Here is a 141843-nt window from a genome sequence, read left to right as displayed (position 1 = left end):
TAATGATAATGATAATCATAACATGCAACGTGCAGGGAGTTGGTGGAAGACAGGAGGTGACTCCGCACTCTGCTGCACGTGGTGCAGGTTCCAAGAACGCGGGTGTTGCCGTCACTTTGGTGTAGAAACCACCAGGCCCGCCATTCACCATCACTGTCCCCTGAAGCCTGTCACCCTGTCCTGTCCGCGTCCCCATCCGTGACATGGGGATACAGTGTCTGGCCTGCCTCTCTCCTGCGGTGAGTTAAGAAACTGAGTGTGATGATGAAGGCGAGAAAGAAAGTGCTAAGTACTCAACAGGCGCCTCCAATTAGTACGTGGATTCTTTTTCTTTCTCTTTTCCTCTGTGTGTACAGCTTCTCCAGCGAGCTTTCTTTTCGCTCCTAGGGTCTGACAAGTTCAACGCCAGCCGGATTGCCTCGGGGAGCTGGGCAGCTGGATAACAGGGCGTGTGCAGCCTGGACAGGGGCTGTCTGTAAAAGGCTCGGAGCGGCGGGAAACGGGGCTGGGGCCACTCGCACCAACTCGCCAGCGTGGGTTAACTCATTTCGTTGTCGCGGCCGGGCCAGGGGCTGAGAGCCCCGGTGTACCCACGAGGAAACTGAGGCACACACAGTTCAGAACGGAAAGAATGTGTTCGCGAGCTGCTCCCTGACATTGCTGCCCCTGTCCCTTGAGACGGTCTGTCCCTGAGGGGTCCAATCTGAGAACAGGACCGGGGTGAGGTCTGGGAGGAGGCCTTCCCTCCGATGCTCACCGCAGGGAGAGCCGCTGAAGCGAAGGCCCAGGAAGAAGTCAAAGGCTCCCGAAAGGCACCGCCAACCAGAAAACCCGAGCAACAGTGCATGTCCAGCAGTTACAGTGGGTGACTGGGGGGAAGACTGGGGGGCAGATGGTGGTGGGGAGAGGGGTCCGCAGGCAGTTCCGCTTCCGTGTGACCGTGGCCTCCGTGAGTCCAGCTCCAAACATCTGCTGAGAGCCCGGGACTGCTGTGGGTCAGCCGTTGGGAGGCAAAACTGGAAAGGGGACACAGAGAAGGCGGACGCGCCTGCGCCTGTCAGCGCGCGTAACCCAGACGACCCTCTGAGGACAATGGCCGGGCTCCCTTCCTCCCTTCTCTCACACACATCTTCCTTTTGGCCAACTATGACCTGGACCCAAACCCTAAGGGGACCCTTGGGGACATAGTTCCCACCGCACCCAACCCCTGTGCCTGCAGCCACAGCTCTGCAGCCGGACACAGAGAGACGCCCGCTCCCTCCACAGTTTCATAAGCTCCGACGGAGACAGGGGAAAGCGAAAGTTGGCAGCGGGCGGGCGCTGGCCTCTCCACACGTGATGGAGTGAGTTGTCTGCAGCGTTGCGTAACCTCCCGGCGCTACACCCACGCCCTTGCCGCGTGACTCGTCAGCACTGCCAACCGGAGCGGGTGGGGCAGGTTTCCCTGACCCACTGACTCGAGTCTCGCCCTGGACTTGCTTCGGCCAGTGACATGTCAGGAGACGTGCCGTGGGTAGACTCACAAATGCTTGGTTTCATGTGCCTTCCAGTCACTGTGTGAAGAACGTGTCCTGAGTGGTCTTGTCTGTGGAGGGCGGGCAGGAGAGAGGATAAATGGAGCCTGATTCCAGCTCACAGCTTCACACGGAGCCCTCCCCGCCGAGCCCAGGGTGCACTGGCAGAATCACAGTCCACACAGAGGTTCTGGAGCAAGAAGGATTTGCTGCGGAAGCCCTCGAGTGCTGGGAGGCCGTGTTAGGCGGGGCGTTCTTGGAGGGGCAGCTGACTACGATGCCCTGTGGCTCGCGTGGAGACTGACTTGGGGAAACCCGAGATCTCCTAAAATGTCGTGATTCCCACGGAAAGGACTTCAGAGAGGCCAAGTGACAGTTGGGAGCAGCAGACAGCAATATGTGAGAGCTCTGAAACTGTGTGTATGTTGTGGTCCCGATTGGGGGGGCTGCTTCTTCACCGACATTGTTCTTCTGAGGACGATTGGATGAGCTGCCGGGAAGTGACTGCTGCACGTTTAAAAACAGGCTGCTCTCTTCTCCTAGGAGTCCTTCCTCAGCAGAGCCTGTGTATAAATGTGCCCCGTCCTGGACAGTCCCACAGTCCCTTACCTTAAGATTTCCTCATGGCATTTATTACTCAGTTAAGTTATGTTTATCGTAGAAAATGGGGGATTAAAATAAAACAATGAAAGAAAATGAAATAATCTAATTCCACCATCTCGAGACAGCGTGTCTAAGCTTATTGGAATCCAGCCGTCTGAATAGATATTTTTCCTGACAAAATGGGGATCACATCATTTATACTGTATGACAGCAATCCAGCCCCCACTGAATGTACAGACCACATACATTCACTCTTAGAGATAGTTTTCTGAACTATGAAATGCAGTGGCATAATCTAATCAACCAGTTTTCTGTTGCTGGACGCCTGAGTTATTTCCAATTTCCTTCCATCATAAACAACTCGGCAACGAACATCTTGCAACTAACATATTGGGGTAGGGTTCCGAATATTTCTTTACATGAATTCCTAGCAGCAAGATTACTGGAGTTCAAGGCTTTTCAAAAGCATGTTTTAAATTTTCCCTCCAGAAAGGTTGATCAGCTGGCACTCCTATTTTTGGTTTTTAAGAATGACCCCTTGGATTTTTACAAAATGAAAGAATCTCAGAGTTCGTCAATTTTTTCACTTAGTGGTAAAGTTCATCAAAACCTTAAATCAATGGTTCATTCATTTGCTAGGTCTTCATTGGATGTAATTGCGTGTCACGCACAGGGTCGGGGAGGGGACCCAACAGCGAACAGAGAGAATAGAAATCTCTGCCCTGGGTATTTAAGGTCCAAAGAGAAGCCGGCACTCTGGTAGTAGCCACAGACCGAGCTCAGCACAGCCCAGCGCAGATCTGCTCACCGAGCCCCTGGAGACGGCGCTGTGCTCTCCAAGGAGCTCCACCTTCCATGCTGTTTGCAAAACTCCACGTTTTTCAACCTGGAAACCCTAGAAGAGAGTGAGTCCAGGAGGTAGGTGAACACTCTTCCAGGGAAAAAGAGACACCACTCCAACTTCCCGCCTCCGAAGTGAAAGGGAAAACCCTCCGCGCAGGAGGTCAAGTACCTTTGGAGCTGCCTGCCCTGCGCGGGCGCCCAGGAGACCGCTCCTGGTGCGGTGACTTCGTGAGTCACCGTGGAGCACTGCGCAGGGAGTTCGGACTGATGTCACCTGGGCCGGGGATGTATTTACAGTTTCGTGTCCGCCGCTGCCTTTCACTTCTCCTCTTCAGGTTAATACATCAAGGGGCCATCACGGCGAAGCCGGCGAGTGCGAGCTGAGTGGTTTATGGTGGCGCCTGAGCTGGGAGGTGTGTGTGCAGGCCTGCCTGGCAGGTCCCTAGGTGCGAGTTTCTGCGATGCTGGGCCCTGGAGCCCCAAACCAGGAGGCCGCGGAGCCTGCTTTTGTCTCTTTTAGGACGTCCCCTCCCCTTTGCTTCCAGCCCCTGTCCTCGATGTCAACAAAGCCACCTCCCACCCCACATCTCTTCCTTCTTGAGTCGTAGCCAGAGAAGGAGGCACACGTCTTCCTCGACCTCCCTGGACCAAATTCCAAATCTCTTCAGCTCACACCTCCACCACGCTGACCTTTTGACTTGTGATTTGGGGGAAAAGGAAGGTAAAGGAGACATGAATCCAGCAACTGAATTTGACCTCTTCAGCGGTTTGGGTAACGGTGGGGAGGGGCTCTCGGGGTTGGTGGTGAGAGGAGGGCGGAAGGGGAAGTCCTCTGGGGAGATGCCTGCCTCCCATCCCCAGTGGGGCAAAGTCCCCCTTCTCAGCGCTGACCTCTGTCTCTGCTGTCCGAGCATCTTTCACGCTGCAGAGCAACGTGCCATGAGGTGCTTGAAGATGGGCACCGTGGGTGTAGCGGTCCTGGCTCATTCATTCATTCATTCATTGGTTCATTCTTACATTTGATGAAAGGCTGCCCCCACCACCACCGTGCATCAAACAGCAGGTTGCAGGGCTGAACATGGATTCAGTTATTCATTCAGTAAAACTCCACTGAGCGCCTACTGTGCGCCACGCTCTGGGTTTGGCTCCAGGGGTGAAATGCGAAGGATGGGCCCTACGTTCATGATGGTCAGCTGAGTCAGGAGGAAAAGCGAACAGGGAACTCCCGTTTTGCTGTGAGTACACTCTGTGGGGAGTCAACTGCATTCTGCAGGGACACAGGAAAGGGGTCCTGGTTGAGATGTTGAGGCACCCTGGAAGACTGCCTGGAAGAGAAGGGCTTCTTGTAGACTTGTTTGGGGGAAGGACTGCAAATCACTTGTCGAGCGCAATGGCCAATACCAAGAATGCCTTGGCCTCCAAATAGACCACATGGTATTCCTAATAATAATTGCCTTCGCTTCCATTTGATGAAACCAAGGGTTGGCGAGGATGTGGGGACCCCCAGCCACCGCTGGTGGCAGGCAGGGTAAATGGGACGATGTACTGGGGTGCACATTGGTGACTGCCGAACAATTCCAGGACGCACAAACATTGCTACCCAGCGATCTCTGTGGTCTCCAGAGAAACTCCCACCCACACGCACAGAGGGCCATGCACAGGAACGCTCACTGCGGCATTGGTCGTGGCATTAAAATCCCAAACACTCCCAACGTGGCCATCAGCTGGGAAGGAGTGAGTTAACTGAGGTGCGTTCATTCAGCCGAATGGGCTGGAGCGGTTACCATGACCAACCAGACCTGCAACACAGAGCAGGCTCAGGAGCAGGATGCTGGACGGAGTTTGCACAAGGACAGGGACGGGACGCTGCTATTCATGTGACGTTTTGCGGTTTGTGAAACAAGACCAGGTGTGACGTGAGACCGTGTAACGTTTAAGGGCTACAGCCACCGTCCCTGGCGAAAGTCTAAGGGTGCGAATGATAACCCTGCAAGTCAGGAGGGCGGCCCCCCTTGGAGAACGTGGAGGAGAAATGCAATCAGGAGAATTACTTAGGAGAAATGCTGTCTGGAAGATTTCACTTCTTACGCCGGGTGCTGAATACACGAGTGCTTAGTAGCATATTCTCTACTCTTTTCGTGTGCCTGCTGCATTACGTCCATTACTCCTTTGCTCCTCGTGAAACCCCTGCGGCGAGAATGTGTTCTTTCCCCTCCAGGCCCTTCCAACACTCTCTGTGATTTTGGACATGGGGAAAGAGGTCCCCAAGGTTTGGGAGAAAGAACAGCATGGCTAATATTATCTCGGCAGCATGATGAGGTACTTAGGATTAATGGCCCCATTTCACAGAGGCGGCAACTGAGGCTCAGAGAGGGAGCAGCTTGCAGAAGTCACCCAGTTGTGCAGTCCTGGGGCAGCAGGGCTTGCACTCCTGACCCAGAGCTCCTATGCCAGGGAAGCATAGAGCGGAGGGGTTGCGGGTCGCCTCTGGAGCCACACGCCTGGACTGAGCTCCAAGCTCTACCTCTTCCCAGCTCTGTGGCATTAGGCAAGCTCACTTTCCCCTGCCTCAGTTTCTTCGCCTGTAAAGTGGGGCTAATTACAGGAAATTCTTCATAACGTTGTCATAAGGATTGAAAGACTTGCAAAAGCTCAGAATGGTGCCTGACACATTTTAAATGCTACAAATGTGCACATTGATACTGTTGCTAATTATGCCTGAACCCTGCACTTCTCAGACCCAGGTAACCTTCAAGCCTCGCTATGACCAGTGTTGCTGGGGCCTGGTGGGTGGCCCAGGGCTAGTTGCCCCGTTTAGGGGGCCAGGAGCCTTTCAAAGGGGCACCTGACATGGCCAGCGGATGAAAGCAGATCGGGGATGGCGTGGTGGGCTGGGCACTCCCCGCCCTTCTGCATTTCAGCGTCTCCCCCTCACCATCACTCACTGGCTCTATAAACAGATTTCCCACTAATCGGTTTGCCTCCGCTTTGAAGTCGCCCCATCCATTCTCTCCCTGCTCTTAGCCTGCTCCCCTTCCTCTCCAAGGGAGGACCTTGTGCTGGCAACAGTTTCCACCCGGACAGGGCCAGAGACACAACAATACGTGCCCCAGCCACTCAGTTCAGTCTGATCCAGCGCATCTTTTCAAAGGAGCACCTACCGGGCGCCTTTGAAGAACTTGGCTGGGGGTGGGGGGTGAACACCACAAGGGAGAGAAGGAAAAAAGCCTGACCAACTGCAGGGGAAGCCGGGTGTAGTGAGAGCGGGAAGCTTCGTCTTTGCTCTGAGCCTCGGTTTCCTCATCTGTGCAATGGCGCAGTAATGCTGACCTCACAGGTATATGGGAGGGGTGCAGGGGCTCAGCGCCTGGATGTTGCCCATTTCTGTTGTCACGGCTGTGATGGAGAAGGAAGACACTTGGGCCACATGCAGCTTGGAGATGTGGTGAACAGAGCAGCCCGGGACAGCGGCGAGGAGCCCAGGAGAAAGTCAGATCTGGAGAGAAGACAATCGATTCCAGTCAGAACACACTGAGTTTGGGGCGGCTGAGTGTGCACCATGTGGAGAAATCCAGGAGGCATCTGGCAGCGCGGCTCACGGCACAGGATGGCCATGACTCCTGGAGTCTAGACTCCCAGCGTCCCCAGGGGACGCACAAGCCGGTTTGAATCCCCAGCAGTTCGCAGGGGGAGGAGCTTCTCGCCAGCCTCCCACCGTTGCACGCATGCACACACACACACACACACACACACACACACACACACACACACACACATCTCGGAAGCACCCGGTTCAGAAAATGACCAACTATGGTCTCTTTGCCAGAAAAGGAAGTCTGGCCTCATCCCCACGCTGGAAAAGGCACAGAGGGAGTGTTTCCGGGAGATTTCATCTCGAAGGTTACATAGCGCCCTTGAGAGAGCTACCCCGCCCGTGACCCAGGGCCAGCGCACGAAAGGCGTCTCCCCAGTATTCGGTGGGTGCCGCCAACTGTGTGTTCTTGGGTGGGCTGGCCCCTTGGCCCTTGAGTCTCCTCAACCCATGACAAGGGTGCAGCTGGAAGAGGGACAGAGTGGGACAGGCACTCAGAACAAGTCCCCCTGACCCAAAACTATGGGTCCATCACACATCTGGGTGTGTGTGTGTGTGTGTGTGTGTGTGGGTGTGTAGCCTCCATCAGCTAGAAGCCATCACAAAGCTCATACACAGAGTTTGGAGAAACACATCTCAGTAACCTTCTACACTCTGGTTACATGTGAAAAGTAATGACCGTGCAGGGACCAGAGGGCAGGAAGACTTAAATATTTGACCGGTCACCATGGAGAACGGCTGCGCTTGTGCTCTTCCGCCATGACGTCTCCATCGCACCCTCCAGAATATTTTCTTAGTTCTTCTTCACTTTCTACGGTGACTTTATTAACTTCATAAAACTCTCGAGGGATTGTGAGAAAAGAAGAACTTCTTTCACCAAACAAAGCCAGAGCAGGCCCTGTAGCAAAACGCTGTCCATTTAGAACTCTCAGAAATAGGAACTAAAAGCCCACCCTCTCCCCGCCCCCTCCCGTCCCCCAGAGGCGTCCGCAACCCCCTGGGATCATTATTTTCTCGTCCCATCTTCACGTGCGACATGGAGGGACCCTAACGGAATATGTGCAATAAATACAAAAGGTTTTGCGTTGTTTTTTTAAAAAAATTCCTGCTTGTTCCGCAGTTGTGAGGGGGAGACGCCATGGCCCATGAACATGTGTACTTGGAAAATTCACAAATGAAGATTGGTACTTTGATGCATGGCTTAAGAATTTATTGAGTGTCTGCCTGCTCTATGCAAGGCAGCGTGCGTATTTATTTGTACGTGAGCGAGCGAGGCCTGGTGAGGCCTGCTCTCCGGCCAGGGTAGGGGGACGTCCGTTTTTTATTTCAATTGCTTCCTTACCCGGGGTCTGCTGGTAGCCGCCACAGGCCAGCGCACCCAAGGCCCCTGCCTTTGTGGGGCTCCTTGCTCTTTTTTATTCCCCCCTCTTTGGAGATTTTATTTATTATCTGTCGGGCAGTGTATTGTTTGGAGATTCTGGTTTTTATTTCTCCGCTGGCTCTGACAGACACTCAGGGAAAGGGGTGTGGGAGGCGGGGAGGGGGGAGAGAGCATTTGGTTTTGTTTTATGATAGGCCTCGGAGACTCTGTTCACTTCTCGGAGGCCTTCGGGCCGGCGGGGCCGTGGGAGTGGAAAGGCACCAGCGATGGTCAGGAGAGTCACTGGTGGCGGGAGTCCTGGGGACACAGGGGTGATGGCGATGTCAGGGCTGGGTTCAAGGCCAGGGGCAGTTCTAACGGAGCCGATGATATGCAGCGGGAGGATGGACTGAGGGTGAAGTGATCTGCTTGGCCTGCCGGCTCTGTCTCTGAGATATGGGTGCCCCCTCGGACCTCCTCCCTGCATCCCCTGGGGCCGGTTCCTTGGTCCACCTGGGCCTCGGTTTCCTCTTCTGCGAAATGGACGTGATAATCACAGCGGGTTGTGGAAAGCCCGTAGCTCTGTGCCGGGCACTTAGGACTGGGGCCGGTGCTTTCTGTGCCTTCACGCTGCTGCAGGGGAAGCAACTGGATCTCTTTTTTATGGATTAACTAAGTTTTATTAAACTATGTTACGCCTCCTGGACAAAGATCCAACGTCCTTGCTGTCATGAAAGCCAGCATGTCCCAAATCAAAATCACTTCTCTCTTTCCTTGCTCTACTCAAGCGAGGGTTCTTGAAATTCTCCCCCGAGTCCCCGGAAATGTGTCGTTCATCCAGCAGCCTCCAGCCTCAGTCACGCGGGGGCATTTGCAGGGGAGATTTTTAAAAGCGCCCACAACTGGGGCCCAACCTGCAGGCTTTGGTCGAGCTGAGTGGGTGTGGAGATGAAACAGTTCCAGCTGGGGAAAGCTCCCCTGGATGATTCAAGTGCACGGTCAGGGGCGAGGAGTGATGAGGTGCACAGCCGCCCAGGTGCAGAACACGCTCCCTCCCCTCCGCTCCTCCCCGTTCTCGGGGACCCTGTTAACCCCTCCGCCCAGACTCTGCACACTCCGCCCCCATTCTCTCCATCCTTGGCCGTGGTCTGCCTGCGCCTCCCTCCTCACCAGACGGCTACATGGATTTTCAATCGGCTTCTGGACATTTATTTAGCGTAACCCTGGTCAATTGTCACCCACCTTCCTAGCCCCGCAAGGCCTCTTCCCACAGCTGGCGTCTGATTACAGCACTTAACCCCTGCAACGGTTTCTTATTACCCATTCGATCAAGTCCAAGTTCCCAGCCTTCACTTAGAACCCCTTTCTACCTGGGCTGGGCCTGCCTTTCCGACCTCATCTTCATGCTCCGCTCCTGCCTGAACCTTCCCTGTTTGAGGGGCCTTCTCCCGAATGTTCTCTCTGCCCTGGCCTACCTGGGGCACTCCCGCACCCCCCCACCCGAGCTCCAGCCCGATCCTCAGCCCAGGCTTCACGGGGACTGTGTAGCCTAATGCGGTACACGCTGTCCAAGTCGGTACAGTATGGTTTTCATTTACATAGCCATCTCCTCCATTTGCCTGGGGAATTCCTCAAGTTCAAGGACAGGGTCTTATTCATCCACATGCTTATTCATCACCCCGAGGAGCATTTGTTGAGCAGAACAAGCTGTATCGCCACCAGCTTTGGCTCTGTGGTGCGTTTGACTCCCCAGAGGCTGCCCCTGCCGCACCATCTCCCCCAGCGGGGACCTTGCTGCGTGCCATCCGCTGTCTCGTTTTTCTTCTCTTGAGTCCGGGCAGGTCCGTGACTGCTCCTTCCGTGAGAGAAGGCAGAAGAGCTGCTGTGTGACTTCCAAGGCTGGGACGGAGGAATCCAGGCTGCCTCGGCTTTGCTCTCTCGAATACTTCTGTTCCAATCCCTGAGGCTGCCGTATCCTGAGGAAGTCAGGCTACGGGAGGAGGCCAAGGTTAGGTGCTCAGCATGCAGTCCCAGCTGAGCCGAGCCTCCAAGGGGTCCCCGTCCGGGCACCAGACGTATACGAGTGACGGGGCTTCCAGCAGATTCCAGCTCCAGCCATAGGTCACCTGTGGCCATTGGAGTCTCCCCAGCTCAGATGTCAGGCATCGTGAAAGAATGACTAACCACCTTTTCTAGGCTGAGCCTAAATTCCGGACTCTTGGGATCTATGAGCTTAATATAAACGTTGTTACTTAACGCCGTGAAGTCTCAGAATAATGTTATGCAGCAATAGTATCCAAAGGACTCTATTTTTTCCTTTTCATAAGATATACAACTGTGCACTGGCCATCCTGCTCCTCAACCATCCTGGCTGGTTCCTACCTCAGGGCCTCCGTCACTGCTGTTCCCTCTGCCTGGAACAGTCTGCCCACGGCTGCCTTCTTATCAGTATTAAATGAATCCAAATACATACTATATACCACATGTGTTATATCATTGAAACATATACATGACATGCAAATTATAATATATTATAGACATATACAATTAAATGTCTCATATAACAATGGCCAACAAGCTCCTGAAAAGATGCTCGATATCACTGATTATCTAGGAAATGCAACAGAGATGCTGAAATGGCTGAAAGGAAAAAGGTTGACCATCGCAAGTGACAAAGATGTGAAATGACTGGAATGCGCATTGGTCCCCGGTGGACTTGCACCGTGGTCCAGCCACTTCGGGACAGAGTTTGGCAGTTCCTTGTCAAGGCAGACCTCGAGGTCCCGTGAGGGTCAGCAGTGACGTGCCTGCACAGGGGGACACAGGCATCAATGTCTGGAGCTGTTGCATTCTCGGCAGGCGGGACCTGGGAACCGCCTCCTGCGTCCATCCACCACTGTGCGGACAGACACACTGCGGCACCTCGCACCCTGGGGAACTAGTCAGCAATGGAAGGGAACAGGGAGGAGACACCCAAGGACACGCGGCCACCTTGAGCATGTCAAGCTGAGGGAAAGAAAGCCAGGCCCCAAAGACTACACAGTCCTTAATTCCATTGCTGTGACACCCCAGAAAAAGCAGAACTGGAGGGCAGACAGGACGTCGGCAGTTGCCAGGGGTCAGGGCAAGAGACACGCACTGTGAAGGGACCCGAAGGAAGTTTGGGGGCGAGGGAAATGCCTCCCGTACCTCGACTGGGACGGGAGCCACACGACCATGTTACCTGTTTGTCAAATCTCACTGGACTGTGTGGCTCTCAAGGGTTAACTTTAATGGAGGTAAATTTAACTCAAGAAACCTGCCTTTAGAAAACGTAGTTTTTAAAAAAGACTTTTTATTTATTTTAGAAGGGAAGGAGAGAGGGAGAGAAACATCAATGTATGGTTGCCTCTCATGTGTCCCCTGCTGGGAACTGGCCTGCAACCCAGGCATGTGCCCTGACTGGGCATCAAACCGCGATCCTCTGGTTCGCAGGCCCGAGCTCAATCCACAGAAAATGTGCTTCTTCAGAGAGGCCTTCCTACCCCCACTTCATCCAGAGGACGCCTCCTCCCACTGTCACTCTCTCTCACAGGAGCTTCTTCTGCTTCCTAAATCAAACTCCCGATTTCTAAAAGCACGTACGATGCTACGCGCAACTGCGTGTAAAACATATTCATAAAGTTACTAAACATTAAATGAAATAACACACAAAATACAAAACCGTATAGATAACTTTGGACACCACGAAGTGCTGTGTGGAAAAGAACGTCATATCACGTGGGACAGATTGGTGGCATGGGAGGGGGTGTGTGAGTGTGTAGATGTCACTTTCTGCACGTAAACTTCAAAGTTGTGTATATAGTCACAGATGCGTTATGTATCATTTTAGAAACCAGCATGTACTATGCAGAAAACTACAAACAAGCCCGCGCACACCTTGCATGTATAAAATTGTCTGGCTCCTCCCCTCCAACAGCTACCCCGCCAACACTGGAACTCTGCCCGTCAAGTTCACGCTTTCCTCCCTGGCTCTAGCACCTGAGTGCACATAACGGTCAAAAATAAAGATTTCTTGAGTTCATCAACAGGAAAACGAAGGCGCTCGGGGGAAACATATGGCGTGAGTCAAGTTGGATGAAAACCCGTGATCGAATCGCGCACCCGGTTACCTCTGGGCTCGGCTCCTCCGCAGCCAGAGCCCACCCTCTGCCAGGGCAGCCCCTTCGGAAGGGCCCAGGGTCGGTGGCGAGGATCCTGGAGTGGCCCGGGGTCAGGGGACGAGATAAGAGCTTCGGCGGGACAGATCGGGTGGCAGAAGAAAGCTCTCCCGCAACCCCGGCGCGGCTTCGGCATATGTTCGGATCAGGTAATAAAAATTTGGTCAGAGGCTTGCGCCCTTTGGGTTTCATTTCATTTTATTTTATTATTAAAAACTAAACATGTGGAACACAGATAATTGGGTTCTGCAGGAGGCTTCCTTTGGCTCCTGCATCTGAGGAATTTAATGAGGGAGAAAAGAGAGGGAAATATAAACATAGCTATTCGGTATATTTGGAAGGGTTGAAAGCAAAGTTGTACTTCAAAGGGTTATTAGGATAACCTCTCTGGGCAAGTTGTGATGGGTTATTCTGCCCGGATCGCCGTATCGTGGGCTTTTTAAAGGATTTGGAGGCGGGTGGGGGGTTGTAAGATTTTTGTTTTTGTTTTTTTAAATTAGTTTTCAAAGGAAGACGAGAGTGACGGCAGAGCCAAACGTTTAAATATCCTTCTTGGAATGGTCAGAATTGAGTTTCAAACCTTAATGTGCTCCAAGGGGCCGTAAGAATGGCTGGAAAATAATTATTTTCCGAGCTCCAGAGCCCCTGTGTCCCTCTCTCCGCACTGTCCTGGACTGGTTACGTCTCCACACACAGGGCACGCTGCCCCGTTAATTGTTCCCTGCCCTTGCCTCCCCCCAACGTGACGGAGGGGGCAGGTTCTGTATTATAAACTCCTGGGGGTCATTCCAAGACCCGCATTAGCAGAGCAATTTAGAGTTTGGCCTTTAGGAGTTTGAAAGGACGAGACGAACCGTGGTTCAAGTTCAACTAGGCTCCTCGGACGGGTAAACGTGGCGGCTTCTTCTACCCAGTGCTACGCTGGAGAGCCATCCACATTTCTGCGCCGCGTGGTGGTTATTTTATTTTCACTGCAGAATAATGTTGCCAGTGATGAACTTACCACAATGTATCCATCTGCCACACTACTTACTGATGGATAGTTAGGTATTTGTGTCCATGGTAGGGCTATTAGCAACAAAGTTGTCACAGAGGTTCTCATCCGTGTCCTGGGGAACAAAGGCATTGCTTGCCCTTGAAAGCCCGTAAGCCCTTACACCCAATCCAAAACTTTTAGAGTCATGGACACCTTGGGCAATCTGATGCAAGCTGGCCCCCCTCCCTCAAATGTAGACACGTGCAGATCTAGAAATGCAGAGGTACCGACATAAATCATATTGCATGCCGTGTTCGGGGGGCCTCGCAGAGGCCCACATGCATGCGGGGACCACCTCCAGGCCCCCAGCTGCACTCTAGTCTGGGAAGGGAGGCAGAGAGGCCTTCTCTGCAGTGTGGGGAGAGCTGTATGTATGGGCGGGAGTCAGAGCAGGGAAGGTGGGTTCCCCTCGAAGGCTGCTTCTGAACGCCTTTGTTTTTCCCTCCTTGGTGCCGAGAGGGCTCCAGCCCAGAGAGGGAGAAACAAGAGGCCAGTCTCCCTGGCACTGCCCCAGGCCCCATGGCGCTCAGCACAGCCCGCTCGCTCTGTGTGGATGGCTGTGTGCGCACCGAGGGTGAGGCGAGGCCGGAGCCAAGAACAACCCATAATTCTGTACACAGCAGGTTGAGTTTCTTGGAGAGTTTGTTCCCAGAGGAAACGTCTGCCGTGGCAGGATCTGAGCACGGCTGGGGCCTCGGAGAGTGGGTAAGCTGTGTGTGTCAAAGCACCCACGCAGGGTCTGCAGACAGTCAGGGCTCCGGGGGGCGCCCGCAGTGGGGTCTGGCCGTGCCAGGGAGGTGCTGCTGTTAGTCCTGGGCGAGGTGGGGGGTCTCTGCTTTAAGGGGCCCTGCCCTTCCTCCCTTCTGAGTATGCCTCTCTCACAGGGGCAGTGGGCTTGTAGGACAGAGGCCACACATCCCCATTACTGTACCGCCATGTTCAGGGCACCCAGAAAGGGAGGCTTCTGTGCACATGGTACCAGCCTGAGCCCAGGGTCCTAGTCCCTGGACCCATCTCTGGAGTATGAACACCCCCACGCTTAGGCCTGAGGGATGGCCAAGGGTGGGTATTAGCCAGAGGGGATGCGGATGAAGCTCGTGTTTGCACTCGAGGGTGTCTACACATGTTCACAGAGCCATCGTGGTGAAAACAGGCTGGGTCGGCCATACAGAGAAAGCTGAGTGTTGGCTCTACCTGGGCTTCGGGGACAGGACTCAAGGCCACTTTGGCTTCCTAGGTGATTAGAAAGATATGCCTGTCAACTTGTCAGATGGGGGGACGTGATTTATTAACCCTTGGCCAGCTTCATTTACAACTCTGAAGTTCTCCTCCGGAGTGTGTGGCCCTCGATCTGTACCCCGCCCTGTGGAGCCACGGTGTTAAATTAAGGATGGGCCCGCCCAGGTGGTAAAACGGGGAAGGTTGCTCTTCCCGCTCCACCTGGGAGGTGCGGCTCAGAGGCAGAGGTGGGTATTTGGGGCCAAGAGCTCAAAGACAAAAGTCTAGCCCCTAAAGCAACTTCCGGGGAACAGGGGACTTTCCTGATCTCCCCCCATCACCCATGTAACTCTCCTGGGGTCAGGGATTGACGTGGGGGTCAGTACTCCCACCTCCAAAGGCCCAGAAGGGACATGGGCGGTGGCCCTCCGGGAGATCTGGTTCTAACTCAGGCTTTGCAGCTCTCCTGCGAACTCAGGCCCGCACGGCGGCCTGGCTGCTGGGACTGCCAGCCCGTCTCCCTCCCTCCCTCTCCCTCCCTCTCTCTCTGCATCTTCCTGTGCCAGTTTCACAGTGTCTCCGTCCTCCCTGCACCTCCCCCTCCGTCTCTCTCCTCCATGTGCCACCCCCTCTGCTCCTCTCTGTACGCCCATCTCTCATTCACCTTCTGTCCGTCCTGAACAGATAAGCCTCTCAGTGCCTTTCCCCTCCAACTGGCCTTTGGGGGCGGCTGCCCTCAGGGGTCCCAGGACGCTCTGTGCCCATTTTGCACCCCCTCCTTCTTGGAGCCCCAGCCTTGGGCTGCAGGGCACGGAGAGGACAGACTGAGCGGGACCACACCCCCACTTTCTCCTGCCAGCCCCCCAGGGTGCCTTGCCAACAGGGGGTCCTCAAAACAGCAATAAAAAACAATCAGAATTAGGTTTGACATGACTTCTTTTTTTTTAAGTAGTTTATTTATTTTTAGAGAGAGAGGAAGGGAGGGAGAAAGAGAGGGAGAGAAATATCAGTGTGGTTGCCTCTCACATGCCCCTCAGTGGGGACCTGGCCCGCACAACTGAGGCGTGTGCCCTGACTGGGAATCAAACTAGTGACCCTTTGATCCACAGGCCTCTACTCAGTCCACTGAGCTACACCAGCCAGGGTTTGACACGACTTCTAAGGTACATTTCATTCCTCGAGGCCCCAGGGCCCACCTGAAGGAGACCGGAAGCTCTCTGCCAGGAACCCAGTCTGCGTTTTGGGGGGGCCTCCCACCGTGCCAGCCCTTTAGGGCTGCCTTTGGGCCCCCTCCAGACGTCTTCCTGGGAAAGGAAGGCACGTAGCCCCTGGCCCAGCCTCCGGCGACAAGAGCATGGATCTTGGGGACCAGAAGGAAAAAGTCTGGGGCTGTCGGAGTCACCAGTGAGGGGAGGTGGCCGCGCTGGAAACGGGCGCGGGCGAACTTTCCAACGTGCCCAGGTTTTCCCACTTGGAGCCCGGGCCGCACCCGAGTCGCCCGCTGGAAGTCGCTGCCGCCAGCGCTCGCCTTCTCCAAAACGTGGCTGGAGTACTTTTTTTTCCATTCCAAATAATAATTTTTAAAAAATAGGTCAAGATTACTCCAGGCAAACCCTACCCGTCCAAAATTGAAGCTGGGGACGGTTAAATTCCAATGCAAATGGCCGAGCAGAGGGTTTTTGCAAAAATTTCCCCGAATTGCGCAAAATCGGTTCCACCCGGACTCCTGAAATTGAATGCAAACGTCGCACGCACGGTCCTAAAGGGCATTTTTACGGGGCGGGGGGGGTCCCACAGCCCTCACCCGATTTTCAAAGGGCTCCAAAGAACCCACCGCCACCGCGAAAAGGGTGAAAAGGTTACGAACCGTCACAAAGGTAGGTTTTCAGGAGGAAAAGAAAAAAAAAAAAAAAAAAACGCCTGTCTGCCCACCTCTCTTATTTATTTTTTTTATCTCTCCCTTCTTCCCCGCTCCTCACCCCACCTCCTTTTTCCTTTTGCAACTTTTCTTTGACATTTCAAAGCCCCCTCTCCTGGTTTCGATTTGAAGCTCCCGGATAAAATCGATCAATTTCAAAACGGAAAGGATTCGGGGTCTGGAATTCCAAGTCCTCCCCCTTGGACGGGGGCGGAGCCGGAGCCAGAGGCAGGAGGGCAGAAACACTTCGCTTCGGCACCTCATTTCCCCCTGCTTCCCCCTCCCCCCGGCGTCTTCCCCCCAAAAAAGAGGGGGATCAAAGAGAAAGGTTTAAAGCTCTAAGCGCGCGCGCCCTCCGCGCCCAGAACGCCTGAGGTGGGGGGAGCCGGCCGTTGAACTTGCCCTCCCACTGTGCCGCAGGAAGTTCCCAAATGATTTTTTACCTGCTTCTGCGACCTCAGGTATTCAAAGAAGGCAGCCCGGCAACTTTAAAAGGGCTGCGGAGGTGGCCAGGGTCATAAACGGGAAGACAGAAAGCGACTCTTGGAGCTGAGACCTAATTCCTGTTTTATTGATTAAGGAGAGGAGCCTAGATGGAGTTCAAAAACAAGACGGAAAGTTGGAATGTCCCACCCGAGTCCTGTTTAACCCAAGTCCTCTCGGCCTTCCAAACAGCCTCTGTGCTCTTCACCCTAGCTCACCTCCTGGGGAAGGGGGGCGCCCGGGGCGGGAAGGTGGAAATTTATGGCGGTGGCCCTCGCAGGAAATTCAAGGGGCTGAGGTTCAGGGGGTGGGGGCAGGAGTGACTCTGCTCCCATAGGTTACATTTCGAGCTGCAGGTGAGAGGGGGCCACCCTGGCTACCGACGCTTTTCTCCTTTAAAATGTTGACATTTTGTTCATCGAGGATTTTTTTTTTTTTGCATTCGACTTTTAAAAATATATTACATTAAAACATTATTTGCCTGGATTGCTGGGTTTTTGGCCCCCTCCTTAATGATTGCACCTGAAGCCTCACTCTGGCCCTTGGTTGGAGGACATTTGGGGGCTGGGTCACTGTGGAGAGGCTCGGGCACTTAGGAACTGAAGGGAGAAAGGGGTCAGGGGCGATCGCCAGGGGACAGACGTGGTTTCCTGACTGGTACCACTGTCCAGATCAAGGTGAGGGAGAAATGCCATTTTCCTCCCCTAGGACGGGCCCCCGTTCTTTTGCTGTGTGACGTCTCTGGCTGTGAGGGAGGGCGAGGAGCCTTGGCCATCTGTGGAGGGGTCGGAGGCCTGAATTTCGTCCCTGGTAGCTCAGGTCACACTCACTGTGTGGCCTGGAGCAGGCCGCACTGGGCCGAGACTGTGGCCTCCTTAGGGGGAAAAAAATCTTTTTTTAATGGAATAGACCAGCCAGATACATCGAGAACATATTAAATAAAGCCGTTTTCCAAAATGCTGTTTGAGCTCATTAGTGTTTTTCTTCTTCTCTTTTTTCATTCCCCAAAAGCCTCTATTTTATTAAAAGGCCTATAATAATGGCTAAGATTTATGGAGCATTCACCCCAGGTCAGATGCGTTAGCGAGCCCTTTCAAAGCATCATCTCGCTCCTTCCTCCCAACCAGTCTCAGAGGTGGGGAGCATCTCTTCTGCCCCGTCTGCAAATGAAGAAACTGAGGCCCGGAGAGGAAAGTAATTTAAGGTCACCCAGCAGCTGGAAGGGAACCTGGCAGAGGCCGGGTGGGTTCCCGCCAGAAAGCCAGTTCTTCAGTAGAACTCGTTGGTGAAAATTTGTTTCATCTGCACTTAAGGCCATTTAAAGACAATGGAAGTGTGGAGGGGAATTCAGAGAGGTGAAGCCACTTGCTTGAAGTCACACAGCCAGGGGAGGCTACAGAAGGAGCCTGTGCATCTGCATTTCTGGGCCATCGGCTTGCCGACTGGCCTTCCTTGAGCTGCCCATGTCCCCCAGAATGAACTAAACCGCCATCCAAAAACAGCTGTTTTTTAGCCAGTAACAACCTAGGCATGTACTCTGTGTACCAGAGGCGTGTCAATGAGCTACAGATCCTCGGGCAGAGAGGACAGGCGCTGGAAGTCTGGAGCCAGGGACGGAGGGGGTGGGGGGCGCAGCAGACAGAAAACAGAAGAGGAGCCACCGGGAACAGAACGTGTCCTGATCCTGCCTGAAATTCCAGGAAAAAAGGATGCAGCAACCAGTGGCAAGGTTAGAGCCGCAGGAGCATGGCAGAGAGGAGACTGCTGGTCGGTCCCCGTCCACAGCCATTCCTATCTCTGGAGTATTTGTTGTTGAAGAGGAAACAGCTGTGAATTTTAAGCACTTCCTGAGTGAAGCAACTCCGTGCCCCATAGAAGCCAGGGCCATCTGATTTTGTGGGACGCCTTAAATGCAGAAGTAAACATCATGAGACTTTTAGCTTTTCCGGAAAACCTCTCAAGGAAGATGTTTTTTTTTTTTGGAGGTCTGTTAAATTGGGGATTCTGCTTTCAGGCTCACAAAAACACGGTCATCTGAGAGCGGATGGGCAGCTGGAAATGAACGACCTATAAAAAGAAGTCTGAAATATTTTCCCCCGTAGCCAATAATAATAATATCTTTGATGCATAGAGTGTTTGCTCTTAAGTGCTTTAAACACATTTTCTCCTTTTGTCTTCACTCCACACCTCTATGTGATAGACAGATTAGGAAACCTGGCCTTTTCACCTGTGAAGAAACTGCGGCACAGCAAGGTTAAGTGACTCACCCAAAGCCACACAGCAAGGAAATGGAAAAGCCAGGATTCAAACCCAGTTTGTGTGGAACTCCAGACACCATGTTCTTTACCCATCCTAAGAACCTTTGGCCGAGGGGCAAAGCTGCTGGAACATAGGAAACATTTGGCGAGGCTCTTTGGGGACATCCAGAGATTCAAAGTATCAAAGAAATGCCAGACGGTTTTAGGAGCAAGCCTCAGAAAGTTCCTTCAGTCTCGTTTCCTGGCCAGGGGGCTTATTCAAGAGCAGAAGTTTGCCGTCCAGGACAGAGGGGCTGAGATGACTGGGAGTTGCTACAGAAGATTTCTCATTGACTTGATGCGGCCAGATGAGACACTTCCATCCAACTTGTTTGAGCCAAGAGAACAGCCACCATTTGCTGAGGACCTGTGAGCCAGGTCTACCAAAGCATCAGATAAGCGGCTGGCAGCAATATCAAATCCTCTCTGGCCAGCCATCTAGTGAGGTATCATGGGGCAGCCACGCACAGCCGGGCAGGTCTTGCACCGCACAAAGAGGATGCGGTTCACAGCCCGGACTCTGCACGCTGCATTACCGCAGGTTTCCAGCAGATGGCAGGAGAGTGTCTTGTTTTAGTGACATCAGCCTATCATGACCAATTTCCAATTTAGCAGTAAGGTGACGGGAAGGAAGGCGTGCCTTCTTCTAAGTTTGTAAAGGCGGAGGAGTATGGCCTCGCAGTGGCTGTGACCAAGCCTGCCACTCACAGGTGGGCACACGGAGGCTCAGACAGGTGGAGTCCCCGCCTCAGGGCCGCAGTGCGGCTCAGAGGGGAAACCAGCTCCCAAACCTAGGACGGTCTGACCGTACCCTGGGCTTCCAGCCCGCCGCTGCACTAGGGATCCTTCAGGTTGAAAAACACGTGACCCAAGAAGATGAGGAATAGGGCAGGAGAGATTATTTCATGCGACGGCCTATTGGTGGTGTTCCGGAAAGGAGCAGAACCCCATCAAAGCGTATGACTCTGCTTTGGGTCTTCAGTCCCGATCTCAGACACAGCACTGACTTCTGACACAAAGGGTCTTCCAGACGGTCCTGGAGAGGACCCACTCAGATGCTCGTTTGAGCTAAGTTCCATTGCAGCCCTAGTCACAGCGTGCTTTACTGCGACGGACTTGCAGGCCTGCCTCTGGGATTTGAACATCTTTTCATCCTGCAGGGATACGATTCTTCTTAATAACACAGCATCCTGACTAATAAGAATAGGGGCTCCGAAGTCACCCAGATTTGGGTTTGACCTCCCACCTCTTCTACTTGCAGCTGCTGTGACCTGGAGCAAGTGGTCGGTGTCCTCTGGGCCTCAGTGGCCACATCCGTACAATGGGATCATAACCGTCCTTGCAGTGGGAGAGGCGAGTGTTCAGCACAACGCCTGGCTTATAAATGTTGGTCAGTGTGGTTGTGAAGTGTGTATGAGTTGCACGTGGTTGAATCTTCCGCGTTCATCTGTGTAGCGTGGACGGGTCTCACACCCAGCCTGGCACACAGGTTTGGGCATTTGGGGCATTTTTACGTGCATTCTGGTCACCAGGGCTTCCTGGAAGAGTCTCTTGTTTGGACACATGTTTGGAGACGGGGCGAGGGCCGGGATTGGGGCAACCTGGGCGCTTTGAGCAGCTGCCACATGCAGAAAGACTATGAGGGAGCCAAAGAGAGAGAAAGGGGCTGGGGGCTGGGGGAGATGGTCAATCCAGAAACTTTCATGAAGTCCCAGATTTATTTCGCGAACGACGACTTTAATAATTCAAGCCCAGCAAACTCAGCTGAGAAAGTCGAAGTGCCACCTCATTCGGCACCTGGGTGACATTTGGAATTTAGAAGGCTGTCCTCCCACTTCAGCCTGATGATGTCACCAGAAGCCAGGGATGGAATTTCCACATCCCTCCCCGCCCACCCCACCCCCACACCCACACACCAAAATAAAGTTATTAAGGACACTGGGGAACTTACAATTTTTTAACATTTATTATATAATTGTTATGATTATTACCACTCTAATTTATTTCCCTACTTAAAAATGTTCTGGCAACTGTAACTCATTTTAGGCCAATCCTTGCAAACCAGGAGACCTGGGGTTATTTAGAGAGAAACCGTTTAGCCAGGTGCGCGGGTCTCAAATTTCCTCGAAATTGCTGCAGGGGCCTCACTCAATATAGAAATAAGCAAAGAACAGTGTGTGTATTATATCAATATTATGATAATGTGCACTGAATGCAGATCATAAGTGATTAATTTGGTCGTTTTCCAAATTTATCCCCGGGGTTTTCGATCCTAGGCGGCCAGTGGATGAATGCACGCACTCACATAACCCCATCTTCCTGCGGCTCCGTGGAAAAACACCTCAGCGGAGGCGACGGGAGAGACCAGAAATGGGGTACATTCAGTGGGAAAAGCAGATGATTCATTGTGGGCTCAGTCCCGTCTCTCACCTGCGTCGGGGGAGGGGGAGGAAAAGGAGGGATTCAGGAGGCATTAAAGCCAGTAAAACCGGCCGAAGCCTACCCCTGGGGAGGACCCCGCCCGTGTTCTAATACTAGACAGATGAAACGCTCTTAGAAGAAGTTTGCCTGAGGCGAAACTGAGGATTTGGCGTGAAAAGTCTGAGCGCAGAGAAAAATGGACTTCTTCATGGACTCGTTGATTGGCATGCATCGGCAAGGGAAGGAATGTTTGGTTTCAGGAAAGGTGCTCCTGTTAAAATGATTCCGAGGAGACTTTCCTGAGTGTCTGCACTGTGGTCTTCAGTTGGGGGAGGCGGATGAGATTGTGTCCCCCGAGGGGACATGTGACAATATCTGGACACCTGAATGTTACAACTGGAGAGACAGATGCACGCTACTGTCCTCTAAGGGGGGAGCAGCTACGCTGCTAGGTGCCCTGCGGTGCCCAGGACAGTCCCCGCGTCAGAGAACCGTGCAGCCCCAGTGTTCACGGCCCGACGCGGAGAAACCCTTTGCTAAAGGCTTTCCACACATCCACCCGTCTCATAGCTGCACCAGTTCTTCAGGTTACATATTCTTAGTATTCTGTCCACTTTGCAGACGAGAAAATGAAGTTTGAAGACACAGAGAGAGTTGTTCAAGGTCACTCAAGGACGTGGAGCCGGGATGCCAAGCCGGGTGCGTGGGATGTGCAGGGCCCGACCTCCAGCCACGTGACAAACCACCTCTCTGTAGATGCGAGCATGGGAGCCTGCACACCCACCACCTGCCCTGAGCAAACTCCGGAAGGACGCGCATCAATCCATCATGCCACGCAGACTTCCCTTTACACTCTGTTCACCCACGGAACACGTAGCAGTCCCATAATCAGAAGAAAGCAGGGATGTTTAAAAATAGCATGTACGAAGCCTGTGTAGCAATGCGGGGGAAAACGCAGTAGATTTTTGAGAAGCAGAACAAATGGATGACAGAGTGTATCTGCCGTGGCTACTCCTGACTTGGCAGGAGCGGAAGCCTCGGACGCCGGCCGGGGGCCTCTTGGTGGAGGAAACGCCGGGCACCGGGACTACATTTGGGTCTGAGGTCGGCAGTGAGTGCGCCCCCTCTGTTTTACGCATCGTCTGTTCCGATATTTTATTGTACACTCCTATAGTCTTTTTATTACTTTTCATCTTTCATAAAGTATGTTTACAGTAATGGCGTCACATGCCTGTGTGGGTACGCTGTAAGACATATTTAATTCTATTTTATGTGGTGCTGCCTGGTGTAGCTCAGTGGACTGAGCACAGGCTTGTGACCCAAAGCATCGCCGGTTTGATTCCCAGGCAGGGCAGGTGCCTGGGTTGCAGGCCAGGTCCCCAGTGTGGAGTGCACTAGAAGCAAGCACACACTGACGTTTCTCTCCCTCTCTTTCTCCCTCCCTTTCTCATCTCTCTAAAATAAATAAATAAAAGTTAAAAAAATTCTATTTTATGTAAAAGAATGCAAACATTTGATGTATCTTTTGAGGAGTCTTTCAGAGCTATTTATAGATTCTCAAAGCAGTCCCCAAAATAATCATTGGAATCAGCAGGTGTCAAGCTCTTACTTTGTTCTAAGAACGATACCAAGCAGGTCACAAGAACCATCTCACTCGCTGCCTCAGTAACCCTGTGATGCCAAGACTGTTTTTATCCCTATTCTGAGACCGAGGCTCAGAGAGGTTAAGTCACTTATCTGCAGACCCCCAGCATCAGAGACAGAATTTGAACCCAGGTCCAGCTGCTTCTTAGGGCTACAGTCATTTACCTCTAAAAAAAGAGGTCAGAGGCGTGGGATTCAGTTATTTCTTAGGACCCTTCTGAGGGTGGTGTTTAATTCTTTTGAAGGAGGGTTTCAGGAACATGTAAGATAGAACTCAATGCATCGAACAAGGGCTATTGTGCTGCGCCGCTTCTGTGTGCTGTCCGGGAAAGACTCCGTGTTCTGCTGGAACCCGGGCAGAGAATCGGTCCAGGGGGTCCGCAAAGGGCCCATCTGGGGAGGGGCTGGTGGCTTCCATCAGGTCAGAAGGGGGTGGACGTCGGGACCCAAGGCGGAAAGCGTAGAGGCGGCATTGGGCATGGCAATGGGTATTTTTGAAGCTGCTTTTAAAAACACCAGCAAAACTCAGGGCAGCCTCGGAGGGTGGACCTGCCACTCAAGGCAAGGGTTGTAAATAGTGTGTTGGCCGGACTCCTAATTAACCACAAGCCACCATGTCCTAAGTTTGGACTGTGTCTCTCATTGTGGCTCCTTGGAGGGTGGAAGAGGGTGTTAAATATTTAGGTGCGGTGAGAGTGGATGGTGGTGAAAACTTCAGTGGGTTATTACCTAGAAAACAGTGACTGACTCTGGTCACCCCCAGGCAGGTCCACCCCAAGGCAGGGAATATGGTGACTTGAGTTCCACACGGTGCCAGGACGGTGACTTCACGGCCACAGAATTTCAGGGGGCGCCAACTCGCTCAGCCACCAAGATCCATGGTATGTTAACGCACTATTTTTTTTTAAAACCAAAATGAATGCAAAATGATCTATGATGTAACATTTCATTCGTTTAAATTTTAAGTAAACACAAGATCTGACAGATCTTGGATTCAGGTGAGGAGAAGTAGGGGGTGGGGGAGGTAAGACCCCACTTTTATGAAAAACTGTTGCCGAAGAATTTTAAAAGAAATCCCACCCATTGTGCTATTCCATCCTTTCACATTTTTTTAAAAGTTATTTTTAGAGACAAGGGAAGGGAAGGAGAAGGAGAGGGAGAGAGAGAAACATCAATGTGTGGTTGCCTCTTGCGCGCCCCCTACTGGGGACCTGGCCTGCAACCCTGGCCTGTGCCCTGACTGGGAATTGAACTGGCGATGCTTTGGTTCGTAAGCCTGCGCTCAATGCACTGATCCACACCAGCCAGGACCCCTCCTTACGCATTTCTGTCGGCTCCTCTAAGTAATCTGGACTTTTTTTTTTTTAACATCACCTCGATGTTATTAGCACATTAACAAACTTGACAAGAATGCTGTCCTACCATTTAATGATCAGTTTAGAATCAAATTTGCCTGATGGATGAAAAAATTTTTCTCATTTTTTTCCTAACTAGAATCCAAACAAAGAGCATACATCACATTTGGTTGGTGTGCTGCGTGGATATCTTTTCTTCTAGAACCCAACCCCATTCTGTTTTATGCCATTGGCTCGTGGCAGAGATAAATCGGAGACAAGAGCCACGTTCTGGATTTTTCCGTTTGCGTCTTGTATGTCATTTAGCTTCATTAATTTTTTTCTATTGATTTCCTGTGTTTAATGTCATTGATTATTTCTTTAATTTGCATTATTTCTTTTTCTCTGCTTACTTTAATTTTTTTCCTGCCTTCTCTAGTTTCCTGGAAAGGTGGACGTTTAGACGATTGATTTTAGACTTCTTTTTTCTTTTCTCACATATCCATTCAATGCTATAAATTTCCTTCTAAGTGGTGCTTTTGCTACATTCCACCCCCTTTGATAAATTGCATTTTAATTTTCTATTTGTCGACATACTTCTTAAATTTCTCTGGAGACTTCCTTGACCTGTGTGTTATTTGGAAGCAGTGTTTGATCTATTACCACATTACTTAATTAATGTGTGTTTAATCTATTGTTACATTAATTGATGTGGAGTGTGTTGTTTGGCCTCCAAATATTTTGGGCTTTTCTAGCCATCTTTCTAGTTGAATTCCATTGTGATCCAAGGATATATGTGATATGATTTCTACTCTTTTACACATGTTAAGGTGGGTTTTATGGCCAGAAAGCGGTCTGTCTTAGGGAGTGTTCCATGTGAGCTTGCAAAGAATGTGTGTTTCACTGTTTTTAGATAGTCTATAAATGCTGATTGTATCTAGTTGGTTGATGATGTTGTTGAGTTCAACGACATCCTTCCTGATTTACTGCCTGCTGAATCCGTCCATTAGTGGCGGAAGGGTGCCAAATTCCCCAGTTGTCATAGTAGATTTGTCTCTTTCTCCTTGCTGGCCTATTCGTTTTTGCCTTCTGTATTTTCAGTCTCTGTTGTTAGGTGCATATATGTTGAGGATTATTCAATCTTCAAGGGGGATTGACCCTTTTATCATTACGTCATACCCCTATGAGGTCATTTCACTTGTTCCCAAATCCCTCGTTTCTCCGGTAAATACCAGTGAGCTCCAGAGACTTGGAGCGGACAGCGTCTGGGCCCCACACCTGTCATCATGCCTGTATCACTTCATTGCCCACCAGCCCACTGTCCACCAGCAGTGTCTGCCTTTCTGTGCCTGGACCCTCTCGGCTACCAGGGCTGAGAAGTGCTAGGGATTTGACCCCCTGCCTCAGAAAGAGCTCTTAACCATTGGCTTATGGGAATTGCTATACAAATACTCTTGCTGTCCCCTCCCTTGGGTGGGTTGCCTCTGAGGGGCACGATTTCCACCGGCTCCCAGAGTTCCCGAGCTGGGTTGAGCTTTAGTTACCTACAGTGGTAACTTGCTCCCCCTACTGACTGACTACCTTCCTTTCCCCGCCTCACCCCTCTACCAGCACTTCCTGAAAACGCCTCCCCAAAACATGACGTGCCCTTAATCCTAAGGGATTAAGAAATACAAAGTGGTAGTTATATCAAATAGTCATAGTAAAGTGTGGCATAGGGAATGCAGTCAGTAATATTGTGATAACTGCGTATGGTGCCAGGTGGATACTAGAAATATCGGGGAGATAAGTCTGTGAAGGCTTTCAGTGCCTAACCAGCAAGGCTGGACACCTGAAACTAATACAAAGTAATAATATTGAATGTAAACTGTAATGGAAGAATGAACCTTAAAAAAGGAAACGAATGTATAGCAGGCTCTTGAGTTCTCATCTTAGGGCTGCTTTGGGGGGAACTCAAACTAAGCAAGGCCTAAGTAGGTTCAGATTCTGCCTTTTTTTGTAGCGGCTTTGTATTTCCTCGTGGTCCCATTTTTGGGTACATGCTGAGCGGGGATTTCAGAGGATAACAGCCTGATCCCTCCTTTGAAAATTTTCTCATCAGCCTTTCGTCTAACAATCTCACCCATAGGTGACCACTGGCTGCATCCACCTCACTTAGTCTTAATGTTTTACAAGACAGAGAACGAGAGAAAAGTGACAACAGTAATTTGCCCTTGGGTCAAGCCATGCCTGAAGCTGTCTCTATTCCTGGACTTTGCAGTTTCATAAGCCAATAAATTCCTTTTGGCTAAGCCCATTGGAGTTCAATTTCTATCACTTGCAAACATACAAGCCCTTGATTAATACAAAAGTCACCAAGTGTTCCTGGGGGTACCCCCCAAAAAGGAAATTCACATGTGCTCACAAGCCAGTTTATTTCCTATGCACACCAAACCATGTACAACTCTTCCCTTGGTCAATGTCCTCTGTCTGGAAGTGTCTGTGCCATAGGCGAGCACTCCCAAGATAACTTCTCTTTTCCAAGGTCACAGGGTGGGGAGGCAGAGGGGAGGGGCTTGGTCCTTCTCCCAACGCTGTAGAGTTAACAACAGATCTATCAGGGACATCGACGAGTTCTGCCTCTCAATACAGATGCAGTAGAATTGGCACATGCCAAGTTCAACATGCAACCCTGGTTTTTCCTCTCTTCTACTCATTAGTTTTCTATTTGATTTTATTTATCCTAAACATTTATTTTATGTATAACTGGCACACAACACTGTGTTAGTTGCAAGTGTACAACCTAGTGATCCAACATTTCATACCTCGCGGAGTGACTGCCATCTGTCACTGCACCAAGTTGTGACGATGTCATCGACTATATTCTCAAGGCTGTACATTACACCCCCATGACTTATTTTATAATTAGAAGTTTGTACTTTTTTAATCCAACTTTTCCTCTTCCTCAACCCCCATCCTTGTGTTCTCTGTATTTATGAGCTTATTTCTGTTTCATTTTGGTTGATCATTTGTTTTGTGTTTTAGAGTCTACGTATAATTGAACCCATACTCCATTCGTCTTCCTCTGCCTGACTTATTTCACTTAGCACACTGCTCTCTAGGTCCGCCCGTGTGGCCGCAAATGGCAAGAGCTCATTCTTTCTGTGGTGGTCTACTCACTATGGTTTGATCTGAGGATCCAGTGGTGTCTGGAGTCCCTGCTTTCAAAGGTGAAACACCTGAGGCGTTCTCCAATGGTTATTTCACTTCCGATTGCCCCGCTAAGGCACACAGCGGTGGGGGAGCGGGGCCGGTCGTGTCCTCCTCTGTGTGGGGGGCTGCATCCACTTTACCAAAAGGAGCGGAGGACGCGTGCACTTGGGAAAGCTGCCGTGCGTCCCAATTAAACAAGGCCTGGCGAGCGCCTCCGAGTCCCCTTTCCCCCCTGCCCCTCGGCCAGATGGACGCACACACGAGCTTCTGTTTATAGAGGAAACTTAAATAGAACAGAGTGAGGAAGAGGAAACTTGGGTTCGGTTTTAAACTTCAATTTCAAACCAGTTGGGAGCAGGTGGTGTGATGGGCCAACTTCAAAGGGAAGGTTGCCCCCGAGCTGATGAAGAACCAGGTGTGTGGAAGGGAGGCATCTGGGGTCCTGATGTGCGTGGCGGACCCTAGACTCCCGGAAGCCCCAGGGTGATGATGGGAACACATTGAGCTCTGGCGGGACCTTGTAGCCGGTGATCTCTGGGGCAGTTCCCAAAGCCACTTCCTTTTAGAAGGGGCGTCGGAGGTCCAGGGGACTGAAGGACCCGTCTGAGCAGGCAGAACCCGTGTGTCTACTGTAGGCCGAGCACTTGGCATGAGGCTTTTACACACATCCATTCACTGACTCCTCACAGGGACCCTACGAAGCAGGCAGAGTTCTTCTCCCCACCGCTCCCCATTTTACAGAGGAGGAAGCTGAAGCTCAGAGAGAAATTAAGTTCACGCAGCCAGGAAGTAGCAGAGTCCCTATTGCAAACCCACAGGGGCTTTACCCAAACCCTCGGTTCCACTGCCTTCTAGCCCAGATCCAGGGATGCACTGGGAAGCCCAAACAGCTCTTAGCACGGAAGGCATCATTTCACCCGACAGGTGGAGTTGGGCCTGGCTGATTCGGCAGTGCCACCATGCCTTCACGGCCTCGGCTTCCCCCCTTCTCTTTGCTCAGCCAGCCTCAGCGTGGGGAGCTTGTCTCTAACAACTAGATCTCTTGTGTTCCCAAGCTGGCTGCATCAAGCGAGGCCTGAGAGGTCCGGAAAAAAAGTGAAAGGGAGGGGGGCACTTAGTCTGTATCTCCTTCTCATAAGCAAGGAAAGTTTCCCCAGCAGCTTCTTTCATGCTGCTTCGAGTTGGCTGGGCTCAGCTGGGCAGTTCTCGCTAAGGGTCTCTCCGGAGACGACAGTCAGAGGAGAGCTGGGGCTGCAGCCACTTGAATGTCCACTGAGCTCCATGTCCAACTCCAGCTGCATCAGGGGTCACTGAACAGATGGAGAGTATCTCTCCCCATGCAGCCTCTGCAGGTGGGGAACTCGGGCTTCCTCACGGCATGGCACTCGCAGGCTGATGGGACTTACCTGGCAGCTGGCTTCCCTCCAAGGAGGAGATCTGGTTCGGAGCTGCGAGGTTTCCTGTGGCCTAGCCTCAGAAGTCACGCGGAGTCACTGTAACCATACCCTCTTTGTCAAAAGTCAGTCCCGGGGCCAGCCCAGGTTCAAGGGGCGGGGTCCCCCACCAGGGCATCAGTACTGGGAGACCTGGCTTACCAGAGGCCCCTTCCTCCCAGCTAACTTCTCCTTATACATCACTGGCCAGAGTGGGGTCACCGGTCCATTCCTATGAGTCATCGGCAAGGGTGTGGGGTTGGTAGGATTGGCCATGCCTTTGGGGCAGGTGCCACAATAAGGGCTCAACATCATCGTGCTGTGAGAAGTCACCAGGGCAGGCTGGCCCTTGCTGCCCCCAACCCTGCTGAGAAATCACTGTGGTTGGTTCTTACCCCAGGATCCCTTCCCCCAAAGTCCAGATACTTCCTTATCAATGCCCCCAAGACAGGCCAGAGAATCAAGAACCGAAGATTTAGCCCATTTTGAAACTGTTGCCAATCCCCTGCTGTAAAATACACAAAGTTCTAACAAGGTTCTCTTAGAGTTTCTAAAGTTCAAGTTGATTTCCAAGTGGCATCGACCAGGTTGGTGCCAAGGACCATCCCAATACTGTATTTATTTATTTATGTATTTATGTAACAATTTTATTTATTTATTTTCAGGGAGAGTAGAAGGGGTGGAGAAAGCGAGGGAGAGAAGTATCAGTGTGTGGTTGCCTCTCACAGGCCCCACACTAGGGACCTTGCCTTCAACCCAGGCATGTGCCCTGACTGGGAATTGAACCAGCCACTCTTCAGTTCGCAGGCTGGCACTCAGTCCACTGAGCCACACTAACCAGGGCCCAATACTGTCTTTGGTCCTAGAGTCCCGTGAAGGAAGGTCTCTGGTGTCCTCAGTGGCTTTTGCATGAGCTGAGTGGGGAGAGCGGTGGCCTGGGGCTCACAGAATGAGAACTGGACCAGAAGTGCAAAGACCTACTTGCCAGCAGATCTTAGACAAATGGCCTACTTAACCCCTATGAGTTTTGGACGCTTCACCCATACATGTTAATAATAATAAAACGCAGAGGTGCTGAGAAGTTTGAATGAGATTTCACGCAGGGAAAACAATGCACAGTAACGTAGAAATAGGACGTCCTTGGACTCAGCAACATCATCCATCAACGGGACACATTTACAGACTGCTCTTCCAACAGCAGAGACACACGCAGCCTCCGAAGCTGGCGTGGAACACTCACCCAGACAGACCCCACTGTGGCCACCAAACACGCCTTGATGTATATAAAAAAATAGAAGCTGTGGAATCTATGCCCTTCTGTCGCAATGACACTAAATTGGAAACCAATGGACTTAACCTGGAAAGAAGCTAGAAAATCCCGAAGTATTTGGAGACCAAACACTCTAAGTAACACATTAATAAATTAACCTGAGAATAGACTGGACACCATTCCTGTGGGAGCAGGGGAAGGCCTACCGTGTCTTGGGCCCTGGTGAGGAGCACAGAGTCGGAGAAGCCGGAGAAGCCGAGGGCTTGGCTCCGCCCCCTCCAGCGGTCCAGGTTCTGGGGGAAGTGACCCAGCCTCTCTTACTCTCTGTCCTCGTCTGGAAAGGGGTGGGGGACGGCCTGCCTGCCTGACTCACAGGGTGGGGGGACATTCAGTTGAAGTAAGAGATGTCAGTGAGATTCGAACCCATCAAATGCTCTATTGATTATTATGAAAGGGAGGACAAAAGAGAGAAATGGATTTTTTTTTTTAAGGATGAGGTTACAGGAGATGTCTGCGTTCCCCAGGAGCAAATCTTGAGACAGGGTTTCAAACACAAGTAGTTGATTTGGGGGGTGGTCCCAGGAAAAACCAGGGGAGTGGGGAGGTGGGGCAGGGAAGGGAGGGGTCAGTAGAGGAGATATAGTCAGGCAAGCTACCGCTGTGAGCTTAGTTCCCCGGGGGGATTGTGGGGACCAGTGTAGACCAATGCCCCAGAATACTCCACCCCGGGGGCAAGAAAGCTGTAATATTTACCTACAATGTTCTGGTGGTCCTTGACCGAAGGCTGCCCTGGGGACCTCCAACAGTGAGAGAAAGTCCTCAGGCGAAGAATTTCAGGTGCTGGCAGTTCATGAAGATGAACCGGCTTCCCGAAAATGAAAATACGAACAGATCCACGCAGGCACATCAGCGCCTCTATAATCAATGCCTGCAGTTACCTCTTCGATTTCGCCTGCTGACAAGGCCGTACAGAGAGCGTAGCCTTGGGCCGGGTGCACGGGTTGTCTTCCGCACAGGGGGCGTCATCCCGTTTGGTTCTGACATCAGCCTTTGAGGTTAAACAACATAATGCAGACAGAGCGTTTCGCTCTGCATCTGGCGTGGAGTCGGCTCTGGGTTGCAGTCAGGCACTGTCTTCGCTGTTATTCTCCCAACAAAGAAAAGGACTCTCACTGAAAAGGGAAACTCGGAATCTCTTCTTAGGTGACTTTTTTTTTTAAATAAAGATTTTAATTTATTTGTTTTTAGAAAGATGAGATGTGAGGGAGAAAGAGAGGGAGAGAAATGCCGATGTGCTGAGAGATACATGGCCTGGTTGTCTCCTGCACCCCCCACCCCGGGGACCTGGCCCGCAATCCGAGCATGGGCCCTGACCGGGAATTGAACCGGTGACCCTCAGGCTCATGGGCGGGGGCTCAGTCCACGGAGCCACACCAGTCAGGGACTCAGTCAACATCTGACTTTTTCATCCCTGAAAGGAGGTTCTGCTTGCTTCTTCCCTCTTTCCATTTCTCACCCTGAAAAATATCATGTGCTGGGCACTTTGGGGTCCGTGAGCAGGAAGGCCCGGGGCAGCCATAAACTTTGAAAGTGCACCTCCCTCCACGCTGCCACAGAACACTCCTCTCCCTCTTCTCAAATCTTGGCTTGCATGCATCTGGAAGTCCTTCTTATTCCACCCAAATACCCATAAACCTCTTTTTATTAGTCTGTTTTTCCTGCCACCTCCTGTCACTTTATAGAGACTTTAATACACATATTAAGAAATCCATATTGCTGAGGGTGAAGGAGGGAAAGTTATTTTCTTCCTTCCTTTCTTGTTAATCTACAAAAGAACTCATTTTGTGTGCGCTGCATAAGGACTGGAAAATGTGGGAAGGCAAAAGAGAAAAGTATAAAAATATCAATGGACCAAGGCACTCAGAGATAACCAACTTCTATGTATGTCTTTTAAAACATTCTTGTCTGCGCAGACTCCCAAGTATCCTTTGACTCTATGTGCTTTCATCTATTTTTAGGAGGAAAACATTCATATGGTTGCCATTTCCAAAGCCGCAAAGATAAGAAGAGTGAAAACCCTGCCTCCCACCTTGGCGCCTGCTACTTCCTTGGGTCCCTTTCTCCTTTTTCATGGACACTGGCCCCTACTTCACCCACTGTTAACTGGTCTTAGCTTTTTCTTTAGCAGTGTATCTCAGACAGGGTGCTCCTCTTGCTCCTTTTTCAGGGCTGTATAGTATTCCGCCGTGGGAATGTGATCATCGTGTATCTTAACCAGACCCCTACGGCTGGGCATTTCAAATGTTTCCAATCTTATGTCATTCCAACCAATGTTGCAATGACTGCCTTTGTAGATATGTCATTGTGCAAATTTGCAAGTGTGTCTAGAGATGGGATTGCTGGCGGGTCAGAGGGCGTGTGCTCTTGTCATTTGGACAGGACACTTGGGTATGTCGAAGAAAATACGATCAAACCATTTTGTAACCTGGTTGGGTTTTTTACATTTTCTTAGTGATGGGAGATGGATAGATAGAGTGCTGTGTGAGAGAGAGGGCCTGAGTAAAGTTCTAGAACCTCAGGGATGTCAGGCAAACATTCCATTTTGCAGATGCCTCATTGTTCATTGAGCCCGTCATCAGTCTGGGAACGGTTAGGCCGTTTCTGCCTTTTCAGAATTAAAAGTCATTGTAGAATTCTACCCGCATCCTGGCAAACAAGAAAGCCTTTTCCAGCCATGAGATTCAGTGTGGAAAATCAGAATGACAACTCAAACCGCCTCTCAGGCATTAAGGAACCCCAAAAGGATGAGTAAAGCCTTGGTCTAAAGAGTCAGGTTTTCTTCTTTAATCAATAAAGTATGAGATCCTTTTGACTTATTTTCTTCTCCAATAAGAGTTCAGTGTTTTAACTCATACTACACAAATAAATTATGTATAAATTACATTCCTCTCTCTTAAAATAAACACCATTCCACCAGAAATTTAGATAAATCAAATGACATCTATTTATCAAATTGACTCTTCATGCCTAATAACCCATGGTCTAGCTAAAGGAATTGTTATCTAACAGTTAGGTCAAAAGTGCAAGAGTCCAGACGTATTAATTCTAAGCCCAGCCAGGCCATTGATTAGCTGTGCGGAGGGAAGGGTGGGAGGGACTGGCCTTTGCACACCTTGGTTCCCTGGGTCTTCTCGCCTCCAGGACGACACAGTTTTCCCCGGCCTGGGCTTGTGGGTTTAATGATGTTTGTGTAGCACTCAGATAAAAGCCGAGGGGTGAGACTTAAGTGGTTGTTAAAATTGTCAGCCCCAAAGTCATTCAGAATTCCAATTGATAACCCGCACTTACAGTGAGAGGAGAATTTGTTTTCTTAGGAAGGTTGGTTTTCCCTTTTTAAAGGCTGGGAAAACTCCCCAAGTTTACACTCACGTCGGGGGCATTTTTTATTCCCAGAACCTGACATTTTACTTAGTATTATTATTATTATCGTGTTTTTTTTTTTCCTATAAAATCTGAGCTTCTGAGCTAGCAGAAGGGCCGCACGGAGACCTTGAACTAGAAGTCCAGGGTTCAGGAACACAGGGTCTCAGGCTGATGGGAGAACCGTGGATTTGAGTCCCAGAGGCGGGGACCACCTTGCTAAGGCATGTGATGAGTGGGGGTAACTCTAGGTTCAAGACCTGGGTTCCTTTTTTTCTTTTTTGAGGGTTCCTTGCTGGACCACTCTCAGGGGAGGCCCATCTGCCCGTTTAACAGGTAGATAAACTGAATACGAGAAACTCAAGGCTTCTAGAATGCCTCATTTTTGTTTTACCTTGGGGCCTATTTTTGTATTCTTCTAGACTAAAGAGTTCCAAGTTACCTCTGAAAAGCAGCTTGGGCTCCCCCACCACACCCTGGAGTCTTTAGACTCCATTCTGCCATCACCGCCCTCGGGCCATGGCCAGTGGGTCTCCCCAGGCCTCAGTGTTCTCAGCTACTAAATGGGCGTGGGAGCAGGACCTACCTTATAAAGTTGTGACAATGAAATACCCTAATCCATGCAAGGTTAAATCACATGGATTAAACAACAAGGGTTAAAAATCTATGCTTTAGCAGAGTTACCTGGCGCCCCCCGGGAACCCTCAGTAAACGGTACCTGTGTTTGTCATTTTTGCCGCCACTGTCATTGCTGTCAAAAGGCGCATGAGTCTGCGCAAGTCACGTCACCTCTGTAGATGTGACAGTTCTTCTCTCTGTGTGACAATTCCTCTCCTGTAAAACAGGCGTACTTGTTACTTGAGGTGATTGTTTGGAGATTAATTGAATATATAGAATTGATCATCATAATCTGTCACATAATAAACCGGAAATAACTGGGAAGTATGATGTTTACCTATGGCGTGTACCTCTATGAACACAACAGAAATGGTAGGAATGCCACTGGCGACTGCGTGCCTTGTTACACGTGTCTCCTTCTCCTAGGAGCCGTGACAGTGCCCGGAGCAGGACACTGGGCTGCGAGGTGGTGAGCGCTGACCTTGATGTTGCTGCAGCCCAGAGGCTGATTGGTGAGGCTGGGGACCAGCGAGGGGGCAGCAGGTGGTCCTAGATGCACATTTCATGCAATATGGCGATCTAGGTGGGGCCCTTTTGCACGAGGCCACAAAATGTTCATTAATTGATCAACTGGCTCATACGTCAGTGAGTTATCGGTGCCTTGTGTGGTCCGGGCGCTGCAGACAAGCTGGTTGCCCAGACCCAGCGGAAGGCGCTCACGGGCTGGCATTTTGGTGGCTGAGGTGACACATTCTGTTTCCAACTGTGGAACAGTCCCACTTGACCTCCCTTTCCTCACAAGCCAGGGTGGGCGCAGGTCTCTGCAGGCTGGACAGTTAGGACTGCGACTCTCGGGGGCTCCTTTGAGGGTCTCGACCAGGGAGGGCAACTGCCAACCTTCTTGAAAACGGCTCAGTGCCTAGAACCTCAGCCCCTTGGTAACGGGACCTCTGCCCTGTGTCCCCGTTGCCCCTGGGTCTCTGTGGCCCCCACTGTCAGGGGTTTCAAAGGCCATTTGGAATTACTTAGCCCCAGGGTCACTGGGCCTCCCTCCAGCCCACTGAGATGCCCAACTTTGCCATTTTCTTGTTGCAGTTTCTCTGGGTTTGTTCCCTCGTAATAGCAACCAAATGTCCCCCAGGCCTCCCAGGCCCTCTTTCTCGTCCCCCTTGGCAACGACATGCCTCCCCACCTTAACTCCTGGCCTCTCAGAATAACCTCTTCCTGCAAACCCACCTAATTGCCTTCGCCCCCTTTCCAGTCCTCACCGGGCCGTCCTGACCAGCTCATTACTGTTCCGTAGGGAAAGTAGGAGTGAGCGGCCCCCCCGCACCGTGGCCCTGCTAAGGTCAGCAGGTTTATGAACCCCTAGAACCCAGAAACCGGGCTGCCATGGCAGAGGAAGCTTCAGAAAGCTCTATAACGAGAACCCCAAGGGGAAGATGAACTTGAACTATGTCTTTTGCACACTTGCAGAAGAACCATGTGACATTGTAAACATAGACAAAATCTTATGGAAAAGTTCCAAATATATACAGAAGTAGAAAAGAAACTATGATAAACCACTATAATAAAGCACTATAATTTCATCACTAGCCTCAAACACAGAGACCCTTGGGCAAAAGAGGTAGAAAAACACAAACCCTCCCAAATTCTGTAATCTTGCCTCCCAGTGTTCGTATCTTGCTGTATACACACCAGCTTTTTAGTGAGCATGAAATACGCACAGAGAGATGTACCCATATAAAGAATATGGAATCAGCCCCAGTCGGTGTGGCTCAGTGGGCTGAGTGCCAGACTGAGAGGCAAAGGGTCACTGGTTCAATTCCCAGTCAGGGTACATGCCTGGGTTGTGAGCTGGGTCCCCAGTAGGGGGTGTGTGAGAGGCAACCACACATTGATACTTCCCTCCTTCTCTCTCTCCCTCCCTTCCCCTCTCTCTGAAATTAAATAAAATCTTTTAAAAAATAAATAATAAATAAAGAATATGGGATCATAAAAATATATGGTACTTTATATCTGCTTTTCTCACTTAAAATTGGATTTTTAGTGGCTACATAGTATTATTCATCTACGGATGTGGCAAAATTTTATCAATCCCCTATTTTTGCACATCTGAGCTCTTACCTTTTTGTTACTATATATTTCACTGCTATGGACATGCTTACAGGTCAATACTTGTCCATGTTTCTAGTTATTTCTTTAGAAAACCCTTCTAGAAGGGAAACAGCCACACAAACTGCCAAGTCCGAGGTGCCTTCGCTCAGGTTGTTGCCATGTATGGTCTCCCCGGTTCTGTGAACGAGGCTTGCTGTGTCCGTTCAGATCAGCTCCCCAAAGCTCCTGGATCCGAAGGCCCCAGAGGCTTGGCATGTATTTCTCATTATAATTCTCCTTCCGAGAATCAGAGAGGCCTGAGGGGAGGAGGAGAGAAAGAATGAGAAAGGAGAAGACGTGATTATAGTGGGAAGAGAGAAAGACAGGTAGACAGGAAGGAAGGAAGGAAGGAAGGAAGGAAGGAAGGAAGGAAGGAAGGAAGGAAGGAAGGAAGGAAGGAAGGAAGGAAGGAAGGAAGGAAGGAAGGAAGGAAGAGAGGATCACACCAGGGAAGAGAAAGAGAGAACAGGAGTGAGAGAAATGGAAATAGAAGAGATCAAGGCAAAAAGGGCGGGTCATTATCTTTCACGGAGAGCCAGAACCAGTGGGACCCGCAGACAGAGGCAGACAAAACTGCTGGCCGTGAGGACTCTAAAACAAAGGACAAGCTACTGTGAGTCCCAGAGCTCTCCTCCAAGGGACTCCCCTTTGCCTTGCCTTCTGCCCCCCCCCCTTCTCTGAACCGCCAGCACTGAGGGGCCCTTCCCTCCTGTCACCTGGGAGACAGCCTAGGAGCCTTCACTTGGAGCTTCCCAGGTTTGTCAAGAAGGCACTCTGCGTTTAAAAACCGTAGGAACAAAAACACGCAAATACCATTCGGGAAAATCACTTTATCAAAATTGAGCGGCGACTTGGTGGCGGGGGGGGGGGGGGTTGGGGGCGCTGGGCACGAGGGGTGAATGAACAGGAAGGATGAGCCTTCAACGTCAGTACGCCCTGGCAGGAAAAACCCCATGGGAAGGCAGGACCGAAATAGTCCAGTGCCCCCCCGCCCACCGCCCCGGCCCCCCACCCCACAGCTCCTGGTGGCCGGTGGGGCGGGTGTCGCCAGGCCTCCACCCTGAAAGCCTGCCCCTCCGCACAAAGCGGAGAGTGGCTGGGACTCTGCCGCGGCTCTGAGAGACCATTTAAGGCTTTGAAAATCTCCTGCCCCGAAATCAGGTCCGGTGACACCCCAGTGCGAAGAGCGGATGAGCCTGTTTTGTCCCCGGGACATCCGCTATCTCCGATTGGAATGCAAGACACGTCCGAGCCTTCCCGCTCCTCTCCCCTCTCCGTCCCGTCCCTCCCCCCTCTCTGTCTCCGCCCTCCCCCACTCCGGTCCCTGAGCAGCGCAAGCGCCCCAGCGCCCCCGCAGGATTTGATCCCTCTCTGCTCCCCAGAGAACCGGCCCTTCCCATATTCCCTGTGTGTTTGTTTGCTTGTTTATTTGGCAAACTATTTTACCTGCAGGGGTTAGTGAGGAAAAGCCCGTCCTCCAAAAACACATCAGCAATGAGCCAAATGACAAAAATGCCAAGGGCAGAACAGTTTCTATTGCGAGGTCCATTTGCAGAATGTCAAAAGATATGCATGAGGCAGGCTTGGATGTCAGTTGCTGGGGTGGAGAGGGGGGAGCAGAGACGTACTGGCCAGGGGTCACCTCTCACACTTTTCCCCGTTTGATCATTTTTTATCATGTGCTTTTATTATTTTAAAAATCCATTATTGTTATTGTTGTTGTTGTTTAAAGCTTGGCAGGTCTGAGTTGAATCTTGCTTTACCACCTAGTGTCTGTGAGGGGTGTGCGCTCCCGCCTTCCATGGCCCTGGGCTGTAAAATGGGGCGGTTGCATCGTCTGCCTGTTAGCGTTGCAAAGAGCTGACCAGGCTGAGCCTGCAAAGCTCTGAGCACTGACCCCGGCACGTGTGGTCGAGACGCACTGGCCCCATCATCATCACCATCATCATCACCGTCACCGTCATCCTTAGTGTTAGTGTCTGTGGCTGTTATTCTGCCCCTAGAGAGCCTGGCTGGTTGTTTGTTTGTTTCCTGAAAACCAGGAAACCCCTGTAATATCACCAACCGCCTGTCCTTTGAAGTAGGGCTGCCTGCTCCGCCGGGGAGGTTGGGAGCCATGTGTTACGGTCCCGAAGCATATAGATCTTCCCCCGCAGATCATTAGGGCCACCTTTGTCACATTTATTTTAAGGAAACTGGTAGGGAGAGGGTGGGTGAGGTTAATTGCACTGTGGATCCCGGCGGCCCTGTTCTCCAGATGGGGGGAGGTTCGACAAAGCCTGGAGTGATCCCAGAGCTCCCGCAAGGGCCCGGCCCCTGGGCCTGACCGAGCGGAGAGAGCAGACTGTCGGCCCGGAGAGGGGTGGCTGAGACCTTCGCTCTCGCCCCTGGGACTCTGGGCCAGCCAGGCACCCGAAGGGCTCGGCTGCAGTTGGCCCAGCGCTTGCAAAAGCACCCAGACAAGTGCCCCTGCCCAGAGAGAGTCAGCCTCCCCTCCTCCGAGCCCTGCTGCCAGGGCCCGTCCAGGGCCATCTCTGCGTGACGTTCTCAGGCATGAATTTGCTTCTGGGGCCTGGAACAAGTGGTACGGGCCCTTTTGGGGTCTGATGGCCATCCTTTGAGCGGCAGGCTGCGCCCCAAGAAAAGCCAGTGAGGGCGTCCTTCCCCTCCATCATCAAGGTTCAGACTTTCCACATGCCTTGGTCATAGACCTACTGTGTGCCTGGAGGAGGTGCACAGAGGCCCCTTTGGGGCTTTAGTTCCCACAGCTACATGTGTCTGGGACACCGCTTCCCCTTTTCAAGCCTCCGACTCTTCATCTGAAAAATGGGGGAAGGAATAGCTACCCCCAACCCGCAGCCCTTTTTTTTTTTGAAGGGTTCAGACACATACGGCCTCAATAAGTGGTAGCTACTATGTGATTATTCTTACTCAGACTACATAAGAGCCAATATTAGCTTTCTCCTGAGAATCCTTCGCTATCTCTTAAACCCTCTGTCTTCCGAAGGAGAAAACAAATCAATCCATTAAACTGCATGCCTCGGCCCTTCCAGAAAATAATCAGGAACACACAGCAGTCCTGGATAAATTGGTAGAAAATTAAGTCCTGGTGGATAGGAGAAGGAGGCGATCTATCTGCCCAATATTGATTTTCTGACCACCAAAAATACTCTTTTGTACGGACCTGGTAGAACTCTGTGGATTAACAACTTTGGCCCAGGGCTCAGGCACACGTCGCCCCCACCCTGGCCAAGCTCCCCAGGCCCGACGGAAGGTGTGACTTCAGACATAATGGTAAGGATGGGGGGTGGAGGGGGGGCGGAATGCAGGCCTGTGTGTGAGGTGATTGTAACCAGAAACACCTCGGCAGGCATCTCGCTGCTGTCCTGAGCGGCTGCTGGCAAGCGGCCGGGCCCTGAGCCGGGAGCGGGCCTGAGGTGCCCTGGCTCTCGCTGCTCACTGCCCCTCCTGGGCCGGGCAGTCCGATAGCTTATCGGGCCCACTCCGGGGGCGCCCAGTGCTACAACCGGAAACGCGGCCGGAGGCCAGTGGATCCTCCATGGAGTGCTCTGCGACCTGGTGCGCGCCCGCCCGTGCTTAGGCTCTGCTTGCTGGTCCTTCTCCATCCGCCTGCGACCAGGTAAGGCGTCAGGTGGCTGGGGAGCGACTGACGCACCTCCACCCCCCCGGGAACTGTTCGCTCTGGGCTGGTAAAAGGCTGGTATTTTATGGGCAAGGGAGCGGGGAAGTTGGGGACTGGGTGTGGAGGCGGGAGCCAAGGCGGAGGTGCCAGGGTCAGTGCGACCTCGCCCGAGGGCTTCAGGGTGGGAATGACAGGATACGGGTAAAGGGAGGGCTGGACATGCTGGGACTCAAGCGGTGCACTCCAATTTGTCGGCAAAGGTGCACCCCACAAGGTGTGCCTGGCTTCCGATGTACCTGGTCACCTTCCCACAGCTGGACCCCGGGTTCCTGGGCTTCGGCAATAGCGCGGTGCGCTGCGCTCTGCTCCCGGGAGAAGCCAGCGTGCGTGTTGGGGTAGGAGGGCCTGTAATACAAACCTATCGTGGTGCATTAGAAAATGACAGGGATTTGGAGTCTGAAGCCTCAAGGTTGAGTCCAGGCTCTCCAGGTTTTGCTGTGCACTCTCCGGCTGGCTGCTTACCCTCTCTGGGCCCAGCCTCCTCACCTTGGGGACGGGGCGGATTCTAATAACAAGAGAGTTGTTGGGGGTTAGTAAGATGATGGTTTGGAAGACCATTAGGAAATAGAAAAAAAACTTTATTTTAAGTGGTTTATTATTATAGGAAAAATTTGGCATTGCTAGGGAGAGCCAGTGGGCGGCTCAGCTGTTTGAGATGGGTTTTCCCCCAGAAGGGGGCCCGGGTCAAACACGCCGCACCACCGCCGGCCTCTGCTCTGAGCAGGTGCCCCCCCCCACCCCAGCCTCAGGGAAGAGGTTGAGGAAGAGTGGCGGCGGGAGGCGGCGATCCTCCCCCACAAGGGTTGCAGTCGTCAGCCAAGGGTGACTCCGAGGCTCGGGTTGGGGCCCCTGGGGACCCGCGCGGTCAGAATCTGGCCCCCTAGCGCGTCCTCTCTAGGGCGCGCCTGGCTCGCCGCGCGCCCTCGCGCTGGTCCAACCGCGCGCGCCGGCGCGCATGGAGTTCACCGGGGACAGCCAGGGCCCAGCGGGCAGACGCGCAGACAGACAGACGCCGCGGTGCCGGGCGGTCTCCGGTTGCTCCCGGGTCTGTGAATCAAAGGAGGGGCGTACTCCTCTCACCCTCTCACCCTCTCACCCTTCTCGTTGGGAGCGCCGAACCGGCCTCCGACCGGTAGGCTCACGTGGCCTCGAGTCCAGAGTCTTGATGAAACCCTTCGCTAGAACACTGGTCAGGGCTGATGCTCCGTCCCTTCACTTTCAGCAGGGGACCTTCACCTGTCCAGGGACCTCTGCAAATTGTATGCAAAACGGACTATTTAAGTGCTTTCTTTTTCTTTTTTGGTGTGGAGTAGGTACATTTTTAAACCCACTTCCCATAGGAATTCCATTCCCCCAAAGGTTAAGAACCACCCTTCCCCGTCCAGAAGCTCAAGGCCTCATCCTTCATGCCCAATGGAACATTCCAGATTGCGTGTTCTTCCCCCACACGCACCCTCAAGGTGGTTGGCCACAAGACAGAGAACACGTGAGCGCACACACCCATCTTAGAAGTGTCCTTTCCGAAAGTTTGGAGGGAAACTGAGGCCTGGAGAGGCGTTGCCACGGCCTCCAGGTGAGACCGAGGGGCTCACTAGAGACTGAAAACGGCAGCGGGACCCCAGGGCTCTGAGCCTCACACTGCTAAGGATCCCGAGAGTGTCCTGGGTCCAAAAGGTGGCCAGTTCAGCCTCCAAAATGCCCCAGTTGCTGGCGGCTTCCGATCATTATTACTCCTCAGTGGCTCCTGCCAAAGGGGCTTGGAGAACACACATTTGGCGAAGTGTGTGGCTACCGCAGCCTGGGAAGGAAGGGGAAAGGCCCTGCTTAGCTTTCTTTAATTAGTGGGGTTTTTAACTTTTTGCATGACAACATATCCACAGGGAAGCTGGTGAAAACTGAATTTTTCTCTAGGAAAAACACAACACACCAGTGTATGCAATTTTGCTGCATCTGCAATGCTCTGCAGACCACTGACAGCCACGCATGTCCTCACGGTTACAGTGACCAGAAGATGAGAAGGCGGCTTGGGCCAGCCCCTCTGGCCACTGGGTCTCAGAAGAAGCTGTCCCTGGGAGTGTGTGGGATCCTCACACACGCACATGTACGCACACACACACACGGCCCCTCGGGCACACTACACAGTGGTCCGGCAGACCTGAGGCTAGGCACCCACAGCCAGGCCGAGGGAGAAGAGTTCAAGTCGCCAACACACTCTCGGCCGAAGCAGCCTCTAGCGCCCCGGCTCCTTCAGCCTCATTGTTTATCCATCTGAACCGCTCCCCTTCCCCGGCCCGCTCCCACCCCCACTTTTCCGAGGTCGACTATAAAAATAAACTATTTTTCCTTGTTAATAAATCTCCGCCCGGCGCCCTCTTTTAAAGAACTCAAAAAAAAAAAATCACTGCGCCCAGCGCGAGCGAGCAGAAAGATTAATCTCGAAGCAGGATTTATGTGGCGCGGGCATCCTCAAACAATTGGACTCATAAAGTGAAATGAGATTCGGAGGCGGCTGGGGGGAGGGGGAGGACCTCGGGAACCACAAACACGTTTGTGTAGCTAAACAATGTGGAAACTCTTAAAGACCCTTTGCTGCAGACATCTTGCAGCCACGGCGCTTCCCTGTCAGCCCGCGGGAAAGGGAGAGAGATATATTAACTGAAGACACGATCTAAAATTACTTAGGGGGTTTAAACATGCGGGCAGTGGGGGTGGGGGTGCTGATAAACTGTTGTCCATATTTCCTTCTCTCCGTGTATTATTTCCAAGATATTTCACCCCCTTCACAATGCCCCCTCCCTCCCCGCCCCGTCTTTTCTCTCTCCATTCATTACGTTGACTGGTGTGCAGTGGCCGACGCCTGGAGGGACTGGAGACCCGGGGGCAGGGTCCAGCTTTGCGCCAACGCGCCGGGCACCATTGCTCCGGCGAGTAAAGACGAGGGTGAGATGCACCGCACGCAGGCGCGCAGGGGCTTCAGTCAATCACTTCCGCCCCCGGGGCTGACCTTTCTCAGGTCCCTTTCTGCCTTAACCTGGGGACAGACACTCCAGGTTCTGAGGGGCGTTAGGGATTCTAAGCAGTACTTTTACACAGGGCCTTGGGTAGGATCTCTTCTCGCCCGGAGAGTAAGGGCGTGTGAACACAGCTACCCAAGCAGTTATGGGTCCCAGCTCTGCTCTGTAAGTTTAGAGCTGGTTATAGCCTACGCCAAGGGTCTGGGCTTAGCCTGGCTGGACCGCTGGGCTCCAGCTATGCTGTGGGGGAGAAGCAGACCCTTGGCGCGTTGGGCAGGACTTGCATAGAATTGTCGTAAGCCTGGAGGAACTGGGGGCCACGGGCTCAGCACGCTTGAGCACGCTGGCGCGAGGGGCGTACCGTCATCAAATCCCGGAATGAACCAGGTGTCTTGAGTTAATTAGCTGTTTGGAGCTCCGGTTTGCTTGTCTGTAAAATGGGGATATAATTGGACCTACCCCTACTGGTTCTCGGGGAATTAAATGTAAAGTTTGATGAAAAGTGTAGGTGGCCAGTGAGTGTCAGATGTTGTTGTGGTTATCACTTATTATACTGACTCGCGGGCGCCTGGCAGCGACCGCAAGCCGGCCCTGTGCTTTTACAGAGGGGACTCGGGCCAGGGAGAGACGTTCAATGTCCCAGAGGGGATTATGATAAAGTGAGGTTTTCCAAAGGCTGATTTCTGGATTCGTTCATGGATTCAATAAATATTCCATTAGTTTCAGGCTCGGTCTGGGCCCTGGGGACTCAGCGGTGACCAGGATGGTCCTCTGCCACGTGCGGCACCTCCCGCCCCCCATCACTGAGAGAGACAGTTTTTTAAAACGAGGGGTGCCTCGTTTGGTGCCAGACTCTTGCCTGTGTCCTTCCTTCGCTTCTTTCTGGTTTCAGTAGGGAGGAAGCAGCGGACAGTGCCCAGCCCCCAAGGGGGACACGAACGTGGAAGACACACGCAGAGGCAAAGGCGGGAGACGTTCTGTTCCTCCGAGGGTCGCCACCCAGGCCACCGCTCAACGCCAGCCTCTAACCGGCAGCGCAGTTCTGCGCAGGCCGCCCGGCTCCCGCTGTCGCCCTCGCGGGGCAGGCGTCCAGCAAAACATTTCTAAACGTGTCTGGGCCCGGTTTCGGAGTGTGAGGCAATCCCTCCGGCCCACGCCGCCGGCGGACCCTTTCTTTAAGCGCGTTTCAAACCGGGCAGCGTTCGTCAGCGTCGCTTATGTAATCTTTTCTGGGTGCGCGCGGGCAAACGTGCTCTGTGCGCGCCCAGCGACCCTTCCCTCTAAGCCGCCCCCACTTCGGCCCCGCCGAGCCAGGGATTTGCTCCGGGAAGTGGGGGGGCTTGGCCATCGATGAAAGTGTCCACCACGCTGTGGTTCTCAGTGCCTCGGGGAGTGTGGCGGAGGCGGAAATTGTAGCCAAAACCGCGCATTTTGAATTAAGACAAAACGAAAAAGTCAGCTACACTTTCTTTTTTCTTTTTTTTACCTTGGCTCGAAACCGCCGCCTCCTTACAAATCCCCCCCATCGTATGTCTCTTGAATTATCCAAGAGAAATGGCCGGTTACCCAGATGTTACACTGACTTATCCAGCGACTCCTGGATTTTGCCAGGCGCTAGGCATTTGCTCCTGTGAGGGACAGTTGTCCAGACTGTATTGGCAGGAGTAGAATGTGCCACCCTCCAGCTACCGCCCCGCATGATGCACGGTCTCCTGCGTTTTCCAGATACTTCTGGAGGTTTTTTTTTCCTTTTTCCCGGTGCCGGAGGGGCTGGGATGGAGAGATGGGGGTGGTGATGGAGGTGGGTGGCAAGGGCTGTCCTCTTGGCCTTTTTCAGACTTTGTTGGTTTCAAGGAGCTTCCTAAGGAAGATCCTCAAAGCTGGCTCCCTCCCCCACCTCCTCCCCCCCACAACTCCCCAATATGCGCAGAGAAATAGAAAATTAAATCGCTTCTAGTCATCAAGACATTAAATCTCTAAACTGTCCCCAAATGTCCAGATAATTAAGTGTATATGAGAGAGGGAAAGCTGAGCCCAACATTCCCAGGAAACTTTCTAATTTTCTTTCATCTCCATTCTCTTGAGGAAGGTGTAGATACATGGGTTTTATCTTGAAAGGCAAACAAAGCAAAACAAAACACGGCCCCCCACCCCCGTATTTGTTCACTTGTTTTAAACAGCCCCCTTGCAGCCAGCCAGGGCTCCTCAAACCCGGCAGGGTTCACTGGGCAGCGGGCGGGATTGCGGGCCGGGTCTGGGATGGCTTTGCCGACTTCTGCAGCTTCGGAAACGGCTGTCAGATCTCACCGGGAGCGGATGTGGATTTGCCGGAGGCGCCAATTTCTGACCATTCCGTTTCCTGGAGAGCCCCTGCAGGGGAGAGGGCTTCTCCCTCGTCCCCTGCTCCCCACCGAGCCCCCAAACAGAGAGATGTTCCGCACAGCAGCACCGGGAAGGTCCCCCCAACAATTTGGATGTTTGGGGAGGAAGATTCGAGGCCGGCTGGAGCCGGGCGGAATAACCCAGACTCGCTGGGTCTGGACTCCTTTCCCTTGCCCTTCTTCCTGCCAGCGCATATCTCTGCGGGAAAGCCAGGAAGACTGAGACCCGGGTCCGAGAAACCCCCTCCATTGGAGCTCCTTGGGTTTTGGGGCTGGTCATTGTCCTCCAGTTGTGGGGGGACATTTTTTGCCAACACAGTGGCCCCTTGAGATTTGCAACTGGGGAGAAGGGATAACACTGTGCCCTGTGGTTGGGTCCAAGTGTGTCCCCTCTTACTGCACACAAGAAGAGGGGGGTTGGGATATGTGAACGACCCCCCCTCTCCTGCCCCCAGCACCAGTGCAGCCCCAGGCCAGGGCCTGGACCACAGCTGTGTTCTCAGAGACTTTATTCTGGGTCCGAGGATTGCCTCCCCCTCGGAAAGGAGATGTTGAACTTGTCTTGCATCCGGGGGATGCTTCTAACTCCCAAATGTTAAGGCTGTTACTACAACCTGATCCCTACCAGCGCCCCCCCCCCCTGCCCCCTACTTACCTTCGGACTTCAGTTAAACCCGACACCTTGGGTGGGGTTGGGAATGTAACGAACGATCAAAACCAAGGCTACTGGACACCCTCTACCTGGACTGTGTCTCTTCCACCACTGGCTGAGTGACCTCAGGCCAGCAATCTAACCTCTCTGAAGCGAGGACCCTTTGTGAACTGGACGATAACAATACTTTCCCTCAAAGGGTTGTTCAGTGAAGGGGGGAGAGGAGGTGATGGCCGGGCCAAGATGGGGTCCCCAGCTTTTCTGGTAGAGCAGGAGGCCTGTCCCCGCTGAGTGCTCAGCCAGAGGGTGGCAGAGCGCAGGCTGGCAGCGGCCCATCTCAGCCAGATGGTGCAAACGTAATAAAATATATATATTGTTGAGCTATTTCAGAAAAGTCAGTGTGTGGTTTAGGAGCTCCTCTACCTGAGTGCGGAGTGTGGAGGTCTGCTTCTGCCCTTCCTACCAGTCCCCTGAGCCGTGGGTTCCAACCCAAAGGCTGCCTCTTTCTAGCTGGATAACTCGGGGCAAGTGTCTTTCCCTCTCTGGGCCTCCTGCCAGTGGGGAGAGAATTGAGTCCTGCCTCCAGGGTCACCGCGCAGGTCAAGCAAGTGAGTAGGTGCATGGTGGCTGCATGGTAGTGAGAGGGAAAGATACAATGTCACGGCGGCACGTCGTAACAAACACATAAGCACAGCCTAACACAATATACACATCCTAATGGAAGGTAAACGCGACATAATATCCGATATTACGATGTGTTATATTGTATTATAATTCTGGGCACACGTGTGCGCGCTGGGAGGAACCGACTGCTTCAGCCAGGACAGGCTTGGCCACTGTAGCGCCCGCGGGGGACACAGGAACTTGCCCGTCCCGCCTTTCCCCCACCGGTGGTCGTTTGGGGTGTCGTGGTGCATGCAGGCGCTCGGTAAAATGCAAGAACGTTCTCCTTCTCCCCGTGGCACTGGTCGGGATTGGTGGCACCTGGCTCGGGAGGGTTGAAAAGGCTCCAGGGCACCGGGAGACCTTAGCGGAGCCCCAGCGCTCCGGGCGGCAGCAAAGAGACTGAATATCGCGGGGCGTCAGGACCCCGGACGGAGCGCAGCAGTGCTTTGCAAAGGCGCCCCACTTCCGGGAGCAGAAAGGTTGGGGGGAGCTCACGGGGAGGACCCTACAACGCCTATGCGCCCTTCCACCCTCCGCTTTCCCCGGGGCGCAAGGGGCAGGCAGAGCCGGCGTGGTGACGGCTCTGTTGGAAGCAAGACGGTTTCTCTTTTATACGCTCTTTCTCGGGACGTAGCCAGTCCGTAGATGTGCGCCCTGGCCAAGGAGAGAGACACGATTTTGGGGAGCCCTTTCTTCGCCTCTGTAAAGGCATCAGACATTCACACACATTTGTCTGCAGCTTAGAAACACTGGTGCGAACACCAAATCGCTTGCACGCTAAACAACGTCCCCGAGAATTATATGCACATCGAGATACTTGCACACCCCAAATCGTCCGGCACGTGGGCTCCGAGTTTTTTGCACCTTCAGTAATCGTTCACACATGTTGTTTGCATTTTCCGAGCCGCGGAAATCTACGCGGAATTAACCGTAGACAGAATCATCATCATTGCGCGCACACAATTCTTTGCACGCGCATAAGCGCACGTACACTTCCTTGTGTAAATGCACATTAGGTCACTCTCGCCGCGGTGGCACAGCCCTGGACGCACACCTACAGGCCGAGACCGCAGGGCAGAAGGGCGAGGTCTCTTATCTTCCGGGGAAGTCCCGAGGTTTAGAGGGGAAAACTCTCTCGAGCCCTCCTGGGTTCTTTGTTCTAGCTGTTCACTTTTCCGACAGAGGTCGGAAGCCAGGCAATGTGCCGGCTAGGAAAGACAGGGCGGGGGACAAAGGCCAGCCAGCGGGTCACCAGCTTTGAATAGAAGTCCAGGAGCAGCTCCAGGGTTACCGGGGCCGCGCGACCAGCACGGAGCTCTCTGCACGGCCTCTCCGCCTCCCCGGGGCCGAGAACCAGGTGGGGCCGGGAGGGACCCAGGGCCTGCGCTCCGAGGGCCGGGGGAGCTGTGTTTATTTTCTAGTTATTCTTGGCTGCCTTCCACAAGATTATTTGTAGCAGCGAAGGGAACTTCTGGGAGAGCTGGGGCCTTGGGGGGTGGGGTGGGGGTCCCTTTGCCAGGCCCCACGAGTTTTATGGCATCGGAGCTCGGAGGGCGAAATTACAGGCGGAATCAAAATGTGTAAATTATAGGTTTGCGTTGTAAAGAGGCCTAAGCGTGGCGGCTGGAGAAAGGCGGGTTGTGGGTTCCACGGTGATCGGAGCCCGAGCAGCGCACGCCGATGCGCTCCCTGGCCGTTGGCGGGCTCCGTCCCCGCGCCTGGGAGCCCTGGTGCTGGGGAGGGCTCGTCCCAGACCCGGTGGCCTCACCAGCCAGAGAAAAGCGACCAGGCCCAAGTCCCGGGCCTCCCGCGCGCCCGCGTGAGGCCCCCCGATGTCCTCATAGCCTGGGTCACGGGAGTTGGGGCCCAGTTTCCCCCTTCCAGCTCCCGGCGGGGACGCTTTTTAGTTCTGCTCGCTAATTAGGTTTAATCGAAAAATGCCTTTATATGCCTAGCCATGAGCGAAAGCTTGTTTAAGGGGTTAGATGTATGTGCTGCCGAAAAAGCAGTAGCAGGAGTTTCCGAAACATCGCCAGTCGGAAGCTGTCCTGACCATTTCCCATCATTCACCTTCCTCCCGGCCTCTTCTGGGTTATTTTCTCTTCCACGTCTTACCTCCCCCACCTTTTCATCATGCCCCCCTTCTCTCCTCCTTCCCCTTCTCTCCCCTTCCTTCTTTCCTCTTTTCCCCCACCTTCCCGCCTAGGTTCCCTCCTGCCCCTTATATGCTCAATTTTCTTTCTTCTTTTTCTTTCGTTTTCTCCTCACATTTGCAATATTTCAAGCCTCCCCCCCGGCCTATTCCTTCTGGTGTCTTTTCTCATATCGACACTGTTTTGTATCTCTCCTTCCCCCCGCACACCCTCCCCTTCTTTTATTATTTTCCCCTCCTTCCTCTTTCCTATCTACTTGAGTTTTCCACTTCTTGACTCAGAATGTGCAGCATTTGAATGCCAGCTTTCTTGGTTGTTGGAAATTCAATCCAAACAACTCACACTGGCTTGCGGAACATCAGAAAGGGAGGGAAGGTGTTTTGCGCCGGCATCCAGAAGTCCTGCACTGGGCTAGCTCCCGCCTCTCCAAAACTGGGTATCCAGGTGTCCGGGGGTCCAGGCCATCCTGGGTCCAAGGGGTCCTGGAGGGAAGGAGAGGCTGAAGTGTTACTAAAAATACGAAGGTTCCGAGTCAGCAGGACGGTCTGTGTAGATGGGGTGAAATACCCAGCCCTCCGTGGTCTGCCCTGTGCGTGGTCATCCACAGGTATAAAACCAGGGTCTGTGCCTTCCATCTGCTTGGTCCCCATCTCGGTCCTGAGCGCCCGGGAGAACCCCTGGCCAAGCGTTAGCAAGAGCTTCGGGAAGACAAACAAACCACCCAAGGTTAGAACCCTGCGGAGCAGCCCACCTTGCTGCCTTCCCGGATGACAGATTCCTTTTTTTTTCCTCCCCCTCCTCTCTGAGCCCAGGTCTCCCCCTTCTCAACAGCTGTTCCTCCATTGTTGTGGTTATTAGGTAAATATAAACCACATAAATACACCTGGATGAAAAGCTTCTTGTTCCCTAATACGCTGCACAGGGCGGCCAACATTCATCTTCTGACCGGCTCCCTTCTTTGCTTTGACAAAGAGTGTAAGAATCCTACACCCTTGCCCCTTTCCTAAGTGATGAGAATATTAACATCTGACCACTCTGCCCCCAGAAGGAGCCCCCACCCCCACCACCTTCCCCAAGCTTCCTTAACTAATAAGAGGTCATTTCCTCCCAGACACGAAACCTCAGCGTGCAATTCAGACCAGACAGGGAGAAAATGTTGACATCTCTGAGCCAGGGGCAAAAGCAGGGTCATCATAGCCTCTCATGCAGGGACAGGCTCCTCGGGGACCCAGGCGGGGGACCTGCGCTTCTAGGGACAGAGCAGAAACAGACGCTCCTGTGTGGGGATCCAGGAGGGGACTTCGGGAAAGAAACACTGGTAGCAGCGTCACCCGTCATTTCCCTGACCACAGGCTCTCCGTGTCTGGCTTTTCTGGAATGATCCCAGCGGCCGCCTCGTTTTTTAAGCCACTCATTGCCGAGCTCTCTTAGAGCTTAGGAACCAGTGAGAAGATGGGTAAAGGTGAAAATATTTTATTAACTCTGGTGAGGGTGTGGAAGAGAGGTCCTCTCCAACACGGGCTAGGCGAGGGTAAACGGTGACAGGTATGGGGGCAATCCGGGATATGCATCAAAAATGTAAGGCTCGGTGAATTTTGTCTGTGATGTTGATCTTACAATTGTGTGTGTGTGTGTGTGTGTGTGTGTGATGATCTTTGTAGAAGGATAGTACACTGTTGTAATAGCTAATGTTGGAAAACTACTTGATGGTGATATGAATGGGGATCTGGAGAATCGAGCAATGGTAGAAGGAGTGGTGAAATATTATGCACCGATGAAAAAGATGGAAGAGTTTCTCTATGTACAGATAAGGAAAGATCTCCGGGATACAAGTGCAAGGAAAGGCAAGGGGCAGGTGGGTTTTCGTGCCCAGAAGGGTGAACAAAAAGACACAGTCATCCTGTCACCATAGTGACTTCCAGAAAGCGAACTGGACTGTTGAAGGAGGAAATGCTACTTCAACTGGGCGCTCCTTCGTCCTTGCGGTGTCGTTTTTGCTTTTTGCCTGGCTTGCTGCTACCAAAGGAACGTTGTCAATGAATTAACAAATCGCAGAAAATGGGCCACTGTCTTCATGGCCCTTTTCCCAGCTGTCCCCAGATCGCCCACTTCTCTCCTCTTCTGCCTTCCAGAAGAATACTCGCCCTCTGATGAACCCCCACTGTGTGCAGGAGTTCAGACAGCCACTTAAAAAACGTGTCCTTTCATCCTCACATCAGTTCTGCCAAGAGGCATCGTGGCCCCATTTCACAGGTGTATAAACTGAGACTCTCAGAGGCAAACCTCCCACCTGCGGTCTCAGCATCTTCACTGTCCACAGTGTTTCTCTTTTTCCAACTCCTCCAGCCCCTCTCTCATCCTGCAGTTTCCACCCCGTCACCCACCACTTACAGTTGAACATGAGAAAGGACAATGCTTGGAAGAGGACAGCTAAGTCCAGACCAAGGGAGGCCCACCAGTCATAGTGTTCATGCAGAGTTTGTCAGGGACACTGTGGCAGAAAGCATGGGGAGGTGGCCTTGGAGTCGGAGGCAGAGTAAGTCAGGCACGTCTCGGCTGTTCACAGGAGGCCTGGCTGTGGGCTTGGTGCTTCAGGAGGATTTGGTCTCAGGTCCTGTCCTGTCCCCCAGCTCCTACCACAGTCTCCATAAATCCTAGCAGAGCCTCGTTCCCGGGGCCAGCTGTGCGCCCTGAAAGCTAATGGGGTGTGAGGGTACGGCTTTGGAAACTTTCTCGGTTCACATCCGGAGGTGGCGCTCGGATTCCTGTGGGGAGTCCTGGAACGTGGGAGCTGGGGGTTACCAAATTTCCTCTTATCTGAGCATGGGGCTTGTGTTTGTGCCCCCTTTGAGATTCGAATGCAGCCCTCTTCCACCGGGGAGATGCCAGGAGCCACCTTTTTGGCAAAAGGCTCTAACTCATGGCCAAGTCAGCAAATAGCCTTTGAGTATCTTGGGATGTCCAGGGCACTACACATCCAAGATGCTAAAATACGTGTTAGCTTCCTACCTACTTGTGTAGTGCAGAAATTAAATTTGAGCTCCATTTCCACATTACACGGTGAATATGTCTCTACCTCTGCCCTTCCCACAATGCACCAGTTTCCTTCCTCCTTAGGTGCCTGGACCCATCAACTGGGCCATGATTTTTTAGCTCTGTGACCGTGGGCAAGTCCCCCAATTTCTCTGCCTTGGTTTTCTCATCTGTAAAATGGGTTCTTGCCAATATCTGCCTTACACGTTTCTTCGTGAGGCTTAAACGTGACAAAGTGCACAAAGCATCTAGAATTGTGCTGGGCACAAAGAAAACGCACAATGAATACTCGCTATTAACGTTGGAATGAATAACAGATCATCATACTCTGTTCTCTGTCTTACTGCCTCATTCTCCTTCACCTGGTACCTTTCTGACATTGGTCATAGTTACTCAGACCATTAGAAAAATAACTGAGGAATTAAGTTTCTATCATTGGAAAAAGTATCTTAAAACTTGCAACATTTGAAAAAGGGCAGAGATGCTAAAATTCTCTAGGCCCAGATTCTTTTTCCAAATAGAGAGATGAAGGTTATACAATGTCCAACTGATATTTCTGCTACTCCTCTGTGTGTGTGTGTGTGTGTGTGTGTGTGTGTGTGATATCAGCAGTTGAAGCAAAAGCCTGAACCCGGAATCCGGCCACTTGGAATGCGGGCAAACACCAATAAGGAAGGAAATGTGTGTTAAACTTGAAAATGTCTGTGGTCATATTAAAAAGTAAGGTGGTGTTTACAAATTTAAGGCTGCTGCACATGTTATAAACTATCTGTTGACTTTCGCAAGGAATTCTTCTGGATAACAATTCATGCCCTTTTACAAGTGTGCCGAGCATTGCTTACTCACTCCGACCGCTGTTTCGGCCCGAAACATCCCGCCTGAGGCAGAAGGGGTTGCCCTGCATTCCTTGGAGGGGACTTGCAGGTTGGTTCCGGAGCTCCGGGCTGGGGTCTGAGGTTCAGGCATGTGGTCCAAGGTCTTGGTATCTTTCGGAGATAGCAGTCAATGTTCTTCCCCGGAGATGTGTGTTGGGAGCGGCTTTATAGTTCTTTGCAAAGATCATCATACAGTTGGATGGTAAAGGATGCTTTTTTGTTTCATTCTGTTTTTGGTCACGAGTAAATAAAATCTTTCCCCTCTCCCTGCCAGGAAAGAAACCAAAAAAAAAAAAGTAGGAGAACAGTGAGAATGAAAATATGCTGAGTATAGCTTTTCATCCACATAAACAAAATTCTGTGGGCTTTTTCTTTATGCTTGGAAAAATTCTTTAAATACAGAAAAGTATGTAGATTAATATCTCTACTACTTGTGCATTATGCCCAGAAAAAAAACTCCTACTAACATGGCGTATTCACTTGAAAAACAATTTTTTTAATAACAGAAGGAAAAGATTATAAAGTTGAAGTACTTTTGTCTTTTCTAGACTTAACTTCCCTCCGCCCCATCTCTTCTTCTCCTTAGTGGTAGCTACTGTCATCATTTTGGTAAATATCTGCATCCACATTTTTATGTTCTAATGAAAATATGCACTTCTTGCCCTGGCTGGTGTAGCTCAGTGGATTGAGCGCAGGCCTGCAAACCAAAGGATTGCAGTTCGATTCCCAGTCAGGGCACGGACCTGGGTTTCAGGCCAGTTCTGGGCAGGGGACTCATGAGAGGCAACCATATATTGATATGTCTCTCCCTCTCTCCTTCTCTTCCCCTCCGAAGATAAATAAATAAAATCTTTTTTAAAAAGGTTCTTTAAAAAATGTACTTCTTCATAAGGGATACCCCAATTTGGCTTGTATTTTTTTTAACATTTCATTTATTTATCTTTAGAAGGAAAGGGAAGGAGAGAGGGAGAGAAATATCAATGTATGGTTGCCTCTCCTGGGTCCCCTGCTGGGAACTGGCCTGCAACCCAGGCATGTGCCCTGACTGGGAATCAAACCTCGATCCTCTGGTTCGCAGGCCTGCACTCAATCCACTGAGCTACACCAGCCAGGGCATGGCTTGCATTTCTTATCTGCACAAACCTCATACTGCGTACGTAGTTTGATAGTTGCTTTTGTCACTCAACATTATATTTGTGAGTTGAATTTATCTTGGTAAATAGACATAATGTTTAACTGCAAATGTTATATAAATATATTTTATCCATCTTAATTGCTATATAGCGATTTATTATACAAAAGCAGCGGTAGCTGACATTGCCACATGCCAAAGCACCATTCTAAGCAATGTGTATAATGAATTCCCTTACTTCTCAAACCTGTGCAAAAGTTACAATTGTTGTCTTCATTATCCAGACAAGAAAACTGAGGCATACAGCGTCCAATGACTAGCCCAGGCCATTCTCTGTTGATGGACATTTAAAGTGTTTCCTTTTTTTTTCTGCCACAGTAAACAATGATACAATGAACATCTTTGTACCTGCTCCTTTATTGTAGCCATTGTTATTCTGTGTGCAAGAGTTGCTACTGAGTAGACGCTCAAAGGAACTTACGGGACTGTGAGCACGCACTCTGCTGACTTCCTCAAATGTTTCCATGCTGGCACGTGGAATCTTGGTCAGCCTTCACCTTGCCGATCCTTGGTTCTTGCCTTTGTGAGATGGAGACGTGAGGGCTGGCTTGTAAAGGCTGAGGTGGAGATTAAAGAACTGCTATGTGGCAAACACTCAATAACTCGCGGCTGTTAGCGTTAGTAATAAGAATATTACTGTTGCATTGTGCTGTGGCCGTGCCGGCCAGACTCTTATCAAGGACACACATTCCAAAGTTGAAAGATGATCTTTAGGACTGAGCTAACGATGCTTCTTAGTTGTTATTATTTTATAGGCTTGAAAATAAGCAACAGGGACTTCTGTTAAAGTTTTATATCAAACCACATCAAACAAGCCAGAGTGAGCAAAATGAAGCGGAGACTTCAAATGGGACGGGGCCGTTCCGGGCCTGTGGACGACCGCTGTGTGACTCCAGGCAGCTCACCTGACCTTTCTGGGTGTCTAGTTCTCCAGGTCTCATGGAAAAAATGATGACTTTTTTTGCCTTGCAACATAAAGCTGCTATGAAGAAACAGAGATGTGCAGGTGGTGGAGTGAGCAGTGGGGTGTGCATTGGGTGAAACCCCTTTCGGAACGATTGAAAAGAGATCGGAGATTCATTTAAAGATGCTGTCTTCCATCTCTTCAATTTGGCTGGACATTCAGAAACCATTTTTCTGTTGCATGCATATCCCAAACATTTCAGGAAATTTTTATCTCGACTCCTGAAATTGGGAGATAAGGGGAACACATATAATTCTTCTGACAGAATGTTTCTCGTGGCTGTGCCAAATTCCGGTTCGTGGAAATACTGAGGCTTTCATTCCCTACGCAAACTGATGTACGCAGCAGAAAGATGGGGAGGAGAGAAAAACACGCAGCTGCAATGCCATTGGCCGTTTTGCAAACAGTTGGTTACTTGATGTTTCTCCTTCCCCTGTCTCTCTGCCACCGCTGCTGAGATCTTAAAGCCCCCAATCGCCAAGATGTTAAAGCCCCCGACGGCTCAGTTGAGTTTAAATTTTCTTCCATCAGTTATCAGCTAAATTCAGCTTCTTTTTATGTCAAAAATAGCTCACTGGTAGCCTGAGTAAAGCCAACTGGCTCCTCTTCAAACTGGTTTGTCTGAGGCTTGGGGCCGCAGGAAACACTCTGGTCCCGCTCTCGCTAAGACCCCATTGATGTCGGTTGGAGTCGGGCCATTTTCGTTTGCTAATAAAGCCACAGAGTCCACGGAGAAGAGACGATGAGAGGTGCTGGCGGCCACGGGTGGCAGAGATACAGCGCACCCGATCCCTGGGGGAAGGGAGAAAATCAGACGTGAACTTCACCAGCGATCCCAACCTGCTTTCTCAGCCAAGTCCTGGTGGTACAACGGCTGGCTTAGTTTTCCAAAGGCTGATGATATGGGAATCCATGGGCTGGAAAGAGAGAGAGGGGGAGAGAGAGAGAGATGGAGGATGGACAACGAAATAGATGGTTTTTATTTGTGTAAGTCAGCTGGGAGAAGAATCAAGAATGGGTATTGCTCCAAGACAAAAAAGAGAGCTGTACCTTCTGGTGGGGGGGGGGGGGTTAGCACGGTCGCCTGAACACCAGCAGGTACGGTGTTGGTGTCAGGTTTGGCAGAAACTCGACTTCACAATTGTCATTAGTTGGGGATACAAATGCGGTTTCAGGAGATGTGTACGGGTGTCAGGCTGACCCGGAGTGGCCTGTGGTGGCCTGGCAGTGTGGGTGTGTGAGTCCTTGTGTCCCAGAAGTCACTGCTTCCCACGATTCGGTCATCGTTGGACTCTCTTTGTCATTTTTCCCATATTCAAACACTACCTGCTCTATTTCTCTTTATATTCACAATTCTAAATCTAAATTCACCCACTGTAGGCTCATTCTAAGCAGTCATGAGTTTGGTGGATTAGTCTTTTTTAGAAATACAATATGCATTACAATTGATATATAAATATTATTTTTTTATGAAGTTCATCCAGTTGCTGCTATTTTTCCTGAAGTTCATCTGGTTGCCCGTGAATGGCCAGGGTGTGGGACCATTGCGGGGGAGGGTTAAGAATATAGGGCTTGGTGTTAGACCCGATTTAAATCTCAGCCCCAGTATTTAGCAGTGGTGTGATTTTGTTCGAGTTCCTCACCCACTTTGAGCCCAGCTTTCCCCATCAGTGAAATGGGGGTCACAGAGCTGTATTTATGGAGTTAGTGTGAGAATTAAATAGATCAAGGCATGTAAAGTGCTTGCAAAATGCCCAGGACAAAATGAGGTTTCCGACAAGTAAATAAAAGTACGTGACGGGCTGGACTATGTCCTCCAAACAGCCACATGTTAAAGTTCTAATGCCTGGCACCTCATAATGGGACTGTCTTTGGAGGTACATCTTTCAAAGAGGGAATTCAGGTCAAATGAGGTCATGCAGGTGGACCCTAGTTCGCTCTGACTAGTGTCCTCATAGAGAAGGACACCAGGATCCAAATGAAACACAGAGGAAAGGGCACATGAAGACAAAGGGAGAAGGCGGCCGTCTGCCAGCCAAGGAGAGAGGCTTCCGAAGAAACCAGTCCTGCCAACACCTTGATCTTGGACTTCTGGCCTCCAGAATTGTGAGAAAACACACTTCTGGGGTTTGAGCCTTCCCCGCCGCCCCCCCCCCGCCCCTCCCGCCTGCGGTGCTCTGTGACGGCGGCTCTGACTCGTGAACATAAAACACAGCACACGTGTGGGGGGGGGGGCGAGTGTACAGTCCCGGCGACTGGCCCTGTGCAGACGTGGACGTGGGTTCTCCTCTGCTCCAGGATGATGACATAAGCCACACACACGCTCACACACACAGGCAGACACTGGTGGAGCCCTCGCCTCCTTGTCGCCCTTCTCGGCAAATTCCCAGAAATACCGTCATCCGGGAATGTGTTCCTCTCACACGAAGGGTGACTAATCCCCGGGGATTCCAACCCATTGTATTTTCTCCGTCACGATTCTCGGATTCTGTGAATGGCAGTCGTTTTTAATCGGGTGGAAGGGTTTGGAAGAGCTCCGGGCCCGGAGTCTCCGCTCAGGGTACCGTGTACATTGTCACGTGCCTCTACCAGGCTCTCGGGCCAGGGAAATTAATGTTCATCTAGGAATCTGCTTTCAGCTATTCTCGCTTGGCAAACATTGTTTGTTAACCCTCCACCTCACAACCACATGCTCTTCCGATCACCAACTTGGCTATTTATGCGATTTAATGAATTCCAACGACATTTCTTAATTATTATCATTACCCATCAGTCCCGGTATACTTCATTCCTCACCAGCTGTGGGTGCAGTTGGCAAGGGAGGGTATGGAACGCCATATGCCACACCCACACAAGTGGGTGGTTGACGGTCGGTCCCTGTGGACACCATGGCCAATGATGGCTCATAAAGGAGGGAGAACCTGGGCTGGCCCCTCCTGGCCAGAAGGAAATTAGAATTCAGACAGGTGGGCAAAAGAGGAGAGGCTATTTCAAGCAAGGAGAGGTTGAAAAAAACCCAGTAACATCGTATGGCAATAGTCTGTTATCCGTCCACCTCCTGATGAGACCACAAGGAGAGCATTAAGGGCGGGGACGCGGTCTCAGCCATCCTCGCCTCCCCGCTGGCTCGCACACCGCCTCCTGCAGGGTGGCCCTGAACTACAACGTCTCGACAGTCGACAGTCGTCAGCGCCTGGGCCGTTCTCAGCTTACTCCCCTCCGCCCGCAGAAACGCAACTCAAACTTGCTTGAGCAGAAACAATTTAAAAGTGGAGGAGTTTATTGGCTCATTAAATCGGGAACGCTGAGGGCATGTTGGCTTCAGGCGTATTTGGATCAAGGGCCTCAATTATAATGCTTCATCTTTTGGCTCGGATTCCCTCTCTGCTGGATGCATCATCAGATAAGAGGCTTCCAGATAGTAGTCACTGCATGCTCGGTGCTTAGAGCCAACCAGGCCCATAGGGTGCTCAGTGTGCTCTCTTCTGTGTATGTGTGGGTGTGTACATGCCCACACATACATGTACATGCATACATACGCACCTATAAGCACAAAGGATTTTTAATGAGCCATCCGAGTAAGTTAGAGACACGGTCCCTTTTTTACTCTAAACATACCAGCAAGTATTTACTAAAAAAGAAGGATGTTCTCTTATGTAATCGAAGCACAATGATCAAATAAAAAATATATATAATTTCAAGCCGTGGCTGGTGTGGCTCATTGGATTGAGCATGGGCTGCAAACCGGGGTGTCACTGGTTCAATTCCCAGTCAGGGCACACGCCTGGGTTGCGGGCCAGGTCCCCGGTGGGGGCACGTGAGGGGCAACCACACACTAATGTTTCTCTCCTTCTCTATCTCCCTCCCTTCCCCTCTCTCTAAAAAGAAATAAAATCTTTAAATATATATAATGTTGAGTCCATACTATTCCCACATACTAAATCCATATTTCATTTCCCGCAATTGGCCCAGTAACGAATCTTTGAAGTCCTCCCGCCTTCTCACCCCTCCTCATTCAGAATCCAACCCAGGATCGTGAATTGCATTTAGTCAACACGTAGCTCTCCCTTAAATCTAGAAGAATGTCTCAGTTTTTCTTTGTCGTCCTTGACCACGACATTTTCGAAGCGTGCGGACCCGTCATTTTGGAAAACGCGCTTCTCTTTGGGTTTGTCTGGGGTTTACACGTGCTTTTTTGCGAGCATCATTGCCATCCCTTCGAAGGTGATGGCTTTTTCATTAGACACCTAATATAACATGGCTCCGAGCTTTTGGTTTCTGTGAACTTGTGGAAGTGGGCTTTGAAGGAGGCCCGTCCGAGTTTCCTGTGTTGCTGGCTCACGGTTTCACGATGCTTGTTGGCCGAGCTTTTATGGGTGCTGGGTTTTCAAAGGCCGCGTGACTTTGTAGAGCTACCTTAAGCCCACAGGCCATTCTAGGTCATCTTCGGCTAGGTGTGCTTCCATAAATCTGCTTACAGATGTGAGTCCCTCTTAAGATTTGTTCAGGAAGGCAGCCTTCCTGTAAAAACATAAAAGTCTTCGGTTCCCCTAATTTAACCATTTCCACCCAAACCGTGACTAGGGCTCCATACTCCAGCCTGTCTGGCTGTCCTTCACACCCTCGAACCCATTCCAGTGATTGAGGTTTTACTCACAGGCCACACTTACGGTGACGATGGCAGAGTTCTGAAGTGCTTCTTTGTTAAATCAAATGGCTTTTATTCTCTGAGCCTCCAGTGCTCTCTCTGTAAACAGGAGGCAATGACCTTGCCTCTTTCCTAGGCTGTTGTAAGGATTCGATTTGCGTTAAAGTCAGTCGCTGTTTGGTGGGCTGCCTGACGCTGCGTCATTGCTCAAGTCATTTTCCGGGTCTCCGGCTATGCTTTGTATGAGCCTGTGTATCTCGTTGTACCTCTCTCTGTGGGTGGAGTTCGTCCTTTCCTTTGCAAATGAAGACCTGCCTGGCCCTTTTCAGAGCGGCATTTGAGAGAAAGCCGGGGGTGAGGCAGCCAGCGTTGAGGTGGGCCAGCCCCTTTTCTCATTTGACCAGGAGGACAAACGAGAACATGAGCTTACTGGGGACAAAGCTGTGTATTGATTTTGGTCACTGCTGTGACTTCAGCACCAAGAGTCGTTCTGGGAACACAGCAGACACTCAGCCAATATTTATTTAAATTATAAGCCTCTGCTTGGACGTTGACTTTGGAATAGGACGGGGTTCGAGTGTGCAATGAATTCCAGGTATTGCTCAGAATGATGTCTGTTAAACCTCTTTTCGTTGGTCTAGAGCAACGGGTGGAAAAGCTGCTCTCAGCCTCGGCCCAGGGGGGCACGAGTGAAGGGCCGCTGTTGGGGTGCAGGGGGTGGTGAGGCATCAGCAGTGAACCGAGGCTGCGTTGATGGCGTCCAAGGGGCTCTTGGTCGGATCCACCACTTATGATTCTAATTATCCCCGATCTCTGGCGACTGTGTTCCTCCCGGTGCCAGGCACGCCTCAAGCCTTATCTGTCATCCTCAAAGTAACCCGACAAGGTGGGTGTTCACAGTTTCATCTTTTTAGATAAAGTCGTCAAGGCTGAGGAGCAACCTGCTCGGGATCGACTTTTCTTCCCATTAAAGGGCCCGAACGCTTTGTTGTGGGTTGAGAGAAGCAAGTTTTCTCAGCTTTACACGTGGACCACAGAGAGGAAAGGCGGTAATTCCCTACATCTGGTCGCCCTCTGTCAGGGCTGTGTTAAGCGTTCAACAAGAACATCTTACTTAATTCTTTAATCCTCTCAGCAGTTTTAGGTGGGAGGTTCCAGGACATCCATTTTGTAGAGGAGGAAACTGAGGCTCGGAGAACTTCAGGAACTTACTCCTGGCCCCCCAAGGCTGCCCCTGCCCTGAACCATGACATCCGAACGCCCTTCACAGGGCGTCCAGCGACTGAGCTCCATTGAAAACGAGCTTTGGCACTGAGAATCCCCACACCCGCCGACAAGCCTTGGCCAAGAGGTATCGGGTAGATTTACATCGCACGAGAGCCTACTAAAAGCGTCACTGTCCCCTCTCCTCCGTGTCAATGAAATGGGATGTTAGATAGCGTGTGGGCCAGGAGGCATTGATTGAGCTATTGGCCACTGAGCGGCCACATGAATGCATTCTTCCAGGTAATTTTCTGGGGCTACCGAGATGTGGAAAGTGGGCTGTAGCTGGTGCCCACCAGTTGCACCCTCTGGCCACCCACCTCCAAGCAGATGGTAATGACTTTCTCAGCCAGAATGTGGCCACAGAGATGAAAGGGTCTATTTAAGATTTCCCAACCCTTAAGCAAGCCACCTTGACTTTCGGGCCACCCTTTGAACTGCCTTCATAATCCAGCAGGAGAGGAACTATAAGTCAGCTCGAAGGAAGACGGCCCTCCATTAATGCTTAATAGCCTCCTGGGGGTCTCTGGGTATATTGCACCCCCTCACTGTTTGCTTTCTTTTCAGGGGTGTGAAAAGGGAAACAAGGCTTTGATATAAATAAACAGAGACTAATATTCCTGGGAAAAGAGGATGTTGTTACCGTGACCCATGCGGGCTGGGCGAATATCTTTCATCATTGAAACGTAAATTGTTGCAGGTAAATTACTGAGGCCTCGGAGGAGATGATGGGTCAACACACTCCCCCTTGCTGTCTCTTCATATAAATCGAGGCCCAGGGCTCATTTGTGAGCTGGTGGAGGGGGGGCGGTGGGGGACTAAGTTGGGGGGATGCAGAAAACTGAGCTGGGACAGCCTATAGCTGCACTGTCATAAAAATAGTGCCTAGATGTCGCCAGGTGTTTGAACCGACACCCTGGCTTTTGCGCTAGGAGCTGCTGAAGACATCTTACAATCTCGGCTTCGTTCACCGCCCTCTGACCGACACTTCCTTGGGAACACAGCATGAGTGGATAGCTAATCTGGAAGTTTCCTCTTTCCAAAGAGATGAGTCCCACCTCTCCCCAGAGATTTGAGTTGGTTGATCTCTAGCAGAGATTTTGGGTGGTCTGTCTTGCTCAAGTCTCAGTTCCAAGGATGAACACCACCGTGTGTGTGCAATGAGTCTGTTTGTCAAAATTGAGATTTAAGGAAGTGTCGAGGGCAAAAACAGGAGGGAGGGGTCCAGAACTATTTGTGATTGAACACTTCACAGGTTGCAAGCACCTGACACGTATGATAGTCATTTAACTATCTCCCGAATCCAGGGAAGTGAGTCCTGAAATTATCTTGATTGTAGGCGTGAAGAAACTGAGGCTCAGAGAGTTTGTTAACCTTCCAAAGCCACACAGCCTGGAATTGTCAGTACCAGGGCTAGAACCCAGATCCATGGAGTGGAAACTGTGTGACATTGTTTTATCAGTGACATGCCAGTCACCTTCACCTCCCCCGTGTGACTTTATTTAATTCTCATATCACCTTTCCTCTCCCACTGAGTTTCTGCAACGGCCGAGGAAGTAGAAGCTCAGAGTGAATAGGTAAGTTGTTAGGGTTGCACAGCAAGAGGCAGATCCAGATTCGAGGCATCGGATGCTTTGTTGTGGTTGTTTGCAGGATGCCCGTCATGTAGGCAATGCTGCGCGATGTCCCCCTGGCCCAGGGATGTGGATTTCGGTTATCTGGATGCTGGAAACATGCCAACAGGTCTGGGCATGCTCTGTGGGTCAGGACCTTGTCATGGGCTGAATTTCCTCCCCCCACAGCCACATGTCGAAGCTCTAACTCCCGGGACTTCAGAATGGGACCTTATTTGGAGACAGGTTTTTACAGCAGCAATGAAGCTAAAACGAGGTCGATAGAGAAGCCGTAATACAATATGACTGGTGTCCTTATGAAAAAGGGACATTTGGATACAGGCAGGCACACAGGGAAAACACCACATGACATGAAGGCAGGGATCAGGGCGATGCGTGTACAAGGCAGAGAATGCCAAAGGTCGCAGCAGACCTCTAGGGTACAGGAGAGAGGGTTGAAACGGATGCTCAGACATCCGGGAAGGAACCAACGCTGCTGACGCCTCGGTTTCAGACCAGCCTCCAAAATGGTGAGACAGTACATTTCTGTTGTTTGAGTCATGCAGTACCTGGTACTTAGTTATAGCAGCACCTCCTTGAAGGGCAGGGAGACCATGAATGGCCCTGAGAATAGACTCATTCCAAACTCAACTGGTCCTTACCGCAGGCAGTCCCTTCTGCAGCGGCCACGTCTGTGCCTCTAGTGACAGCGTGGCTCATTGCAAACCTCCCCTCACTAGATTAACGCAAAGGACATGACTGATTAGAGTCAGGATTCTCTCTACTTGAAAAGACGGCCTTGAATTTTTACTAGCGCATCTGGGAGCACACACCATACGGTATGTTCACCACTATCCACGTGCATATGGAAAGCATCATAGACACGCACCCATGTATCTGCTCCTTTCTAGTTACGGGTTAAATATCAATTACAGATCTAGCCCAATAGGTGCACCAAAGGAATCACACACATAATAGCTAATGTGTGTGAATCACGTGCCTAGTACTTTCCCTGTGTTATCTCATTCAAATCCTCACAAGTCTATGCGTGGATGCAATTATTATCCTCTTTTTTTTTTCAATGAGACAACGGACTCCTAGGAATGTCAGGCACTTGGCCATTTGGGCAGGCTCTCCCCAGTGTTATTACACCATTCTATTAAACGGTGATCAACAACGCCTGACTTTCCATCCCTGAAACTCGAAGTCCAGCAGAAAGGGGTCTTCTGTTCCCATTGTGCCTGTCCAAAGTCCCACAGTAACTTCTGATTGGATAGAATTTGAACACGTGCCTACTGCTGAGCCAATCACAGTGGCTGGGGATGGGATATGCTAATTGGCCATCTACTGGGTAATGAGAGTGAGGAAGGGGTTGATCCCTGGGGAACATCAGGGTGCTGTAACCAGAGGAGGAAATGGACACTGTCCCATTGTGCAGACCGAGACACTAAGGCTGACAGGGTGAAGAGACTTGCTCAGTATGCACCACCATGTCCACTGTGGCATGACCACTTGTGCTATGAAACAACCCACCATGGTGTTCCTCAGAAGGATCACTCCTCCTGCTTTACAAAACTCATGTTTATGTGTTTTGAGATTAACCAAGAAATTGCTTCAGTACAGACCTGGCCTTATAAGAACTCTCCCTCGTTCCTTGTCTTCTCTAGTTTCCGCGGCTGCAAGTCGAAAGCACCCATCTGTTTTTGACGCTTTAAATAACCAATGTTTGAAAGTCAGGGGCTGAAATTTTGCAACAGAAGCCTTAAAACTCCTTTCCTTGGCCAAACCTGGCATGTGGGGATAGTCGGAGCTGGATTCAGCTGAAGGTTCTGTATCAGTTATCTACTGCCACGATAATGCTGCATAACAAATGACCACCAACACCAGCGGCTACAGCAATAACATTTATTTTTGCTTATGTGACTATGGGTTAGCTGGATGGGTCTGCCAAGCGGGGCTTACTCAGGTGTGTGTGGTCACCTGCAGGTCAGCTGCAGTCCCCTGGGTGGCTTTACTGATCTTGGCTGGGCTTTCTTACTCATCTAAGGCCTTGGCAGGAACAACTGGGCTGACTCCACTCTGTGTCTCATCCCCCCAGCGGGCTGACCCGGCTGGAAATGGAGAAGGCGGAAGGACCAGAGAGTAGAAATGCACAGTGTATCAGGTTGGTTACTGTCCCGAGGCCAAAGCAAGACACAGAGGCCAAGTTCAGAATCAGTGTGGGCTGGGGGCTCCCCAAGGATGTGGGCTTCAAGTGGCGTGTGAACTCAGGTGGTTAAATACAATCAGTCTTCCAAAGGCTCCAAATCCATCCTTTTAGTCTCCCAATAGCAGGGTGATCAGGAGTGAGGATCGCACCATAGGAAGCCAAGAAATAGCATGGTCACTGCCAGTAACCTTGACTTTGGCCTCATTGACACAGGAGGCCTGCACAGCAAACCTCTGGAGATCCCTGTCTTTATTCAGGTTTTCAGCCATTCACTCGATGAGCATTTCTTGATTGTCTGGGACCTGGGGGGCAGCAATGACACAGAGGGCTGTCTCCTATGGGAGCCAGACCGGAAGTCAGTGGTTCTTAGGGGCCTCTTTGAGATTTGGGGGTGAGGCGCATGGCGGGGTGTCTCTGGGCCCTTCAGAATAGGTCTCCTTTTTCTGTCCTCACCCAGCCTCCCTTTGCCCAGAAGCCGTGGTCAGTGAGGGCCCAGGTCCTCCTTCCAGATCCTGTAGGTTGGTGCTAATGCTCTTCAGCGGGCCAGTTACCCATGCGACTGCCAAGTTCAGTCCCTGCCTTCCTCTCCTGCCTCCTCCTTCCTGCCACAGGCTGAGTCTCCCCTGAAGCCAGTCTCTATTGTCCTGGAAGGGCTGGCCTTCTTCAGAATGATGCCCTTATGGAGCCCTGCTCTGAGCTGCGTCCGAGGTTTGACATGTATAAGATCTCCTTTCCTTTCCCCTCACGCCACCACCTGGGGCTGGCGTTCTGAGACCCATTGCACAGACTGAGACACTGAGACTGAGGGGTTGAGGAGACTTGCTCAGTCTACACCACCAGGAAGCAGCGGGGTCTGGATTTAAACCCGGGGAGACGTCTAGGATCTGAACCCCCCACACCCGGCTTCCTCTCTAAGCCCTTTTCACCCCACTTCTTCGCTCTGTCCGCAGTCCCTGGCCACGGGTCCGATCTACATCTGCTCTAAATATAACATAATGTGAGAAATACAATACAAGAAAGTCGTTCTCTGTGAGTCGGAGAGAAAGAGAGAGAGGTTCCATCCAGCCCCGGCTCCTTTAAGCTGACTCGGCTCTGAGCTCCTGAACTCGCCCCTCCCACTGGAAGCCCGGGTCCCCTCCCTGTCCCTGCCAGCCTCCACCCAGGGGAAACCGGAGGCCAGGGGGTGGGCGACGGGCCAGCAAGATCAGCTAGAAACAGCTCTTTCTTTTCTGCCAGTGACGGGTCCACACCCTGGGTGCATAAATTCTTTCTTTTATTTTTATTATTATTACAGCTCAGGGTCTAGCTTGGGCCATAAATGGATTTAAGAGGCTGCTGGAGTATAGAATTTAATATAGTTGGCACCATTAAATAGTGGCACAGTGAACCCGCTTGGGGAAATCCGGACCCTCCCTCTCCACCGCCCCTCTTCCTCACCCCTCTCACCTCCCTCCTGATCCCCAGTGCTCCTGGCAAAGGTCTCCTGCAGGCCCGTGCTCCCTGGGAGGGGAGGGCAGGGGGCGATGGGACCACGGGAAGGCCACGCAAGACATACCTTTCCCAGGGGTCTGCAGCCCTGGGGGAGAGGGCACTGGGCAAATGACCAATTAGGGACACTTGGGGAGATGGGACGGAGCTTTCTAGATAAGCGTGGTTTTTTTTATCAGCCTATAAAAATACCACTTTCACTTATCTGCTGACTCCTTCTCCAGGCTCCTGGGAACAGATGGAAGGGTGGACAAAAGAAAGGCCCAGAGGACCAGGGAGGGGCGGCTGGGGGTGGGGGACGCTCGGGGCAGGGAGAGAGGAAGCACTGCAGGCTTCCAGGCTCAGGGAACCGAAAATCTGCTGTGGGGTATTATTCCCTCCGCACTTATCACCGTTCAGACTTTTATTCTTATTTTGTGCGTGGAGAGGGGTGAGTTCTACAGAATTGTGCCTTCCGTGGATTCCTCACAGATAATCCACAATATTTTATTCCACAATATACTCATCCACAATCCACAATCCTTAAATATTTTATTCCACAAATACTCATCTAGTGCTGACTGTGTGACAGGGACAGATGCTGTGTTGAGCATGACGGCCACAGTCTCTGTTCTCTGCCTCTCAGAATCCAAGGTAGAGACATAATGAACGAGCCTGCAGCGAAAGTGACAGGAGGCAGCGGCCAGCCCCAAGGAGAGCTGGGAGCCGAGAGAGCGGCATGTGCTAAGGCCCTGAGGTGGGCACAAAGGTTGGTGCACACGAGGAACAGGAGGAAGGAGGTGGGTGAACTGTGGAGGCAGAAAGCGGGCAGGATCCAGGTCCTGAAAATCCTTAAAGATACGGGAAGGAGTTGGGATTTCATTCTAGAACTTTTGAGATGCCCTGTAAATGGTTGTGAGTAGGCACTGGGCCTGACCTGAGACCTCGTTTTTTGTTCAAGGGCAGGCAGCTCAAGCATTTTGGGGGCCGGACTCGGCCAGCGGGCGAGAGGGTGGTGGCGGGTATCCAGTAATCTTGCAGTGTGGACTGCACAGGCACAGAAGATGGGGTTCCAGTCCCCGCCCTGTTCCAAAGTCTTGGGGAACTTTGACCATTCCTTTCCCAACTCTGCACCTCTAGACCTCAGTTTCCCCATATGTAAAATTAAAGGGCTGGACTAGTTGTTGCTAAGGGGTTCCTCAGGTCCCGCCCTCTGGGATCGGCCTGTGTCAAAGTCCAGGGGCCTCTGCAGGAGGCGGGAGGAGGGGACAGGCCATTAGGGGACTGGTGCCTGGAGACCGGCTTCTCCCCGGCCGGCTTCAGGAACCCCCACGTCCCTGCTCCTCCTGAACCGGTGTCCCAGCCTGGACGGGGCTGTTGAACGCAGGGCTTCTCTCCAGGGGAACCGTGCCGTGCAGTGGTGAGTAACCCCCAACTGAGCGCACCCCTGCGCCACACTGCAGGAGAGGAGACAGCGAGGGTCCGAGGGACCCGGTGACTGAATGAGAATCATGAAGGAATAGATGTGAACTTGAACCTGCACAGGAGCATGTGTGTGCATCAGGTATTCATGGCTAGGATGTGTGACTCAGGGAGAGGGGCTCTAATCACGTGTGAGGCTTTCTGTGTGTGACTGCGGTAAGGGAGACGGCTTGTGATGGTGTGTGTGAAGGAGTTCACATCTGCGTGTGTGCGGGCATGAGCCTGGAGGTGGCCGTGTCCCACTCAGTGTGTGCGGGCAGACGTGTGCCTTTGTGTGGCGAAGAGTATGGAAATGTGAGCGTGAGACCGAACAGGTGCATGTTTGCGGGTGTTTCTCTGTGCAAGCACACGTGAGACCGAGTGTGCAAGTGTGTCGTGTATGTGTGTGTGTGATGGGTCCATGTGTTGGTGTGTCACACCTGCGCGTGTGGCGGGGGACTCTGATGTGATTGCGTGGGGACAGAAGCGGCCCACCAGGACATGCAGCAGTGACTCTGTGTGGCTGTGTGTGCTCTCAGTGACACCCAATGGGCTGGTGCATCTCATTGCTTGACCCCTTGGGGACAGAAGGCTGTGACAGGGGCGCCAGCCAGGCCCCAGGACACAGGGCTCAGGCAAGCCCTCTGGGACAGCAGTGGCCGAAGTCAGAGGCCTCGGTGCTCCCAGCACAGGGCTGGTGGAAGGACGGCCTCGGCGGCTGTCTCCCCACCCGGTCCTCCCCTGGTGTCTGCAGAGCCCCCCAGGCTGGCAGATGCTGGGGACAAGCTCAGAGGCTGCAGTGCCTGATTCCTTGGGACCAACTCCCCGAAGCAAACATGGTTAGGCCTCAGAGTCAACTCCTCCGCCCAGGGAGCAGGTGCACGCCTAGGGGTGCGGTGGGTGGGGGGTCTGCTTGCATATTCACCGCCCCCACGCCTCCACTCTGCCTGACAGGAAGGGCCTGTGCTCCGCTCCTGTCAATGTGTGCATCAGGCACGTTTCTCTCTTTTTCTTTCAATGCTCTTTTGTATTGGTCTCAGATGTACAGCGTAGTGGAGAGACAATCAGATACTTCCACAGTGATCCCCTTGGTACGTCCGGTACAGTATCCCAACTGGCACCAACTGGTAACTATGTACCTCGTATTGAGGTACATAGTTACCTCAATATGATGGACTGTATTTCCTATGCTTTACTCACACTTCTGACCTGCCAGGGAGCAGGGGCTCCCCTGAGCACTGGGGTGTGGGGAGGGGGGCTCCTTTATGGCACGCTCTCCTCCACCCCCGGGCACCTTCTGCCCCGTTCCCAGGAAGGGGCTGTGGAATTTGTTTCCAAATATAGACTCTGGTGGCCTGGGTGCCTGCAGACAGCCCCTTGGCCTCCTGTCTGATCGGCGCAACCTCGACTGCCTTTCAGGAGGCCCAGGCCGGCTGGTTCCTGCGTGGAGCTGTCGGTGAAATATGATAATCATAAAAGTGGCCAATAAAAATGGAAGGGAGTTGAACAGTGGGTTAGGAGCCCAGGGCGGCATTTGACCCTTGGTGTCGTTCTGGGGGTAGCCGCTCCGTGGGGGTACACACACAGGCGCGCATTCCACAACAAGACACGGGTCCGGGTCCGGCCCTGGACGGGCAGTTGATTCCGATCCTCCAGGGTTTCTGGTTCGATCCTGACCAGGACACACAGAGGGGTCGACCAGTGAAGGCACCATTAAGCGGAGTGATGAAAAATGGCTATTTCTTTCTCTCCCTTCCTCTGTCTTCCTTCCTTTCTCTCTTCCTAAAATCAATGAATGAAAAGGGCACAGACCCACACAAGCCTGAACCACACCCACGCAGAGCCCATATGTCCATTGCAGGCTCAACACAACAGCAGAGAAGTCCCTAAAAGTCCCTCCTCGAATGGCACACTGTCATCCACAGAGACTTGGGGATAATGTCGTTTTCAGCCACACAGAAGGAGTCACACAGCCCACCTCTCCAGGCCGGCGGCAGAACCTGGAGCTGCGTTACCAGATGGAGACTGGAGATGGAGGCTGGGGGAGGGGGCGGCGGTGCTGGCCCGAGCTCAGCTGGATTCGGGTGTTCTGGGGTCAGGCACTGCCTCCGGGGTCCTTGGCTCTGGCCACGCCCCACTCGGACGGGCCCTGGAGGAGCTGCTGTCGGTGAGCAGGTGATGCGAGGGGTCTGGGAGAACGCCTCCCAAGAGGAGTCTGCTGTCCTTGCCAGCATCTTGGAGAAGAAGGGTGTGGGTTCCTGGGGACCCTGGAGATGGGGCAGCCCCAAAGGAAGCGCCCTTGTGTGTGAGGGTGGGAAGAACCAGTCCCTGGTAGAGGAGACTGAAGAGAGGAAGTTGGAGCGTGGGGACTGCTGGCACCTCCCTTTGGGGCGCTACTCCTGGCATTTGGGTCTCAGAGTCCCCCACCCTCCCTTCTTAACTTGGACTTGGGGCAGCCAGTGCTGCTCCAGAAGCCAGATCGTTGTGACAAACCAGCAGCAGGAAGAAAGAGTCTAGAAGAGGGACAACAAGGGGACATGACTGAGAGGCCTCAGGACCACGTCTGGTGCAGATCCCTCTGAGTCCCGAGCGTGGGGCCCCTAAGAGCTCGGGGACTTTCCCGAGACCTGCCTCTGGGCCCTTGAGGCAATGGGACTCCACCGGCCCCAGGAACCTCATTGTGTCGTGAGTGATGCAAAGACCAAAGGGATGCACCCGTGTGATCCCTCCACCCTGAGAACAGAGTGTCTGGGGAAGAAGCACAGGGTCCAGCAGGCCGGGTAGCGGGTCCATCTGATTGGTGCCCCCACGCCTCCCAGGTGTGGCCTCAGCAGGCCGAGCCAACAGCCACCTGCACACTGCACCCCACGGGGAGGCGGCCGGGGTTCCCTTTCAGCCTCTACCTGAAGATACAAAGCCTGGGGAAGGGTGAGGAGATGGGTGGGCTTCCAGCAGAGGCTGTGTGACAGCTAAATCCTCACCCTCTCTGAGCCTAATTACTCGAGAGCTACAGGAGTGAGTAAAACTGCCATCACTGCTCCTGGCCTCAATGTTGGCTGTCATTGGACCTCAAATGCCAACAGAGTTTTGGGCCTCAAATGCCCACATTTCTTAGTGGCTGTGTAGACGCAGACAGGTCTCTGCTGAGAACATTAATGCAAACCCCTGGGGAGGGAAGGAGACAGGGTCCTGAGTAAGGTTAAGGGAATGTCGGTAGGCTGTCCCGAATTCTTACTGAAAGGAGCAGGCGGGGACGCTGCAGGCCAGCCCAGAGCTTGGGGGGAATTGAGACGGTCCACGGGAAGTAGGGGAAGAGAAGCCAAGTTTTGTCTCTCCTGACCAGCCTGGAGACGAATGGGGTCCACAACAGAGTAAAACGGGGGGGGGGTGGTACCCCAAAAGAAAAGTCCCTTCCATCCCAGGGCCAAAGGCCACTGCGGGCACCCTGGCCTGGACCCCTTCTTTCTGTGTCCCCTCTCTCCTCTGGCTCCTTCAGTCACTGGGAGTGTGGCCGGTCTGAGCTGGTCAGCGCCCTGGTTCTTTCTCAGAGTCCACTGCTTCCAAAATGCAGACAGAAAACTCGAACTGTGCGGCTCACTGTCCATCCCCAAAAGAAAGGGGTCTCTCCCCCCGCCCCGCAGGTTCAAGAAGAAAGAAACACAAGCCAAAAGCATTGATTTAATGTTACTTATATTGCATCCACAATCGCAAACGTTTTCTCTAAAAGGAAAAGGGGAATAATTTATTCTTGCCCCCAATTAGACCTTGCAGGTATTAATGCCACAATTGTAATTCCCGGCTTTTCTCCTTCCCTTTAGGAGAAGGTATTCCAAGTAAGCTTGGAAAGCTTGGACGGATGTGGGGAGCCTCGGACGTGGATGGGGGTGGGTGGTGGGTGTGAAGAGCTCCCCCGAGGACTCCTGGAGTCCCAGGTCCCCGGCTGAGACGTTCGGTTTCGATGGAAGTAGCCGGCCCGCTGCCTGCGCGCAGGCCTCCGAGGCCATTGCTCTGAGCTCTGAGTGGGGGCTTTTTGCTCAAGGCTGGAACCTCCCAGTCAGAGATTGTACTAAATCTCGCCTTTCTCCTCCGTTGAAAAAACGACGAGTTTCGCAATCCTTGCCTCGTCGAACCCACTACGCGGGCTCCGGAAAGCCCAGAGCCAAGGGCGGAAGCGCCTTGCAGGCCTCAGCGCGCTGCAAACGTGCGCGCTGGTCCCCCGGGCGCGCCGCGGGTTGTTCGACGGGAACTCCGGGGTTGCCATGGTGACCAGGAAACCCAGGGCCCTGGCGGAAGCAATCGCCAGGGGCTTTTCCACCACTAACCTCTGTCAGTCGCACCCCAGTGTTTTCCGGGTGTGATTGTGGTGTGGCCGGGAGCGAGGTGTCTCGGGTCCCCGCTTCCGGGCCCTTCTGTCGCGGTTGCCCCCAAAGGCCGGAAACCCAGCACCCGGGGAGGCCAGAGCCGCGATGCGGTGCTCGCCGCCCGGGGCTGAAAGGGAAGAAAAATTAGAGGTCTCGACCAAGCAATCGTTCTGGTGACGGATCCCTCCAGTTTGGGGTTTGGCCGCCCTCCTCACCGGCACCCCCACCCACCTCCCTTCACCTCCTTAACGTCATTACTAGAGTTTTCACTCGCAGCTCCAGGAGGGTCGGCCGCCTCCATCCGCCCCCCTTTCCCTGCTGGCGCAGGGCTCCTCCCGCCGCTGGGGCCTGCAGCCTTCTCTCCCGGCAAGTTTCTCCCCAAAGAGAGGGGGTGAGCGGTGCAGGTGTTAGCCATGCAGATTAATCTGGCTACTTCAGCGTCAATAAACCAGCTTTTTAGGTTCTCCACCCAGGGAGGTCCAAGTCCGAAGAGCCTGGTCAAATTTTGTGAATTTCCAAAACTACTGGTCTGGCTCATTCTGGCCAGGAGTGTTACCTGAATCCTTGGGTTCGTTTGGAGGTAGTGGGCTGAGCTTTCCTGCAGGGGGTAATGGGTCTGGCCATGCCTACCTCCTTTTGTTTTCTTTGCTGCTCTGAGTCCTGGCTCTGCGGTGTAGACAGAGAGGAACCATTGCCCCCAACCCCCTTCACTAAAGCGCTTTATGAAACATCAGATTCGATTCTCTCCGGTGGGGACGCCTTGCCCAGTGAGGCTGGGGCTGGCTGGAAAGAGGCCGGCGAGCAGCCAGGACTGGAGTCGGAGTTTCATCTCTGGTTTTGAATCCGGCCCTTTGAGCAAGCTTAACACGTGTGGATTTAATTTCCCTCTCTTTCTTGCTCTCTTTTCTCCCCCCCCCACCCCTCCTTACGAGGGAACAAGAAAAATAGTCTGCCGTGTCGACAGCGCGACACCGTTCCCTTTGCCAAAGAAAATTTGTCTTTCCAGAGCCCCGGAGAGCAGCAGGCTCCCAAGTTTCCACTGCACCCTCCAGTTGAGGGAGGGGGTCTCCAGACAGGCCCCCCCCCCAGCCTGCCTCCCAGACCTGGAGGTATTAGCCTGAGTCTCTATCTTACCGGGTCACAGCCCTAGAATTCATATAATTTTCCCCACATCTTTCAAGGCTGTGGGATATGCTGATCCAGCAGAGATGGTGACTGCACCCAGGGGCCTTTCTATTGGTTCTGGGTGGCAGATATGGCTGGAGGTCTCAGGCCCAGCACAGCCCACGGGATAGAAGGTGGCAATCTCCAGCTTCTCTCAGCTCGAGACCCTCACCTTTCTCCTGCCCTGGGGACCCTCCCAAATTGGAGGGGGCGAGAAAAGGGCTCCTTTGCATCGGCTGCCTGGCCTGCCACCACCTTCTGGAGCTTGGCTATCTCCGCTGGGCCTCCAGGACCATGTTCCATTTCTATTTCTCATTCCGTGACCCTGAGCAGGGGGATAAACATCTCAGGCACCCAACTTGGGTGAGTGGGAAGGAAAATTTCTACAGCATGCCATTGTGAATAATGATAACCGAAATAAGTAGCCATAGAACTCAGTGGGAAGATTGGAGAATAGTGGATGTCCCGATAACAGCAGCGGCCAGTTCTCTTCCCCAAATGCATCCGGTCAGCAAGGGAAAGCTAGGGATCGAGTGAGACATCGGGATGTTAGAGAATGCGGTCCTGGGGAAAAAATATCCTGCAGCCAGATTTCACCAGGCAGGGGGAGAAGGCGACCCCTGAGAAACCAGGGAAATTCCCACCATCCGCCTGACCCTCTCCTCCGAAAAACGCGTTGGTCGAAGTTAAGTCGTCATTTCGATGGTGGTTATAATTCTTACTAATTTTCTCAGCCCCCTCCGCTCTTCCCCTTACTTTTTTTTTTTTTCTTTCTCCCTTCCATGGAGACCCGAGTCAGGCAGGACACATCCGGAGAGAAGCAGAAAAGGGGGTGGATTCTTAAGTGAGTTCTCTTTTAAGAGGAAAGAAAGGCGGCGTCTTTCTTAAAAAACCGGGCAGGAGTAAAGAAAAAAACAACAGCGACAGTGGTCAGTCCTCGCTTTTGTTTTTGTTTTCGTTTTTGGCTTTTTTAAAAAAAATAGGAACACACCCCCCCCCCCCGTTCTTCCCTCTGTTGCAGTACTCGAACCGCAGACCTTTGGCTAAAGGGGGGAAATAGATTTTTGAGAGAAAATCGAGCCGAGAGCGGGTCAGGGAGACCATCAGTTCTACAAAAGGAAGAAGGTAGGGTGCGCGTTGCAACCCCCTTTCCCGGTTTACTGCCCAAGGATTCGGGAAGAGGATGGAGAGTCTCAGATGTAGCTGAAGTCCGTTTTCCTTTCCCTGGCGTGGGCTCCAGAGTGTGTGGGAAAGCGGGCCTGGAACGCTGAGCCTGCGGAATCCTTCCTGTGAGTCGCCGGGGTGGTTTGGGGGCCCTCACGGGGATTTGAGAGAGGGGAATCCAACGGAAAGGAACTTGCCCCGCTCAGGGTTTTTGCCTTCCCCTTGCTGCCCCAACGGGGCTGAGGCCTCGGTTTCTAGCCCACCTCGGCCCACAGGTCAAACAGCAACTCCTCTCCGGGCTTCTGGCGAAGTTACTTCGGGGTGCGCTCTTGGCATGCGGGAGCAAACTCTACACCCAAGGGCCTCCGTTGAGGAAAAGATCATGATGAGTAACTTGGGAAACGAAAGCGAAGCTCGCGGAGGCCGCGGTGGCCTGGGCCAGAGTGGGGACACGGGTTCTGCCTTGCCGCAAGCAGAGGGGTGTGAGGCCCCGCTGGCCTGGGCGCCCGCGTCCCGCGCTGAAACTGCGTGCTCTCCCCGCGGGCCTGACCTCCGCTCCTTGGAGGGCTCAGTCGACCGCGTTGCTGCACGTTTCGCCGCCGCTCCAGCCCCACAAGAACCAGGCCTGGAGCCAGGCCAGGCTTCGGAAAGCCCTAGGGACTGGGGTCGCGCGAAAACCGGGATCGAACACCGAAGCCGGGGGCAAGTCTAGATTCCGAAGTCCGGCTCCCTAGGGGGGCCCCTTGGCGGAGAACTTACCCTTCCACAAAGCCCATCGCTCGCTCGCTCGCTCTGCGCTGGGCAGGCCTAGCGCTCTCCTCCGCGCCGCCGTGGGCGTCTACGCAGCACGCGATTCCCAACTGACCCGAGCGCGTTTCCAGCTGCGCGCAGAAGCTCGCGCGCCCCGGTCGCGGGGCTGCGTAGAAATCATGCCCATAGATGAAAACAAAAATAATAATAAACGTTATGAAAAAACGAAATACAGCTCCTCGTTTCTATGCAGGCCCTGACGCTATAATTTTTCTCCGCAGAAATCGCTCCTCTCCATCCCCACCCCGCCACCCACTGGCACCCCGCCCCCGCCAGCCACTTCGCATCCCCAGACTTAGCTACAGGACCATTCGCAGAATGAACTTTTTCTCAGAAACACTACAGCCGCCTCTCTTTCTCCCTCCCAGCGTGTCTGTGTCATTTCCCCTCCACGATAACCCAGTAATTACTTCTACGAAGGGTCTGCAAGGGGAAACTAAGTTATCGCGTCCCAAACAAGACCAGCTAGAGAGGCGCCGCGACATTCACTTTGCCGAGAGCTCCTCCTCGGGGGGAAAAAGTAATTTTTTAAATAATAAGAGGACTCTCTTGCCTCCTGGCTCCCGCTGGAACTTGATTGCTTTCCAATTGTGGGCTGAGGTGGGCTCCCACCTCCCTTCGTAAAAAGGCCCCCCTCCCCCTCCCGAAGAAAATCGATCTTGGCTCAGTTTGTGTCTGAAGTTTGCCACCCCCATTTCCCCAGAGGGCGCTGGGTTTGTTTATTTCTTTATTTATTCCCGTGGTCGAGGCGTCCGGGACTTGTGGCTGCGCAGACCCCGGGGGCTGATAGGCGAAGACGGAGAGAAATTAACCTCCCGCCACTGCCCCCCAGTCCAGCGTGACAGCGCGCGGACCAGTTGCGTGACTCGTGACGTCTCCGAGTCCTATAGGTGCAGCGGCTGGTGAGATAGCCGGTATCGCCTGGTTGCCTCTTTATTTTATTGGGGTATGCCTGGTAATAAACAGTAATATTTAATTTGTCGAAGACCACAAACCTACTTCGAGCTGGGAGGTACATGCGGCTCTTGACAGAAGCTGGAAGAAGGTTTGGCCTAAAAGGGGTCTCTTCTGGGGGTCTTTCCCAAACTCTTCACCTGAGCCCCCCCCACCCCAGCGAGGCGTCACTCCTGGCTTCTGCGCTGGATAGAAGAGGTGGGATTTTTGGAGGTGAGTGTCGCCCTGGAGAGCTTTGGGAAGGAAGAGGAATAGGTTTCTCTCAACTCTTCGCCTGCCTCTGGCCCCCTACCCCCCTGAAAATCGGCCCTGCTGAATCTCCCCTCACAGTGTTGCTCCTTCCCTCCGCCCCCCGGGCTGAACGAGAGTGCATCCTCTTGCATTTCTCCTTTGGGTGTCACCTGGCATGAATGGATTCCCCCTGGAGGTTTCAAAATCCCAATTTTGCTTGGTGGCCCACCCCATCTGGGCTCCGAGAACTTGAGTGAGTCTGGCCAGGCAATGACTTGGGGGAGTTGAGATTCTTTCTCTGGAGAGGGGCCTGCAGATTATTTATGAGAATTTATTTTATCCGCAAATCTCTGAGAATTTACAGGGATTGAAGAGGTCTTTCTGGATTTCCCTTTCCTCTTGCCAGAGATGCAGACATCCCGCCTCATCCCAAAGCCATGTTTGTTTTCCGTCTTTGGCCCCGGGGGTCTCCTCCTTAGCAAGCCCAAAGTCCTCTGAGCTGACGCTTTGGAAGGGTGAGGGTGTTTTCACAAATAAATAAACAGCCTCTGCGAGAGGCTGTTTGCAAACAAACCTGGAAGGTGGAGTGAGAAGTGTAGCAAACGCCCGGGTTGGTTTTCTCCGCGGTTGCCCCACTTTTAGGGGTTGGACAATTCACTTCGGAGTTCTGCAGTGAGGTGCCGGGCCTGCCCCAGGACTTCGTCCTGGAGGCCACAGATGGCTACACTGCGGCCGCTGATCTCCAGGATATTTCTCTGCCTTTCTCCCTCTACCCAGACCTTGGCCTGCAGGTCCAAGTCTCTAATCTGAGCCCCAGAAAAGGACAGGGTGAGGGGGGACAGGAGATGATAACAGGAACCCTGACATTTATTCCAGGCACTCGGTGCCCCAATCTGGGTCTGCTCAGGCTAAGACCTACAGACTGTGTTTACGCTTCTATTGACCTCTTCAACTCAACCCTCAAAATAATACATTGTTGGGGGGGGGGCGGGCAGGGAGAGGAGCCGAAAGGAGATGAAAACCCCAGCCGGCCCCCAATGACTGTTTGATTATTTTAATAAAACTGGGCATTGCCTGTATACACATCCAGCCAGGGAGGTCTGGTGGCCCTGGGGGGTGGGGGCCAATGGCGATTTCTCGGCATCTTTGATCTCAGGCCCCCATCCCAACCCACCTTCACCCTGCCTTCACCCCGCAGTCACCGAGAGTCTGGGTGATGAGTGGGGAGGGGGAGAGATGTCAGGGCGGCTAGCGGCGGCCGGCTGGGCCAGGCGGGGTCACGCAGCTCTCCCTCTTGAGGTCAGCGTTGGAGACAGAGCCCGGGCAAGGCTGCCGAGGAGGCGTCCTGCGTTCAGACTCCGTTCTCTGCTCGGCCCACGTCGCCGCCGAGATTGCTTCCCGGGGCAGAAGCCGACCGGTTTCTGCGATGATTTGTGCAGGATTTTTTGCAGCCACGGAGCCGCACTCAGAGCAGCAAAGATGGATGGACTCTGGGAAGGGGGTGGAGGGGAGGGGGTGAGCTGCAGGTCTGAGTTTGAGAGTCGTGTTGTGGTGTGAGTGTTCGGGAAATCTAATGGAAAATGTGGTTGGGGGAGGGAGTGGGGAGGGATAGGGAGGGAGGCAGGGAGGGAGGAAGAGAGGGAGAGAGAGAGAGAGAGAGAGAGAGAGAGAGAGGGAGAGAGGCAGCTGCAGTGGGAGCTAGTTGGATAGGCAATTCCAGTACTTTGTAAGCATCTAGGCAGCCCAACGTCACTGAGCTCAGCTGGGTCGGCTTGTATTTCTGAGAGAGGGAGAGAGAGAGAGAGAGAGAGAGAAATCTTACCTCGGATTCCGGAACTTTAACCCTGAAAGCGGTACTCAGAGAGGACTTGGACCATTCCCACGGCTTCCTCTGCTCTCCCGACGTTCCCTCCCTGGGGGTCCCAGGGAGGAGCAGGGCACTGAGCTTTTCCTATTGAAGGTGTCCCTCCTGAGGCTGCTGTTTTGCATTCTTTGGAGCCCGTCTGGTGCCTGACAAGTTGGAAATCTGTAGGGAGACAGCAGCAGCGCAGAGCGGAGGAGGTGTGTGTGCCGGAGGTGGGCCGTGGCTGCTGAGGCTCCAGCGGTGGGTGCTCTTTGTAGGCAGCAGTAGCCGCTAGTCCGGGCACGCAGTGCCCCGCATAAACCCGGAGCCACCATGCCGGCGCCCCCGCCTTGCTGCCGGCTTCCCTGCTAGGAGCACAAGGGACGTGGTGAATGCACCGGCTTCACCGAGCGAGGTAACCTTGCCCGCAGATGGCCCGGGAGGCTCGGGAGGGAGCCCCCCGGCCCAGCGGGCTCCGGGAGGCGCGCCCGGCAGTACTGCAGCTTCGCCTTGGATTCTCTGCAGAGCCCGGCTCGCAGAGATTTCGAGAGGCCCGGAGCCCCGGGCGCGTGGAGCGGAGCAGGCAGCCTTGGCCGGGGAACGGCGTGGTTTCCAGGACGCGGCCTGGTTCTGTCAAACCGCATCTTGTTCTCCTTCGCCAGCCCCTAGCTCCCCGGGATCCTGGCTAGGGCGGGGGTGGGATTATCCCCGAGGCCCGCGGTGCACGGGAGCACACGTGGGGGGACGCCCCCCCAATATCTTTTGTTGTGAGCCGGCTGCGGGGCTCCCATCACCGCAGCCCGAAAACCCCAAGGGCGTGGTGAGGGAAGCTCTTGGGAGTTGGGCCTCAGCCCCATTTCTGGGACTCCGGCCACTGCAGACCAGGGTGGGATCTGTCTTTTTGGTGTAGAGGCAGCTGAAATTTGGGGGAGTCATCCCTTGCACCTCCTTCTGTCTTCCTGGGGTTGGAGGGAGGAAATCCCTCCTCGGGAACTTACAGGAGATCGGAAGGCGATCAGAGCAGGAGACAGGCTCCTCCGGGCTTGAACGCCTCTGCAGCTGCCGTCCTGTGTGTGTTCCAACCTCCTGCGCCTGCAAACCCGGGCCATTCTGCGCGTGGAGTGGGACCTAGGCGGCGGAATCCACACCCGAAGCCCAGGATTTTGCTGGGACCCATTTTGTTCTGGCCAGTACAGAGTTTGGGCCTGCACTTCCAGCGAGCCAGGCCCAGCTGAAGCTCGGAGAAGCTCCCCCAGGCCTGGCTGCTGGACAAAAATTCCTGACCGGGGCTAGAGAGCCGGGAAAGCCTGAGAACGCGCGCCCCGGGCGGCCGGCCGGCACAGAGCCGCCACGGGCTCCCAGAAGCGCGTCCCCCTACGAACTACTGAGTAGCGCTTTCTCGTCTGGCTGTCTTTTTGGCTTCTTTTGGTTTTTAACGTTATTTAAGGTTGGGGGACAGGGGAGAACCCTTAATGTTAAAGGACTTTTAATTTTAAGACCTGTAACTGGTAAAAGATGAAGTGTCTTTGGGGCAGGTCTTTGGGTCGGCAACTCTCGCTCCTTTTAAGCTTTTGGTTTTGCAAGAGGCGGGTGATTTCAGACATTTCGCCAGCAGCGCCCAACTATTGCGCCTGCGAGTTTTCATAAGCAGAGCTCGGAGGATCTCCTGTAATTCGACGAAGACAAAAAAAAATTCTCGAAAGGACACTCGGTTTTTTGTTTTGTTTTTGGTTCGTACCCAACGGCTTCCAAAAATACCCAGGCCTTATCTTTATTGGCTCTTCCAGAAGTCCCGGACAAATTTGACGGGCAGCTGGCTTATCGCCGGGAGCCTGCGCAAGGGAGATGCGGCCCTCGCTTCCTCCCAGGCGGACGCGGGTCTTTCACAAGAGCTTGTGCGTGATCCTAAAGTAACAGTAATGATCATAATAACGGGACCTTCCGCGGCTTCCTACAGCTGGGAACGGAGGTGCTGGTAGCTGGAGAATGGGGCCCCTACCGCTCCCTCTTATCACTTGAGCTCGGCTTCCAACTTCTCTCTCTCTCTCTCTCTCTCTCTCTCTCTGCTTCCCCTCCACAGTGCAGGACCCTGCACGGTCACAGGGCCCTGGGCACACCATGGCCGACGCAGAAGAGGGCTTTGGCCTAGCGCACACACCTCTGGAACCTGACTCTAAGGATCTACCCTGCGACTCAAAGCCAGAGAGCGCGCTAGGGGCCCCCAGCAAGTCCCCTTCATCCCCACAGGCCGCCTTCACCCAGCAGGTAAGAAGACCCGGGCCCAGGGACTCTCTGCAGAAACCCAGGTGTCTCTTTCAGGGGAGGAGGGACCGGTTGCCCACTGCCCCTGAGTGCTCTCTTTCCTTTTTGTCCCCAATCAGTTACACCTTCTTCTGCCCTGCCTCTCCAAGTACCAGTGTATTCTAAATCCACTTTATTTGGAAGATTATCTTTCTAGCCAGAGGATTTTAAAAATGCACTTAAGTTGGTAGGAAGCCTTAATGATCCTGCTATTTGGGGCCAGCTCACAAGAACCCAGATCCTTCTTTTCCTGATGCACTAGGTGTAGACCGGGCTCCGCGCGTCTCATTAAGGGCCAGGTCAGCGGCCGGTTCAGGCCGGCGTGAGCGATGGCTTGACCCCTCTTCAGATCTTGCGTAGCCTTCGCCTCCGCCCGCCTCCTCCGCGCCCGCGCCCGGACCCGCGCGGCGCACCATTTGTCATGCGCCGGCCCTGGCCGGCTGGCGCGCAGGGCTGGGCGGAGAGGGTGCAGGGAGCCGCGGGCTCGCCAGTCTGGAAGCCGGGCGCGGTGCACTCACCGGGCTCAGGGCGGCCCCAGAAGACCCGGATGAGTTTTAATAAGTTTAATAAGCTGTCAGATGGCGAGATGCAGGGTGACAACCATAAGAGATGCGTGGACATAGCTGAAACCGTTCTTGGGGATTTCAAAGTCCTGCCTGGCTAGTTCGTCGCCTCTCTACTTTGCCCTTCACGGGTCTCAGGAAAACAGGTCTATTTGTAGAGCAGCAGAAAGCAGTGGGCACGCAGTTGCGGAAACTTAGATTTTTTTCCCCCCTTTTTACAGAAGAGCACATCCACTCATTAGACGGTTATAAATTATTGCAAAAGGAAGACTTTGTGTATACTTCTTTTGCATAGCTTTTGTAAAATAACTCAGTCGAAAGTGAAAATGTTAAATGGCTTAGGCTGTGCTCACAGTTAAGACAGCTTGAGTGAAGGAAGCTGGGTGCGGGGAGAACCTGGAAGGCTTATTCATACAGACGTTTATTGGAGAATTCACTTTTGTTTTGGACTGCGGGAACCTATTCTAATGCACAAGTACTTTTTAAATTTAAAACTGCACCTGGGTCTCCATTTGCATTGCCATGGCGAGGATAAACATGCACGTATACAGTGTTTGCAAATCTGAACGATGGCCCGTGGCTCTCTGAGTCTCCGGAAGAATCTCCTGAGTGGGTTTTCAAGACTGAGGGTTTATTTCATTAGCTGCATCCTGGCTAAAGTGGGACCGAGACTGGACTTGGTTTTTCTCAGCCCTGTCCCCTCCACTGGACATTTTGGAGCACCCTAAACAGTTGGGGTTTTTTTCTTTAGTCTTGTGTAGGCAACACTAGAAAGAAGCCCCCCCCCCACCATTATGGAGCACATAGAGGGGTTCCTGGGCAGGGGCTGCCCAGAGGTCCAGAGCCCAGAGTCCTCTGCGGTGGGGCTGGGGCAGTTTCTAGCTTGTTTGCCCACTGGCTCCAGAGGGAAGGAGGAGAAGGCTGTGTGTTCCAGGGGGAGTTTGTGGATGGAAGGGTCACGGTCCCCAGGCTTGTCTGTGTGACTTTACTTTCTTTCTTCTAGGGCATGGAAGGGATCAAGGTGTTTCTTCACGAAAGAGAACTGTGGCTGAAATTCCATGAAGTGGGCACGGAAATGATCATAACCAAGGCTGGAAGGTGAGCTGGTTGCCTCTGTGGAGAGGTAATGGAGACATTGTGGGAGACAGGAGACAGAGAGAGAGGGAGATAGACATGTGACGATATTTTGTTTGGCCACATTCTGGTTAAAGAGGCCCAGAGAATTCCTCCTGTGATCCCCATCAGGGTGGGGGGAAGAGATACCTGGAAGGGTCAAGGCGGGAAAGGGCATTTCTCGCCGCTGGATATTCTCCTCCCTCTTATATCAGGAGAACCTAGAGCTTGGGATGCTGTGTTACGGGCACAGATTCGTAGCCAGAAAAGAGAGAGGAGGGGGGAGAGAATGAGGAAAACCCAAAGGTGCAGAGAGGCCCTAGAGATGAGACCGGTTTCAGGCTTGATCCCGCGCCCCCGTCCTCCTTCCCACCCGGCCTGACCTTGGAATGGGTCCAGAGTTCCACCCGACTGCCCAGGTCTGAATCGTAGAATGTACTCGCTACCTCTTTCATTGTTTATAGAAAGCAGGCGAAGCCTTTGAAACTGACCCGGGGCTCGTCCGGGCTCTATATACAGACAGCGATAAACACGGCAGTTTCGCCAAGACACTCACCCTGCAGTTCCTTTTTAAAGTTCGCTGAGTTTTAGCCAGAAATGCTAGACCTTCTGGGGAAGGGGGTGGGAGAGCCGCGCAGCTCTGTGTCTCGGTATATGAGTGTGCTCGCGGGGGCCCAGGCCTGGAGACATCCTGGCCACGTCGCTACCCTTGCTGACCGTCCCTCCGCGTCCCCGGGGATGCAGAAAGCTCCGCGTTGACCCAGAGCGGGTGTATGAAGCCGAAGAGGCCGAGAGGCCCCAGCCACCGAGTGTGTGAAGGGGGAGGGCGGAGCCGCCTCACCAGACGCCCCCGGCTTTCCAGCCCGAAGCCTCCCGCAATAAACTGACAACAGTGACATTTATTATTATTTGAAATTAAACAATGTCTGCTCCCCCGCTCGGCCTGGGCGAACTAGGAGGCGCGTTCTGTTTATACCAAAGAACTAAGGTTTTCTTCCCATTCCTCCGGGGAAGGAAAGCCGCGGCCGGGCCTCCTTTAAACCCCGGGCCTGAGCGCAGAGGATTTAACTATAAAAGGCCTGCGCGGGGCGTCCCAAGCCCCCGCCTCCTCGCGCGCTCAGTCGGGCAGATAAACACCGAGGCTTCCGTCGACTCCAAGGCTCGAAGGGAGAGGCCTCCACTCAGCCCTTCCCGCCATCCCTGAGCGAGCCGGGATCCAGCAGCTAATCCTTCCACCCCAGGCCGGCCTTGGATATGCTTGCTTTTCAGGGAGCACGCTTCCCGAGGCAGGATGGGGATTTGGGGGTGCGGCTGTGTGCCCAGAGGGAGTGGGCACGGTGCACCCAGTTTTGGGGCACTGGTTTCCCAACCACCTGATCCTCCATGCTTGTTCAAACCCGGACCCTTTCTGAAACCAAATCTGGTTGGACGTGGAATTTCTTTGCCAAGGGCCAGAGAGTTTAGACTCTCGCAGGAAGAGTGCCTTGGAGAAGTTGTGAGGCATTTAGGAATAAATTCCTGCCAAGAGATTTGTATTGTAGGTCGCCAACCGCGCTATCTAGTCACCAACCGCGTTATCGTCTGGGGGCGGAGGGCTGAAGGCAGGACAAGGACTGTGTGGGCACCCACGTGTGTTCAGTCCCTAGGGGCACACACACCTTGGTGTCCACATGACCTGGTAGCCGCTGCCCATATCCACCAAAACAGCTGGCTGGGCAGAGGGGGAGGCCAGCTTTTTCACGGAAGAGGCCTCCTTCTGTCCCCAATTTAACAAGTAGGTGTCTGGCTCCGAAAAGAGCATTCAGCAGGAGTTGAAATGGGGGTCCCGTGCGGGCGGTCTTCAAAACGGGCTCTCCAAGAGCCCTCCCTCCCGTGTTCTGTTTTCCTCCTAGCTGGACTCAGTGGCCTGCCCGGTTTCTCGGCCTTTCTCCTCCCCATAACTTCCAGGGAAACCCGGGATGGATCTTAGCCAGAGCGGAGCGGGGGGCCACTTTTGTCTTTCCCGTTTCTATGGGAATGGTTTCTTCCATAGACTCTGGATGCGCTCTTCAGAATATTAGCCTTAGGTCTCCCTCTCTCCCTCCTTCTCTCCCTCACGTCTTCCTTCTGCACATCTCCTAGGCGGATGTTTCCCAGTTACAAAGTGAAGGTGACCGGCCTTAATCCCAAAACGAAGTACATTCTCCTCATGGACATTGTCCCTGCGGATGACCACAGATACAAGTTCGCGGATAATAAATGGTAGGCCTCAGAGTGCCACGCGGGGCGGGTGCTCCCCGCACTGACCCACTCCACTTTTTCTTTTTGTTCCTACCCTTCGGTGACAGGCTTTTCCTGGCCTATCTCATTGCATCCCTTTGACCTTGCCCTGACAGGAAGAAAGAGCAGCTGTTAGCCCCCATTTTAGAGATGAATAAACTGAGGCTCAGAGGAAGCGAAGGGCCCGTGTGTACGGCTGCCCCCGTGGGTTGTCGATTTCTTAAAAAGGGTATTGTTACCAAGCACTGGAGGTATTTGGGGGTATAAAACGATTTACGGTGACTTTTTATGAGTTACCCGCTTTGAACCTGCCTTTTTATGAAATTGCAAAATCGGCCCGTGGTATGTGAGTAAAACAGGCAAGAGCGGAGAGGAGAGGCCCATTTCTTGGGTTGGTCGCTTCCACCGCTGCCAAGACGGCAGAGTCTCGAAGAGGAAGCCCCCTTTGAAAGCCCTCAAGGAGTTTTCCGAGACTTTTTTTGCACACCCGGGCTCTCAGAACCCGTCTATTGTGGGCAGTGAGGGGCTGCCAGGTCCTGCGGGGGCCCCTGGTGCTGGTGTGGGGGTGTGGGGGTGAGGGATGAGGTGGAAGAAAGAAGAGCTGGGGAGGGGAGCTTGCCTGATACCCGCGCTGGGCCCGAGAAACCTGAGGGTCAGGCCGTTTGCAGACGATTGTCACGCTCGGCACCCCAGGCCGGGCGCGCGAACCAGCCGCACTGCGGGGCGCTGAGGCTGGGCGTTCTGCCCCTCCTGGGTCCAGGTCCGTGACCGGGAAAGCAGAGCCGGCCATGCCCGGCCGTCTGTACGTGCACCCGGACTCGCCGGCCACGGGGGCGCACTGGATGCGGCAGCTGGTCTCCTTCCAGAAACTCAAGCTCACCAACAATCACCTGGACCCCTTCGGGCACGTAAGTACCTGGAGCGGCCGGGCCTGGGTCCTCAGGTCTGTCCCTTTCCCTCCCTCCCCCCCTCCTTCTCTTCCAGTTCCTGTCCTCGGCTTCTTGAACCCAGCCTTCTCCTTTCCTTCCCTCATTTATTTCGCCCTTGGTCTTCCCCTCCCCCTTCTTTCAGGATCTGGCCTTTCTTTTTCTTCTCTTTCCTGTCTCTCATTTCTCTCATTTCGAACTCAGCTGTTGGGTCTCTTTCCTCCCTCTCCGAGTCCAGCTCTCCCCCACGGAGAGGTCCGCCCCACTGCAGGCTTCCCCGTGGTCCACTATCCCCCCTCCGGTCTGTATTTCCCCCCAGGTGGATGGAGATGGAGCCCCGGGTGACCTGGGGCTCACACTGTGTCCCTGGGGCAGGGATCGTGCTGTGACGGAAGCTGCACTATCCCGGGTGGACCTGGGGGTCTGTGCCCCCACCCCATCTGTGATTGGGGGTTGGGGGGCTGTGTTGCAGTCCTGTGTAAAAGAGCATTGTCACAGCGAGTGGGCACAGCACAGACAGCACAGGGGCCAGACCATGGTGGGGGCCGGTACACCTTCCCCACCGGCTTCCAAAACCTGCCTTAGGATTGGGGTGTTCCCACAGAGAGGAAGACCCCAGGACACCTGACCCTTCCACCGGTGGGTACACCAGCGCCCTGGAAGTGAACTCTGGAACCCTCCTCCTTTTAGCTCGAGACTCTCAGACCCAGTTTTTTCCAGCTTCCATCTTCCCCTCTCCCCAGCAATGCCCAGAGCAGGCGAATCTAGACCAGGGTCCTAAACCCGGGGTTCCATCGGCCCCCAGAGAGAGGGGCCCGGGAAAGCCTCTGAAACCACACGCGGGATATGGAGTGGCAGCCCCACCCTCCCAGAGATGTGTAGCTTTTAACAAATGTCCCAGAGGGCGTCACCCTCTCTTCCCCAAAGAACAACAAACGAAGAGCAACACACTGACTTCTAGGAGAGTGTCCCTCAAACCCTTTGGCGGAAAGAATTCATCACCAGGATGGAACCCGGTCCCCGAACTCAGTGTTTGGAATCCTTGGGTCGGTGATGCCACCCTGACCCTCGCAGCAGCCTGGGGCCGGGGGTGGGTGCCCGGAGAACAGAAACACGCAGCCTTTGGAACTGGGCGTCCAGGGCAGGGGGGGAGGGGACTTGCCCGAGGTCAAACAGCTTGTGTTTGGGGGCAGGACTCGAGGGTGGGTCTCTAACTCCAAAAGAGCTTCCTATGCTGTTGTGTTCTTCTCGGCGAGAATGGACAGAAACATGGTCCCCACTGGAGACTGGAGGGGACTGGGTGCGAGCGGGTCTGACGGGCACAGAGGTCCGTTGTGAAGGCCCAAATGAGAAATCTGCTGCTGTGGGAACTTAGAGGCAGGGGCCGTCCGCCCCATGCGCTTAAAGAAAGGTGCAGAGGGGACCGTTTCTATGGGGAAAAAACGAGGGTCTCCTTTTCGTTGAGAGCAAGGAGTTGTGTCTGCAGAGTCCTGCGTGCTGGTGCACCCAGAACCACAATGACCTCGAGAGGGCCTGGGCGTGTCCCTGCGGGCACTGAACGGGTCATTGAGGTTAAGCGCTGGGGAGAGGCAGGAGTATTTTGTGAAGGCCGGGCATTCATCTTCCGGCTGCCTGGCGTCCTTCTGGAGGCTGGGACCCTATGTTGGGGTCCTGCTTGGGATCTTGATGGCAGGAAGCAGGACTGCCCTCCAGCTCCAGCTGGGTTCCTAGCCTTTTCCCTCTGGGGCTCTGGGCGCGCCTTTGGGGTCGCGCTGCATGGGGCGGGGGAGGCACACAGTCCCACCTCAGATATCCCGGCACCCTTGCGGGTTTCGGGCTCTTAGAGCGGAGGACAGAGAGCCCGCACTCAGAGCTGCTCTGGACTCCGCAGCTGCCCCGCAAACCCACACCAAACTCCAGACTTCGAGTCCCCAGCCATCCTAATGAAATTAGGAACCATTAGATCGCCCTCCGCTAATGTCTCCACACTGTCCCCGGCCGTCAAAGCAATTTGGCTAAGCCGGGACGATGGCCGCGCCGACTCGGGGGCTGCGGCGGCCCGAGGGGCCCCGCTGCGTCTCTCTGTCGCCAGGCCGCCCAGAGCCGGCGTCGCTATCGGCAAGGCAGGCAGCCGAGCTGTGTAGGCCGGAGATTAGAGCCGCGAGGCCGGGATCCGGAGGAGTCACCGGGCCCTCCCCCTCCTCCAGGACTCCTCTGGGGTTGGCCCAAGAACCCTGCCCCAGGGTCATCAACGCAAACCTCCCCCGCGCCAGCCTTCCGTCGTAGGAAAAGCGCAGGGCAGACCTTCAGCCCCTTAAACTCGGCGATTCACCCATTCGGTGAGCACCGATCAGGAGGGTTTGACAATTAGTGTTAACAGGCTCCGGGAGATGTCAAACCCAGGCGTCAGCCAGCAGAACAACACCCCCAGTTTGTTAGTGGGGGTGCTCCTCTCCTATGAACAGGTCTGGAGGCCCCCTGCCTGGTACTGACCCTGGTGGTCACAGCCACCCAGCTACATCCCTCAGACCCCGCTTGTCCCTGGGAGCACCCCAAACACGGAGAAGACAGAAGAGCGGGAGGCAGGGAATGTTTCCCAAGAAAGTGAAGGCGGCAGTTCTCTCTGGGGCCGAGCCTGGCGATGATTCCAAGCTGCGGATCCTGAAATGTTGATAAAATTGGAGAAAGAATCTCAGGGCAACCAGGCCCTTGTTTGGTGGTGAAGGGGGTGGGGTGGGGTGGGGTGGGGTGGGGGTACTTCCCCATCATCTCCCCATCCTTAGAGTCCCCCACACCCCCTTTTCTCTTTTCATTGACTTTCACACATTCTCCAAACAAAGGGCCAAGCCTGTGATTTTTTTTATTTCAGTTCTGCAAAAGCTTGGTCTCTTCATTTGCATCTCTTAGACGGTTTTTTTTCTGGTGTGTGTGTGTGGGGGGGGCGATTTGTATCTTTGATTGTTTGTTTGTTTCTTCTCCCCTTTAATTCCGAACATTGTCACCCAGGCTTCCCAGGGGCGCCACTGTCCTGCTCCCGACTTCCCTTGCTCCCGTTGGGGGCGGCAAGTGCCCTGCGTAGGGAGTTAATTTATTAAGCAAACTTTATTAAGAATTCTGATTTACTGCTGTGTGTGCTTTGGGTAGATTCCTGGAATATTACCCTGGCTTTTTCAGTTGGAAATTGTCATTTTTGAAATGTTTCTTTTTAATGAAATCACTGGACCCTTTTCAAAACAGGAGGGAAAAAAATCGGACTATTTTTTTCCCCCGAGAGCCTATACGAAAAGGCTAATTTTGGGGGGTGGAGAGCGAGGTTTTATCTGAAAACAAAGGGATTTTCATTTTTCTTACAATCTCATGTTCTTTATTGTTTTTAGATTATTCTAAATTCCATGCACAAATACCAGCCCAGATTACACATCGTGAAAGCGGACGAAAATAATGGATTTGGCTCAAAAAACACTGCCTTCTGCACCCACGTCTTTCCGGAGACGGCGTTTATCGCGGTGACTTCCTACCAGAATCACAAGGTAAGGCCGGCACCCAGGAACCGCCGTGCCTGCGGCTGCCCGCTCGTTTGCATGATGCTGAAGGCGTCTCCCTCCGCGACTTCAAGCTAAGGGCGCCTGCAGTCTGCACAGCGGACACCAGCTCCTGCCCCCAGGGGCGGCGTGTAGCTGGGACGGAGCTGCAGGCTGAAGGTTGTAGCTGTTTTGTGCTCTAGTCCCGACTTTGGCGGGCCCCCGCCCCACACACGCACACGCACACGCACGCACGTCCCCAGGTGAGAAACAAGCTGATCAAGCCCTAGATGTCTGCACACTCAAACGGGACAGGAGGCATCTCAGAAACACTCAGGAAATGGTCCGTGAGAAGAAAGGTCACTTCACTGCCTGACTCCATACACTTGGGTGGGAGCCTGGGGCTCCGCTTCCTGGGGCCACGTTCCTGTCCAGATGCCTCCTTCTTTCCACCACTCTGCCTTTTGGATGCATTTCAACCTCCATCGGGGCAGGTGGCAAAGTTGCCGGAAACCCTGGGCTTGGATTTTCCAGATGCGTCTATAATGGGTTTCAGCAACTTCTGACCATCCCCGCCCCCGCCTGCCCCCAGACCACATGCTAAAGCAAGGTTTGCATTGTTAAAAGAAAAACAAAAACAAAATTAAGCAAGCATGGCCACCAGCAGCCTGGACCATCGCTGCCAGGACTCAGATAGGATCCTGCAAAACCACAGCTTGGTGAGGTGGCGGCCTGCATGTGGTCAACGCTTCATCTGGGAGAAGGCGCTGCAGTGGGGCAGAGGTGGGACGTTGCCACGTCGCCAGACCGACTGTGTCAAAGTCAGAACCCACCCTGTTGGAAATCCAGCCTCTGACTTGGGCATTTGGAAGCCTGACAATGCTAATGGAACAGGGCGCCCCACCACCACAGGTTAGGGGAGCACCCCCTATTCTTCCTCAAGAGGCAGAGGCTTGTCTTGACTTGTCCTGGTCGATGTCCGTTGTTTAGAAACCCGAGGGCACGTGGCTCCGTTGTGTTGGGGGTGGGGCCTGGCGGAATGATTTCTAAGGCTTGTAATGAAGAAAGACCTGGAATCTGAAAAGGCAGGATATGGGCGCTGGGAAGGGGCCGCAGCCTCGGTGGGATTGGAGGCTGTTGAGAGTATTAAGCGGTGATTTGGGGTCAGAGGGCTGTTACAGCGGGAAGTGGGGCATTCCGTGTGGGATCAGTGAGGGCGGGTCACGTGGACAACTTCAGGAGATGGATGTGGGAATGGCGATGCCCCTCCCCCTCCACGGTGCCTATCACCACCTGCAAGATAAGGGCGTTACAGGGGCCCTGGAGCCAGGCTGGGCGAGAGCACCCTGCAGCCTCCAGTTACCCAGTGAAGCTCATTCCAGTGCAGACTGGGGGTCAGTCCCCCCACCCCCACGCCCACCCCACAACCCGTGAAGCCAGGGTAGTTACAAAATGCTGTGGAGTCGCCTCCAAATTCAGATTGTCAGCGGCCAGGCCAAGCTGTGATGGATGGTCCCTTGTAGGCCACAAGGCCTGTCTGGGAACCCAGGTCTTGAGAGAGCTTCTCTCTCCAGAAGAAAACTTGCTCTGCCCCCAAACGCAATTACTTTTTCAAGGGGCAAGCGGATTTTTCTGAGTTCTCCCCATTTGTTGAACCGACAAGAGCTAAAAACATAAAAACCCCCGGATGCCCTGAGAGTTGCAGAACCACTGCAGGCAGATTTGAGGCTGGCTGCTAAGAAACCTGTGTTCCATGTCCCTGCTGTAAACCCGTGTTTAGCTTTGTGGTGACAGTGAAGGATGCAAAATGGAAAAAATAGCAGCAAAGATGCTACTTTCCATGTATATACGTATTCCCAGCCCAGAGAGAGGCTCCAAAAATAAGCTGAGTCTTCCCCCCACCAGGCCCAGGAAAGCCCAGGTTCATACAGAAAGGACAGGAAGTGGTAGACATAGGCCAGTGACCTGCTAGACAAACATGGGGACAGTCAGATCCTTTGGGGGAAACTCACTGGCTTTGTACAGTTACCGTCTTAGGGTCCCTCAGGCCTGGGTAGATCAGGGGGCGTTTCTCTCCTGCTCTGTTTACAGCTTTATTGAGTCATAATTGTCAGACAATAAACTACAGCTTGGAAGCACCCGATTTGATTAGTTCAACACGTATGCGCTCGGAAACCAGCACTCCGAGCGCTAGAGACAGTACCCAGGACCCTCCCCAAATTTCTATTCTTTCTCGCTTAAAAATTTTTTTAATTTGTTGGGCTAACATTGGTCACGAACATTCTATAAATTTCAGTCTACCAAATTTCTACTTAAAAAAAAAAAAGGTCTTCCCCGGTGGGTATGTCTAGTGATCTCCCTGCGCAAAGGCGCGCTCGCCCAGCGGGACGCAGGTGTGGGGGTTTTGAGCGGAGTCTGGGGGTGGGGGCGTCCACTGTCTAAATGCTCCCGGGTCCAGAAAACGTGCCCCTCCAGACACACGTTTGGGTTTTTGAGTAGTTGATGACCACACACAGCAATTGCCTTTTTTCTTCCTTGGCCGGTCCCGGGAACCCCTTTGAGCTGTACATACAGGTCTTTTTAGCCAGACTGGCTGCTGGAAGAGGGACTGCGTGGCAGACGGCTTTCCGTCGCTCTCCCCCGTGTGAGGGTCCCCCCACTTTCCCCTTGTGCGCACGGAAGGCACCTAGTTGCTTCGTCAGGGGGACAGTCTCAAGTGGTACAGTTTTCCAGTTCAAGTCCAGGGCCGCTGCACACATTCCCCGCGTGGATATATGACCTGTGACTTAAACCAGCAGGCCAGCCGGGGTGTGATTTACTCTGTCTTGTTACTTTATTGTCCCACCTGGACCTGGTGTTGAGACCCTTGACTTTATGGGTAGGAGCCACCTGAGTGTAGGGTCAAGGTTGGGGGCTCCAGGGGCCGCCTGCCTGGGTTCAGATCCATTGGACTTTGGAGAAGTTCCTTCACTCAGCTTCCGCCATGTGTACAATGGGGATAGTAAGAGACTCATTTGTTATTACCGGTGTGAGGATTCCGTGAGATAACCCGTGGACGGGTGTCCGGCGGACCCCGGCACAGAGCGAGCACAGTGTGCCAGTGACGATTCCATTGGCTGACTCGGTAACCGATCAATTTACTCACAGGGCGACTGCATCCAAAACTCGGCCTCTGGAAAACTTTTTGCTACCCTGACTGTTTTAGACTCTGAAAGACTGAGATTTTTCAATAAGTTCCTATTCCTGTGGTTGTAAAACCGCAAAAGGTTAGTCTCCGGGACTCAGTTCGTTCACCGATCGTGTCTGTTAGTCCAGTTTCAGGACCATTCGCCCCTCGTTGCTTTGGCCGAGTGAGCAGGGAAAGAAAAATGGTCCATGTGATTTGGTTGCCGGGGCAGTTTGGGAAAAGAGGGGCCACCCCTTTTGGGGGTGGGTCGGAGGGGCTCGATTGTTGACCACGGTCTCCACCTGGGTGCCAGGACCAGGGGGAGGCAGGTACGACGGGGCAGAGTCCCCGGCTGACGCTGCCTTCACTCCCTGGTGAGCCACGGTCTGCTAATGGCACAGGGTATTTCCCTCGGCCCAGCTGCGGTCCGAGGCTGGATTTGGGAGTTATTTCCCCAGATGGCCGACAGCTTGAAAAAGATATTTAAAAACACGAATCTTCCCCAGCGACGTTTGCTCCGTGAAACAGGTTTTTGTGAGGTTTTCACTGGAGTTGTCAGCAGCTCTGGGAGCGACCCCTAGAAATATTTAGGTGTTAAAAAAAGGTCACGTGGGCATTTCATTTCCCTGCTCTCGCAACAATGGCTGTGTATGCGGCGAGCATGGCTATCCCCCGATATTAACTTGCTCTACCATTAAAAGGCATTTTCCTCCCACTTAAATCATTGTGTAAGGAGCCTGTATTTATGAGGTATGAGCTTTCTGGTTGGGACCAGGAAATGAACCCCTAATAGAGAGACATAATTAAGATTTTTGGCCCTCGTGAGGGTTTTTTCTTTCTTTCTTTTTTTTTTCAAAAGCAAGAATTCACAACAATTATTCTCATTAATTTTTACAACCTCTGTCTCACTGGTTGGAGCTGGCATTTATATTCGTATTTTCCCCCCCTCCCCCCCCCCCCCGGATATCCGGTTTTAAGCTCTCGGCCCAGAGAGTCCACTGGCATGACCCGGTGGGAGTCTGTTTCAGGGGCGCGCCTTTGGGTAGAACTCAGACATCACAGTGTATATTGGCTTGTGTGTTTGTGTGTCCGTAAAAGGGAGCAAGCTGACACACAGCCTGTGAGAAGGGAGGCTCAAGGACAGGATTATTGCATGGACTGAAATAAAGAAGGCATTTTTATTATGGAATAAGAGGGACATTTTCACCTACAGCTAAGCTGGCATGGTCACATTTCTCCAGGGTAATTCTTACGCCCCACAGGCATCTATACGCAGTTTCCAAAGCAAGACACATGCCAGATCAATACACCTAAGTGCCTGTACAGCAGATCATGCTTACCTTGTACGATCATATTTCTGGAAGCTATGGTGGTAAGGGCAAGAATTAGGTAGAAGTAAACTGAGGAGCAAGAAGTGGTTTGAGCTTTCATCTGATAAAATACACAAAATCCACCCTGTTCTTTTCTTCCTCGGGTAACATTTTTGTCCTGGGCTCTTGGTAGAAGAGGAACCTCGTGGGCTGGGTGTTAATTCAGACCTGACGCCACAGTCCGGTTTATCTGCAGTTTTCTCAGGGTCTGGCTTCAGGGACTGCAGGGGATGGGGACAGGGGAGTGGGTCAAGACCGCCTTTTCTAATTTGATCTTCAAGGATCTAATTTGTACTGAGCTTTGAGAACCCGCCCCCCACCTCTTTTAAAACAAATGGTTAATGGTCAAGCTGGTTGCATTTTACGGGAGAAAACTTGAGTGGGAAAGAAAGCCCCATTAGGTGATGGGCGTTTATACTCACCATAGAACTGGACTCAAGAGTGCAAGCTTTAAAGACCATTTTTAAAGGGGGTCTTTGTCGACTTTTTGGCTCATTCTGAAGTCAAGTTGAAATCAGAAAGCTGCAGGAATGGGTACAATTTTTTAAAAACTGAGGGAGGAGGGAATGTGGATACACATAAACACCCATACACACAGGGCAAAAGTAGTTTATAATTGTGAGTACACAGCGCACAGAGTTTATACTTGTCTTATGATTTATTAATTATTGTATCATGTTCCATTACAAACAACTGTAAACCTACTTTTGCCCCCTCCTGTGTTAGAAAAATTTTCAATGGATTTTTTTTTTTTTACAGCAGTATTAGGTTCCCAGGAAAGTTGAGCGGGAGGGTGCACAGATGTTCTACCTGCCCCTCCCCCACCGCCACCCACAGCCTCCCCCACGATCAGCACCCACCAGGCGGGACCCTGGTCACAATCAGTGGACCGACACTGACACATCACAGTCACCCTAAGTCCAGTCTACCCTCGGTGGCATCCGTCCTGGGGGTTTGGATGGAGGTTCAATGACACGCGTCCCCATTCCAGCCGCATACAGAACAGTGTCACTGGCCTGAAACCCCCCTGCTGCGCCCTCCCCCCCTCTCGTCCTGCCCACCGCTCACCTTCCCACAGTCTCCACACTCTTGTCTCTTCTAAAGTGTCCCATGATCGCAGCCGTGGGACACGTTTTGTAAGTGCGATATTTACATAATTTTTCATCAGGAACACACGCACCTGCGTGTATATATATAGAGTAATTTTGTGCTTATTCTAGAGTGTTGGGGGCAGAAGACCCTAATAAGCCATCCCTGTTAGAAAACAGAACGTACCAGAATGCCTGCCCCCAAAGGGACAAATTAGAGGGCAGCCTCATTAATTACCCGCAGTACAGAGTTCCTGAAGGTCCAGACCCATACTCCTGGGGGTAGGTGAGATGATGGGGGGCGGTTACTTGACTGTGATGGAACCCCAGCAGCTTGTTTTCTCTTGATGAATCTTTCCATCGGACAATCAGGGAGACAGGCTCAGTTTAGTCAGTGCGGCTGTGTTACATTCTGTTCTGAAGGTGTCTGATCTCCCCACCTTGGGACAAAGGCAAAGCAGGCCCTGGCGTTCCGAGCTCTCAGTGGGCACCAGGAGAGAGAATTTGATATCACTGTTTCCTTTGTATTGAATAGCAAGTGATTCTGGCTTGACATACAGAGAAGCGATACAGCGCTTTGTACAAAATGCATTTAAGTACAAGGGGATTAGATGTAAGTAGGAAGATTAAGTGGACCAGTGCACAGGTGCCATGGAGAGAGGACAATGACGGTGAAGGTGAGCCCTGAGTGACCGAGCCCCGAGGGGTGCCGCCTTGGAGTCTGTAGAGTTATGCGATGTAGGAAAATGTAATTGGCACACAGTTTTTAGGAAGGAATTCTGGCGCAGGCTCTACAGAAGCCCTCTCTCATCTGTACCTGTTGCTGCTCACTCACACTGACAGAATATGTTCATGGTTGAGATGAAAGTTCTGGGCCTTGCACCAAAGACCCTGTTCTATTGCTATATTTTGTACCTGGCAACAAAAATACCCAAGAAAAAATTAAAGAGGTTTGGAAGCTGTTGGACAGCCATTATATATGTTCTACTTCTATCTGTTGGTGTTTATTTAATTAGACACCATTTTCCACCTGAGCTAGCGAAGGCTCTCTGTGAAACCATGATGTGAACCTGAAACGAGGCATCGGGACTTGGAAAGCGACGGTCAGGCCCTCCCGAATGGAGGTTGTGACGCCGCTGGGGAGTGTGACGTCACCTGCCCACATGCTCCACTTTCCAAAGGGGAGGTGGGGACCCACCGACGGGGCCGAGTTGGTGTCTGGCACACAAAATGCTATGATGAAAGTCAACGGCAATAACAAATCGCTAGAATGATACAAGATATGACTTTAATCAATGGGCACATTGAACCCAGGTTTTTTTCTCTGTTCCTAAGTAGTCTGATCTAGCACATTATTTTTTTCAAAGCTTTGGCCTGACTCGATTGATGGGTCTCAGTGACAGTACTGTCTTAATTTGCATGTCCCCCCTCCTTTTTTTTCTGGCTGCCGAAGCCTGCGCGTTTCTGCAACACAGCCTGAGCTCGTGCCTCGAGGTTCTGTAAACCAACTCTCTCCTCCCTGCAGATCACCCAGTTGAAGATTGAGAATAACCCTTTCGCCAAAGGATTCCGGGGCAGCGACGACATGGAACTTCACAGAATGTCAAGGATGCAAAGGTAAGAAAGTGGGTTCGTGGGCACCCCAAAGAGCCCAGGGGAGCCGACCCTCCCCCCGGCCCACCAGGTACAGGGAAACGGGGCCCCGTGAGCAAACCAGAAAACGGAGAGCGAGCCTCCCTGAGCCCCACTTTCTCTCACCCTGCTGTGGGGTTTCCTGTCTCAGGCAAAGCTGCAAAGTGTGTCCCAGAAGTGTGGGGCGGGAGGTCCAGGACAATGTCACCCCTCATCTGCCAGGGGGACAGAAGCTGCGCTCGTCTCCTCTTCCTTTGCTGTCCCTCTCTTTCCAGTGAAGTCCCCTCTCTTTCTTCCCATAAGGTCACTGCCGCTGAGTGATTTTTTTGTCTGGCAACAGCTCTCTTGGTAAATGAAAAGGGGAAGTTAATGGCTTGGTTTTCTGGGGGTGAAATATAGACAAACTTGCCACCACGCGGTGTTCAGGGCACCGGGGGGATTGGGAGGTGGTGATAAAGATTGCTCCCTATTTTTACATATCCCGTGGTCACAGGTGCTGATATGATGAATGGCAGGGGCTGGAGCAAATGTCTACAGTGGGAATTTGGTCTGATTTCAAGGGATTGTACAAGCATTGCCAATTTTGTCAAACACTCTCTCCACCTCTTGATATGCTTCCAAAATAAGTTACCATATGGCAAGAGAATTAGAAATACATCTTGATCCCTCTGACCAAAAGTTCTTTTCTTTTTTTCCTTCCTCCCCTTTAGGTGGGTTTCAGGTTTCAAAATAAAATGAGGTCACTTAGGAAGCTTTTCCTTTTTCCTTATCCTTTCTGGAAGACAGAGAAAGGGAGAATCAGGCAGATGGGACAGACATGCTTGTTCAAAGAAGATGAGAGAGAGAGAGAGAGAGAGAGAGAGAGAGAGAGAGAGAGAGAGAGAGAGAGAGAGAGTCCCAGCTCTGTGGTGGTAGCATCGGCTTTGGAAATAAATGCATGCTGTGGAAATGGTTTTCAGATAGCAGGCTTACCACTTCTAATTTTACACACTTTAAAAAACTAAAGGGCAAAAGGTGAAGGGGACTAAGAGGCACAAATTTCCAGTTACCAAAGCAGTAAGTTATGGCGGGTGTAAGGTTCACCATGGGGGCTATTGTCAGAAATAGTGTGATAACTTGCGTGACGGTGACCGGGCTTAGTGTGGGGATCCCTTCATCAGGTGTGTTAGTATTGACTATCGTACACCTGAAACTAATATAATATTGAACATGAACTATATTTTAGTAGAAATAAAGACATCATCCTCAGGTGTACACGCATATACCACACTCATGCATTCTTTCGGTCATAATTGGTTTTCTTCATAACTGTGGATTAGTAAGATGTTTTTGTGGCTAAAAGAGCCAAGTTCTTAAATTATTATTTAAAAAAATTTGGCGTTCGGCCTGCATTTTGAAACTGGAGTTAGATTTCGTCTGTGGCCAGTGAAAAAGCTGACAACAAATAACACATAAAGGGAAGCGCGGTCTAACCCTCTGTGGCCCTGGGCTCAAGGGCCAAGTTCGTGTTTCTGTCGTGTTCAGACTTCCAGTCCGGTCTGACCGTTACCTGCCGTTCGGGCAGCTTAGCCATCGACAGGGCCTCCGCTCCTGCAGGTGACGGTCCAGGTTGTGTAGCGGGGCCCGGACACAGTCACCAGTTCTAGCTTGCAAGGAAGAGCTTCGCCCAGCCCCCACTGCTTCCCTCCTTCCCACAGAGCCGAGAGCAGACGGGGTCATGGCTTTAAGGTGCTGCGAATCACCCCTCAGACTTCACCCGTTACCAGGTCCTGCTGATTCTGCTTTCTCATCTCAGAATTCAGTTTTCTTTCTCCTTCCAGCCCGTCTATTCTCTTTTTTAAAAATATTTTATTTATTTTTAAGGAGAGGGGAGAGGAGAAAGGAGAGAAAGAGAGAGAGAGAGGGAGAGAGAGAGAGAGAAACATCAACGTGTGGTTGCCTCTTACGTGCCGCTAAGTGGGGAACCTGGCCCGCCACCCGGGCTGCTGTCCTGACCGGGACTCAAACCGGTGACCTTTTAGTTCTCAGGCTGGCGCTCAGTCCGCTGAGCCACACCAGCCAGGGCCAGCCTGTGTCTTCTAATCACCACCATCCCCGCCTGACTTCAGTCCAGTTCCCTTCCAGGACATTCTCCAGGCAGCCGCTAAAGACATCTTTGCAAACCACAAATCAGAGAAGGCTACTCCACACCTAGAACACTCCAAGCCTGTTGCTTTCAATATAAAGCCCAGACTCCTACACGTGATGGACTACGCCCCACCCCTCAGAGTGGCCACGCCCTCTAGTCCTGCCCCTCATCAGTGCCTCCCACCTGCTTCGACCACGTTCGAAACTCACCGTAATTCTTTCTGTGATTTTTGGCCCTGGGAACGCATTTGGTCTGCCTCAGGCGTTGTCCCCCCCGTCCTGCACTTGGCCATTCCCTGCCCATCACTAGGGTCACCTTGTAGCTTTTCTTTCTTCCAAGAAGCTTCCTCCAGCCACACACTGCGCACATAGTCTTGTCTGCTCCCGGGACCCGTAGCTGCCCTCCAGGGTCAGGCTTGGGCCCTGCACTTTGGAAGCTGATTGGACAGACGTTACACACGGAGACGCACGTGGGAGGTCCACGAGTTTAAAAGCTCAGGTGTCAGTGATCCTGGGGGCTCGCCCCCGAAGTTCTAAACACAGTGATTAGGCCTTTAGGCAGCTGACTCTGCTCTGGTCAGAATTGGCTGTTCTAACCACCCCCTTGTTGTGGATGGGAGAGTTTGATCAGGTGACTTTCGCGGGTGGGCCCTGCAGGAGGGAGAGGGCAGCTGGGCGCTCAGTAATTGACAGGCAGGATCAAACCGCCCGGCCTGAGAGCCACGTGTGTCTTCCGGGCTGTGTCAGGAGCTGCACTGAGGAACGAGAGGGCTAGCCAGGGGCCAGGTGGGGAGTGTGAGCCGGCTCCTTTGCCCAGTTCCCTGGAGGTGGCTCAGGGGAAGGACAGCAAACCAAGTCGAGTGGCTCCAAAAGAAAACTTGGGGGTCAGACACACCTGGGTGCAGTCCTTCCTCTGCCTGTGACCTTAGGCCAATGATTTGACCTCACAGAGCCTCAGATTCCTCATGTGTACAATGGGCATAAATAAATGTAGCTTCCGCTTTCCAGGGCTCTAAAGGAAGGATGTGAGGGAGCTTGGTGCCAATCCAGGCTCCATACAATGTATCCGATTTGGGGAGAGACTCCCCATGACTCCCGGTTGCGGCTCCCATTCCAAATTTATTCTGGGCTGTGGTCCCACTCCCAGGTTGCAGCAGGTAGTGACAAGTGTCCCCGGGAAGGTGGCTGTCCAGAGTTGGCTGCGATAACAGTCGGGCTGGAACGGCAGGCTCACTGTTAATCTTCTAATCCTGTTTCCTGTTCGACTCACACCCGGTGACAGCTGCTGGGGAGAAAATCGGGAGGGGTGAGGTTTCCTCTCAGCCCGGCCGCTGGAAGGAGGGCCGCGCGTCCACGCGAAGTCAGCCCACGGGAGCCACTTTTGGAGCAGCTCGGCCCGCGTCTGGGCACTCACCCCACCTCTCTCTCTCCACCTGCCTCTCCGTGTTTGGAAAACTGCAGAGGGTGTCTTAGTGAGCGTCCAACACTCATTTATAGTTTCCAGTTACAACTGCCGATGATAAAAATCAGAGAGCATGAAACATTGTTCAAGGATTTAAAATCATTTAAAATTCCTGCCTCTGGCAGACTGATTACAATAGGCACCAAGGTTATTTCTCAAGGTCAATCTGTGGCTTAAAAAACGTCGACTCCTAGAAACCATTGTATCCCGAACTGCAGCCCCCCTACCCCAGTGACGAAGTAAATAGACTGAGCAGGTGCACAGAAAGGCACGTAGACTGATTTCATAGACATTATTGCTCAGGGTGAGAGTAAGTTCAAAGGAAGGAAGGCAGGGGGAAAGGAATGAACTGAAGGCTGATTATTTAAAGAAAACTGGTAGCTGCAGAGTGGTAGAGCTGGTATCAAGGTTTGGCAGACATTGTCAGGGGGACATGCAGACTGACAGACGTTGGGAAGATGCACCAGTGTTTCATCCTGAGTGGAAAGGTGTGGGAGCTTCACGTGTGTTGGGAATGATCTAGACTCTGAGTTTCACAGAGCTTTGCTTTCTTTGCACTTTGTGGCAGTCTCTAAGATGTGCTCCGACAAGTTCTGAACTTCCGAGGAGTCAAAGATGCCAGGGCTGGTGGGGGTGGGGGGTAGGGGTGGACAGACAAATGCCTTTGTGGAGAGAAGGGCACTAGGCTTTGTAGGAAGAAGCAGATTTGAATCTGTTGGGAAGAAGGGTTTCCTGGGTTGGAGCAGAGAAGATGTGGGCAGGGAGCTAGAGGCCTTGGGGTGTAAAGTAGGGGTCAGAGTCTGAAACTCTCTGAAAGCCACCTGGAATGGCACTATGCCAGGGTGACCCTGGCGTTCTACAAATAGAAGGGACCACAGGAGACAGCTTCTGGTCTAGCCTTCCAGACCCTTTTGCAGGACAGTAAACCGAGGTGCAGGGATTCACTCATTATGTAGTTTTGGGTCTGCTGATTTGTTATTCAGCTAACATGCATTTATTAAGTTCCTACTGCATGCTGGACACTGGGGTGCAAAGGTGAATCAACAGGCTGGGGACCAGGCTCCATAGCTGGAGAAGCAGGCTTTGGCGTTGGGGTCCAGGTTACCATGCGGAGTAGCTCCAGGATCCCTGAATCCACTGAGCCTGTAATTCCTCACCTGTAAGATGGGGGTAGTTATGGAACCTGCCCGCAGGCCTGTTGCATGGGTGAAATGAGATAACGTGTGTGTTCTGACTGCTGTTACTACCTAAGAAAAGACTCCCAAGCTTTAGTTGAACTGGCCGGCAAGGCCTGGGCTGTAAGTTCTGCCATCCGGGACAGCCAAAGCTCCAGAGACCACGTCTCTGCAATGCATTTATGGCCACTAAAGGGACGAGAAAGTATAGGCTACCCCAGTCCACCCGTGAAGAGCTCAGAGGCCATCAAAGTATGGCAGATTTCCTCCAATCTGCTGGCCCTTGGGAGTGTCTGTAAATGTTACTCACGGTGGAAAGACCAGGTGTGGCTCATGTAGGAGGTGAAGCAAGACATAACAGGGACACACTTTTGTTTTGTTCATGATTTGTGAATTGGGAACTTGGCAGGGACTCATCTGGGAGGTTCTCGCTTGCAGCCAGATGTCAGTAGGGCTGCCAGGTGTCCGGAAGCTTGTCAAAGCTGGGCATGCAGGATGGCACCCTTCCATGACCCACTGTTGAGTCTGGCTTTCAGCTGGGACCTCAGCTGGGCTGCCACCTGGAACCCATGCACGGGGCCCATCCAGCATGGTGGGCTCAAGGGAGTTGGGCTCCTTTGCGGCTGGCTGCCCGGCTGCCCCTGAGAGAGGCAGGCAGAAGCCGCGTGGCCTTTGCTCACGTGTAGTCACTTCCATTGCATTCTGCTCATTGAACAGTCCCAGGGACTCACTTCGATGGGCCCAGCCAGATTCGAGGGGGAGGTGTAGTGAGCCCTCCGCTAGCTAGAACGAGAGTCGTAACACTGTCCCAGTAGGCATGGGAGCCCTCAGCATGGTGTCTGCCCAGAGCGACGCTGGACCAATGTCAAGTGTGAGATAGGGTCTGTGGCCTTGCAAAGCCAGAGGCCAGGTTGCCTTGCCCAGGTTCACATGGTTGGTCAAGGTGCAGAGAGAGGCCTGGCAGTGGGCCTGGCTTCTTTAAGTGGAGCGAACCCCCTTCCGCCCCTGGTCCTCCTGTAATAAAGCCCAGAATAGGAACAAGCAGCAGGCGCTTCCCACTTTGCCTCGTGTGCAGTGGCCATGAGCAGTGCCCGGCCTGTCTGCCACGCACTGTCTTCGTGGAACATTCCAGGGGACTAGTAGATACTGGCCGTGTCCCTCAGGATTGGGTGGTGGCTTCGGAGGTCCTCACGGAAGAACCGAGGTCGCCTCTGCTTCTTTCATCTCTGTGTGGGCACCTGATGCACGGGCGGGAAGTGGTCTCTGGGACAGGTACCCCCAGAGATTAGATAGGAGAGCTTGGAGCCCACGGTGCCCCAGCTAGACCGAATAGGTTGACTGGTCACTCTGGGTCCAGGGGCACCTCTGCTAACCCACATTGGAAATGGGTCGTTCTCCCCAATTTCCGTGATGCTTATACTCACCTCCTCCCTCGGGGTCTCAGACCCCTGAACATTCAAGTCAAGCAAGGGACTCGATGAAAAACTCAATGTACAAGGACAAAAAATATCAAACAACTTCACAGGCTTCATGGGACCCCTAAAAGGTGACAGTTCATCCAAGGGAGCCCTCCCTCCTTCTCCAGCCCTTCCTTCTTGATTTTAAACCCATGTTCGCTCCTCACCTCCGAGGGTCATTTTCAAACGGCAGCCTTAGCGCTCTGGTATTGTCCTGCGCATGCTACTAGGTATCCAACCCGAAGGCCCAGGTGATGAGGAGCGATTTCCAGCACAATTCTGGAGAGGGCCCTGGCTCCCCACTTCCCGCTGTATTTTTGTCTAGCCACATGGCTTCCCCCAGGGAAGCGTCGGTTTATATAAGACAAGAGGGCCTTGTGTTTGGGAAGCAGAGCCGGCCTCCGTTGTGAAATAGGTTTGTCCCAAGGGGTCCCATTGGCTCACGGTTATCCCGAGGATATGCAGCCTCGGAGCAGTCTGCCTCCCCTTTCCTGTTTGTCTGCACCCTTGTCCCCACCTGTCTTCTCCCTGCCCCCCCTGCCCAAAAGCACCTGCTCTTCAGGGACACTGGCTGGGGGCAGATCACTCACTCATCCATGTCAAAACCGTGTTCCTCACACTTTGGGCAGATGAGATGTCACAATTGCCTAGGGTTGGGGGAGGGGGCTTATTTTAAAAAGCAGGTCTCTGGGTCCCGCCCTCAGAGGTTCAGTCAGTGGCCCGAGGGAGGGGCCAGACACTGCCCTTGGACAGGTCTCTGATGGCGGTGTCCCCTGGTCAGACCAGGATAATCCTGGGGCCCTGACCAAATGAGCAAAGACACACAGGTAGTATGTGACCTTGTTTTCTGAAAATAGAGCCCCTGTGCTGTTTTGGGGAAAGGGACCCTGTTCTCTACTTAGTGCTCCACTCTGGTGGGGCATTAGAAGTGCCTGGTGTGCACTCCAAGGTTTTGTTATGAAACGGGTAAGACTTCCAGAAAACATGGGAGAATTGTACAGTGAGCACACACATGCCCCCTGCTTAGGTCCTTCAGTTACTATTTGGCCATGTGTTTGGTCTATCACACGTCCGTTTACCAGTCCATCCACCCACCCTCCCATCCATCCATCATCTACCCACCAACCCATCCATCTACCTACCAGTCCATCCATCCACCTTTTTTCTGATACATTTCAAACGAAGTTGTAGACATGAGTGCATTCCACCCTTATGCACTTCAGCGTGTTAATCGTGAACTAGGATTCAGTTGTTTATGATTCTTCGGGTAAAATTTACATACGACGAAAGACCCAAATCTCCAGTGCACCATTCCCTTTTGACAAATGCACATGCCTGGCAGGACCCAAGCCTCTGTCATCTAGGACATTCTCCCACCCCCACTTCCGCCCCATCCAGTGAATCCCTGCCTCCACCGCCCACAGCAGTCAGTGTTCTGATTTCCTTTCACTACAGGCTAGTTCTGTCTGTCACAGGATTGAGTGTACATTGAATCATTCAGCATGTACTCTGTTGTATAAGGAGTCTTGGGGAGCTTTCAAAACTCCTGCTGTCCAGGCTGCATGGAAGGAAAACAAAGACCGGAGTCTCTTGGAGGAGGCGGCTGGACTGGGGAGTCACCATTTAGAAGGAGAGTTCCCAGGCGATCACAGGACACAGTCTCAGTTGAAGCCCACTCCCCGGAGAGATTTCCCCACCCCTGCCCCTCCCCACTCTGCGCCCGGTTTCTCCTCTACCCCATCCCAGTGATGAACGTGCCCACATTAGGAAAGTTTTTTTTGGAGACCTATTCCCTTCTAGGTGTTCTTTTTTTCTTGGTCTTTTTTTTCCCCATGAGGACAGGCAGATGTTTGGATCGGCAGTCAGAACATTTGGCATTCCCGCAGGGCTGTTGCTTTGGGGTGACTTTGCCAAGGTCACCATTTGCCCTGAAGGGTCACCAAGAAGTCCTTGACTTACCTCTGCATGTGATTCCTGTCGGAGCAGAGGAGGCCCCAACACAGTGCCCTTGAGCACAGGAAGCAGTTTGATTGAGGTCAGTTAGACGTGGGCCCTCTGGCCTTGCGGCGTCCAGAAGGACCAAGGCTTAGCCTCCGACCACTCCCTTCCACCTTCCCTCCAAAATCACAGAAAGAAACTATTAAAACTAAACATTGTTAAATGTTCGAAAACTGTTAGTTTTATGGGACGGAACTAAAATATCGAGCTTCTCAATTCAGTGCAAGGGACCAGGCAACACTATTCCACGTCCTGGTACCATGAGCCCGTCGGAAGTTCACTTCGCATGGACGTTTCTGTCTGTAGCTTCACATCTAACTTCTACTTTGGGGGATCTCGACTGTTGATATGGGACATGGGTCTTACTGCTCCGTTTTGCAAGGGGAGAAACTGAGGCAAAGGGACATGTCATGAAATGATCCACGGAGCTGGCCTGGGACTTTCCCTGTGACTTCAGAGCCAGCTCTGTAGTGTCACCGCAAAGTTTTTTTTTTTTTTAAATCTAAGCCCCCTTCTGAGTAGCGGACACCATTATGGACCACTCCCTAGAAAACTGACAAGCTCTAAATATCTGATAACTGGTGATAATTGATGGTGTGGGGGATGTTCGTAGACCACTGGAACGTCCCTTGTAAGAGAAGAACTTCTGCTTCAAAATATAATAATGTTAAAAAACAAAATATAATAATGTGTGATCTATAGGCTGGTGTTTATTGAGCGGTGTGACCCAAATATGTGCTAAGCCTGCCTGCGTGATATTTTATTTTATAACCCCAAGAGGTGCTGTTTCTCATTATCCCCATTTTATAGACAGAAGACTGAGGCTCAGAGAAGGGAGGAATCTGGCCGGTATCACATGGCCAAGTTCACTGGGGGCTGAAGTAAGCCATAGCCACCGAGCCTGACTTCAGAGCCCCAGCCTGAAATGCCCACCCTGACATCTAGGGGGTTAAGAAGGGAGCCCCGTGATCTCAAACTGAAGTTAAGTTTTGGCCACTGAAGGACAGAGAGGGAGATGTCTTGACATTTCTTGGTGCCCCTCAAAATACTGGGCCCTGGTAGAGTCAGGGATGGGGAATCAAGGTAACTTCTGGTGTCCCTCTGTCCTCCCCAGCTGGCTGGCCCCAGAACGGCCAGCGCGTTCACCATCCCTTCTCCAGCTGCTAGCACGGTGTGAACAGAGTCATAAAAACAGTTGTAGATGTGAAGGAGAGGGCGATTATTATTAGCACTGAGCTAAATCCCACCTGCGGCGAACCATCCCGGTTCTTTGTGCGCCCACACATGTTACATCAGGATAACTTCCCCAAGCACATTGGAGAGTGAATAAATGGCGAGAGCTGTGGTGGGATTGTGGGGCCCCTCGTGAATTTTTAATCACAGATCGGCGTGCTCGCCAGCGGAGGAATCTGCTCCCGGAGAACAGGAATGTTACAGTCCCTCGCCTTGCCCCACTGCGCTGCTTTGGTTGTTTGGGCAAGGCTGCCAGAAACTGAGTAAGCATCGGAGGGCACCGCAGCAGCACCAGGTCCCAGCACGCCAGCGGCCCGGCCACCTGCCGCAGTGAAAAGGCCAATTCAGACCGCTGCAGTGGAAAAAGGTTCTCAGGGGCGTTCGTTAGCTGGCGGCATGCTGTGGGTGCAGCTTGGCCACGGATTTCAATATTCCCTTGTAACGTTTTACAACCCAGACCCGGCGACAATGGCGTCATTCATGGCACTCGCTCACGTGGAACAGAATGTGAGAGCCCGGGAGAAGCCGGTCTGCGGGCTCCGAGCTCCAACACCCAGGGTGAGACGAGGTGCTCAGGACCCCCGGTGGGTGTCCTGTGAGCCCAGACGATGCAGAGCGAGTTGGCAGGATGCGGGTGCAGCTGTGGATACAGCCGATAGCAGTGGGATTTAATGGTACACTGAAGGTCCTTCCAGGGAGGCCCAGCAGATTGTCTGGTAGAACTGGACACTGCCTGGGTGTAGCCGGTTCCCAGTGCTGTTATACTGGGAAGCTTTGTATCACAGGACAGTTGTGTTGCCCAAGCAGTTGGTGCGAAGGCAATGATTTGCTACTATCCAGTGTGAGTTGGCAAGGGCTTTGGAATATTGCTGACCTGGGCTGAAGCTCCATTTCACCTCTTCTGAGCTGTGTGAGCTGGGGCAAGTGGTTGAACATCTCTGAAACTTAATTTCTTCACTACTAACGTAAATCCGATCGTACCCTAAACTACAGAGTTGTTTCCAAGATCAAGTGAGGGAAAGCAGGTGAGTCGACCAACACGGTGGCTTGGACATTAGGAGACATTGACAGAACAATGTGGATGCTGAAGAGGAAGATGAGGATGGTGACGATGATGATGATGATATTGACTGTGATGATGGTGGTGATGGTGATGATGATGTTGGTGGTGATGAAGGTGATACAACACCAGCCCTCTGGTGCTGCTGCCTTTCTTTCCAGACACGCAAGGGCTTTTCAACTTGCACTTTAATTCTCTTGGGCCCTGGATTCTGCAGTGATGCGCTCCAGCTGGAGACAAAGGTAGTTCATCTGCTCATCACAAGGACGTTAGAGGTCGTTGCTCTATTGCCACTAACCACGCTCTTTCGCTTGGTTCTCCGAGGAGCCCTGTGAAGGTCACCCGAATGTCACTGGATTGTAGCATTTTCTTCCCATTGCCTCTATTGTCTTGTACTGACTGGGAAGTCACTTCACACTTTCACCCCCCTATTTCGACACCCGTCAGATGAGCTTGCAGACGTATTTCAGGCACCGAAAGAGAGGTGCACGGCCGACAGTGGGGATGATGTTTCAGGCTCCTTGGAGAGAAGCCAGCTGGGAGGGGCAAGTGCTTATTGGGGCGAAGTGGCTCCCCCGTTCCTGTGAGTGCGAGTCATCAAAGGCAGGCTCTGCCCTTTCCAGAGAGCGATTTTGCAGTTTGGCAAGGCTGGAACGGAGAATTCCTCGGAGCCCATTGATATGTTCCCTTGTAAACTCCCTCAGCCAACATTTTTGGGAGTTATTTTCTTTAATTAAAACAAAGTAACCATCTCCGTTAAGAATATAAAACCAAAAGAGAGATCCTCCCCCTTTTGTGGGAGCTCTTGACAGCCCAGTGCTTCCACTAAGCAGACCCAAACAGAATTGACGGCGAGGCTGGACAACTTTTATTATTATTACAATTCTTCTTTATTTTCCATGACGTAGCTGGAGCCGCAAAGCGAGAATTCTAAAGCTAATTCCATCCCTTTCAGCTTCCTGGCCCCAGGGGGAGATGCTGAGTGGCAGCATGGCTGCTCAAGACCGCTCCGGCTTTGGTTCTGAGAGGGCACAGGCTGCAGGAAGACTCGGCTAGGAGACCCCTGGGGGTCCTGAGTGTGCCCGGAGCCTCACGGCAACCTGGCAGGCCCTTTGCGTCCCCTGCCTGGCTGCTCTGACATGCTTTCGCATGACAAACAAAGGCAGGGACCCAGAGTGAAGGCCGTCACACCTCTGGGGGGTGGAAATCATGAACCCCAAATCCCTGCTCCCCTAAAAGCACGTCGTGTTTTGAATATTGACAGAAGTATTAGGTGATTGTCCAGAAGTCATTAGGGGACTGTTGGGTTAGATTTTAGTGTCTGTTTTCCCAGCTCTGTGACCCTGGGCAAGTTGCTTCATCTTTCTGGGCCTCGGTTACCTAATCTGTAAAATGCGGACAAGAACACACCTACTTCCCGTGGTCATGGAGAGGTAAAATGGGCTGATGCCAGCAACCTTCGGAATGTGTGAGCTGTAGTGTTTTTTTTTTACATGAGATGACTTCAGGTGTACTCTTTGATTTTAATAAGGATTTATTTTAATAGCATTAGAGAAGCTATAATTAGCATCACAAGCTCATAATTTCACAGATATTATTGCTCAGAGTGAGGCTGAACTTATTTGGATAAAAACCTAATTTAGGAAATGCAGTAAGTTAAAGAAGAGTTGGTTCTGGGTCATGGCAAAAATCAACCATATTTGGGATTTACTGATACGTATTTCTTCAGGGCAGGGATTCTGAACCCATTTCATACCATGGAGCTCACTGCAAGTCCGGTGACAACTGCGGATTAATTCTTAGAATAATCCGGTTGAATGCATGAAATAAAATGTATAGCTAGCCAAGGAAACCAGTTATATTAACAGTGATATAATGATGATAGTTGTCATTTGTTAAGCACTCATTCTCGTTCAGTTTTTCACGTGTATTTGCTCACTGCTTCTCTCGACACCCCTTTGAACTGGGAATTTTTATTATTCCTTGGAAAACAGAGGCATGGAGGAGTTTGTCAGAGGTAACAAGCAGAGCAGCTCAAAAGGAAATTCTAAGGCCCAAGAAGCCACCTGTACAGACTAGGGTAACCTAGCATCATCCCTGACTATCCTAGCGGTCAGCTACCATTCTTGACTCATTTACCTTTCTACATACATATAGGACTGTTCATAAACCTACTTGCCTAATGTATAAGGCATGAAAAGTTAGTGCCCAAATGTGTACATCCAAGGCATATGATGCACTTGAGTATAATTGGATCACTTTGCTCATCAAAGACCCTTTTGTTTCTTTTTCTGTGACTTTTCTGATGGATCCTTTGACCCCATGGTTCGACCAGTAGGGAGGGAAATCTCTATCAGGATGCCAATCTATGTTGTTTCCCATCTTTTCTTTTTCAGTAAAGAATATCCCGTGGTTCCTCGGAGCACGGTGAGACAGAAAGTGGCTTCCAACCACAGCCCTTTCAGCAGTGAGCCTCGAGCTCTCTCCACCTCGTCCAACTTGGGGTCCCAGTACCAGTGTGAGAACGGTGTGTCCGGACCCTCCCAGGACCTTCTGCCCCCGCCCAACCCGTACCCGCTGCCCCAGGAGCATGGCCAAATCTACCACTGCACCAAGAGGAAAGGTGAGTGTGACAGCCCCCGCCCAACCTGCCTCTTTCTCTACTTCTTTTCTTTCCTTGCGGGGGGTGCAAAATGTACACAGGACTACATTTATTCATTTAAAAGTGTAAACAATCCAAAAATACAGTGAGATGGTAAGAAATTCAAACCATACCAGCAACACATGTCCTCCCCCAATTCCAGCCCCTTCCTTGGGGAAAACTCATGTGAAGGATCCAGATTTATTTTCTTCATTGACACACGATCACGCACATACATAAAAAGTTTTGCTTTTACTTTCAGTCACTGATATCAAACTCTACGTGTTTTGCAACTTGCGTTTTTTTAAAACTTAAGAATATGTTGATATCTAAACCTGGAGCTGCCTCATTTTTAAAAAATATTCTATTTATTTATTTTTAGAGAGAGGGGAAGGGAAGGAGAAAGAGAGGGAGAGAAACATCAGTGTGGTTGCCTCTCGAGCGCCCCCTACTGGGGACCTGGCCTGCAACCCAGGCATGTGCCCTGACTGGGAATCAAACCAGTGACCCTTTGCTTCACAGGCCCATGCTCAATCCACTGAGCTGTATCAGCCAGGACTCATTTTTTCTAAACCAATGAAGAGGAAGTATTGCCTGAAAAAAATGAAGTGAGTGTATGTTGTCACTCTCGCTAGCAGACCGGAAGGTCACTTCCAGCGTTGCTGGTTGTATCACAAGCCGTGTTGTTGGGAGTGTCCTTCTAACTGGATGTGCCCCTTTAGCTCACATGCCAGGGTTTCTCCTGGGCAGGTTCTTAGCTCTTCTTTCCTGTCCAGTTCAAAATCAGCAGAAAAAGGAGAGGAGAGGAGAGAAGAGGGGCAGGGAAGAAAGGGAAGGGGAAGGGAGGGAGGGTCACAACCGATTTCCTCTTCTTTGCATCCTTTTTTTTTTTCAATCTACTAAGCTGGTGTGTAAGACATTCATAGTTTCCTTTGCCAAATAACAAATGGATGACTTTTCCTTGGTCCTTTGAGTCCCAAGGGACTAGATGAAGGAAGGAAATGTCTGGTGGCCCGTTTTCTGAACCTGAATTAAAGCAGGTGTCAGGGGCAGCGTGGCTGAGCTCAGCTTTACTAGAACCACAGCTTGGTGTGAGCTGCAGACAGGCACGGTGAGCACAGGGAGGGTAACGGGGCCCCGAAACACAGGTTCAAGTCTCACCTCGGCCACCAGGTTCTTGTGTGACTTCGGGCAGGGTGTCCTAGCCCCTCTGTGCCTTAGTTTCCTGCTTTGTAAATGGTGCTAAGTTTTGTAGAGCACCAGATACTTACAAGCACCTAGTCAGTGGTAGCTATGATTGTGTCAGTGGCACATATTATTCTGGAAAGCATGTCCCTAAAGGAAGCAAAGAGGAACTCTGCTCACCTGGTGAAGGCTTGGGAAATCAGATACAGGGGCATGGGACCATATAGCCAAGTGGTTATGCCCATGGTCTTCAGAATCAGATAATTGGGGTGAATTCTATCTTTGCCATTTGCAAATTTTTATGATTAGGAGTCAGTTACTTAACTCCTTTACTCCTCATTAAAAAAAAAAACTCACCCAAGGACAAGCTTGTTGACCTTAAAGAGAGGGAGAAGGGAGGGAGAGAGGGACTGAAACATCCCTATGAGAGAGAAACATCAATCAGTTGCCTCTTGCATGCACCCTGACTGGGGATCGAACCTGTAACCTAGGTATGTGCCCTGACTGGGAATTGAACCTGAGACCCTTAGGTTTATGAGATGATGCTCTAACCAACTGAGCCACATCAACCAGGGACTCTATGCCTCAATTTTTTCAAAAAATCTGTGCATTTGGGCTTATGATTGGATCTGTCTTGCAGGCTTGGTGTGAAGATGTTGCGAAATCATGATTGTATTGGGCACGGGGTTGACTCAATGCTTTGCTTGGGCAGGCCCAAGTCTGGGTCTTTGGAGTGGCCTGTTGTGTCTCAAAACCTCAATAGCAAACACTACACCTTTGGGAGTGCAGTGCCCAGTGTTTGGCCCTTACGAGCAAGCTCAGTAATAAGAACCAATGGACACAAAGCCCTGGTAGCCTTCTTTGGGGCTGGGGTTACGTGAGGAAACTCATAGTTTGACTGTTTGACATTTACTCATCTTGCATTTTGAAGGGGGGAAGACCTGTCTTTGGTCCAAGCCCTGGCTGGGGAGCTGACCTAGGGGAGGCTGAGGTCTCCAGACTTACCTGAAGCCTGTCCAAGCTCCTTGGATCTCAAAGGCCTGAACAGTATCACCCCAACAGGCCCCCTGGCCCGACTCCCAGCAAGTCCGCGGCCGGATGGGCTGGGGACCAGATGCCTGCAAACATGTCTGCCTCCGCAGGCACGAGCGGGGGTTATAAATGTCTCATGGAGCACAGGTCCCTGCCTGGAGATCCTGTTTCCTATTATATTTAGGGGTGTCCTGCCCAGGTTCCAGACCGCAGCCTTTTCAGGAACACTATTAAGAAGGTGCTTCTAGGAACCAGCTTTACCCATGGGGAAACTGAGGCTCAGAAAGGCAAAATCATGTGCTGGAATTTGAACCCTTGCCCGGTCTGCAGACTCTGCCTGGGCCCCGAACCATCCACTCTGTCCTTTCCCCTTTGCCTGTCGGCTACAATCTCAAAATTGCATCCCCCACGGGAGATTTGCTTTTGAGACTGGGTCAAGCGGGCTGATTAAGGGCTCACCAGGTTTGAATTAGGAGCTCTGTCTATTAAATTAATGCCAGACCAAAAGAAGAGGAGGAAGAAGTTAAAAAGAATCAAGGCGCGTTTTTTAGGTTCAGTATTTATAGCAGCATCCTTATAAGTGCATTCCTGGAGGATGCAGTGGGGGGACTTCGAACGGAAGGCCGGTGAACCGCTTTCGATCATGGGAGCCATTGACTTTCAGGGGCAACTCTGTGGGGTCCTTGCGTGAACGGAAGGTCAACTTCAGGTGGCCACTGGGGAGGCTGGAGTTGATGGCTGGTCCATTGCAAGATGCCCCCATAGTGGACATTCTCCAGTTGTGTGGCCCTGGGCAAGTTGCTTTGACTTTCTGAGCCTTGGCTACCTTTTCCGCAAAATGCGGGTAACAGTGGTGCCTACCCTGTGGGCTTGTTATGGGATGAAATGAGATAATTCACGTGAAGGGCCCAAAGCAGGGCCTGACTTTATGTAAATGCTCAGTGAACGTTAACCAGCCACCGTCCAGCCCTTGCACAGCTCACATTGTCACAAGCAGATCAGACATTATAATTATACGATTGTCTGGTACGAATGGTGATCGAACGCCGTAAAGGAGATACACAAAGTGCTAAGGAGCAAGAAAGTGGGTCTCAGACTGGGGGAGGGGACCGGGAAGGAATTTAAGCTCAGCACTGTCGTTGCGTAGGAGAAGGGGGAGAGAGTGGGTGTCTAGGCACGTACACAGCCCCTCGAAAGATGGGGAGTCTGCCCCCCACCTTGGGCAGTGACCAGAAGGTCAGGGCGGCTGAGCACAGGGAGGGGAAGCCAGGGCCCAGCGCGAAGTCATCCCTTGTGAGCTGTCCTGAGGACTTTAGATTTCATCCTAACACCAGACCGGCAGCCATCACAGGGGTTTAAACCCATGAGTGACGGGGTTCAGACTTTGTTTTGAAGCAGTCACTTGGCTATGATAGGAGGGGACTAGAATGGACACCAGGGCTCTGGTGAGAGGCTGTTGGGAGCCTGGGGGCGTGAGCTGATGGTGGCTCAGACGGGGGGTGTGGGGAGCAGAGCCGGAGATGTGGGTGGCATCAGGACTCGGTGACGGCAGGAGATAACAAAGTGAAGAATTGCCCCTTTTTCACGGATGCGGAAACTGAGGCTCCAAGAGGTTGAGGAACCAGCCCCGTGTCACCCACCTAGTGAGTGGCCCCGCCCCAAATCCACACCACGATCTGTGCCCTGGGAGTGCCTGGGACAGGCACCCTGCGGCGGTCCCTTCACCCTTCCAGAAACCTCTGCCCTTCTCACCTTCCTCCGCCCCCAGAAGAAAGCTCCCAGAGACAGGGAACATTCCAGCCAAGTGCTGTCTGTCCTGCCTGCCCGAGAGACAGAGAAAGCAATTCATCATCAGCCTCCATTGTAAAGTGATAAAGAATCAGCGGAGGTTTCCTTCCAGTTTGGGATTCCCGTTAAGTGATAACTCCATGGGTGGCTTTCCCCTGGCCCCTGGCTGCCCCACTCACTATCTGACTTCCCCCCATTGTCTGTCTCCTTTCCAATGAGCCCAGGAGGCCAGTGCAATGAAATGTCAAAGGGCCAGGCAGGCCAGAGGGCTCCTTGTGTTTGGGCCCAGCTGTCTCCAAACTATCTATCCCGATGGATGGAGCCGGGAAGGTCTTTTATCAATGCCACTCAACCACAGCTGGGACCCCAGGGCCTGGGAGAGCACTTGTCTGCCTTCCTTCCCCCATCCCACCCTGACCGGCCCCCACCACTTTAGAAACCAAAGGCAACCCAAATGAAGGTTTTAGGCAAGCCCTTCATTGCACTGGGTATTCAAAGGGGAGTCCAAGGTGGGAGGGAAAGGGGAATTGCACACAGTGAAGGGCTCTGCAGGGTGCATGTCCTCAGTGCTGTGTGCTTTCTACAGCAATTTCATGGGGCTCCCCTCCCCGGATCCTCACCGCGGTCTTTGAGCCAGGGGAGCTGCTCCTCATCCCCATTCCACAGGGGCAAGCAGAGGACTAAGGGGTTGGGTTAAATTGCCAACATTATGTGACTGGTGAGGGCAGATCTGGGGTGCATTCATCAAACGTATATGATCAAGCATTTCCTTTATACTGGACACTGTGATGGGTGCTTGGGATAAGAGCAAGATGACGGAGCTTCCTGCTATCATGAAATTCGTATTCCACTGGGGGAGACAGACAATAAGCAAGTAAATAAATTCAATGGCTTCAGCTAATGGCTGAGATCTGAACTGGAGTCTTTTGATTCCTAATCAAGGACATTCTCACAATACTATTGCAGTCCCTTTTACTTTAAGCTAAGAACTAAAATCTACCCACCCATTCATTCACCCACCATTCCATCCATCCATCCATCCATCCATCTATCCTTCCATCTATCTACCCACACATGCATCCATCTGTTTACCCACCCATCCATCCATCCATCCATCCATCCATCCATCCATCCATCCATCCATCCATCCATCTGGTCCAAGGTTACCCCCTTTCATCTTTGAACATGAGCTTCATGAAAGCTGAGAGACTAAGACTATGGAGCACAAAGAGCACTGTTTGGTGAGTCAGAGGCCTGGATTATAGTTCCACTTCTGTGTTGCACTCAGCAACAGTGGCTGCTCACCACTCTACCTCTCTGGTCTCAGCCCAGATGAAGTCGTGTTGCCAAGGGAAATGACCCATGTGGGAATGGTGATGATATTTGTTCAATGGGATTAGTGATTTGAAAGTAATTTGAAAGCAGCTGTGTGTTTCCCAGCTCTGGAATCCACCCAAATACCTTCAAGTATTGGATGACCTTCACAAAGCCATCTGTCCACTCTTCCAAGGGAGAAAAGCGGTAAAAGAGAGTAGCCCCCCAGTTATTTACACAGAGAAGATTTAAACACCTGAATGTGCAAGGAAGATGGACAGAAACTAGACCGCCCTTCTGATGATCTCAGTTCCTACATGAAACTTCTGTATTATCATCATGTATAGTCAAGAGCTGAGACTGGCATCATCCCAGTGGTTCATCCAAGGTCACAGAACCAGCGAGAGCCAGAGGCATAACTCTGTGCCCTAAAATCTCTGTTCTGGATTCATCATTAAAGCCTCTTTTCCCCAGAAGCAATAGCATCCAGGAAAATGCAAGGGACCGGGGTTTTTCCCAGGACTCTGCAGGGATCGGTGGTCAGAATCGGGAAGAGCTTTACTGCTCCTCCGAGATCCGCAGCTGAGTTCAGGACCGCTCTTCTCACGTGGCTTTCTGAGACCGAGCAGTGGCCTTGTCTCACCCAGGACTCGAGCCGAGACCATGGCCCCTTCCCTCACCATAGAAGGTAAACACGACTAGGCTGGGAAGGGGGGGGGTCTTTGCTGTTGATCAGTTATCAGGACCCGCCTCCCCCTGGCCCAGAGGACAGAAAACAGTCCATGACCAAAATAAACGCAGAGATGACATGCAAAGCATTTATCACAACCTGAAATTTGGATGCTTGCTTTGGAGTTTCTTTACAATGTGGTGAGGTTCAAGAGGAATTTGAGAACGCTCCGGACCCGCTTTCATCGATGAGCCAGCACCAAGCTTTTCTTAGGACTCTGCATCAGACCTTTGGGGTATTAAAGCCTGGAATGTGTAATTTTATGATTTTCCAAAATGAGCTCCAGCCCTTTTCATATTATTCTTCCTTTTTTTTTTTTTTTTTTTTTTTACTTGTAACAAATCTGGAAGGGGATCAGAAAGTTGGGAATGGTTAGTTTTGCCTTGGGTTTTTTGTTGTTTTTTTTTTTTCCCCTTGCCAAGGGTACCCTGCAGCAGCTGCACTTTCTATTATTGCAAAGGGGAACGCCCTGGTTAAACGGAAAACCCAAAGGTTCTGAATCCGGCGACAATGGAAACATTCCGATTTATGGATCCGGGGGTGGAAGCAAGAATGGAGGGAAGAAATCAAGGGAGGAAGCGACCAAGACAACAACAAAAAAAAGTGGAGTGTAGCCATGCCTTCAGGATGCCAAAGGAACGCCCAGTCGAAAAGTGAAAAGTGGGGATGTCTTCACCCATCTGGCGTGACGCAGACAGAACACAGTGGCTGCCCTTTTCACTCTCTGTCTGGACACATCTTCGGGCGTCCTATGGGTCCCAGATGTGTCCCAGAAAGAGTCTAGCTGAAAATACGTTTGCTGGCCGTTCCGTGGGTCCAGCCCCAGCGTAGCCATGTTTTGTTTGGGAGACGTCTGACTTATCTGTGGAGGATGATGCCGGAGGAGATGTGGGGTGGAGCCCATGCCCGGGCTGCCCCACCCCAGCTGGGGAGCTGTTTTGTAACAGAGTCCAAAGTCCAAGGATTTACTGTGGGGTGAATGTCTGGCTGGGAACTTTATATCCAAGGACCCCCCTCCTGGTCACAGAGGGTCAGCCTCCCACCCTCAGTGCCCCGGGAAGAATGGAGAAGGGCCACGGATGTGTGCCAAGAGCAGGACTGTCACTACCTGCTGACCGCTCTGTCTTCAGCACCTGGCACAGGATCTGGGCACTCGGGTTTCGGGAATACCTGTTGAATGACGGGTGAGTGGCGTTGGGTAGCAGAAACCGAGAGAGCTAGTAGCAAGGTGTGGCGGGCAGAGTGGGTCAGACCTGGCTTTGACTCCAGCCTCCGTCCTTCCCAGCTGCAGGACCTCGGGTCGGTTACTTCCTGGGGCCTCAGTCTCTGCCTGTGAGGCAGGAGGGAGAGCAGCCGCCCGGGGGAAGGGCTAGGAGATGAGAGGAAGGTCCCTCAGCAGCTGCTCCCTCTGCGACGGCTCCTCCCATCACCGAGTCCGGCGTCCTGCCCTCGTGCCACCCACCACCACCGTGCGTGGCAGGGATGTCCCGGTGTTTCATTTTTCTTCACATCCCCTAATGACAGACGTAGCCCTGAACGTTTATGGATTAGAAAGCGCTTGGAAGATGAGGAAAGAAAAATCTCCAGTTCGGGAATGAATCCGAGTGGGAGGTTTGCCCCTCGGTAGAAAGTCCCAAGTACGGCTCCCCCAGAGGAGACACCTGGAGGTGTGTTATTCCAGACGGACCGGCCACGAGGCTGGTCGTGGTGTCCCCCTCTCTCAAGGGCTGCCCTCGGGAACACCCTAGCAGCTCATTTACACGCTCGAGCTCACTGAATTCTTAGCCGCCCAGTGGAGGAAGGATGACTGACTTTGACTTGGAGATGAGGAAAATCAGTCCCTGTGGGGGCAGATGCCGACACCCCACAGACAGGCAGTAGAAAAGCCAGGTTCAGTCCCAGACAGGTCTGGACGTCTGAACCTGGAGTCTGGATATGAGGGGGTCCTTGAGCCCCTGGAAGTGGTATGCACCCTCCACTCCCCCAACTTTGCGTTTCAGTGCATTTTTCTAGGAGGGAGCCCACCCTTTTGAGAGTTCCTAAAGCGGTCAGCGAGCATGAAGGGGTCGGCACTGTCCCCGCGGCCCCACGCTAGGGAACACCTGCGCCCAGAGAACGGGAGGAAGGGGCTTGCTCAGCCGCAAAACGGCGACTCGGTCATTTGTGCTGACTCAGCAGACACTCGCCAGGCCCAGGCTGGCGCGAGGCATCAGGAAAGGGGTTGGAAACGCTCCCATCCATTTGTCCATCTGTCCTTCCGTCCATTGCACACACAGGTACGGCATGCCTTCTCCGTATTGCATGGTGTCGGAGAGCAGAGACTACGGATTCCGATCCCACCTAAACCCACTGCTGTTCGGCTCTACGAGGTTTGGGCAGATCTGCTGACCTCTCTGCGTCTCCTTTCTGTCCTCCGCAGAATGGGGATAATAATAGGACTCATCTCACTGGGGGGTTATGAAGGTGAAATGTGTTATCTCAGGGGGAGTACTTCAAACACTATGTGTTGTTTTCGCTGCTATCGTTGGTTTTATTATTATTTTTTGTCACCAGGTATGAAGTGGGCTCTGGAAATGCCCTGCCTTCATGGAATTTATGCAAATTTAGTCTGGGGGGAGGAAGATAATTTAAATAATGATAACTCTTATTTCTTGAGTGTTTCTTTGTACCAAGCTCTGGACTAACTCACACATGTTCTCTTGTTTCATTCTCAATTTCCTGTGTTGCAAAATGCTATTAGGACTCTTTCCATTTTGCAGACAAAGAGACTGAGCTCAGAAAGATCAGTGTTTGCTTAGAAGTCCATGGCCAAGGTCCTCACCGTGAGAGTCCCCCTCTTTGTAGCAGAACGGAGCCCGGGGCTTCCAGTCTCGGACACGTGACTTACGGCTGTCCCTGCCTTGAGCAGCCCGGGGGCCGGCCCCGGTCTCATGGCTCTCTCTCCTCCTGTCTCAGCAGATGAAGAGTGCTCCACCGCTGACCACCCCTACAAGAAGCCCTACATGGACACCTCGCCCAGCGAAGAGGACCCGTTCTACCGCCCCAGCTACCCCCAGCAGCAGGGCCTGAGCGCCTCCTACAGGACAGAGTCGGCCCAGCGGCAGGCCTGCATGTACGCCAGCTCCGCGCCCCCCAGCGAGCCGGTGCCCAGCCTGGAGGACATCAGCTGCAACACGTGGCCCAGCATGCCCTCCTACAGTAGCTGCACGGTCACGACCGTGCAGCCCATGGACAGGCTGCCCTACCAGCACTTCTCCGCTCACTTCACCTCGGGGCCCCTGGTCCCCCGGCTGGCTGGCATCGCCAACCACGGCTCCCCGCAGCTCGGAGAGGGGATGTTCCAGCACCAGACCTCCGTGGCCCACCAGCCTGTGGTCAGGCAGTGCGGGCCTCAGACTGGCCTGCAGTCCCCCGGCAGCCTGCAGCCGTCTGAGTTCCTCTACTCCCACGGCGTGCCGAGGACCCTGTCCCCACACCAGTACCACTCCGTGCACGGGGTCGGCATGGTGCCGGAGTGGAGCGAGAATAGCTAAAGGGAGGCCCGCTTCCTCACAGACGTTCACGAGAGAGAGAGAGGAGAGAGAGAGAGTGTGCGGGAGAGAGGCAGAGAGGCAGTAGCAGAGAGAACCCCACGGACAAGACTCTCCATTTTACCCCCATGTTCACGCCTGCACTCAAGAGCCTCCCCCCCCCACTGATCTAATCAGTAGCCCGAAACCACAATTCAAAAAATGTGACTTTGTTGTTTCATCTCAAAACTTAAAAAAAAAAAATGGAAAAGATGAATCCCGTCCCCACCCACGCCACCACACTCCTCAGTGGGCCGCGTTCATGCCACCGTTCCAGGTTCCCCCCGATTCGCCCCTTTGGTCTCAGAAAGTCTCGCCTCATTGAGCATTTTCCCCTAATGTGGAGCTGGGGTCTTTTCCTGCCTTGGTGTTAATGTTGACATTGTTATATAATAAATAATAATATATTTTTTTCTTTCAACTTTCTTAACGGGACCCAGTCCCTTATTTTGGGGGAGGTCTGAGGCAAGTATGTTTCCAAGTCTGTACTTGTGGGGACCCCTTCCTGTAAACCACCCCCCTCAAATCTAAATTTGCCACCTTCCCCTTGACTAAGAAATGACCTACCTCTGCCATGTACTGTTTCTGAAAAGGTCCCCTACGTGCCCAGCTTTTCTCGGATCAGGCCCTACCTTCCCCTTCGTCACGGAGCCCAGTTTGATTTCGGGGGGAGTCAGGATAACCTTGGACTCCATGCGGCGCCATATCTTACTCCGCGCTCCCGTCTTCCCCGCTCTGGGTCCTCCCAAGCCATCTGTCGCTAAAGTGTGGCCTATAGCTTCCTGGGCCAGAAAGCTTGCTCTGAAAAACTTAAAAAGCCCTGCTTTACACTCGGGCAGAACTGTGATAAGCAAGGGGCAAGCCCCGTGCTCACAAAAGCGGTGAAAAAGCCAAAATAAATACTCGTCCTGATAAAACACAAAGCCAGCCCCAGCCTCCAAACCTCTCGACGACCCAACTGGATGCAAAAGCAAAACCCACCATTCCTCGCGAAGAGGCAAGACATGCTCACCGGTCAGTTCTCTCCAAGGAGATCACACCAAACGCCGACACCCAGCTGTGGTTATGGAAAGCAGAAACCGTGTTAAAAAAAAAGTGTGTAAGTAAAACGTTATTGCAGGGTTCTTCAGATGTAATATTTTACTGGTACTATTTATTTATAAATAGGAGTTCTAATTAAGTAATAACGTGAAATCCAGCATGGGAGCTGGCCAAGAGCTTTTAATTTTATTGATACTCAAAACCAAGCTTGCGTTCTTTTTTTTTTTTCTCCTTTCGAATGTGCTTTGCTTTCTTGATTTTTAAAAAAAAATTCTTTTTTAACTGACCCTAATAAAAAGAACAGGGTAATGTGAGAGACTGAGTATGTCCAAGTACGTGAGAGAGTGCGAGTGTTTGTAACTGTGTCTTCAAGCGATTTTGTCTTTTTATGTTGCTGGGGGGGGAGGGTGAGAATTAAGTACTCATTTCGTATATTTGTGTGCCAAGTAATGCCTAATAAATACTATGTGCTTTAAAAAGTACAAGGGACTTGAATACCCATTATTTTTCCTGTTCTTTCTACTGACTGCAAAGAAAAGAACTTAGAAGAAGTAAGGAAGTGTGGTCTTCCAGGTGAATTTTTCACCGCATCTGCCCTCTCTCGCTCATTTCGAGGTATTTAGAATCTCTTGAACTTGAGTGTGATGGAGCTGAGTCTGTGTATCTCCTGGTTTATGTCCCTGGAATGGAGGTATTCATTTTCATTGAATTTGTGCCAGCATTGAGAAAGAAAAACCATCAGGAATCCCAACTCATCAATAAATGGTATCGGCCGTGCTGTAGGTAACACCCCGATACTTGGGTTTCTGAAGGGTCTCTCTCTTTGAGTTGATTGCCAGAGTTGAGCATCTTGGAGGTCCCAATCCACGCCACTTTACGGACCGGCACTGGGCATTTCCCTAAAACCCCCAAATTCAGGTTTGTGAATCGGTCGTATAGGACATACATGAGGCAGTACAGAGCAGCGAACTGGTAAGTGAATTCGTCCTGCAAAATGTCTTTAATTCCAGTTGTCCAGAATGTCGCACTCCTTTGGAATGGGAATAACTGCCATGTCGATGACAAATTCTTCATTTAATCAGGCCCCCCCTGGGATGCTTCCTAGTTGAAGAACCCCTGAGAAATGTGAATCCATGATAAAGACACAAGTCCGCCTTTTTCATGTACAGGGGAGAAACTTGGTCAATGGCATTTCTGTCCTCACAGAGAACGAATTGGCACCGTCTCACCAACTCAGTTCTGACTGTCCTCTAAAGAGGTATTTATTTGGATGGGCGCACGCACACACAAAAGCGACCTTTGAACAGCTTGCCTTCCAAATGCCTTTACCAATGACGCAAGGCTATCAGTCTTACTCTCCCATAAGAACAGCATAAGAATTCTGAATGAACGTCCCCCCCAACCCCCGTCAGCACTCAAAACACTTGTCACCCTTGGAAGAATCTTAAAAACAATGTTCTTAGCAAGTTTCAAAAAATCAGCAGAGGGACTCACTCATTCCATAACACGGGCAAGGTGACCTCTTTGGGCTCCAAACAAAGGAGATAAAGGTGTAAGGATGCGATGGCCAAATGTCCCTGCAGTTTTCCCACTGTTTAGATGCCCAGAAGCGGAACACAAATTACTCTATTTCTGTAGCCTGTTTAGTGGACGCTTGCTCTGGACTAGACATGTCGTAAGTACTGGGGACACAGGGGCGAACAAGGTGGTAGAGGTTGTGTTTTCCTGGACCGTAGGGTTTAGTGAGAGAAAAGAGCTCTTAGATAATTGCATAATCAATGGGCTACAAATGCAGGAAGAACCACGAAGGCAGAGTGAGCTCAGGATGCCGTAATAGGATAAGACAAGGGGTCTTAACCTGCTTCGCAGGAGGGGACTTTTGAGCTGAGCTCTAAATGATGAGTAGGAATTAGCCCAGTGAAAAATTGTGAGTAACAGCATTTCAGGCAAAAGGAGCAGCTTGTGCAAAGGTCCTGAGGCAGAAATGGCGATGGAGAAATGGGATATCGGTTCAGGAGTGTGTAGTGTTCACTGGGTCTGCATCACTCATTTATTCAATAAGCACATGGCAAGGTCCCACCTCATACGGTGGACACCTGTACTCACCGAAGACTTATTGGTGGTGTTGGTCCCCCCAGTGGCAGAGCACAAACTGCATTTGTGAGTGGGTCGGCTGCTTTGTACTCGGGAGGAGAGTGTCACGGCATCTTCCCAGCCCCCTGGTCCAACACTGAGCCCTTGAGTGTGGGGCTCACAGTGAAGGGGCAGGAGGATCCCCGGCACTTTGAGTTTCAGATCATCAGTATTCCTGAGCTCAGAGACGTTGGGAGCACCTGCAACGCGGCACAGCTGGTGCAAGACAGAGCTCAAATAATCAGGAATGCCCCTAAGTATTTCTGTTCCGTGACGTTCATTATGAAGTTTTCTTAATCGTAAAAACTGGAGACAGCTTTCTTACCCCATAACGTGGGGTTGGTTAAATAGATCGGCGTACGCTCACAGGCTGGCATACCACCAGGCCATCGGAAAACACGAGAAGATGACTTAAAGACAGTGTTCAACACACAGTATGAGTAAAGAAGGCGGCTGTCCTCAGGTTTGCTAAGTGCACCTGTACTCAGGGGGAAAACCGGGATGTACAATGAATAACTGTGGTGGGACTGTGAGGTTTTTTTGTTTGTTTTTAAAGATTTTATTTATTTACTTTTAGAGAGAGGGCAAGGGAGAGAGCAAGAGAGGGAGAGAAACACTGATCAGTTGCCTGTAGCGAACCTGCACCTGGGGACCTGGCCCGCAACCCAGGCATGTGCCCTGACCGGGAATGGACACGGTCACCTTTTGGCCTGCGGGGCGACGCCCAACCCCCTGAGCCACACCAGTCAGGGCCAGGACCGTGATGTTTTACAGTTTCTTTGTTTTACTGGGCCTTTCTCCTTCTTGTGTGTGTGATGATGAAGATGGATTCTTTTTGTGGTTAAGAATAGGATTCATCACTGAGATAAAATCCAGGTCGTTGCTTAGTCATTGGTCGAACAGAGTGTCTGAGAAAGGTGGCACACCCTGTTCTGCTTTGAGGGTGAAGGGCCGGCACTCCACAGGGGAGTGGCAGGAGCCTGGTCAGTGACGGAGCTGGGTACCAGGACCAGTCAGCCGAGTGCTGACAACGGGATGCTCCGCCTCCCAGTCAGGAGATGCCTGCTGCTCTCTGTCCCCACGTCCTGGGACTGCTGCTTCCGTTCTTATACCGCCTGTGAGGTTAGGCTGCTCTCCTGGGGTGCACTATTATTCTCTGGTTCACAAATGCATCTCACACACACACACACACACACACACACACACACACACACACACACAGCCAGGAAGTTGTAAGGATCTCACCTTTGTTCTCTCACTGGCCTGGCCTATCTAATTCACCACGCCACTGACTGCTTCTGTGACTGTGGGAAAGCCACCTAACCTCTCTAACCTTCCACTTAATCATCTGTGGAATGAGGAGAGTAAGAGTCCTCACCCCAGGGAGTCAGTCTAGGGGGGGTTCCGGGAGACCATGACGGTAAAGAACCCTAAGCGTGTTGTCTGCTACAGAAGATGGGCTGCTGGCTAAGAAGAAGATGAATTAGCATCTATCATTATTATCACTGTCCATAGAGTTGTTTCCCCTCTTCTTCATCTCACGTCTCACCTGCTTGCCCAGGTGAGACAAGGCGGCCAAACCCATGTTTTAGGGTCAGCTTTGAGAAAAACCTAAACTGAGAGAGTAAAACTGCTAACCTCACAGTTTTTCCCCTTTAGATTAGAGGGTGGGGACGCTTGACCTGAGAAAGGTTTATAATCTCTATCTTTGTTTCTCTCTACATATCTTGTCTTTCTCCCCCAGAGAGAGGATTGCGAGAGAGATAAACAGAGTGAAACTGTTAGTGCACATGAGTCTAGTCTCTAACTAAACGTTTTTTTCAGTTCCTTCCACCTAGATCCCCACGCTGGTCCCTTTATTATAATCATGGCTCTCGGCCTCTCCTTCCTCTCTGTGAGTTCCCTTTCAAAGCTGCCGTGGGTGCATGGGTTGCGTGCGGCACAGCCCTCAGAGCCCGTCACGTATGTGGATGGTTTATCTGCATGGAGCCGAGCAGGGCACAGCCTGACCGGCTGCTCACAGCGGCCCTGGACCGCTGATACTCCCAGTACATCCTGTCCTGGAGGGCGGCACCATAGCCGATCAAAACCTTGACATGGAAAGAAGTTGGAGATCTTATGTCCCAGAGCTCTGCCTGCGGAAGGTCCCAGGGGTGTCCAACCCGCGGCCCAGGATGGCTTTGAATGTGGCCCAACACAAAAATTATAAATGAACCGAAAGCCCTTTTTGGCTCATCAGTTTTTGTTGGTGTTTATGTTTTGAATGTGTGGCCTAAGACAACTCTTCTTCTTTCGCGGTGACCCAGAGACGCCAAAAGTCTGCACGCCCCTGGAACCGCGGGTGTGAAGTAGCCGTGGTATAGTCAAATTCAGCTACTCTTCAGGTGGAAGTCTGTCCCTAAAACAAAGGTCCAGCCTTTCCCGACTCTCCCTGCTACCTGCCTCCTCTTCCTGGAGAAAAATACAATCGAAGGGAAAGAAGAGGAGAGGGGGAGAAGGGGAGAGAGAGACCCAAGAAAAGCTTTTACATTGCTCTAATTTCTGAAACATAAAAGCTATTCTTTTAGAGTAAATCCATTTTTTCCCCATGGCATTAAGGATAGAGAAATTCCTAGGAAAATAATTTGTCAAGTCTCGACTGATCAAAGATACGTATGAAAGGACCCCCTTTTTTTCTTACCCAGGCAAGAACCAGCCTCCATCTACTCTCGGAATGAATCGGCAATTCATTTACTGACTGTCAGATAAAGTAGCACAATCCCCATCACATCTTTAACTGGGCCGCGACCAGAAGGAAGCAATTCTGTGCCCACCGAGTGTACAAGCTGGGGGTATGTTAGTGATTAGGGGGATCCTGGCCTGGGGAGCCAGAGAGATATGACTCAGATTCGCAAATGCGCCATAAATCTCCCTTTTATTCAAAATGTGTGTTTTATAGTCGTTTCCTGGCCAATTGCTGCCTTGAGTAAATATAGAACATATCTGGACTTAGCTTTTAGGCCCAGGACTGGGGTTTGTCGTGAGGGCCAACTATTCGTGCTATTTCCAAGAGCAAATAATGCAAATCTTCTTTCTCCCCGACTCCCCAGCCACGTCCCACATCAAAAAACAGAAACAGAGGTTGGTGCTAATTGGGCCAAGAGAGGGGACACGGCACCGGCCGGCGGAGCTGAGTTCCGGGACACTTCGAACGGCTGCCCATCCTCTCCAGGTGCACGCCAACGAAGTCGCAGCCTCTGAGGGTCATTGCCTGTGTTGGGTTAGACCCGGTATGCTCAGATGTCTAGCCAAAAACCTTGTTTTGGAGGATCAAGGGTTTACCAAAAAACAAAAGAAAAGATTTTTAGGAGATTTCCATTTGTTCTTGAAACACCAGCTGCACAACTCCTCAAAACGCCCCCCCCCCGCCCCCCGTGGCATCGAAGCTGCCTTCTCCAAAGATGGGAGCGGGGAAGACCAGTGGCTTTTTCTCTCCTTTCCCCCCCGCCCCTTGCCATCAACTTCAAGTTGAACTTGGAGTTCCAGACCCAGAGTGCTTTTGTTGCCCTGTTTACTGAAGGCCAATGGCATGCTAAGCATTTTACATGTTACCCTGTGTAGGCCCCAAACTTGACTTTGAGCTTTGGAGAAGTCAATGCAGACATGGAGACCTACTCAGTGACAAGATTCCCAGTCCCGCCCGGTGAGGTGTGCAGGAAGCGTACTTACCCACCCCCCCATTTTACAGGTGAGCAAACAGAGGCTCACAGGTGTCCCCACTCGCCCAAGGTGTCATTGCCGCAAGAGACAAACCCCTCGCTTTCTCCATTCGAGATGCTGGGCGCTTAGAGTGTGCCCAAGGACAAAGCCAACACGGCACAGTCCCTGCCCTCATACAGATCTCAGGCCCGTGTGACATTTGGCGGCTTGTGTCCAGATTCCTGAGAGCTAGTGCAGGACCTGGCAGGAAGTGGGTGCTCAGAAACTTTCTGCCAAATTCCCAAATTCCGGACGGGCCGGCTGATCTAAGCTGGAGAGAATGTTGACTTTGATAGACACAGAGAGGTCTGTGAATGCCCTCATGGTCAGGGGAGATATTTGGGGAGAGGAGAGGAGAGGAGAGGGTTACATCTGGGATAAGCCTTCATGTTACAGCCTCAGGTCAGGGTTCTGGTGTGGAGTGCGGCCCCTAAGATGAGATTGGGGGTGTGTGGGGGGGACTCGACTGGTGGCTGAGCTGAGTCAGGTGGCCCTGAGGGAACCCCACCTCTGACTTTTCCTCATGGTGCCAAATCTGGTTAATGTCTTCAACCTCCTGTGCTTTGGTTACCCTACCTGTAAAACATCACCAAGAGGGACATTTGTGCATGAACCTGGTGGAGGCGTAAGGAAGGACCTCCGTGCACAGCACCACGCAGGCAACAGACACTCAGCAAACGCGACACTGACCGCGGCTATCATCCACCTCCCGTCCAGTTCCAGAGAGAATCTCAGGCGGAAAAACTACATGCAATCTACATATAATTAATAGCACAATGAAGCTGAGAGTGACGAGCCCACGTCAGTGAGTTCCACAGGTCTTATGGGGCAGCTTGTTCTTCTCAAAGTGGCCACAGCGATCATTTTGTCCTGTATGGTGCTCAGAACCATGCTGCCCCTGCCATCAAGAGCGGGAGCCTGATTCTTGCCCTTGATTGAGGGCTGGACCTAGTGGCTCCCTTGTGGCAAGTAGAGTGTGTGTGTGTGTGTGTGTGTGTGTGTGTGTGTGTGCGCGCGCGCGCGCACGCACACGTGCGCGCATGGGGGGTGGTGGTTCATGTTCCCAGAACTAAGGGCTCAGCTAAAAACAGGCCAGGCCCAGGGTGGGGGACAGATGATGTGACCTCCTCAGTCGGAAAACCTCTGGAGGTCACACCAGTTCTGTGTACCTCTCCCTCGCGCTGGGACGCTCACTTTTGAAACCAGCGCCGTGCCGTGAGGAAGCCCCCAGGGAGAGCCCACGTGTTCAGAGGCTGAAGCCCCCCAGGCGAAAGCCAGCCTCCACCCTGGATGTCTCAGGGAAGAGCCTTCAGGTTGTCCTGCTCCCTGCTCTTGGCCTTGTGCTGCAGAGAGCAATCGGCCCTGCCAGGCCCTGTCTGATTCCCTGCCCCACAGGACCCAGCAGCGTAAGCAAGGGTTTTAGGACGTGTTGCTTCTAAGCCTTCGGAACTGGACCATCCTGTGTAGTGAACAGAAATATGCTTGGCTGTGAGCTTCCTCACTGCCAAAACAAGGAGAGAATTATAGTTAGTTACAAGGGCCCAAAGTATTCGTAAAAGACAAACAAATGGAGATGTTTGCTGAAACCCAGGAGGGAATTTTCCCTGAGGTTCTTGGAAAGATACTGTGTTATGTAAAAAAAAATTTTTTTTTTTTGGTGATGTTCTGGAGGGGATCGCACCCCCCGGCACATCTTATAGGGCCATTTATCCGGGGTCTCCTTGATGTGCTACCAAACGCTACGTCACCATTGGACACAATCAAGAGGCCCAGAGGCCAAAATGATACAGTCTGGTTCCTCTAGGGGCTATTTCGTAGAGGGCCAGGCCCTTGTCACCGACGCCTAGAGCAGGTCCTGGCACGGAGGCCAGGCTCGGAAAGGACTCGTTGAATGAATAAAGAATGAGTGGCTGAACATCTGCTCAGCCGATCCTTCACTGGCATGATCTCCCCTAAAAGAGGAGAGCATGAAACACCCCAGTTACCGGGGTAAGAAGTCTGCTTTCAAACAGGGAGAGATGCAGGTTCGAACCCCCATGAGATCTCTGGGGAGCTGTGTGACCCCTGGGGACTTACCTGGCTTCTCTGAGTCTGCTTTCACGACCCCCAGGAACAACGGCACCTGTCCTGTGGTTTGGCGGGCGGCACGTGGGTTTTTAAAGGGTCTGGGGGCAGAGCTGAGGTCAGTTTGAGCGGCTGCAGGAGGCCTTTCCCTTTTGCCCACTCTCTCTTTCCCGGGTTCACACTCTCCCCCGGCCACTTGAGAATGACAAGGTTTGGTTTCAAGTGGTTCCCCCGGGACAGGGGGCCCCAGGTGGGGAGCCGGGCGGGGCCATCTCGCCAGCACTCAGAGCTGAGCTAAAAACAGGCCAGGCCCCGGGAGGGGGGTCAACTCCTCACTCCGCAAACCTGTCCCTGCTCTCTGGGCAGGCGGGCCAGCCGGGGTGCCCTGTCCCAACCGCCTCCCTTCCTCCCCTCCCCCTTCTTCTCTTGAGGGGGGAACTGTAAGTACTTTAGACAACAGGCTGATAGTGTCAAAGAGATGGATGGGACAGGCCACTTATCTTGCTTAAAGAGACATGACTGGCTGGGCCTGTAGCTTCTCCCCCTCCGCTTCCTCCCCAGCCTGTGAACTGAATTTTCTTTCAGACACACACACACACACACACACACATGCACACGCACACAAGCATACGTGCACCCAGACCTGGGAGGCCTCTCTCCGCCTCTCGGCAAAGCTTACCTGTCTGCCTCCCTCTTGTCCGCTATTCTCACCACTTACACAACTCAGAGAGCAGCTGGGACACCAGATTGGGACCTTAAACGGACTGAGAGTAGATTCTGGAGCTGTGAGGTGGGGGGAAGCTGAGGAAAATATATTCTCCTCCCTAGCAGAATTGGAAGGAAGAAGGGAAGGAAGGAAGAAAGAGAGAGAGGGAGAGAGAGAGGTGGGGGGAAGGGAAGAAGGAAAGGAAAGGAAAAAATAAAGAAACCATACCCTCCTCATTATTTGACAGTGCCTTGTGCCCCGGCCCTCTGGGCCCACATCCTAGACTCTGGGACCGTGTTCCAGAGCAGCAGTGCCTCTGGGCTTTGGGGCTGCAGCAGGCAGCGTGGAAGTGAAGGTGCCCAGATTCTAAACCCAGACAGAGGGACAGAATGTCTGCCTGTGGCATTGTCCTAGCAAACTAGAGATTGTGAATCAGGCACTTTGGGGTGCTGCCAACTCCCCCCAAAACGTCCCCCAGAATCCACCCCCTTTCCTTCTGAGTCCCTCCCCTGGAGCAGAGACGATTTGGCTCCGTGGGGATATGTAACAACATCGGGGGGCGTTTTTGACTGTCGTGATGTGGGGGAGGATGCCACTCAACACGATACAGTACATGGGACACCCCCACAACCAACGCTTGTCCGGCCCCCAGTGTCAGCAGTATCGAGGTTGCAGACACGCCGGCACAGGTGTGCAAGAAAGAACGTTCAAGGTGGAGCCCAGCAGGCTTGGTTTCTGTGGATAGCTAAGATGTGGAAACAGCTTAAATACACGTTAATAGGAGGCTGGTTAATAGGGGCCTGGCTACCAAGCTAAAAAACCACTGGGATTTGTAACATTCGCATACTTAGGCCCTGCTCTCAGAGTTCTCCCTCAGTTTGTCTGGGGAGGAGCCCGGTGGACATCCATATTTTATAGAGGGCTGCCCCCCACCACCTCGATGGTTTCATAGGCAGCTGAGTTCAAAGAACCAGGTTCTAGGCCCCTTGGGAATACTATACAGCAGTGAAAAAGAAATGAGGTTGATCTGGACCTGCTTGGATGGTAAGATTCCCAGACATGCTGCTGAATGAAAGAAGCCAGTTACAGGAAGCGTGTGTTCAAGGTGGGGGGCCATTCAGAAAAAAACCCCAAACAAATCGACCCTACCAGAAAAGTCTTTATACCAATAGCATATCCACACGTAAAACAAGACGACCTATTGCGTGATGTATGGGGGGGGGGGGGGGCGCTGAGCATAAAACGGGGCTGGGAAAGATACACCCCCAAATGTTGTTAATGGTTACGTCCTGGGAGGCGCTGAGGGGACCCAGATAGGGGTGGGGCTTCTGTGGCCTTCTCTGGAAGGTTAGTTTTCGTAAGCAAGGGGACCATAGTCTTGATTGGGTGATACTTAAGAGGAAACAATGGAAAAATGGGGGAGAAAACCTGGGGTACAGTCTCAGAGACCTGTCAAAATCCAGCAAGGCCAGACACTGCAGGTACACCAGGGCTTTCTGGCGGATGCCTGGGCTTGCTTGTGTGTTTACTATCGCCAGGCAGCCACTCCCCAGCTCCACGGCCGCCCCAAGCCTCCCCTGGGCCTGAGCGCTGGACATCTGGTTGGAGCACAGGCTGACAGCTGCTCATTTTATTAACAAGTGTCATGTCCAGGGAGCTCAAATTGCCAGACTTCACTCTCTGTCTTCCAAGAAGGCTCCTGTCAGTGGTCAAAGCTGTTCTGTGTCTCTGGGCAGGGTGGGGGGAGGAGGGAGGGATGGGCATGGCCAGGGGCCAGGCCACAGGGGGCCCAGGAGACTGTGGAGAAGGAACTCGGTCTTTACTCTTCAGAACGGGAAAAACGCAAGGCAGGGTTTTCAGCAAGGGAGCCCTGTGCCCGGCTCACTCTGGCCGCAGTAGGCACATGGGGCATTTGAGTGAAAGGAAGTGCAAAGGTGGGGGCGGGGAGGGGGCTCTTAACCAAGCCACGGAGAGCAAGGGGTCAAGATTCCTTTTCTCTCCATGCTTCTTCCCTTCTACTGGGCACCCTGGACTTTACCCCTGCTACATCCCCCACTGCAGCCGAAGAGCCACACCCACTCAGCACTCAGGTGCTCTGTTCTCGCCCCGTTGCCTGGTATCAATGCCCATTGGTAGCCTCAGATTGTTTCATGCGTGACTGCCATGTCTCTCTGAGCAGACCGGGGTACAGAGGACTGGATACCGACTTGGAGGCCTCCCAGGCAGACACTGTCACTTCCTCCCCTTTTTCCCTGATCAAGGCAGCGATAGGCTCATGTCAATCCCATGCCTTTTTTAGGTCAAGTTGTTGCTTTCCTGGCTTCTCTTGCAGCAAGAAGGAAATACGTGATTCAGTTCTGGCTAAAGAGTCATGGAGGAAATCTGTTGGGGGAGTTTTGAGGAAAGTTTTCCCTTCTTTTAAAAAGGAAATGCCTTTCCGTTGGCCCTTTCCTCCTTGATTTGGGCACTGGAGTAAAGTGTGATATAAGGTGCTCTGGCAGCTATCATGTGACCATGAGACAACAAGGATGAGACTAGAAGCCAACATGTTAAATATAGTGAAGAGAAAGTTTTTTAAAGGTCCGTAACTTTGATGACATTGCTAAGGAGCTGCTGCAGCTCTGGAAATTTTTACCTTCAGATTTCTTATTAAGTGACATTGTGACCTATATTTTAATGTTGTTACATTTTGTCTGTTACTTGCACCTGAACATATCCTGAATGACAGAGCATGACAGGGAGGATGGGAGGCTGAGAGGCCACCTCATGCAATTCCCACCTTGGGCAGAAGAGGAAACTGAGGCTCACGGAGGGCTGGAGGCTGGGGCGAGGTCCTGGAGCACGTCACTGGCAGAGCTGAAGGCAGGAACTTCTGCCTCATGGGTCCACATGGGAACCTAGGCTACCCAGTCACAAGCTCATGCTTATGGTTCTATGGGAAAGTCTCAGTGGGTGGCAGAGAATTCAGGGAATGCACATTCTCACCCCAGTTCCCACCTACAGAGGCATCAGGGACATTATGGAAGAGGCCAGAGAAGTCTCAGGTTCCTTGTTGCCATGGACAAAGGGAAAAGAAAAAGGCCCAACACAACCATGTGTGTTATCTTAGGCCTACGGGCCAGGGTTTGAGAAACATCAGACCTGGATGTCAAGATATCAGGCATTGAGAAAGAAAATGTCATTCATTCATCTACCCACCTGCCCATCTGTCTATCTGTTTGTTTGTCCATCCATCCATCCATCCACTCATCCACTCATTCATTCAGAAAACACTTACCAAGTGTCACTTTGTGCCAGGCACTGTGCTAGACCCTGGAAGTCGATGTCCGTGGGTACTACAGTCACTGCTACAATTGCTGTTGATTGAGTGCTGACTTTGCACTCAGCTCACCTGTGCTCGGATCCTTGGAGAAGTAGACCCCAAAATAAGACAGGACCTTCAGGTGGTCTACGGAGGGCAACCGTAGCTGGGCAGAGAGAGAAGCTGGGCTATGACGCAGCCTTAAGGAAGGTTTCAGCCGACCCCACACAAAGCTTTGTACTGGTTGCAAACTTGGTGGCTTGACGTAGTACAGATTTAGAATCTCACCTTTTCTTTGGGTCAGGAGTCCACCCCTGGTCCTCTGATTCAGGGTCTCAGGCTGCGATCGAGCTGCCAAACGTGGCTGGGGTCTCACCTCAAGGCCTAACCGGGGAAGAACCTACTTCTAAGCCCATGTGGCTGTTGGCAGGATCCTGTTTCTTGCAGGTTGTAGGACTGATGGCCTCAGTGTCTTGTTGGCTGTTGGCAAGAGGCCACCTTTGTGGTTCTTGGCCAGGTGGGCCTCCCTAACATAGCCATTTGCTCCTTCAAAGACATCAAGGGAGAGAGGGTCTGTTAGCAAGACAGACATGACAATCTTGTGTGATGCAATCACAGAAATGGCCATTGGTCACCTTTGCCATGTTTGATTGTCAGAAGCAAGTCACAGGTTCTCCCCGTTTTTATGGGGACGGGATTACAGAAGGACATGCAAACCAAGAGGCAGGGACAAAGGGAGACTGTCTTAGAGTCTGAAGCTGGGATAGGGATTCAGAGTGGTCCCAAGCTGGGTCACGAGGCTGAAGCCTTTACATGTCCCCAGAGACCTGCCCCTGGGTGTGGGCTGTCCCAGGAAAGGGCGTGGCCTTGGGGGAGGCAGCTTTCTGCTGATGAGGTGACTCCTGAGGGCCACAAGCTGACACTCTTTCCAGCGTGGAATCAACCAGTCAGTCCTGAAGCAGGAAGGGGATCTAGGGGCCACCCTCATGACAGTAGCAGATGACAGGATTGGGCACACACCTTACCCCTATTTACAGATGAGGAAGTTAAAGTCCACTTGTTCGTAGGTAATTAAACCTCAACCAACCCAGGCCTGCCTGACACCAGAGCCCACGTGCTTAACCATTGCTTTATGATTCTCCGATGGAATTGAAAGTCTAACTGCAGGGCAAACAGATGGCCTGGTTTGCAATAAACTAAGTGCATTCCCAATGGCGGATGGCTCCTTGCTGTCAGACTTGTGTGCTGCCGACCGCAGCCAGGCGGCCTTTCTGGGTAAAGGTGGGTTGTGGAGGGCGGTACGTAAGTGGGTTGCTGTCCTATCTCACGAACTGACGACTTTTCTGATTCTAATTGTACCAGTCAGGGTAGGCTAGGCCGTGCTACAGTGGCAAATCCCCCAAACTCAGAGACTTAGCACTTCCTTCCCACACGGTCTCATGCACGTTCGGGCAGCATCCCTGGCTGTGCTCTTCCAGGTGGTGATTCAGCGCCTCCCCCGCCCCCCTGGTTCCCTTCGCCTTAGACACACAGCCTCCCCAGTCACGGAGGAAAGGACAGATGACAGGTGGTGTGCGGGGAGTCTCTCGGCAGAGCGTGGCCGTAGAGGGTGTACCCTCCCCCGCCCAGTGGCCAGGACCTACTCCCACGTCATCAGCCTCCCCAGGGATTCGGGGAAACAAAAGATTGGACTGTTTTGAACACATGGCACTATCTCTGCCACACCCGCCAATGCATTCCGAACGGGGCACGTGATGTGGAATGATCCCTCTAACATTAACTAAAAGGTAGAGTTGGGTTTGGAAGACCCAGTGCTTTTCCCCCTTAAGCTCCAGCTTTGGGGTTTCAATCCTTCCTGTGGGTTTTGCTGGGAGAAGAAGCAAACGGCCGGTATTCCCCAAGCCTCGGAGCGTTGATAAACACCCTCGTCCCACGCGTCCCGAGTCTGTTGGACCCTCTCCCGGGTTTCCTGGAGCTCTCTGCTGTCTGGATCGTGGGGGTCTCGGGCCTGAACCAAGAGACCCTGAGAAGGGAGAGAAGCGATCTGGGTTTAAACTGTTCCCAGACGAGGGGGCTCTTAGCGCCTAAGCCTCGAGGGGAGAGACACTTGTCTCGAGACGCTGTCTGAGTGCACACCTGGAAGAGATTGATTGAGAGACAGTTAATATGGCCGCGTGATTTATGAGGAGGAGATATTGTAGCCAAGGTGCGCGGGGCAGGGGGTTGGGCAGGGTGAGCACAGGCGATGTGAGGTACTTACTGCTGGGTCAGGAAACACTTGATGAGGTTCCACTGTGGAGTCCGTGGCTGAGGGGGGAGGGGGAAGGGCCAGACGGCCGGGGTGGGGGGAGAGCTTGCTCCAAGCCCAACTGCAGAAGGGGCTGGGGGATGCGGAGAGCTTCTGCCTATGGACGCTGGTTTCAGCAGGACCCCGGGCTCTGCCTCGCTCCCTCGCATCCATCATGCAGAGTCTCCCATCTGTCAGGAGCCCTCCACACTTGCTGGCATCCATTGTGTCAGCTTCAGCTCACGTCCGTCCAGCATCCACTTGGTGCCAAGTGCTTAATTCACACACGTGTCTGAAACCAGACGTCTCTGGGGCACTGAGTGTTCTTCCAGCTTGCCGCTCTCGGAACCTCACTCTTTCCTTGAATCCATGAGAACATTCTCTTCCAGGAGCCTAGCCGATCTTGGTGTCCTTTCAGACATAGTGGTGACTTCTTGTGAATTTCAGGTTGAGTGTCTGTACCTCAAGTTCTCATCTGTAAAGTGGGGAGAGGCCAGTCTCCTTTGCTTGTCTCCTTGTAAGAAGGCAAGCGTCATACTAATTCAATGTTTACTATCAAGCCCTGCACTCACGGGTTTGAGTCCCGGCTTCACTCCCAACTACCTGTGCAGCCTTGGGCAAGCTGCTTAACCTCTCTGAGAGAGTCCCGACTTACTCAACAGTGAACTAAGTGACAGCTACCTTTCCATGTTGTACCTAATTAAAATGATGATATATATAAGAGGCTTACCTCTGGGGTAGCTGCACAGCATGAACTCAACCTGTGAGCCATAAAATAGTAACTATGGATAAAACTAACATTAAGGAAGGATAAAGGGCATGCGCCAGTGTTTACAAACAAACAATTGCTACCATTGGTCGCATGGGCACCGACCCTGCCCAGCTCCGTCAAAGAGAGGAGTTCTAGAAACCCCACAGACCATCGTAACGCTTCCTCCAGCAGCTTTTCCCACACCTTGGCCCAGCGCCCGTGCACCAGCGGGAGAAACGAGCCTGAATAAATAAATCCACATTTAGTTCCTATTGTCTGGAGAATATTCCTCTGGAAAGCTCCATTGTGTATATCTTCACAGGTTAGTAGAGGAGACATTGAAGTACAAAGAAAAATGGGGAAAGCGTAGCCTGCTAAGAGCCTGCTAAGAGCCCCCGACCGACAGAGTCAAGAGTCAGTACAGTTGGGGATGGAGATTAACCCTGAAAAGAGTGACTAGGAAACCACTTTTGGGAATGACTGGGGAAGGGGTTTATGACATCAGAACTAGGTTTGCAAGGACGACGGTAGTTTGGTGGGCGCTTTTTAAGGTTTGTACTTTCCAAAACTTTTCTGTGGGCTGACGGGTAGACGGCCTCTAACGTTTCTTGGCTGACGGCATTGCTTTTATACCTTCAGGGAAGTCTGCAGGCTCTCCAGAAAGACTTAAGTGCTGGGAGGTGTGGGTGATAAGAAGGAGAAGTGGAATGACTAGTGTTACGAGCCAGACTTTCTTCGCACAGACTCTTTGCGGCGCCCCTCTTGTGGTTTGTGCTCTTCCACATTCGTTTCCTCTTTTTCAGGCAAGACTGCCTCCATTTTCCTCGGGAGATCCACCTGCGCTCTACTCCCATTGTGGTTTAAAGTAGAGTTGGCTGTATTTCTCTCCAGCTCCCAGGGTCCCAAAGCCATCAACCAGAGCAATCCATTTCCTAGCGAAATCCACAGCGATTCGTTCAGGGATGGTCATGTGACTTTAACCCAGGCCAGTGAGACTCAGCCTTGGAACTTCTGCTGAGACTGTCGGGAAAGAGAGGCTCTCTCTTTCTGCAGGTCTTGAAGGTGGGTGAATAGGAGCCACAGGGCCACCGTGGGCACAGAGCTCGCAGGGAAGAGAGCGGAGCTGAGACAAAAAGAGAGATGAAGTTCTGATGGCATCAAATGCTCTGGCTTTTTAGCTCTTGAGCTACATTTCTCCCATGTCTCCACCGGGAACTGAGTTTCTGTGGCTTGGGATCACAGGGACTGCAAAACACACACCGCACACATACACACACACACCAATTACTCTGCAAATACTGAGTTTGCCTACACTCAGGTGCTTGGTACTGAGGGTACCACAGGGCTGCAGGGTGAGTTCACCGCGAGGCCGATTCTGAGATGGAAATCAGGGTACCGTGCCTTTAATTAGCCCTTGGAGCTGACAGCTGTGGAAAGAGGGGGGAAGGAAACAGTATTGGGCTGTGGGAGGAACTGAGCGGGGAGGTAGTTGCGCCCAGGCTAAAGCTAGCCCCACGGGGGTCCTGGAACTCAGTGCCCCCCTGAGTTGTCCTGAGCTGGGAGAAGGATGGACCAGTTGCTGGGTGTGGGCTACCCCAAGGAGGGGTAACGCCTTGGAGGAAGAGCTTCCTCAGCCGAGGGCAATTTTCAGAAGGGCTGTCAGCTAAGAGCCGTCAGGTGGCCACATTCCTAGAAGGTGAGGGAGCACGTCCTTCCATCCTGGGCAGGAACCTGGGCCGCAGCGAGCACCCCGCTCTCAGCCCAAGGCCCTGGGGGCCGTCTTTTTATGTTCACCTGCCCTGCATGCTCAGTCTTGCACACTCTGCCACGGGGAGCTGGATGAAGCTGGAGATAGAACACCAGAGGACGCAGATATCCTACATGTCAGACAAAGACTTGAGAATCTTGGGCCCCAGGAAAGTTGGGGTATTCCCAAGGAAAAAGATGCCAGCTGCACCGTGGCCTTTTCGGGGCAGAACTCTTTCTCTTGTTGACTGAGCCCCTGGCACTGGAACTGGCACGTAGTAGGTGCTCAACAAATATGCGCATCCTTGACCGAGCCCTGTCCTGTACAGACTCACGTTTAACACTCACTATGAACCTGTGCAGTAGGTGGGTTTGTTGGGCTCTTTTTTGCAAGTAATAAAAGCTTAAAGGGTTAGCGGCAGCGGCAGGATTTGAGTCCCTCTCTCTGTCTATGTGACTTTGGAGCTGATGTTGGTGCTGCCCTGTCCTGTGAGGGCTCATCCTGGACCCTCCTCAAGGGGAGGAAGGCGCATTTGAGGACAAGGGTGTGAGAGGGGAAACAGAAGTGGGGCGATCGCGGCCCAAGCTTCAGGGTCCACGGGCCCCGTTTCCAGAGGAAAAGGGGGAGAGGGGAGAAAAAGACAGGCCCAGACCCATGACTTCAGTTTTTAAAAAATTACTAGTTCAGCAAATACTAAAATAATTACACATGTAAAACGAAAACATTTAAAAACCATCCACTGTAAACATTAAAACATTTCTTAGTAATGTAATTCAAATAGTAAAATATCTATTAGTAATAATACATGTAAAGCATTTCATAATATAGTTAAAACATGTATATAATATTTTCAGATATTGAAACATTTAGTAATAATCCATTTAAAAGGGGAACATATTTAGTGACAATAATAATTATTCTCGTAATGACCGAGCTTGGCCTGGACCCTACACAGCTGTCTCATTTAATCCTCACATGGATTCTCTGAGGAAAATTCTAGTAAGATCCTCATTTACTGGCGAGGAAGCCGAGCCTGAGAGAGCACGGGTAAATTGTCAAAAACCACACACGAGCAAGTGGGATTTAAACCCAGGAAGCCTGAAGCCCCAGCCCTGCTCTATCCCAGGAAGAGATAAAAGCCAAGTGAAACAACGTTTCTCTTTTTTTCCAGGAGCTCTGCATGGAGAACCGACTGCCCAGCAGAGACGGAGGAAAGAGCTGGGGCGGAGCATTCGGAAGCTCACGGGACTGCTGGCCTGTGTAGTTTGCTTTGCCTTCCCCAGCCCTCCCTTCCCTCAAATAGCTGAATGGAAACAGGTACCATCCGTCCATCGCTCCTCCAATCAGTTACTCATTTGTTGAATTCGTTCATTCAACCAATCTTGTTTATACGTCAAGGTCAAGTGTTGTTCTCGATTCTGGAAACACAGAAGTGAACGAGTAGAAGATGCAGACACACAAGGCAGCTGCATCTTGGGGCTCGTATCCTAGTGAGAAGACACTGGCAACGAGTCATCCAATAGCTAACGAAGACGGCAATGTCTCATAGTGAAAAGGAAATAAGCTGGGTGACGTCACTGAGCATACCTGGGCGGAGCCTACTCTAGGTCAGGTGGTCAGGGAGGGCTTCTCAGGGGAGGAGACAACTGGGTTGAGATTTGATGGCTGAGGATGAAGTGCCTGCAGGGAGGTCTGGTGGAGGCTGCTGGCTGTAGGACCGCCCAGGTGCCAGGTCTTTCTCATTCAAGAGAAGGATGAACAAATTGGGCTCATGGCCTCAAGGTGAGCAGACTAAGGGCAGAGACTTTACTAACCAGCCCAGGAGCATGGGGAATTGGGTCTGCCTAGCAGGGGCCCTGGGGAGCCCTTTCCAGCTGGGCGTTCGAGGCTCTGAGGTCCAGTTCTTCCAGAGGTCAGCTTGCAGCTTCCCGGAGGACCTTGGGGACGTCTCAGTTCCAGAGTGAAGGCTGGATGCAGCCCGTACCCGCCCTCCACTGGAGCTAAGAAAATTAAGTCACCAGTCACTCAGCCCGGGCTCTTTCACAGAGGGACCCTGGAACCAGGCTGGACCCCAAGAGGGCCACGATCAGCCTTCCCTTGCCTCCAGATAATGGAGGCAGCTGCTCTAAAACCAATTTGGCTCGGCTGTTTTTATAGGGAAGTGAGTTTGCTCACAGCTCCGAGGGACAGGAAGGGCACAGAAAGGTGCAGATGTTGTATTATTAATCTTGGGGTGAGGTTGGCAATCACACCCCCTGAGTCCTGGTAACCGCCTGTTTGGGCTGCAGGGGCTGATAGTAACCAGGGCAATCTGATCTGCTAATTAAAATAATAGAAGGAAAAGGCAAACCTCATCCTGCCCAATGTCGCTCTGTGGGTTTTTCTGATTGGATCCTTGATCACAATGGAAACGGCCTCTGGGTGGTGGTTTGTTGGGGGGGTGGTGCTTAAGGCTTTTGGTTCCACTGCCCTTCTTGGTTCAAATCCTGGCTCCATCTCTTACTGCTCTATAACCTTGGTGAGGTTTATGCAACCTGCCTGGACCTCAGTGTCCTCATCTGTGAAATGGGAATGCCAGGGATGACTTACATCCCAGTGCATGTTTGGAGGCATGAATGAAGCCACACTTAGCGCAGTGCCTGGGACCTACTAAACCCTCTGTGACTGTGAGGTGTCATTATTCCTGAGAGTATTATTCACAGTAGTAATAGCTGTATTAGTAGTACTCATAATCAGTCATAGTGGGTCACACCCTACTTCCAAATGAGGAAACTGAGGCACAGAGCCACAGGTAACTTGCTTTAGTCAAACCTTTTTCTTTTCCAGGTCAATAGTGGGCTTTCCAGGCCCAAACAGTGGAGCTGTAAACGCTTCCCCAGAAATAAACGGGAAGAAAGCAGTCTCTTGGCCCTGGAAACGATTTCCTAGGCAGGATAAGCAGGGAAGATATTGACGATGCAGACTCAATAGAGGGGATATTGTTCTGAGTCGACCAAGAGGGCATATCTAAAATGCTTGCACTGTTTTTCGTTTTTGTGTGTATTTGTTTTGTTTTTTCACCGGGCCTGTCTTTTTTCATAAAGAATGATCTTATGGCCTGTTAGGGGCCACTGGGATAATTCCAGGTGGTTGGGCAGCTCTGGGAAAAACCCAGGAGAATGTTCCAATGGAGGAGGATTTGGGGGAGGGGACGCAGCAAGACAAATGGCCAACTCCGGTCTGCAAGGGAAGGAGAGAAAACAGCAGAAGTGGAATGAAGCTTAGAGGGGGAGATCGGTGAGGGACCTTCCGGGAACACAGTCGTAACAGTAACGGCAGCAGCAGTGGGCAGTTACGGCGCTCCTACTGTGTGCTCTGTGCTCATCAGCACTTGACTCTAGTCTTCCCATTTGATCCTTAAAACATCCCGCAAGAAAGGTATGTTTCCTGCGTTACTGAGGAGTCAAGTGAGGACCAAAGAAATGAAGTCACCCTCCACTGAGCCCTTGGTTCCAATTCAAGACTGGCTGGCGGCTTTCAAAGGCCATTCCCGCCCCCCCCCCCCCACGCTGCTATGGCATCACCAAGCCCAGAGAATGAGAGCGAACCATGGAGCTACACCCCAAAAGAAAGGAGGCCTGGCCTTGGGGGCGGGTGGTGGTGCGTGTTGAACTTCCCCTGAAGCATTGGTCTCCTTCTAGCTGAGACCAAGCACTTGGGAGAAATTCTGGCATTCGCCACCGCCATCCTTCTTTGCCAGGAGGCCAGAGGCTGGAGTCTGGCTTGCCACTCCCTCCTCCCACCACCCACACACCCACGAGTCACTTCCAAGGGTGGGGAAGCCTTTGAAGTCAGCAGTGACAGTGACGTTGCTGTGGCAGGCGAAGGCGGGGAGCAGGGAAGGGGTGAACGTGGGGCCAGCAGATAAGCAACCCAAACGCCCGCCAGCGCCCTCCTGGTCACGGGATGAGGCATTTCCGAGCAACTGGGTTCTCGTCTGGGGTTTGCTTCCTTCGATCAGTTTGTGAAGGAGAATGTTCCGAAGGCAGCTAAGCCAGCAATGAGCTCTGCAGTTGTTCAGTTTTCCCCACAGTGAGAGCTGGGGGCTGTCTCGCCGCAGGACTGACCCACCCATGGCTTCCTCTCTCTGGGTCTCTGTATAGGAGAAAAACCAACCAGGGGGCCCAAAGCACCCTGCCGGGTGCATTTTGTGTAAATGCGCATTTGTCTCTTAAGAGTGTCCATAGCTTGTATCAGGGCTTCTGTGACTCCCACTCCGAAAGGGGTTAAAAAAACAAACAAACCATTTTGGAATAGTGAGTAAAAAAAAAAAAGCCAGCCATTATTGAATAGGTAGAGGATGCCAAGTCTGCTTTGGTTAATACCGCTCCTCTTGCAGGTGGAGTCCCTCCAAGCTGACCCTGAGGCAAGGGTCTGAGTGCCGGTAATTTTGGTTGGTTTTGTTTTGCTTTTAGAGGTGAGCCCTGGAAGCACCGTCGGGGTGTAGAGAAATTTGAAGGGAAGCGACCAGCAGAGGCTGTGTTGGTGAGCAGGGGACCTGCTGTGGGAAGCAGAAGCTCTGCCCTGCGGGGGCCTCCGAGATGCCCCACCTGGGGGGCGAGAAGCTGGAGTATCCACCCACCAGCTCCGGTGTGCCATTCTCTGAGGGCCAGTGTGGCAGGCCTCGCTCCCCAGACTGCTGGTCTACCCCGTGAGCTAAGGCCAGAAGAAGCTGTCAGGTGGTGGGGGGGGCGCACACTCTCATGCTCAGAAGCCCCCAGCATGCGTGGGAAGGTGTATGCTGAGAGCATATGGGTGAACTCCCCACGGGATCTACTATGCCCATAAATTCACGTTTCCTTGTTTCATCGCCGAGTGCGACTCCTGCTTCCAGGAGACACGGCTTTAAAGATGACAACCTTGCTTCTCGCAGTAAATTAGGAACAGGGCTCATGTAATATTAATGATGGAAGGATTTACATAAACGCTGTGGGCTTACAGGTGAGCCTCTGG

At 52.2% G+C, this 141843-nt stretch overlaps 1 protein-coding gene across 6 annotated transcripts; it reads left to right on the top strand.

Annotated features, from left to right (window-relative positions):
* Positions 1-40153: 40153 nt before the first annotated feature.
* Positions 40154-119508, top strand: TBX5 (T-box transcription factor 5). 6 transcript variants are annotated; one of them, XM_053669603.1, is made up of 9 exons: positions 40154-40192; positions 80454-80638; positions 82241-82335; positions 84472-84591; positions 85370-85517; positions 88913-89065; positions 96206-96297; positions 109221-109447; positions 118470-119508. In XM_053669603.1, the coding sequence occupies exons 2-9, from the start codon at positions 80492-80494 to the stop codon at positions 119045-119047; spliced, it is 1560 nt and encodes a 519-aa protein (XP_053525578.1). In that variant the 5' UTR covers positions 40154-40192; positions 80454-80491; the 3' UTR covers positions 119048-119508. The 6 variants fall into 6 exon arrangements, with proteins under 6 accessions (XP_053525578.1, XP_053525574.1, XP_053525573.1 ...); XM_053669599.1 differs by lacking the exon at positions 40154-40192 and adding an exon at positions 76355-76512 and having other exon boundaries at positions 118473-119508; XM_053669598.1 differs by lacking the exon at positions 40154-40192 and adding an exon at positions 76355-76512.
* The last annotated feature ends 22335 nt before the right edge of the window (positions 119509-141843 follow it).

This window comes from Artibeus jamaicensis, unplaced genomic scaffold, assembly GCF_021234435.1.
Source record: "Artibeus jamaicensis isolate MK-2021 breed Jamaican fruit bat unplaced genomic scaffold, CSHL_Jam_final contig_525, whole genome shotgun sequence".
Lineage (NCBI taxonomy): Eukaryota > Metazoa > Chordata > Mammalia > Chiroptera > Phyllostomidae > Artibeus > Artibeus jamaicensis.
This window is presented reverse-complemented; position numbering and strand designations above follow the sequence as displayed.

What these genes read in the sequence shown, in the direction of transcription:
- TBX5 (XM_053669598.1), top strand. Translation starts at nt 76,362, where the DNA reads ATGCGGCTCTTGACAGAAGCTGGAAGAAGGTTTGGCCTAAAAGGGGTC. An exon ending in ATCATAACCAAGGCTGGAAG is followed by an intron (nt 82,336 to 84,471) that starts GTGAGCTGGTTG and finishes CACATCTCCTAG; the next exon opens with GCGGATGTTTCCCAGTTACA. An exon ending in AGAATGTCAAGGATGCAAAG is followed by an intron (nt 96,298 to 109,220) that starts GTAAGAAAGTGG and finishes TTTCTTTTTCAG; the next exon opens with TAAAGAATATCCCGTGGTTC.